The sequence below is a fragment of the Budorcas taxicolor genome, chromosome 7, assembly GCF_023091745.1.
Source record: "Budorcas taxicolor isolate Tak-1 chromosome 7, Takin1.1, whole genome shotgun sequence".
In the NCBI taxonomy this organism is placed as follows: domain Eukaryota; kingdom Metazoa; phylum Chordata; class Mammalia; order Artiodactyla; family Bovidae; genus Budorcas; species Budorcas taxicolor.
This window is the reverse complement of record NC_068916.1, coordinates 51,334,619-51,465,299: the sequence shown is the minus strand read 5'-3', so window position 1 is coordinate 51,465,299 and position 130,681 is coordinate 51,334,619. Positions and strand designations below refer to the sequence as shown.

General features: G+C 42.5%; 11 protein-coding genes and 1 pseudogene across 14 annotated transcripts; 3 read left to right on the top strand and 9 right to left on the bottom strand.

Moving 5' to 3' along the window:
* Positions 1-2,890: 2,890 nt before the first annotated feature.
* Positions 2,891-5,314, bottom strand: LOC128051712 (protocadherin alpha-4-like). The gene has a single exon (XM_052644350.1). It carries the CDS (start codon positions 5,285-5,287, stop codon positions 2,891-2,893), a length of 2,397 nt encoding a protein of 798 aa, XP_052500310.1. The 5' UTR covers positions 5,288-5,314.
* Positions 5,315-9,600: 4,286 nt separating this feature from the next.
* Positions 9,601-12,039, bottom strand: LOC128051740 (protocadherin alpha-3-like). The gene has a single exon (XM_052644379.1). It carries the CDS (start codon positions 12,037-12,039, stop codon positions 9,601-9,603), a length of 2,439 nt encoding a protein of 812 aa, XP_052500339.1.
* Positions 12,040-16,724: 4,685 nt separating this feature from the next.
* LOC128051024 (protocadherin alpha-2-like) lies at positions 16,725-19,190 on the bottom strand. The gene has a single exon (XM_052643524.1). It carries the CDS (start codon positions 19,188-19,190, stop codon positions 16,725-16,727), a length of 2,466 nt encoding a protein of 821 aa, XP_052499484.1.
* Positions 19,191-28,083: 8,893 nt separating this feature from the next.
* On the bottom strand, positions 28,084-30,054 carry LOC128051023 (protocadherin alpha-1-like; annotated as a pseudogene).
* A 41,398-nt stretch (positions 30,055-71,452) lies between these two features.
* ZMAT2 (zinc finger matrin-type 2) lies at positions 71,453-78,459 on the bottom strand. Its single transcript, XM_052643042.1, has 6 exons — positions 78,373-78,459; positions 77,946-78,039; positions 76,882-77,005; positions 75,608-75,681; positions 75,029-75,174; positions 71,453-74,050 (listed from the first exon to the last, which is right to left on the bottom strand). Exons 1-6 carry the CDS (start codon positions 78,388-78,390, stop codon positions 73,907-73,909), a joined length of 600 nt encoding a protein of 199 aa, XP_052499002.1. The 5' UTR covers positions 78,391-78,459; the 3' UTR covers positions 71,453-73,906.
* Positions 78,460-79,336: 877 nt separating this feature from the next.
* LOC128050437 (histidine--tRNA ligase, mitochondrial) lies at positions 79,337-86,500 on the bottom strand. 3 transcript variants are annotated; one of them, XM_052642689.1, is made up of 13 exons: positions 86,221-86,500; positions 84,732-84,806; positions 84,233-84,352; positions 84,016-84,111; positions 83,068-83,193; positions 82,859-82,966; positions 82,499-82,597; positions 82,116-82,209; positions 81,516-81,643; positions 81,181-81,423; positions 80,910-81,026; positions 80,541-80,687; positions 79,337-80,124 (listed from the first exon to the last, which is right to left on the bottom strand). In XM_052642689.1, the coding sequence occupies exons 1-13, from the start codon at positions 86,326-86,328 to the stop codon at positions 80,065-80,067; spliced, it is 1,521 nt and encodes a 506-aa protein (XP_052498649.1). In that variant the 5' UTR covers positions 86,329-86,500; the 3' UTR covers positions 79,337-80,064. The 3 variants fall into 3 exon arrangements, with proteins under 3 accessions (XP_052498649.1, XP_052498650.1, XP_052498651.1); XM_052642690.1 differs by having other exon boundaries at positions 79,337-80,030; XM_052642691.1 differs by having other exon boundaries at positions 80,600-80,687.
* A 106-nt stretch (positions 86,501-86,606) lies between these two features.
* On the top strand, positions 86,607-99,592 carry HARS1 (histidyl-tRNA synthetase 1). The gene is made up of 13 exons (XM_052642911.1): positions 86,607-86,756; positions 87,029-87,118; positions 92,465-92,584; positions 94,069-94,164; positions 94,801-94,926; positions 95,543-95,650; positions 95,802-95,900; positions 96,127-96,220; positions 96,408-96,535; positions 96,633-96,875; positions 98,413-98,529; positions 98,714-98,860; positions 99,183-99,592. Exons 1-13 carry the CDS (start codon positions 86,667-86,669, stop codon positions 99,252-99,254), a joined length of 1,530 nt encoding a protein of 509 aa, XP_052498871.1. The 5' UTR covers positions 86,607-86,666; the 3' UTR covers positions 99,255-99,592.
* A 159-nt stretch (positions 99,593-99,751) lies between these two features.
* On the top strand, positions 99,752-103,155 carry DND1 (DND microRNA-mediated repression inhibitor 1). Its single transcript, XM_052642915.1, has 4 exons — positions 99,752-100,045; positions 100,146-100,263; positions 100,637-101,098; positions 102,245-103,155. The coding sequence occupies exons 1-4, from the start codon at positions 100,022-100,024 to the stop codon at positions 102,706-102,708; spliced, it is 1,068 nt and encodes a 355-aa protein (XP_052498875.1). The 5' UTR covers positions 99,752-100,021; the 3' UTR covers positions 102,709-103,155.
* On the bottom strand, positions 102,961-107,613 carry WDR55 (WD repeat domain 55). Its single transcript, XM_052642912.1, has 7 exons — positions 107,326-107,613; positions 104,688-104,788; positions 104,516-104,603; positions 104,237-104,416; positions 104,044-104,143; positions 103,787-103,956; positions 102,961-103,705 (listed from the first exon to the last, which is right to left on the bottom strand). Exons 1-7 carry the CDS (start codon positions 107,514-107,516, stop codon positions 103,387-103,389), a joined length of 1,149 nt encoding a protein of 382 aa, XP_052498872.1. The 5' UTR covers positions 107,517-107,613; the 3' UTR covers positions 102,961-103,386.
* Positions 107,614-109,825: 2,212 nt separating this feature from the next.
* Positions 109,826-122,554, bottom strand: IK (IK cytokine). The gene is made up of 20 exons (XM_052642838.1): positions 122,417-122,554; positions 121,784-121,850; positions 119,623-119,715; positions 119,036-119,095; positions 117,866-118,033; positions 117,526-117,640; positions 116,987-117,057; positions 116,848-116,894; positions 115,615-115,778; positions 114,615-114,723; positions 114,224-114,263; positions 113,843-114,062; positions 113,585-113,603; positions 112,741-112,819; positions 112,365-112,445; positions 111,752-111,809; positions 110,590-110,678; positions 110,301-110,409; positions 110,094-110,128; positions 109,826-110,009 (listed from the first exon to the last, which is right to left on the bottom strand). The coding sequence occupies exons 1-20, from the start codon at positions 122,430-122,432 to the stop codon at positions 109,982-109,984; spliced, it is 1,668 nt and encodes a 555-aa protein (XP_052498798.1). The 5' UTR covers positions 122,433-122,554; the 3' UTR covers positions 109,826-109,981.
* Positions 122,555-122,696: 142 nt separating this feature from the next.
* Positions 122,697-124,707, top strand: NDUFA2 (NADH:ubiquinone oxidoreductase subunit A2). Its single transcript, XM_052643059.1, has 3 exons — positions 122,697-122,838; positions 122,961-123,067; positions 124,510-124,707. Exons 1-3 carry the CDS (start codon positions 122,738-122,740, stop codon positions 124,599-124,601), a joined length of 300 nt encoding a protein of 99 aa, XP_052499019.1. The 5' UTR covers positions 122,697-122,737; the 3' UTR covers positions 124,602-124,707.
* Positions 124,708-124,785: 78 nt separating this feature from the next.
* Positions 124,786-130,373, bottom strand: TMCO6 (transmembrane and coiled-coil domains 6). 2 transcript variants are annotated; one of them, XM_052643057.1, is made up of 12 exons: positions 130,208-130,373; positions 129,978-130,090; positions 128,125-128,240; positions 127,835-128,018; positions 127,428-127,532; positions 127,180-127,265; positions 126,843-126,959; positions 126,513-126,636; positions 126,235-126,421; positions 125,997-126,091; positions 125,448-125,615; positions 124,786-125,218 (listed from the first exon to the last, which is right to left on the bottom strand). In XM_052643057.1, exons 1-12 carry the CDS (start codon positions 130,290-130,292, stop codon positions 125,105-125,107), a joined length of 1,494 nt encoding a protein of 497 aa, XP_052499017.1. In that variant the 5' UTR covers positions 130,293-130,373; the 3' UTR covers positions 124,786-125,104. The 2 variants fall into 2 exon arrangements, with proteins under 2 accessions (XP_052499017.1, XP_052499018.1); XM_052643058.1 differs by having other exon boundaries at positions 126,525-126,636.
* Positions 130,374-130,681: the final 308 nt, after the last annotated feature.

The window sequence follows — 130,681 nt, the reverse complement described above, 5'->3', positions numbered from 1 at the left end:
AGAACTAGCAAAAGTGTGAACAGGTAAAAGCATTTGGGGAAACTGACATCAATTAAAGATACCAATTGATTGACATTATCAATTAGTGATACCAAGGGAACATTTCATACAAAGGTGGGCACAATAGAGGACAGAAATGGTATGGACCTAAACAGAAGCAGAAGAGATTAAGAAGAGGTGGCAAGAATACACAGAAGAACTATACAAAAAAGATATTCATGACCCAGATAACCATGATGGTGTGACTAACTCACCTAGAGCCAGGCATCCTGGAATTCGAAGTCAAGTGGGCCTTAGGAAGCATCACTACAAACAAAGCTACTGGAGGTGATGGAATTCCAGCTGAGCTATTTCAAATACTAAAAGATGATGCTGTGAAAGTGCTGCACTCAATATGCCAGCAAATTTGGAAAACTCAGCAGTGGCCACAGGACTGGAAAAGGTCAATTTTCATTCCAATCCCAAAGAAAGGCGATGCCAAAGAATGTTCAAACTACCATACAATTGCACTCATCTCCCACACTAGCAAAGTAGTGCTCAAAATTCTTCAAGCCAGGCTTCAACAGTATGTGAACCATGAACTTCCAGATGTTCAAGCTGGATTTAGAAAAGGCAGAGGAACCAGAGATCAAATTGCCAACATCCATTGGATCATAGAAAAAGCAAGAGAGTTCCAGAAAAACATTTATTTCTGCTTTCTTGACTACGTCAAAGCCTTTGATTGTGTGGGTCACAGCAAAATGTGGAAAGTTCTTAAAGAGATGAGAATAACAGATTACCTGACCTGCCTCCTGAGAAATCTGTATGCAGGTCAAGAAACAACAGTTAGAAATAGACATGGAACAACAGACTCGTTCCAAATAGGGAAAGGAGTACGTCAACGTTGTATATTGTCACCCTGCTCATTTAACTTATATACAGAGTACATCATGATGCGAAATGACAGGCTGGATGAAGTACAAGCTGGAATCAAGATTGCCGGGAGAAATATCAATAACCTCAGACATGCAGATGACACCACCCTTATGGCAGAAAGCAAAGAAGAACTCAAGAGCCTGTTGATGAAAGTGAAAGATCAGAGTGATAAAGTTGGCTTAAAATTCAACATTTAGAAAACTAAGATCATGGCATCTGGTCCCATCACCTCATGGCAAATAGATGGGGAAACAATAGAAACAGTGAAAGACTTTATTTTGGGGTGCTCCAAAATCACCACATATGGTGACTGCAGCCACGAAATTAAAAGTCGCTTGCTCCTTGGAAGAAAATCTATGACCAACCTGGAAAACATATTAAAAAGCAAAGACACTACCCTGCCAACAAAAGTCCATCTAGTCAAAGCTATGGTTTTTCCAGTAGTCATGTATGGATGTGAGAATTGGACTATAAAGAAAGCTGAGCACCGAAGAATTGATGCTTTTGAACTGTGGTGTTGGAGAAGACTCTTGAGAGTCCCCTGGACTGCAAGGATATCAAACCAATCAATCCTAAAGGAAATCAGTCCTGAATATTCATTGGAAGGACTGATGCTGAAGCTGAAACTACAATACTTTAGCCACCTGATGCGAAGAGCTGACTCATTTGAAAAGACCCTGATGCTGGGAAAGATTGAGGGCAGGAGGAGAAGGGGAAGACAGACGATGAGATGGTTGGATGACATCACCAACTCAATGGACATGAGTTTGAGCAAGCTCTGGGAGCTGGTGAAGGACAGGGAAGTCTGGCTTGCTGTAGTCCATGGGGTCGCAAAGAATCAGACATAATTGAGCAACTTAACTGATCAATTAAAGGAGAAGATAAGTACAGAGCCTATGTTCACTAATCTCCATCTTAGCTAAATAATACAGAAAAGTTTGTAAATAGGCAATGGAAATTTTACAAATATACTGAAGGCAGCATTAGGTAAAATAGATACAAAGAGAAACAATGTGAAATTCTCAACAGAGTAGTTCAGTTCAATTCAGTCGCTCAGTAGTGTCCAACTCTTTGGGACCCCATGAACTGCAGCACGCCAGGCCTCCCTGTCCATCACCAACTCCCAGAGTTCACTCACACTCACGTCCATCCAGTCAGGGATGCCATCCAGCCATCTCATCCTCTGTCATCCCCTTCTCCTCCTGCCCCCAATCCCTCCCAGCATCAGAGTCTTTTCCAATGAGTCTCTCTTTGCATGAGGTGGCCAAAGTACTGGAGTTTCAGCTTCAGCATCATTCCCTCCAAAGAAATCCCAGGGCTGAGTAACACATACCCTATTCCTAAAACATACTAAAGAAAGAAAAAACTATTAGAGATAATAAATTAAATTAACTCCAAGTACTTAAGGCAATATGGATGATTCCACAGAATAGTGAATGATAAATATGAACACAGAAACACAAGCACACATACAACACATTTTGTGCAATTCCATTTAGAAAAATTCAAGAAGCAAGTAAATATTAATCAGCTATAAAATTAAAGCTGTGGCTACATATGAGGGAAGAGGGAAAAGATACTTGGGAGGTACGTTTGAGTGTCTTCTGGAGTGAAGGTAACAGTTTTCACTGTCAAATAGTTGATTAAGCTGTAGTATTCTGTTTACTTTTCAGTGATTTGATAGGCAAATAACAAGAAAATGCTTTCTAAAAGTTGATTACAACTGAAAATAAAGATTAACATAGAAATCACAAAATTTATAATCCTAGTTATATAAATATGCATTGAATAATGATTATTAAAAACAAAACATGTATTGCTTTGGTGTCCCATTACTCTAAAAGGTTTTAGTTTAAAAGGGGATGAAAGAAAAAGTAAACAAATTTAGATCAGAGAAATTTAGTTTTGAGAAAGTTTTTAATTAAGAAATTGATAGAATTAAAGAATATCCAGATTTCAGAGTAAATAAGGATATTTATAAACTAACCTTTGGAAGAGAATCCACAGTTGCTGGCTGCTGATCCTCCCTGTCCCCAGAGTCCGGAACACTGGGACTGAAGGCCATGAGGTCGGTTTTGGGCGGCCCCTCTTCAGAGCACACCCTCTGCCGCCTCTCCCGCGAATAAGACCAGCTCCCCACCGCGCTGGAGCACACCAGCCTGGGCTTCACCGGCCCGCACGCGCCCTCGCTGGGCGGCGCCGAACACCGCAGCGCCGTGTACAGCATCAGCGTGAGCACCAAAAGGCTGGACACCGCGCAGATGGCGATGATCAGGTACACGTTCACATCCACCAGAACGGTCTCCGCTTCAGCCGCGCCAGACAACGCCCGCGAAGAGGCCTTGGGCGCCTGGCCGCTGTCCTCCAGCGACAGCAGCACGGTGGCTGTGGCCGTCAGCGCCGGCTCGCCATGGTCTTTCACCAGCACCAGCAGGCGCTGGCGCGGCGCGTCCGCCTCGTCCAGGGCGCGCGTCGTGCTGATCTCGCCGGTGTACAGCCCCACGCGGAACGGGCTGCGTGCGCCACCCGCCGCCGGCTGCAGCTCGTACGACAGCCACGCGTTGTAGCCCGAGTCGGCGTCCACCGCGCGCACCTTCGCCACCACGTGGCCCGCGCCCACCGAACGCGCCACCACCTGGCTCAGCGCGCTGGGTCCTCCACCTGGCCCGGGCGGCAGTAGCGCAGGCGCGTTGTCGTTCTCATCCAGCACGAACACCTGCAGGGTCACGTTGCTGCCTAGGGGCGGCACGCCCGCGTCGCGCGCGCTCACCTGGAACTGCAGCAGCTCCAGCTCCTCGTGGTCCAGCGGCTGCAGCGCGTACACCTTGCCGCTCTCCGCGTGCACCGATAGGTAGCTCGACAGCGCGCGCTCGCCCACCCGCCGCTCCACCAGCGAGTAGGACACCAGCGCGTTCTCCTGCGCGTCCGCGTCTCGCGCCGACACGGTGAAGATGTGGCAGCCGGGCGGGTTGTTCTCCTTCACGAACACCGTGTACTCGGGCTGCGGGAACGTGGGCGCGTTGTCGTTCACGTCGGCCACCTCCACGGACACACTGGCTGTGGTGGACAAGGAAGGCAACCCCCCATCTTGAGCGGTCACCACCAATTTATAGACGGACACTTTCTCTCGATCCAAGGTGCTGTCCAAAACGAGTGAATAGTAGTTCTTGAATGTGGACACCAGCCTGAAAGGGACGTGGGGCGATAGGGTACAAGTCACCTGCCCATTGACACTGGAGTCGAGGTCAGACAAACTTATCAAGGCGATGACGGTGCCCAGTGGAGCGTCTTCCCTAATTGGGAGTGACAAGAATTTGAATTCCATTACCGGGGCATTATCATTGGTGTCTTCAACTTCCACCATAACTGTACAATGTCCAGAAAGTGGCGGCTGCCCCTTATCAATGCCCTCTACAAGAACTTCATAGGATTTGGTTTCTTCAAAATCAATATATCCCTTTACCATAATTTCTCCAGTAATTGGATCCATGTAGAATTTGGATTTCACAATGGGTAAAATATCAGCTGAGAATGAATAAATAATATTCCCATTCAAGCCTTCGTCTAAATCTGAGGCGTTAAGTTTAATTACCAACGTTCCGTTAGGAACGTTTTCTAGTAATTTCACTTCATAGAGTGTTTTGTCGAAAGTTGGGGCGTTGTCGTTGGCGTCCAGCACTCTGACAAGTAATTGAACAGTGCCAGTCAGCTCAGGTTTGCCGCCATCAGAGGCGGTAAGCACTAAAGAAATCTCCGGAGCTTCTTCTCTGTCTAAAGGTTTCCTTAATACCAGCCCAAGACGTTTTACCCGCTCCTCATCAGACGGTTTTTCCAACGAGAAATATTCATTGGTACTCAGCCTGTAAATCAGCAGAGCGTTGGCCCCAATGTCTGCATCAGCGGCGCCCTCTAGCGGAAATCGAGAGTCAAGCGGCCTGGATTCAGCCATAAACAGAATCTTTTGTGTTCCTGGGAACACAGGAGGATTGTCGTTAATGTCCTTCACCTCCACCTCCACATGGAACACCTGCAGCGGCCGGTCCACGATCACCTCCAGGTGGATGCTGCACTCCGCACTCTGCCCGCACAGCTCCTCCCGGTCGATCCGAGAATTCACAAACAAAATGCCATTCTGCAGATTTACCTCCAGAAGGTCCCCGCGGCCTTTGGAGGACACACGAAACAGGCGCGGCACCAGTTCCGCCAGCCCCAGTCCCAGGTCCTGAGCGATTCGGCCCACAAAGGTGCCGTGTTTGGCCTCTTCCAGGACAGAGTAGCGGACCTGGCCGCTCCCGGCCTTCCAGGCTGCGAGGAACAGAAGTGAGAGCAGCAAACGCCGGTATTCCTGGCCAGTTCCCCAGGAAAACTCCATCTCATGTCTTCAGTGTTTTGTTCTCATGAAGAGTCTTGTTTCCAAACGAAGCACTACCTCCTGACCGTTCAGCCCAATGCCATTGCAGCCTCCATTTTTTCAGTGGTGGATGTAGCTTCTTTACCATAAGAACAGGAGGGATTTCTTTCTTTCTTCTTGTGTGTGTGTTTTTTGTTTTTTTTTTTTTGCTTTATGATGTCAATTTTATGGCACAGAGCGACATCATGTGGCTCAAAACCGTAAGTAACAGATTCTGGAAATCCATACTGTGAACTGCTAAGTCTTCATTTTTCTTTCCGCCTTTGCGTGGATTTTAATGCCCTTGGAGAATAGAATCACATTTTATACTACTGCAGTACACATTTTGCGCTACTGATTGACTGAGTGTGATCCTTAATTTCACCACAGGAGCAGATTTCACTTCAGTGGAAATACTTTTTTCATACAAGTTTTAAGTATTTACAGAGACCCAATTGTAGTTAACATAACACTTTAAACAGTTGGTAAAGTGTTGGCTAGGAAAATTTGTGACATTTTTGTGTTCCTGAGAGTGAAGAAAGGTAGTCATTAACGATGACACTGTTCATCATTGGACTTTACATTCTGGTTATTAAAGGCTTCAGAGAATACATCTCTAGGAAAACTCTGATCTCAGAGATAGGTAGTTGAAAGGGAATTTCAAAAAATATTCAAACAAGGAAGCAAAGACCATCAGCACTTAATTGAGAGTCTTCCTTAAATAATGTAAGGGCTGAGGGCAATGAAGCTTTAACAGGAAAGTAGGATACTGCAATATACAATTTGTTTTGGAAAGTATTCCAAATAATTTCATCCCCTGGAACCCATTCACCTCCCATGAACAACACTGGTATTCTCATTGTGGTTCTCATGGTTTATAAACACTTGCTTGTTCTTCAGGACCTAATATGCCTCAACTTCTGTTTCTCCTACAGTGCTCATATAGTCTAGCCAAGGTGGACAATTTCCTGCTTCCAATAATATTTTTTGCTAAACAAATATACTCATTTCATTCTCTGCCTAAGTAATATCCAGCATTTCCAAACTCTTCTAAAAGCAGTCTTCCCCCATTATATAACAACTTAAAACTTCCTTGACCAATAAAGACTTTCACAATTAAGCCAATTGGGCAAGCATCTTTACTTTCTTTTATACTATAGCATCTAGATCAATCACATTGGCCATTTATACATTAATTTCTCTTTTGTAGGTATTTGGGTATATGTATCTAATCATACATTTTTGAAATGTAAACTTTTAAAGAGAATATTTTACCATAATATTTTAACATTCAGAATACTTATTGAGTAGTGAATACTTACTGAATAGAATAGTTTGGTTGTCTTCTATTGCTTAATAAAATGCACTAAATTAAGGTGATCATGTAGCTAGTTAAGAAAATATGATGTCTCAGCAACATCTATAACTTTTCAGAGATAAAGGAAATATTTTCCTTAGGCAATGCTCTATGTAAGATATATTTCACATGCGATATTGAAAACATGGATTTCAGGTTAGTTTTCTTTCCAGTTCTTGGCAAGCATGATCCTTGAGACATTAATAGTTCTGATGGTCAATAAGGCATTCCCAAATAATAAAGCACAATGTATTCTCCACACACACACCCCAATATAGAAAGACATAATGGTAGTTATTTTCAAACTTTGACTCTCGTGTTCATAAGCCGCGTACTCCATAGTTGTCTAGGACAAAAAACATCAGTCTAAGACTTTGGACTCCAAAATCACTGTAGATGGTGACTGCAGTCATGAAATTAAAAGACGCTTACTCCTTGGAAGAAAAGTTATGACCAACCTAGATAGTATATTCAAAAGCAGAGACATTACTTTGCCGACTAAGGTCTGTCTAGTCAAGGCTATGATTTTTCCTGTGGTCATGTATGGATGTGAGAGTTGGACTGTGAAGAAGGCTGAGCGCCGAAGAATTGATGCTTTTGAACTGTGGTGTTGGAGAAGACTCTTGAGAGTCCCTTGGACTGCAAGGAGATCCAACTAGTCCATTCTGAAGGAGATCAGCCCTGGGATTTCTTTGGAAGGAATGATGCTAAAGCTGAAACTCCAGTACTTTGGCCACATCATGCGAAGAGTTGACTCATTGGAAAAGACTCTGATGCTGGGGGGGATTGTGGGCAGGAGGAGAAGGGGACGACAGAGGATGAGATGGCTGGATGGCATCACTGACTCGATGGACGTGAGTCTGAGTGAACTCCGGGAGATGGTGATGGACAGGGGGGCCTGGCGTGCTGCGACTCATGGGGTCACAAAGAGTTGGACATGACTGAGCGACTGAACTAACTAACTAAAACTTCCCTGGCAGTCTAGTCATTAGGACTCTGCACTTCCCCTGAAGGGGGCAAGGGTTGGATCCCTGGTTGGAGAACTAAGATCCCCAGCATGTGCATGGTGAAGCCAAAAAAAGAAAATAAAATTAAATCTAGTGAAACTGGCCCTAGGCTCCCATTCTAGGAAAAGCCAGACTCCTTGCCACCATCATTTTTTTCTGAATTAAAACACAAATCTGAAAACATAAAACTAAAACTAAAGTAGTTTCAGTTATAGGACCCAACCTGTAGATTTGTGAAAAATGATTGGTATTAAACACTGAAACAAAGTAAAAAATAATCCTTGACCATTTACTCTATTTTGCTAATAATTAAATAAATAGATAAGGAATGCAGAAGAATAGAAAGGATATTTGGGAACTATTCAGTATTTACCTGATACAGTAGCAACACATCTCTAAAGGGCAAAATTTGAAAGTTTTAAAAGTGTCTTATTAGCTGAGACTCATGTTAGTCAAGAATTTGAAGAGGAGAACTGAATCTGAAGACTGAAGTCTCATATCCTAGAAGACAAGAACTCTGGATGACCCTATTATTTACAACAGGATGAAAATGATACCTAATAAAATAAATAGTGAACTGAGGTTGAACATGCTCTGGCTCTTATTTGATGGAGAGGGAGACACAAAGGACAGAGCCAGAAAGTGGAAATGGAAGTGGGAAAATGCAGGATTATCTATTTTATATGTTAGCCTCTGCTACAATGTCATTGAGTATTAACCAGGTTTCACCAATGAAACTTGAACAAGGACGTAGAAAGTTGTAGAGTACATACTTTGTATAGAAAAGTATTCCATACAATTAGAATGGAATACATGGGAACACATTCCCCTACCATGAGAAAGACTGGTGTCTTCATTTTTATCTCTAATGGTTTAGAAATACTTGCCCATTCTTCAGTCACTAACATGTCTAAGCTTTAGTTTCCAGTGGCAAAGAAACATCAATGGGAGTCCACTAACTTACTAGGAGAACTGAACAAATATCAATGAATGGTATGAATGGAAAATAATTTTACTTCCAGTTATTTGGAACTTTGTACTTACTATATGACACACATTAATGGGTTGGTATTCAGAGGAAGGTCACCAATAATGACATTGAACTTTTTGGATATTAGCATCCTTAATATTATATGTAAAAGAGATTAATGACAATAAGTTTTGCTAGTAAAATAGCTTTAAAATTAGATGTACAGTATTTTTCCAACACTGAGCAGGTAGAAAATAATACTTTTTGACAAGACTAATAATACTCTTCCAAAAGCAATATTTTCTAAATGATTATATAGTAAAGTGAATATTAAAATTTCACTTCCTGTTGATTTCTTAATGCTTACTAATAAAAAGTAGCAAGAAACTGAAGATGAAAAAGATACAATTCTAAAAGCAATAAATTTAATATTCTAGCTTTTTTGCCCAATTGGAAAACTAGGAACAATACACAGTATTGCAAAATGTGAGCACAAAAATTAAAACATCATGTTCAAGTAGAAAGAGGAAGTGAGAATCCAAATAAATAGATAAATGAGTAAAGGATCTATAGGAGAGAACAGGTTTAATAAACTAAACGGGCCAGTGACATTTGGACAAACATCTAGGCCAAATTTCACATGAGAAGTATCATTAGCTATTGAAGCATTGTACAGGAATTAGTACACCACAGTTAAAGTCAAATATTGTAAACAATGCAAAATACCCTGGAAAAATCTATTTTTTCTACCCAGACTTTTAGCAATATAATAATCCTCCAGCGATTTTTAAACACTGGCAAGTATGGTACTCATAACTTATTGCTGATTTGGTTCAAAATCATTCATTAGTCACAACAAATGCAAAACTTTTAACCACAAAACGAATACTTGGAAAAGTCTACTGCCAGAAACAAGACTAATTACTGTTAAAAATGCTTCCAAAGAAGCAGAAATAGTCAATTAAGAACAAAGACATCTTTGAAAGGATTTTTTAAAATTACTCACTTTGGCAGGAAGATCAGTCTCTACATCCAGCTGCTCTTCTCTGTCTCCACTAATGGGACCAGGTGGAAGACTAGGACTGAAGGCCATGAGGTCGGTCTTGGGCGGCCCCTCCCCAGAACACACCTTCTGCCGCCTCTCCCGTGAATAAGACCAGCTCCCCACCGCGCTGGAGCACACCAGCCTGCGCTTCACCGGCCCGCACGCACCCTCGCTGGGCGGCGCCGAACACCGCAGCGCCGTGTACAGCATCAGCGTGAGCACCAACAGGCTGGACACCGCGCAGATGGCGATGATCAGGTACACGTTCACATCCACCAGAACGGCCTCCGCTTCAGAGGCGCCAGACAATGCCCGTGAAGAGGCCTTGGGCGCCTGGCCGCTGTCCTCCAGCGACAGCAGCACGGTGGCCGTGGCCGTCAGCGCCGGCTCGCCGTGGTCTTTCACCAGCACCAGCAGGCGCTGGCGCGGCGCGTCCGCCTCGTCCAGGGCGCGCGTCGTGCTGATCTCGCCGGTGTACAGCCCCACGCGGAACGGGCTGCTCGCGCCACCCGCGGCCAGCTGCAGCTCGTACGACAGCCACGCGTTGTAGCCCGAGTCGGCGTCCACCGCGCGCACCTTCGCCACCACGTGGCCCGGGTCCACGGACCTCAGTACCACCTGGCTCAGCGCGCTGGGTCCTCCACCTGGCCCGGGCGGCAGTAGCGCAGGCGCGTTGTCGTTCTCATCCAGCACGAACACCTGCAGCGTCACGTTGCTGCCTAGGGGCGGCACGCCCGCGTCGCGCGCGCTCACCTGGAACTGCAGCAGCTCCAGCTCCTCGTGGTCCAGCGGCTGCAGCGCGTACACCTTGCCGCTCTCCGCGTGCACCGATAAGTAGCTCGACAGCGCGCGCTCACCCACCCGCCGCTCCACCAGCGAGTAGGACACCAGCGCGTTCTCCTGCGCGTCCGCGTCTCGCGCCGACACGGTGAAGATGTGGCGGCCAGGCGGGTTGTTCTCTTTCACGAACACCGTATACTCTGGCTGCGCGAACGCGGGCGCGTTGTCGTTCACGTCGGCCACCTCCACGGACACGCTGGCCGTGGCCGACAACGAAGGTGAGCCCCCGTCCCTCGCGGTCACCACTACCTCATAGTTCGCCACGCTCTCGCGATCCAAGACGCTGTCCAACACTAATGAATAGTAATTCTTGAAGGTGGACAGCAGCTTGAAGGGCACATGATGAGTTAAGGTGCAGGTCACCTGCCCATTGGCACCGGAATCGAGGTCGGACACGCTGATCAGGGCGATGACTGTGCCGACTGGAGCATCTTCTAATATAGGTAAAGAGAGTGATTTGATAACCAACTCGGGTACATTATCATTCGTGTCCAAAATTTCCACTAGAACCGTGCAGTGATCTGCCATTGGGGGAGTTCCTTTATCTGTTGCCTCTACCTGTATTTCATATAACTTAGTTAACTCAAAATCTATGTCACCCTTTACAATGATGTATCCATTAACGGGATCTAAATGGAATTTCGACAGAGTATCTGCTGATGTGTCTGTATTGAAAGAATACACAATGTCCTTATTTATTCCTTCATCCGAATCAGAGGCGTTAACAGTCACTACTAGGGTACCATTTGGTGCATTTTCAAATAATTTGACTTTGTAGATCGTGCTCTCAAACTCCGGAGCATTGTCGTTTACATCTAGAACGGTGATCTTCAGTTGAGTAGTACCAGTGAGTTCTGGTTTCCCACCGTCAACTGCAGTTATAAGTAAGTGATGCTCAGGAGTGTCCTCTCGATTTAGAAGTTTTTTCAGCACAAGTCCAAGGGATTTAAGTTCCTCATCATTTCTTTTTACATCCAAGGTAAAATATTCATTGGAGTTAAGCCTGTAAGTTAATAAAGAATTAGCTCCGATATCTGCATCTGATGCGCCCTCTAGCGGAATCCGAGAACCAGGCGGCCGGGATTCATAAATAAACAAATTTTTTACTGCCATTGGAAAAACCGGTGGGTTGTCGTTAATGTCCTTCACCTCCACCTCCACATGGAACACCTGCAGCGGCCGGTCCACGATCACCTCCAGGTGGATGCTGCATTCCGCCCTCGGCCCGCACAGCTCCTCCCTGTCGATCCGAGAATTCACAAACAAAATGCCATTCTGCAGATTTACCTCCAGAAGATCCCCGCGGTCCTTGGACGCCACCCTGAACAAGCGCGGCACCAGCTCCTCCAGCTCCAGTCCCAGGTCCTGCGTGATGCGGCCCACGAAAGTGCCGTGTTTGGCCTCCTCGGAGACCCAGTAGTGGACCTGGCCGCTCCCGGCCTCCCAGAATAGAAGAAACATTACCGAAAGCAGTAGTCGGCAGTCTCCCTGACCTTCTCTCCAGGAAAGTACCATTGCAAGCGTTTTCCAAGTATTGGGTCGCTTTTGCAACGATCAAAATTTTGAAAATACTTTTAGTTCCTTATTCTTCATTTCATAAATAATCATTCCATGCCCGTATTTCACAGATGGTGAGGAAAAGCAGCATCTTACTACGTAATGAATGCTGTATTTCTTCTGTGGTAAAATACCTTGTGGTGGACAGCGACATCATGTGGCTAAATGTGTAGGTATTAAATAAATCTATCTTTTCCTTCCATTGAACTTCCCTCAATTTTTTTCCTTGTTAATTTCCTTCCCACTCCTCAAAGTCTTCGTGTATTTTTTCAAAATATATGCTTAGAACTTTTCTACTAATTCGTGACTTTCAATTAGGCCAGTCCATTCCATACAGTTAAATATAGTAAAATAGTGATTATTGTTTTAACAGTAGTGGACATCTATTGGAAATATTTCCCATATGACAAGTGCTATTCCATTTGTTTTAACAGGGTTATCTCATTAAATTCTCACAACAACCTTCTGAGGTAGGTATTAATATGATTCAGTTTTTAGAAACACTGAAGTGGAAACATGTACAGGTTAGTAACTTAAAAAATAATATTGACTTGTGGTGTTGAGTGGGATCTCAATCTACTTCAAGATTCATGACTTTAACCACTTGACCACAAAGTCTACATTTTACAGAAAAATCAGGCCTTTGATATTTGTAACCATTAAAACAACAAAACTGGTAAAAATGTGTGCACACAATTTACTTCTATATTATTATGGCAATTTGTTACTTTATAAAATATGTTCACTTATATTTCTTCCTTTATAGAATGTCTACAAACCATTCTTGTGTCCTTTATCCAACAACTGCATCTTTGTTAGCTGTCTCAACTATTGTTTATATAAAGATTTCACAAGTCAGTCTTATTGTTGTTGTTAAGTCATTAAGTCATGTCTGACTCTTTTGCAACCCTATGGACTGTAGTCCACCAGGCTCCTCTGTCCATGGGACTTCTCAGGCAAGAACACTGGAGTAGATTACCATTTTCTTCTCTAGATAATCTTTCTGACACACTGATCAAACCCACATCTCCTGCATTGGCAGTCGGATTCTTTACTACTGAGCCACCAGGGAAGCCAAAGTCAGTATTTTACAGTACAGTTATTTTGTAAATTTGGTTTTTGCTGCATAAAAACACAGCAAATTGTTTGATTTGGATATTTGTTATATTCACATCATACCAGGGGAAATTATATTAATTTTTTGAATTTATACATTTCAATTTACCCGTATATCCTAATGGAGAAGGCAATGGCACCCCACTCCAGTACTCTTGCCTGGAAAATTCCATGGACGGAGGAGCCTGGTAGGCTGCAGTCCATGGGGTCACCAAGAGTCGGACACAACTGAGCAACTTCACTTTCACTTTTTACTTTCATACATTGGAGAAGGAAATGGCAGCCCACTCCAGTGTTCTTGCTTGGAGAATCCCAGGGACGGGGGAGCCTGGTGGGCTGCCATCTATGGGGTCGCACAGAGCCAGACACGACTGAAGTGACTTAGCAGCAGCAGTATATCCTAAAATGTTCCCAATATGAAATAATTGTGTTTTTACTAATCTTCACTCTGGATGAATTTCTGGCTTCCAATTTGTTAAAAAGTTGTTACTTGAAAGAACTGGTGTTTAATCATTGAAGAGAGAAAAATCGTTTTAGAATCTGACTCACTTATTCAACATATGTAAAACTAGGCCATGAAAGCGTTTGGAAGTTGAACAGAGAAAATTCATGGGAAGAGGTTGAATTTAGAGAGGTAAGAGTATGCCCAAATTTTGCTTATAATCAGACTCTTTTTAAATGAAATTGAACATGTGATTTAAGGGAATTCCTTGTTGATCCAGTGGTTAGGACTCATTGCTTCCACTGCTGGGAGTGTGGCCAAAAACCAACAAACTGTCATTTAAGTATTACGAGAATAGTTCTCATAACAGGTTTTTCCATGTACTCATTGAATGCAACCAACATTGCAGTTTACTCATATTTTATTATTCATATTTAGAATAGAATAAATTATCAATTAAATTTTAATGAATAAATAAGTGAATATTTTAAACTAACTTTCTTTAAAATATGAGGTAAATTAATGCTATTTGTTTATATCAAACATAATTTCTAGTTGATTTTGCTTCTTTGAAAAAGAAGTAAACATTTAAGACTTATTTTGGAAAAGAATGGTTCTAGGAAATAATTATAATTATCAGTATGCCAGTAGGTGCTTTGGTGGATCTTTAAAGGTAGTAGCTAGTTTTAAAATGAGAGGCAAAATTAAAAATTTTTAATATCATGGACTTCATATCAGTAAGATACCTTTAACAGCTTACTGTAATACTATACATTTCATGATACTTAAGAGTATACTTTTCTGCAAAATGGAATGCCATAGGGAATTTATAAGAGAGTAGACCCCATAATGATTATTAAGAGATGCTGCTAACTGCTAACTCGCTTCAGTCGTGTCCGACTCTGTGTGACCCCATAGACGGCAGCCCACCAGGCTCCCCCGTCCCTGGGATTCTCCAGGCAAGAACACCAGAGTGGGTTGCCATTTCCTTCTCCAACATGAAAGTGGAAAGTGCAAGTGAAGCCGCTCAGTCGTGTCCAACCCTTAGCAACCCCATGGACTGTAGCCCACCAGGCTCCTCTGTCCATGGGATTTTCCAGGCAAGAGTACTGGAGTGGGGTGCCATTGCCTTCTCCATTAAGAGATGACGGTAATACTAAAGAAACTATATGAGTTTAGAAAACTGAGCTAATATGTGGATAAAGTATTAGTGAGTAATATCTACTCTCACTTAGACATCTCTTGGCAACTGAATCAAGAAAATGTAAATAAGAAATAAAAGTCAGTAAGAGCTTATACAATGATCTGTTGTGATTCCTGGAGATATGGACACACTTGAATATAATATAAAAGCTTACAGTTTACCTAGAATAGAATATAGTGACTAGACTGTTGGTAGGAGAGGTTCCATTTAACCATTCATATTTTCTGCACGCAAGTCTCAAGAAAGTGATGAGTAGTGATGACTCATCTTAAGAAAGAGCTTTTTCCTCATCTGTTCAAGACATTTGTTTTTCTCTGTAAAGTCTCAGATGAACTTTTCTGATTCCCAGCAAATATATACTCCCTGCATTTTGAGGTATATCAACTCTGAGGTGCTAATAAAGTTTCATGCAGGAACAGATTATACTTAAATGGAGGTCACTATTTCCCCACCAAACTCCATTCCTTTAATAACAGATCCCAGATAGAAATGTATATTCTGGCCTATCTGTAAAATGGCTAAAGCTAAGATCACTTAGTGGAAGTTATTTTATGAATCATCAATATCCACATATGTTTGAGGGGGGAAAAGCAAATAACTATGGACCAAAGAGTAGTAGAAGGCAGTAATTTCACCCCAAGACATCTTCCTTTGGTTGGAAAAAAAGTGTTTTTAACATCCTTTCCAAATGTAACATTTACTCACCAAGTTTAGTGTTTAACCCAACATAATAGTTTCCATTGAATAACTACATTTTCCTTACCTTGTGTGTGGTGCTAAGTCGCTTCAGTTGTGTCTGGCTCTGTGAGACCCTATGGACTGTGGCCTGCCAGGCTCTTCTGTCTGTGGGATTCTCTAGGCAAGAATACTGGAGTGGGTTGCCATGCCCTCCTCCAGGCCCAAGGATCAACCCGAGTCTTTTAAAACTCCTGCATTGATGGGCAGGTTCTTACCACTAGCACCCTTCCTTATGTTACCTTTTGGGAAAACTCCAACTTCATAGGAATATGATTGCTGCCAGTCTTGGAAAATGTTATCACAGGCATTGTGTGTGGTGCCAGAGGGAGGTGGTCAATCTCTGCATAGTGGGAGATCTACATATATTGACCCAGTGATACACTTTAAGCCTGACTAAACATCCCACAAAATAAAGAGTGCGTTATAGTATTCTCCACTTGTTTGAAGAAAAAGTCCCACTACCTGGTCACCCCACAATGTGACTTTTTAAAATGATTTTTCAATTAAAGTTGAAAGGGAGCTCTTTTCTCAGTGAACTCTCTATTGTGTCTTAAAACTAAGAATTTTGCAAATGTGAAGTCTTTATTCCAAATACTGTTGAAAAACATATGTAAGATTAGCAATTATTTCGAAATTATGTCATGTGTTGTGATGACCTATGATATGTACTTTGGAGGTCCTGGCATTATAAATTTATTCAGGCTGCTTTTAAATACATGGAAAGAAAAATTAGCATATTAATTGTTACATAAACAGATAAAGACAAATTCTTGATCAAAGGAATAATTTGGGAAATTTCCAACATATTCTGACAGAATGGATGAATGATGTAAACTGAAAATATATATTACATAATCATGCTCTAAATTTCCCCAATTGTGATTTTTTAATACAAGAAAAACAATTTAGAGGTTATAGTAAATTTTCAAATTTTGCTGAAGTATTTTTTTCATTCCTTCAATCCTATTATTCATGGTGAAAGGAATAATTTGGAAAATTATTTTGGAATAATTTTGTAATTTATGGAAATTTCAAAATGTAAAAAGATCATCTAAGTAATTTTTTCTCAATGCAAGAAATTGATTTCTATTCATACCACATATTGCACAATAGGATAACGATATAAATAAAAACAACTATAAATCAGAATAATAGAATTATGGAGAACGAAGGAAATAAAACAATTTTAGAGATGATGGGGGAAAAATTAAGACTCACCTTTCCGAATTGTTCTGATTCGGAGAGTTGTTGTCTTTCGTCCGCTGAGCCTGGACCTTGAGGCAGGCTAGGACTGAAGGCCATGAGATCGGTTTTGGGCGGCCCCTCTCCAGAGCACACCCTCTGCCGCCTCTCCCGCGAATAAGACCAGCTCCCCACCGCGCTGGAGCACACCAGCCTGGGCTTCACCGGCCCGCACGCGCCCTCGCTGGGCGGCGCCGAACACCGCAGCGCCGTGTACAGCATCAGCGTGAGCACCAACAGGCTGGACACCGCGCAGATGGCGATGATCAGATACACGTTCACATCCACTAGAACGGCCTCCGCTTCAGAGGCGCCAGACAATGCCCGTGAAGAGGCCTTGGGCGCCTGGCCGCTGTCCTCCAGCGACAGCAACACGGTGGCCGTGGCCGTCAGCGCCGGCTCGCCGTGGTCCTTCACCAGCACCAGCAGGCGCTGGCGCGGCGCGTCCGCCTCGTCCAGGGCGCGCGTCGTGCTGATCTCGCCGGTGTACAGCCCCACGCGGAACGGGCTGCTCGCGCCACCCGCCGCCGGCTGCAGCTCGTACGACAGCCACGCGTTGTAGCCCGAGTCGGCGTCCACCGCGCGCACCTTCGCCACCACGTGGCCCGCGCCCACCGAACGCGCCACCACCTGGCTCAGCGCGCTGGGTCCTCCACCTGGCCCGGGCGGCAGTAGCGCAGGCGCGTTGTCGTTCTCATCCAGCACGAACACCTGCAGGGTCACGTTGCTGCCTAGGGGCGGCACGCCCGCGTCGCGCGCGCTCACCTGGAACTGCAGCAGCTCCAGCTCCTCGTGGTCCAGCGGCTGCAGCGCGTACACCTTGCCGCTCTCCGCGTGCACCGACACGTAGCTCGACAGCGCGCGCTCACCCACCCGCCGCTCCACCAGCGAGTAGGACACCAGCGCGTTCTCCTGCGCGTCCGCGTCTCGCGCCGACACGGTGAAGATGTGGCGGCCAGGCGGGTTGTTCTCTTTCACGAACACCGTATACTCTGGCTGCGCGAACGCGGGCGCGTTGTCGTTCACGTCGGCCACCTCCACGGACACGCTGGCCGTGGCCGACAACGAAGGCGAGCCCCCGTCCCTCGCGGTCACCACCACCTCATAGTTCGCCACGCTCTCGCGATCCAAGACGCTGTCCAACACGAGTGAATAGTAATTCTTGAAAGTGGACACCAGTTTGAAGAGGTCTTGGGGAATCAGGGTGCAGGTCACCTGTCCATTGGCACCAGAGTCACGGTCGGCCACCGTGATGAGAGCAATGACACTGCCCAGTGGAGCATCTTCTCGAATGGGAAGTGAAAGAGACGTGATTGAGACTTCTGGTGAGTTATCATTAATGTCCACAAGTTTTACTGAAATTTTACAGTGCCCAGACATTGACGGAGTCCCGTTGTCATATGCAATAACTTGAATATCATATAATTTCACTTCTTCATAATCTAATTGTCCCTTAGTTCTGATTTCCCCTGAGCTAGGATCTATGTTGAACTTGGTCTTTATATTCTGGGACACATCACTACTAAATGAATACACAATCTCACTATTTGATCCTTCATCTGCGTCAGAAGAATTTAATTTAATCACCAAGGTTCCATTTGCCACGTTCTCTAACAACTGTATTTTGTAAACTGATTGGTCAAAAGTAGGTTCGTTGTCATTCACATCTAATACCTTAATAAGCAACTGAACAGTGCCCGTGAGCTCAGGTTTGCCCCCATCAGTAGCCACTAGTAACAAATTAATTTCAGCAGTTTCCTCTCTGTCCAGAGATTTCCTCAGCACAAGAGACAAAGACTGACTTAGTTCATCATTTGTCTGTATATCTAGAAAGAAATACTCACTGGAGCTGAGCTTGTAGGTGAGAAGAGCGTTTACTCCGGTATCTGCATCAAATGCCCCCTCTAGAGGAAACCGTGAGTCAAGCAGTCTCGATTCGTGAAACCGGATAGTCTTTACCGCCACTGGAAATACTGGCGGGTTGTCGTTAATGTCCTTCACCTCCACCTCCACATGGAACACCTGCAGCGGCCGATCCACGATCACCTCCAGGTGGATACTGCACTCTGCCCTCCTCTCGCACAGCTCCTCCCGGTCGATCCGAGAATTCACAAACAAAATGCCATTCTGCAGATTTACCTCCAGAAGGTCCCTGCGGCCTTTGGATGCCACCCGGAACAGGCGCGGCACCAGATCCGCCAGCTCCAGTCCCAGGTCCTGGGCGATGCGGCCCACGAAGGTGCCGTGTTTGGCCTCCTCAGCGACTGAGTAGCGGACCTGGCCTCTCCCGGCCTCGCCTACAGCTAAGAGCAGAAGCAGCGGAAGCAGATGCCGGACCTCCACGCCCCTACTCTTAGAAGACACCATCACCAATTCTCAGTGAGTTGATCAAATTAGAATATCGTGTTGTGCAAAATTTTAAATGTTGTCCTCTAATCTCTGCTCAAGTCCTGCTGCCTCTCTTATTGCTCTCCTCTCTGGAGTTACAATAGGGTTCTGGGTATTTTTCTTCTTAGAGAACATACTGTGCTAAGACAGCGACATCATGTGGCCAAAATGTAGGCTCTACTGTTGATTGTGTGGATTTAAATTTTAACAATTGCTCAGGCTAAGTTTACTGATAGATTTCATTTAGGAAAAATACCTATCTTAAACTGAAATATATCATTTCCCCCTTTTACTGTGTTAAAAATATATAACAAAATTTACCATATCATCCACTTTTAAGTATAAAGTTTGGTTTGTTATAGTCACATTGTTGTGAAATATCTTGAGAACTTTCATCTTGCAAACATGAATCTCTATACCCATTAGAAAACAACTCCCCTTTTCCACCACACTGCATCCCTCTCACCACCATTCTACTTTCTGTTTCTACAAATTTGACCACTCTAGGTACCTCACATAAGTGAAATCTCACAGTTTGGTTGTGACTGGATTATTTCACTAAGGTTCACCCATGTTGTAGCATGTGATGAATTTCCTTACTTATAAGGTCAAATAATATTCTGATTTTTTTATATACCACATTTTGTTTATTCATTCATCCACCTGTCCATGGATATCTTGGTTGCTTCCACCTTTTAGCTATTGAGACTAGTGCTGTTTATAACCATGGGTATGAAAATATGGGCTTCCCTTGCAGCTCAGTTGGTAAAGAATCTACCTACAATGTAGAAAACTCAGGTTCGATTCCTGGGTTGGGAAGATCGCTGGAGAAGGAAATGGCAACCCACTCCAGTATTCTTGCCTGGAGAATCCCATGGACTGTAGCCTGGCAGGCTCCTCTGTCCATGGGATCACAAGAGTCAGACACAACTTGGCAACTAAACCATCACCACCATGAAAATATCTGTGAGACCCTGCTTCCAGTTCTTTTGGATATAACAGAATTTTTTTCTGTTTCTTCAAGTAAAACACATAGAAATCAAAGGATATTTTAGTTTATATTTTATAAATTGAAAATATATTTATATATTTAATTTTTGCTTTGTGATTTAATTTTGCTTTCTGGACTGTTCACAGATGTTTGTAAATTAATAATTTATTTTCCTCATCTGGATAATGTATTCTTAATTAAGAATATCCCCTTTTCTACTACATTTGGATTTTTATTCAAGAACAGTACAATTGATCTCTTTTTAGTGTTGAGAATATCTTACTTTAATAATTCTTAGCTGTCCCCTTCATATACAAATGATATGAAAATATGACAAAGATAACATATGGATAAAACAAAATGAATTGAGGGTAAGTCAGTGTCAAAATGCATAAAAGTTATCTTCAGTTACTCTAAGGAAGTCACAACCACAAAGAAGGCTGAACGCTGAAGAACTGATGCTTTCAAACTGTGGTGCTAAAGAAGGCTGAACGCTGAAGAACTGATGCTTTCAAACTGTGGTGCTAAAGAAGACTCTTGAGAGTCCTTTGGACAGTAAGGAGATTAAATCAGTCAGTTCTAAAGGAAATCAACCCCAAATATTCACTGGAAGGCCTGATGCTGAGCTGAAGCTCCAATACTTTGGCCACCTGATGCAAAGAGCCTATTCATTGGAAAAGACTCTGATGCTGGGAAAGATTGAGACATGAGGAGAAGAGGGAGACAGTGGATGAGATAGTTAAATGGCATCACTGACTCAATGGACATGAGTTTGAGCAAACTGCAGGAGATGGTGAAGGACAGGGAAGCCTGGAGTGCTGCAGTTCATGGGGTCGCAAAGAGTTGGACACATCTTATGACTGAACCACAATAAGGCAGTCACAAACTTTATTTTCAGCAAAGAGGAAAACAAAAATAAACTGTAAAATTTATAGTGTCAGTAAAAGAAAAAAATCCTTGCTAAAGAAAAACTAGATTTTCCTGGTACTGAAATCCAATGCTAATTTCTCCCTTGAGTCTAATATCTTAAGATACTTATGCATATCATCTATGAAGTATATATGTCTATTAATCATATTCTAATAATAAACTGACTTAAGCAAAAAAACCAGAACATTATTTATTGTTTTATACATGGAAATGGAAAATTATGTACTAGTTTCAGGAAGAGCTGGGTGTACACACTTTAATAATGTCATAAGAAAATTATCTCAACATTTATAATACTTTTACATGTGATGGCAAAAATGGCTAGGGTAGCTTTTAGGGTACCTATTTTCAGGCCACATGTAGTAACTCTCAGCAGAGAGAAAAATGCCCTTTTCCTAGTAGCCCAATAGACAATCACTTCCTTTGATCCTGTTTTAGATGACATATCTTTTCTTTAGTCAATAGTGGTGATGGTCCTCACACTGGCCAAATATGGTTTGCTTATTTATTCTTGAAGCCAGGAGATGAAATCAGGCACACCTAAATTATGTGGACTAAAAACAAGGAGGTTGGTTTTCGTTAAGGCCAGTACAAGGACTCATGTATTCGGTTTCTCCTGGAACTTAAAGTGATTGCACATAGCTGCTAGCCATTATATCATTAAGTAGTTGCAGTGCAACTGTATATTTGTAATACCCTATGGGTTTTTTAATGATCAGTAGCCACATACCAGCTACTGTTGACATATTAAGGAGTTATGCCTAAAATCCAGATATTAGCTTTAGGAAACATGGCTTGCTTAAAGAGAATTTTTGCAATCCTATAAACTAATTTTTTTCTGGAATTTGAGAATCATATGTCTGAAGGTATGAGGCACATTCTTCTGTTATTCAGGGTTTCTGAGGACCCGGAATATCTCTCCCCCTCTCTCAGAGAGATAGATTTCCATTGCCAGAAATGCAAGCACATTTCCTCCAATGGGGATAGGAGTCTGAGAAGCCAAGCTTAGCCAATAAGCTTAACATTTCTTTGCATCTGTAGTGGTTGGAATGGTAGCTCCCAAAAGATATATCCACTCAGAACCTTAAAATGTGTCTTTATTTGGAATAGAGATCTTTACAGACATAATTAAGATAAACCTAAACACATTATCCTAGATTTGGGTGGGTCACAAATCCAGTGACAAATATCCTTATAAGAGACAGAAAAAATGCACAGAGGCATGTGAAAGAAGGATCTGCAACCACTGAGACAGAAACTGGAGTTACACTGCCATGAGCCACAGAATGGCTAGAGCCACCAGAACCTGGAAGAGGCTGGGAAGAATTCTCCCCTTACAGTCTTCAGAAAGATCATGGCCCTGCCAACACCTTGTTGGACTTCTGGCCTCTAGAACTCTGAGAGAATAAATTTCTGTTGTGTTGTTTCAAGCCCCCAAGATTGTGGTAATTTGTTACATACAGAAGCATTACAAAACCAATATAGTATCCATTGCTAAGAATACCCTTTGCACTTACCAAAGCAAACTGTCAATTCCCTATGATTTTATGTCTCTGAGCATTCATTCTTCGAAAATGCTCATTCAAATCTTTCACAAAACTACAACAAAGCCCCTGAAGGAAGAAAACAAGAAAGGGAAATGGATGATAGGCAAGAAAAAAAAAAGAGGTGCCTAAAACATTTTAAATTCAGTTTATTATTTTTCTTCTCCTGATTTTTATATAAAAAGAAATCACTACACAATATTTTTTCCATAGAATCCAAGTTATATAATCTACTTAATGGTCAGATACTTTAGTGAAAGGGTCAATAAAAATGTTCTCCTATCAGTTGTATAGACTACATGTTGTAATGCTGTTCTTGTAAAATATATTCTATTCACATTAGTTTAATGGCAGTGGAACCCCAATAACCATGTTGCTGTATATTGACTGTTTCTATTTGAAATAAACATGATTTTATCTCTGACTCCTGCAAAGTCCTCTGTGGTTATGGGAGACTGGTCTAGGACAGCTTTTCTCCACATGTTGGCTCAGCATCCCAGAATATTTTGATCAATGGCATCTCAGCATCAACCTGTACTTCCACAAATGCTACAATAGGAAAAGACAGCAGGAGGCAATCTTTCACTGGCAATCATCTGTTTCTGCTTGGAAGTGACATACATCATTCACATGTATTTGATCAAAAAAAATCAAAGCTCAGGATAGCAAGGAAATGAAATCTTCCAGTGTTCCCAGAAGGAGGAGAACAGAAATATTGACAGTGGCTACCAAAATAAACAACTGTTTCTCATTCTCATCTATTTGCATTCTTGCCTGACCATAAGTCTCAAAGGTACTTTGAAGTGATACCTAACTTCTCTAATTATTTACTGTTATACTAGAAAATGGGCTTCCCTGGTAGGTCAGTTGGTAAAGAATCCTGCACTGCAGGAGACCCTGGTTTGATTCTTGGGTTGGGAAGATCCCCTGGAAACGGGATAGGTGGACCACTGCAGTATTCATAGGCTTCCCTGATGGTTCAGATGGTAAAGAATTCGTCTGCAATGAGGGAGACCTGGGCTTGATCCCTGGTTCGGGAAGATCTCCTGGAAAAGGGCATGGCAACTCACTCCAGTATTCTTGCCTGGAGAATCTCCATGGACAGAAGAGCCTGGCAGGCTACAACCCATAGGGTTGCAAAAAGTTGGACATGACTAAGCATAGCACAGCACATACTAGAAAATAACAGTAAGCTGAATGAATCACAAGCTGGAATCAAGATTGCCAGAAGAAATATCAACAACCTCAAATATGCAGATGATACCACTTCAAGAGCAGGAAGTGAAGAGAAGCAAAAGAACATTCTTGATGAAGGTGAAAGAAGAGAGTTAAAATGCTGCCTTAAAACTCAACATCCAAAATACTAAGATTACGGCATCTGGTCCCATGAATTCACGGCAAAAGATGGGGAAAATGTGGAAACAGTGTCAGATTTCATTTTCTTGGGCTCCAAAATCAATGTGGACGATGACTGCAGCCATTAAATTAAAAGATGCTTGCTCCTTGGAAGAACAGCTATGACAACCTAGATAGCTTATTAAAAAGCAGAGACATCACTTTGCTGACAAAGGTCCATATAGTAAAAGCTATGGTTTTTCCAGTAGTCATATATGGATGTGAGAGTTGGACTATAAGGAAGGCTGAGCACCAAAGAATCGATGCTTTCAAACTGTGGTGTTGGAGAAGACTCTTGAGAGTCTCCTGGACTGCAAGGAGATCCAACCAGTCAATCCTAAAGGAAATCAGTCCTGAATATTCACTGGAAAGACTGATGCTGAAGCTGCAATAATTTGGCCACCTGATGCAAAGAGCTGACTCATTGGAAAAGACCCTGATGCTGGGAAAGATGGAGGGCAGGAGGAGAAGGGGCAACAGAGGATGAGATGTATGGCATCACTGACTCAGTGGTCATGAGTTTGGACATGTCAGGTCAATGGTCATGTCAATTGACATGAGTTTGAGCAAACTCAGGGAGATAGTGAAGGACAGAGAAACCTGGCATGCTGCAGTTTGTGGGATCACAAAGAGTCAGACGCGACTTAGAAACTGAACAACAAATACTAGAAAATAGAATCACAGTTCTAATCTTAGAAAGGAAGTTTTCTGAAAAAGAAGAAACATATCAAGAGATAATCTTCTTGGGTATTATTCCTTATATTTTAGACAATGCTAATTTGTAGTATTCCCCTACAAATTAAATTACATTGTTATAATTATACCAAGGTAACTTGAAAGTATCCTAAAATCATAGTTATGAAATTTAAATTCATTACTGAAATTGAATAATCAAATGATAATATGGTATGTTTTACCAATATTTTACTGGAAGCAATGATAGGTTTTGTTTCCACTGGGATGATTTCTGGAGCCTTCATAGAAAAATGAGAATAAAAAGTATTAACAGCACAATGATCTCTGTCTAGTTTTTTCAGATAGATGACAAAGGTGTGAAGCTGCCAGCTTTAATGGATAATTAATATTAACCAAAACTAATCAAATTGCATGTGTGCTAAGTTGCTTCAGTTGTGTCCAACTCTTTGCAACTCTATGAACTGTAGCCCGCCATATCTGATAAGATCTCAGCATATATAACTTTACCTTTTGAAGATATGACCGTTTTAAGTTAATACATTTCCCAAATGAATGACTAATTTGAATTGTAAACATACCATGAAATATGTGCCAAGAAATAAACTTTCCCATAAATCTATATAACACGTTAATGATAGCAAAGAATGGTGGAAAAGTAGAAAAATAAGGCAACTGGGTCATCTTAATAAAGAAGAAGAAAGGAAAGAATACATTTCATGGAAGAAATCTTATAAAGGAAGACAAAACTATTGAAAGTTGGCACAAAGATTCTGAATGGCAAAAGAATATTAACTACGGCTAATAGCAGTCAGCATTATATTGCCTATTTTTAAAAAGTTATTAATAGAATGAGTTTCTCCTTTATAAGACAATTTGTTTAAACAAATAAAACTGAAAAGGCAATATTACACCAAATCCAAGTCTTTTCATAACACAATTGTAATTTTAAATGGGTTACAGTGTGATCACCTTGAAGTCAGGGACCTCACCTATCTTGTTTCACTCTTGCTAGGTCCCTACTTTCTACAGCAGGACTTAGTATGCAGTAGGCTTTCCATTTGTGCTTGTGGAATGGGTCCATCTGTAAATATATTGAGTGTCCCTAGAGAAATTCCTAAGCCTGGACATGGGGACATAGGTAGTGTGAATTAGGGAAGAGAAACTCTTTTGTGACTCAATTTATCTTTCCCAACTTTATAATCTTGCAAAGTTTACCTCACATTTAAAGGAGCTGGAAACTTGGCAAATATGACTTTAAAATTATTATTATTATTAATATTACTTTGGTTTTTGCCAAAAGCCTAGGGGGATGATGATTAATATTTGAAAAGTTACAGAAACATCTTGTTCTGTTTTTTGAAACACTCTAAGCAACAGTTCTCTATCAGTTCAAATCTCTAGAAACTTAACTACTAAATTATACCAACTTCTTATAGAATGCTTCTATAAGGGGACTTTCATAGGACATTTTCTGTATGTTTATTTGAATGTAGACAAAAATATGTTCATTTAATGCTTGTGTAACTTCAGAATCAAACATAGGAAATAAAATTTAACATTATGTTCTTGACTTAGTGACTAACAAGTATAATATTTTTAACAAATGTGTTTCAGCTGGTTTTGCAAAACTGCTATCAAACATACTCTTCAGTATATTGCTAAACCCTTACATAATGATCAGTAATCAACTGTTTGAGTTTACAGCAGAAAGAGAGTTTTTTTTTCCCCTCTCTTGAAAATTTGGTACAGAGAATTTCCTTTTATTCTTTTTTATATTTCTGTATTTACTTCTAGGAAGATGAGTATTAGTATTTGCACTCAACCTATTATTGATTTTTTGATAAATTGTTCCCACTCTTCTCTTGATCTTTTACTTTGACTTTTAAACAGATTTTAAAAATCATTCTTATATCTTCCATTGTAAGCTACTTTAAATACTTTATACAAGGCAATGAAGTGCATTAGAACAAGCCAATTTTGGATATCCTTGGGAAATTTAGAGGAAACTAAGTAAAAATACTGCACTTAGTTTTTCTGAGCCTCAGTACCTTCCTCTGTGGGGCCCTAAATGGGAAACCTTAAAAAAGATGGGTTAGCTTTGCGGTAGGAAACTAAGATGGCGCCTGGCGGAAGAGCTAGGAGCGTGGTCTATGTTAAAGTTTTTTGATTGGCTCTCTTGATTTCCGTGCACGTGGACAGTGCGTGATCACCATAGACTCCTGTTATAATGAAGGCACATGACGATTTGACCTTTAACGTGATTGGTGAAACTATGGCATATTACGATTTGACCTTTAACGTGATTGGTGCAACTATGGAAAGTCCCTCGCAGAACCTTCCTGCTTGCCTATATGAACCTAGAGTTTGTGGCAATAAAGCGGAACTGCTTAGACGGAAGTCCTGTCGCGTGTAGTTGTATCTCGCTCGCCGAGGGGCTGGGTTGGCGGACAGCAGGCTCACCTCTCCTCGGGACCCCTTGGCTTTGCTGAGGGAAGTTCCACTGCCTCTCTCTTTCTGCAGAGCGCCCCCAGCATTCATCCACAAAGTGAGATCAAAGTATGCACTTCACAAAGTTATTGGAAAGGCTGAGAGAAATAAAAATAAAGTGCCTTAGAACATTTGTGAGTAAATGGAAGGTGCTCAGTAAGTGTTGCCTATTCAATGATCCTATAATAACAAAATCATTCCACATCAATCTTTCTAGAACCAGGAGAACTCAAAGTCATTGGCATCAGGATAGTGACCATAATGGCAACCAAAAAATAACTATATTTTAATACAAAAGTTAAAATATCATCCTAAAATGTATTTTAAATTACTTTTGCTTAAAATGATTTTTTAAATTGCCCAGTTTGAAACTTAAAATATTAAGGAAAGGCAAATGGTTTCTAAAAATTTGCCTATAATTTTTTGTCCAGAGCTTGACATTTCATTATGAGAAATGAAAATGTCACTGTATTTGACTACATTAAGATCCTATGTTAAATATGCTCAAACCTACTTAATACTTCAGTATTTCTTTCAAAAGCATCCTGCTATTTAAACCAAGGAATATGATGATTTGTCCCTATATGTGCTTGTTGTTTGACTCCAAGTTCAATTCAAGGTGCAGCAATATGTAATAGAATAAACATCTACAATAAATGGTAAGATTTGTTCTGACTTTAGCGAACACTTGGAATACAGTTTTTAAAGTGACATTTGAAAAGATGGTTAGATAAAAAATTAAAAAACTAAACCTAAAGCTTGGAAGTTGAATTTACATTACCAGAAAGATCCGAATTTGTTTCTGGATATTCATTTCCTCCCAACGTGTTCAGACCTGAACAAAGACGGAGCTGGAAGCCATGAGGTCGGTGTTGGGTGGTCCCTCCCCAGAGCACCCGCCCTCTGCTGAGTCTGCTGAGAGTAAGACCAGCTCCCCACCATGATGGAGCGCACCAGCTTAGGCTTCGTGGACCACATGCACCCTCGATGGGCAGCACGGAGCACCACAGCGACGTGTACAGCGGCAGCATGACATCAACAGGCTGGACACAGCACAGATGGCGATGGTCAGGTACACGTTGACATCCCACTAACACCATTTCTGCTCCGGCGATGCCCATCGAAGCCCACAAAGAGGCCTTGAGCACCCAGCTGCTGTCCTCTGGCACGGTAGCCATGGCCGGCAGCGCCGGCTCACCCTCGTCCTTCACCAGCACCAACAGGCGCAGTGCGTCCACCTTGTCCAGGGCGTGCGTCATGTGGATTTCGCCAGTGTACAGCCCCACGAGGAATGCGCTGTGCTCGCCACCCACCACCGGCTACAGCTCGTATGACAAACACACATGGTAGCCCCGAGTCCTTAAGACAGCTTGTGGTATAGCCCAGTCCGCATCCACTGTGTGCGCCTTTGCCACCACGTGGCCCGCACTCACCTACCCTGCCACCAGCTGGCTCACCGCACAGCCCAGTCACCCAGCTCAAGAGGCAGCAGCCAGGCATGTTGCAGTTCACATTGGCCACCTCCACGAGCATGTTGGTCGTGGTCGACAGGGAAGGTGAGCACCTTACAGTCACCATCACCACATATTTCAAAACGCTTTCACAGTCCAGGGCTCTGTCCAGCACCAATTAATTCTTTTAGGTGGACATCAGCTTGAAGGGGACATGAGGCCTCAGGGTGCAGGTCACCTACCCACTGACACCACAGTCACAGTTGGACAAGGAAATGAAGGCAATGACAGTGCAGAGTGAAGGGTCCTCTAACTGGTAGAGTATGATCATTTACATCCAGCACTCACTAAAACCTTGCAGTCATTTGATACTAGAGGACCTCCTTTATCAACTGCTTTTACCTGAATTTCATAGGGTTTCATTTCTTCGTATTCAGTCTACCAAATAGCCTAATTTCCCCTGAGCTGGAATTATTTTTGAAGCTGTTTCTTTTTATGTCAAGAGGGATATCATTGCCAAAGGAAAAGGCAGTTTCACCATTTACACCTTCATCAGCGTCACAGGTGTTTAATGTGATCACTAATGTTCCATTTGCTATAGTCTCTAATAAGTACACTGTGTACACGGCCTGGGCAAACAATGGAGCGTCAAGCACTGTGATCAGCAGCTGAACTGTACCTTCTAGTTCTGGTTTGCTCCCGTCCCAGTGGCTGTCAATCATAAATGAAGTTCTGTTGTTTCTTCTTATCCAAAGACTTCAATTCAAGTTAGAGTGACTTAGTTCACCACGTGCCTGTACACCCAAAAAGAAATAAACCCTGGAGCTGAGGGTTAGAATAGCATTGGTACCAATGTCTTTGATAGCAGCGCCCTCTATCGGGAAATGCGAATCTAGCAATCTAGATTCAGAAATAAATTAACCTGTTTCTCTTGCTCCAAAGACCAGAGGATTTTTATTAAAGCGTGCACCTCCACATCCACAGGGAAAACCTGAGGCGGCCTGTCCACGATTACCTCTAGGTGGATACTACATTTGGCCCTCTGTCCACATAGCTTCTCTCAATGGATCTGAGAATTCACAAACAAAATACCATTCTGCAGATTCATCTTCAGAAGTTCCCTGTGGAACCAGTTCCCCATGCAACCCAGAACAGGCATGGCACCAGCTCCACCAGCTCCAGCTCCAGGTCCTGGGCGATGCGACCCACGAAGGTGCTGTGTTTGGCTTCCTCAGGGACCAAGAATGTATCTGGCCACTGCCAGTCCCTCAGGCTGTAAGGAGCAGAAGTGAGAGCAGCAGGCTCTGAAGTCTGGCCACCTCTCCTTGAAAATAGCATTGAAAAAGCATTACACCTTTCCTGTCACTCTCACTTTACTTTAAAATCTTGCTTTTTTAAAGCTTCATATTTGAAATAAATTATCTTTTTACAGTTTTTGTCTTCTCTCTGGTGGTGGTGACAAAATGGTTTCCTTCTTTAGTTTTTGGTAATTAGTCTATGAAAACATGAGCTTCCTTGGTGGCTCAGTGGTAAAGAATCTGCCTGCAATACAGGAGATTTGGGTTCAATTCCTGGGTCGGGAAGACCCCCTGGAAGAGGGCACGGCAACCCACTCCAGTCTTCTTGCCTGGAGAATCCCCATGGACAGAGGAGCCTGGTTGGCTATAATCCATAGGGTCACAAAGAGTCAGACATGACTGAAGCAACTTAGCAGCAGCAGCAGCAGCATATGGAAACATAGGCTTCCCAGGTGGCACTAGTGGTAAAGAACCTGCCTGCCAATGCATAAGATGTAGGAGACACAGTTTCCATCCCTGGGTCTGGAAGATTCCCTTGAGGAGGGCATGGCAACACACTCGAGTATTCTTGCCTGGAGAATCCCATGGACAGAGGAGCCTGGTGGGCTGCAGTACATAGCATTGTAAAGAGTTGGACATGACTGAAGTGACTTAGCAGGCATGCATATGGAAATATACAGAATCTCAAGGGACCATAAATAGCCAAAACAATCCTGAAAAAGAGCAAAGCCAAAAGACTCACATTTCCTCATTTCAAAACTTAATACAAAGCTACAGTAATCAAAACAGTGTGGCACTGTCATAAAGACAGACACATAGACCAATGGGATAGAAAAAAAAAAATCCAGAAAGAAATTCTTACATATATGGTCAAACGATTTTCAACAAAAGTGCTAAGACCGTTCAAGAGGAGGAAAAATAAGTCTTTTCAACAAATGGTGCTGGGAAAACAGGATATGCTAAATTGCTTCAGTTATGTCCGATTCTTTGTGGCTCCTCTGTCCATGGGATTCTCCATGCAAGAAGACTGGAGTGGGTTGCCATGCCCTCCTGCAGGGGATCTTCCTGACCCATGGATCAAACCCACATCTCTTACGTCTCCTGCATTGGCAGGTGGGTTCTTGAGCACTAGCACCACCTGGGAAAACAGGATATCGTTATGAGTTATACCCTTACTGACCACCACATACAAAAATTAACTCAAATAGATCCATGACCTAAATTTAAGACTTAAAACTGTAAAATACTTAGCTGAATACATGGCAAAAGCTTCATGACTTTCAATTTGGTGATGATTCCCTGTATGTGGTACAGGCAACAAAATAAGAAATAGACAAATTAGACTCTGAAAAAGTTGAAAAATAATTTTTCCATCAAAAGACACTATCAAGGACTTCCAGTTTCTAGTTCTGAATGTAAGAGGCTTTGAAATCACCACTCCATTCTAACAACAAAAATTGAGCAGACTGAAAAAAGTCAACAACCTCTTTTGGATATGTAAGAGAAGGGAGGACATAGGGCAAACCACTGCCCCCAAAATAAAAGAAATAGGGAAATACAGAAAGTCAGAGATTACTGACACAGAGACCCAAGAGCAGAAGCCACTATGGGAATCAGAGCTGGAGCAGGAGTATTTAAATTATAATGCATAAAGTGCTTGAGGCTCAATGTGGATGAGTCTCAGAGCTGAAAAATCTAGGGGGACGTATTTTGAGGTGGAGGAAATCGGAGAAGGCAATGGCACCCCACTCCAGTACTCTTGCCTGGAAAATCCTGTGGATGGAGGAGCCCGGTAGGCTGCATCTATGGGGTCGCTAAGAGTCGCTGAGCGACTTCACTCTCACTTTTCACTTTCATGCAGTGGAGAAGGAAATGGCAACCCACTCCAGAGTTCTTGCCTGGAGAATCCCAGGGATTGGGGAGCCTGGTGGGCTGCCGTCTATGGGGTCACACAGAGTCGGACACGACTGAAGCGACTTAGCTTAGGGCAAAAATATTTTGAAATTTATCTCCCAGAGCTTGACCATATTCCTACAGTAAATATCAGAAAAACAAAATCCCTTCATGTTTCTGGCAGTGGGAGGGGAAAAGGAACCATTGTGAAATACCCAGAGTACTCTTTGCTTCTTAAGAAGCCTTCCCTCAGGGGAAACTAACTAATGGAAGTTTAATTATTTATTGTTTATTATCAGAACCTAACTGACCTAAAGGAAAGGAAATACCCAGTTCCAGCAGACTCTAACCTTCCCTAAGACAGAAGAAAAATACCCAATTCCAGGGCATTCTAGCTATCCCATCTGACCTGTGGTGGAGGGAATGAGAAACACTTGTGAAGTTCATAGTGCAGAAGCATAAGGTCACTAAAAGACTGAGACCTAATCATAGGACTATAGAATGTTTCCCTTCACCCCACACCTCACTACCTCATTATGACTAGACTAGTTATAGCAGTTCTTTCTACCAGGTATATTATATCCAGCTATCAATAAAAAATTATGAGGTATACCAAAAGGGGTGAAAAAACTCCACGATTTGAAGAGCAGAGCAAACATCAGAACCAGACATGACAGGAATGTTGAAATTATCAGATTGGGATTTTAAATCAACTATGGTTAATATACTAATGACATCAATGGATAGACAATATATAAGAACAGAAGAGATGGGCAATGTAAACAGAGATGGAAGTCCTAAGGAAGAACCAAAAAGAAATGTTAGAGATTTTTTAAAAATGTAATGGAAATGAAAGATAACTTTGATGACTAATGATGAATTTGATCTTCATTAGTCGATTGGACATGGATGAGGAAAGAATCTCTGAGCTAGAAGATATATCAATAGACTCCTCAGAAAATGGTAAGCAAAGAGTAAAAAGGTTTTAAAAAAACAGAACATAAAATCAAAGGACAGTAGGCCAAATTTTTAAAAGTATAACATGCACATAATGAGAGTACTAGGAGAAGAAAGAGAGAAAAGGAAAAAATATTTGAGATAATAATGACTGAGAATTTCCTCCAAATTAATTTCAGACATCAAATCACAGAACCAGGAAGCTCAGATAACACTAAGCAGAATAAATGCCAAAATATCTACATCTAGGCATATCAGTTTCACATTGTTAAAAATCAAAGATTAAATTAAAATTATATTATTGTACTACAGTTTTACTCTATGTTATCATCAGGGGAAACTGGGTGAAAGGTACATAAGATCTCTCTGTATTATGACTTACAACTAAATTTGAATGTACAATTATCCCAAAATAAAAAGTTTAATTTAAAAAATCCTGAAAGAGGCCAGAGGGAAAATACACTTTACCTATACATGAACTAATATAAAAATTATATCTGACTTTTCCTCAAAAATCATAGAACTTTCTCAACTTGATAAAGTGCATCCATGACAATCCTATAGAAAATTCAGTCCCTCGGTCATATCCGACTCTTTGCTACCCAGTGGACTGCAGCACACCAGGCTTCCCTGTCCATCACCATCTCCCGGAGCTTGCTCAAACTTATGTCCATCAAGTCAGTGATGCCATCCAACTATCTCATCCTCTGTTGTCCTCTTCTCCTCCTATCTTCAATCTTTTCCAATATCAGGGTCTTTTCCAATGAGTCAGGTCTTCGCATCAGGGGACCAAAGTACTGGAGCTTCAGCTACAGCATCAGTCCTTCCAATGAATATTCAAGACTGATTTCCTTTAGGATTGATTGGTTGGATCTCCTTGCAGTCCAAGGGACCCTCAAGAGTCTTCTCCAACAACACAGTTCAAAAGCATCAATTCTTCAGCACTCAGCTTTCTTTATGGTCCAACTCTCACAACCATACATGACTACTGCAAAAACCATAGCTTTGACAACATGGACCTTTGTCGGCAAAGCAATGTCTCTGCCTTTTAATGTGCTGTCTAGATGTGTTACAGCTTTTCTTCCAAGGAACAAAAGTCTTTTAATTTCATGGCTGCAGTCACCATCCAAAATGATTTTGGAGCCCAAGAAAAGAAAGAAAAGAAAGTCTGTCACAGTTTCCCCTTCTATTTGCCATGAAGTGATTGGACTGGATGCCATGATCTTCGTTTTTTAAATGTTGAGTTTTAAGTCAGCTTTTCACTCTCCTCTTTCACTTTCATGAACAGTTCTTCACTTTCTGCCATAAGGGTGATGTCATCTGCATATCTGAGGTTACTATTTCTCCCAGTGATCTTGATTCCAGAAAACATTATACTTAATTGTGAAGAACTGAATGTGTCAACCTCTGATTGGAAACAAGGCCAAATGCTACTCTTTAGCATAGTGCAGGAAGTTCTACTCCGTGCAATAAAGCAAGAAAAGGAAATAAGAGGAATATGGATGAGAAAAACAAAGCTGCCCCTAATTACAGATATCACAGCTGTATACATTAAAACCTCAAGGAATTGTTAAAAACCTCCTAGAAAAGTGAGTTCAGAAATGTCACAGAAAACAAACATACAAAAATGAATGTATTTTCATATACTAACAATGAAAATACACCAAAATTAAATTTAAAATACAATACTACTTACATTAGTTCAAAAAAGATACTTAGGTGTAAATGTATACCATATTCTGAAAACAACAAAACACTGATGAAAGAAATGGAAGAATATCTAAATAAGCGGGGATTTCTATTGTGTTCATGAATTGGATGACTCAATATGCCATGGGGAGATGTTACTTTTCCCTGAATTAACATATGGATTTAGCACAATTTTTACCAAAACCTCAACAAGATTTTCTATAGACAGATAAGATTATATGGAATGATAGAGGAACTATAATACCTCAAGCAATTTTTAAAAACAGTAAAAATTAGAAGGAACCAGTGTATTCTACTTTAAGAGTTATTATACAGCTGCAGAAATCAAGTCGTATTATTGGTACATAAATAGACAGGTAGATCAATCTATGGAACAAAATAAATAATCCAAAAATAGACCCACTCAAATGTTCTGAATTAACTGAATTTGTCAAAGGTGCAAAAGCAATTAAATGCAAGAAAGACAGCTTTTCTAGCAAATACTGTTACAGCAAATGGACTTTGTTAGGAAAAACAAAAAACAAATAAAAAGACCCACCGAAGTCTCATATCTTATATTAAAATCAATTCAAAATGGATCATTAACATAAAATAAAACATAAAACTCTAAAACTTTTACCAAAAATAGGAGAAAATCTTTAAGATCTAAGGGTAGGGAAAGAGTCCTTAGACTTGATAGCAAAAGCATAGTCTGTAAAAGGAAAAATTTGATAAATTAGACTTCATCAAGATTTAAGAAAGTTTACTTTGTGAAATACCATATTTAGGGTATGGGAATAAAAGCTAAAATTTTGGAGAAATTGCCTGCAAGCACATAAAACTGACAAAGAACTCATATCTAGAATGTACAATGAAAAAACAAAATTCAACAGTAAAAAACAATAGCCCAATTATTTTTAAAATATAAATTTATTTATTTTAATTGGAGGCTAATTACTTTACAATATTATATTGGTTTTGCTATACATCAACATGAATCCACCGTGGATGTACACGTGTTCCCCATCCTGAATGCCCCTCCCACCTCCCTCCCTGTACCATCCCTCTGGGTCATACCAGTGCACCAGCCCTGAGAATCCTGTATCATGCATCGAACCTGGACTGGCGATTTGTTTCACATTTGACATTATACATGTTTCAATGCCATTCTCCCAAATCATCCCACCCTCACCCTCTCCCACAGAGTCCAAAAGACTGTTCTATACATCTGTGTCTCTTTTGCTGTCTTGCATACAGGGTTATCGTTACCATCTTTCCAAATTCCATATATATGCGTTAGTATACTGTATTGGTGTTTTTCTTTCTGGCTTACTTCACTCTGTATAATAGGCTCCAGCTTCATCCACTTCATTAGAACTGATTCAAATGTATCCTTTTTAATGGCTGAGTAATACTCCATTGTGTATATTTACCACCGTTTTCTTATCCATTCATCTGCTGATGGACATCTAGGTTGCTTCCATGTCCTGGCTATTATAAACAGTGCTGCGATGAACATTAGGGTACATGTGTCTCCTTCAATTCTGGTTTCCTCAGTGTGTATACCCAGCAGTGGGATTGCTGGGTCGTACGGCAGTTCTAGTTCCAGTTTTTTAAGGAATCTCCACATCGTTCTCCATAATGGCTGTAATTTGCATTCCCACCAACAGTGTAAGAGGGTTCCCTTTTCTCCACACCCTCTCCAGCATTTATTGCTTGTAGACCTTTGGATAGCAGCCATTCTGACTGGTGTGAAATGGTACCTCACTGGGGTTTTGATTTGCATTTCTCTGATAATGTGTGATGTTGAGCATCTTTTCAAGTATTTGTTAGCCATCTGTATGTCTTCTTTGGAGAAAAGTCTGTTTAGTTCTTCGGCCCATTTTTTGATTGGGTCGTTAATTTTTCTGGAATTGAGCTGCAGGAGTTGCTTGTATATTTTTGAGATTAATTCTTTGTCAGTTGCTTCATTGGCTATTATTTTCTCCCATTCTGAAGGCTGTCTTTTCACCTTGCTTATAATTTCCTTTGTTGTGCAGAAGCTTTTAATTTTAATTAGGTCCCATTTGTTTATTTTTGCTTTTATTTCCAATATTCTGGGAGGTGGGTCATAGAGGATCCTGCTGTGATTTATGTCAGAAAGTGTTTTGCCTGTGTTCTCTAGGAGTTTTATAGTTTCTGGTCTTATGTTTAGATCTTTAATCCATTTTGAGTTTATTTTTATGTATGGTATTAGAAAGTGTTCTAGTTTCATTCTTTTACAAGTGGTTGACCAGTTTTCCCAGCACCACTTGTTAAAGAGATTGTCTTTTCTCCATTGCATATTCTTGCCTCCTTTGTCAAAGATAAGGTGTCCATAAGGGCGTGGATTTATCTCTGGGCTTCCTATTTTGTTCCATTGATCTGTATTTCTGTCTCTGTGCCAGTACCATACTGTCTTGATGACTGTGGCTTTGTAGTAGAGCCTGAAGTCAGGCAGGTTGATTCCTCCAGTTCCATTCTTCTTTCTCAAGATTGCTTTGGTGAATAGCCCAATTAGAACCTTGACAGACATGAAGAAACATTTCACCAAAATATATATACAGATGTCAAAGAAACACATGAAAATATTTTCAATATCAGTAGCATTTGGGTACATGCAAATTAAAACTATAATAAGATATCATTATATACCTACCAGAATGACTAAAATAAAAAGTTAAAATATCAAGTGTCAGCAAGGATGCAGAAAACTAGACCATTCATAAGTGGCTTCTAAGAATATAAAACACAACAGTCATTCTGGAAAATAATTGCCTATTCTTTTGGAAAAAATAGACTTAAAATTGCACTCCTGGGTGCTTATCCCAGAGTAGTAATAACTTACCTTCACACAAAAACCTCTAGATAACTGTTAATAGCATTATAAGCATTGTTTACACTATCCAAAACACTGGGGGAGAAACAAGATACTCTTCAATAGGAAAATGGTATAAAAAACAAACCTGAGGACTTCCATTGTGGTTCACCAGTAACGAATCTTCCTGCCAATATAGGAAACACATATTGGATCTCTGATCTGGGAAGATCCCACATGCTGTGGAGTGGCTTAACCCATGTGCCACAACTCTTGAGCCTGTGCTCTAGAGACTGGGAGCCACAACTACTGAAGTTCAAACATCCTAGAGCAGGTGCTCCACAACTAGGGAAGCCAACACAATGAGAAACCTACACACTACAGCTAGAGAGGAGCCCCCACTTGTCACAACTAGAGAAAAGCCCACGCAGCAATAAAGACCCAATACAACCAAAGATTTTTTTTTAAGCTGAAAAATACAATAACTGAAGTGAAAAATTCACCAGAGTAGTTCAACGGCCAAAACCAGTAGGCAGAATAAAGAATCAGCAAACTTGGAAGGTAGGACAATGGAAATGTTTGAGGAACAGAAAGAAAAAAGATTGAAGAAAAGTAATTGGAGCCCTAAGGGACTCATGGGACACCAAGAATTAGAATATATACATTATTGGAGCCCAAGAGTGAGAAGAGAAGGAGAAATGAGTAGAAAGATTATTTTTAAAATATACTGGCCTTCCCAGGTGGCTGCCAATGCAAGAGATGCAAGAGATATGGGTTCAATCCCTGGGTCAGGAAGATCCCCTGGAGTAGGAAATGGCAACCTGCTCCAGTATTCTTGCCTGAAAAATTCCATGGACAGAGGAGCCTGACAGGCTACTGTTCATGGGGTTGCAAGGAGTCGGACATGACTGAGCAACAAAGTGCACACATGTATCTACAAATCCAATAAACTCAAGGAACTCCAAAGAATAAATATAAAGAAACCAACACTAAGACATTATAATTCCACAACAGAGATTTCAATACTCCACTATCAATCCTGTATGAAATAACCATGCATAAGATCAACAAGGAAACAGAAGACTTGAACAACTGTCTGTAGAAACTAGATACTAGAAACTAGATACAATAGACTTCTACAGAAAACTCCATCAATAAAATGTACACTCAGTGTACTCAAATGTACTCATGTACACATGAAACAGTCTCCAGGATAAACCATAACCACGACATGAAGCAAGTTTTGATAAATTAAAAAAGATAACTCACTAAAGGGTGTTCCCCTTTAATGGAAATTAGAAATTAATAACAAAAAATTGGGAAATGCAAAAAATATGTAAAATTAAATAATATATTACTAAATGACCAATCATCAAAGGAAGAAGTGTCAAAAAAAATAATAGTTTGTGGTAAATAAAAATAGAGCACAACATACCAAACCTTAATGGGAGACAAGTGCTTAGAGGGAAATTTACAACTGCAAGTTCAAAAAGAAGGATGATCTTAAATTAATAAATTAAACTTCTACCTTAAGACACTGAAGGGAAAAAAAGAAGAGCAAACTAAACCTAAATAAACCAGAAGATCATAAATAGTAAGACATAATAGGTATTGATGAACTAAGGTACAGAAAAAAATAAAATATCAATAAAACTAAAAGATAGTCCTTTTAAAAGATCAGTAAGATTGACAAAATTTAGCTAGATTGACGAAAAGAAAAGGAATAAAATTACTAGAATTGGAAATGAGAGAAAGAACATGAGTACTGACCTTGTAGAAATAAGAATCACATATGATAAGGTTCATATGTTGTGAGCAAGTGTGGACCAACAAATTAGATAATGTAGATGAAATGGGAAAATTCCTAGAAAGACACAAACTACCAAAATTGATTATAGAAAAAATATAAAAATCTGAATAGACCTATAACAAGTGAAGAGATTGAGTTAGTCATAAAAAAAAAAAACTTTCTACAAGGAAAATCCCAGGATCAGATAGTCATTTAATAGAGGTTTTGCATCACACCTGCCAAAAAATAGAAAAAGAAGGAATATTTCTCAACTCATTCTATGAGGCCACTGATAGTAAAAGCAGACAAGATATTATAAGAAAAAAAAGAATATATAGAGACTTCCCTGGTGGTCCAGTGACTAATAAGACTCTGTGCTCCCAATGCAGGGGGCCTGGGTTTGACCTGTGGTCATGGAACTAGATCCCACATGTCACAACTAAGAGTTTGCATGCAGCAACCAAAGATTTCACCTGCCACAACAAAGATCGAAGATCCCACAAGTCGCAAGTAAGATCCAGTGCAGCCAAATAAAAAATTTTAAAACCTACTCATATCTCTTATGAATATGACAAAAATACTCAACAAAATATTAGCACATTGAATCCAGCAAAATTTTGAAAAGATAAAGCATCATAACTAACGGTGATTTATCCCAGTAATGCAAGGTTGTTTCATCAACTGAAAATCTATTAGTGCAATACTCTAAATCAATAAAAGACAAAACCACATGATCATCTTAATAAACATTATTCTTTTTTATTTGGGGCTATGGGAAGTCCAAACAATGGCACAGAAATCCAAACATAGCTACATGTTGAAGTCTTTCCCAAGTGAGAACATAAAATTTAAGATGCAGTAAATGAGGGTTTTGTGAGTTGAGGAAAAGGAAGAGGAGTAAAAGTAAGGAATCAATGAAAATTGAACAAGGTCCTGGAAGTGAAAGATGGGTAAGGGAAAAGTAGAAAAGATATGGAGGGGAATGAAATGGGCTTTTGTGGATCTACAAATAAGGCATTTCTAATTTTCTCATGATTTTAATTTGCCTTAAGCAATTATTATGTCAGGCAATTTTAAAGTCCAGTTTCAAGGTGGAAGAGTCCTTACAGAAATTAAATAAAGCACTCCACTGGGAAGTAGAAATATGATTTCCTTTGTGCCTCAAAATGTACAATCTAGTCTATATCAAAATTTCTCCAAAGTAACTATTATAATTCCAAATTATACCTGGTAAAACTGCACCAGTAAAATACATAAGAACATAAATTAGCATACAGAGTTTCTACACTACCCATTTTGTTTCTGGGATAGATATTCTGATTATCTACAAACCGAAGTATGAAAAATGAAGGCTTTGTTAATTAAATTATATTATGAATTCTCCCAAACTGAGAAAGATGTAAATGTTGCCTAAAGTTCTTCCTAAGTTCCTAAAATTTGTTTTCACCAGAATGAATTACGTGATGAAAACTAAGATATCTAACATGAATAAAGATCTTTCCACATACCATGCATTCATAGAGTCTCTACCTGGTATGAATTCACTGAAACTGAGTAACCTGATAGCCACTATTTTGGGCTTTGCCACTTATTTTATATTTATAGAATTTTCATCATTATGAATTCTCTTTTGCATATCAGGATGTCTTCTTTGATTAAAGGCTTTCTCACATTCCATATATTCATAATAATTCATACCAGTGTAAATTCACCAACATGTATTAAGGACTGAATTATGTCTAAAAGGTTTCACACATTCCTTACACTCAAAGAGCTTCTTGCCAATATGAATATTATCAAGGAACCTGTTGATGCATGCTAATAGTTTTCCCATTTTGATTACACGCAGAGGATTTTTTTGCCAATATTACTAAACTGGTGTTAAGTAAGTCGTTCATGCACAGTAAAGACTTTATTAAGTATTTTATAGTCATAAAGCTTCTCAGCAGTATGAGTTCTCTAACCTATAGTAAGGACTGAATTAAGTCTAAATATCTTTCCATGTTTTTTAAAATCTGTATGCTATATTGGAGAATAGTTGACTTCCAATGTTGTGTGTATATACTTATATTCTTTTTCAAATTATTTTCCCATTTAGGTTATTACAGAATATTGAGTAGAGTTCCCTGAACTATACAGTAGATCCTTATTGCTTATCTATTTTTATTTTTTAGCATACCTATTTTAAATATAGTAGAGTGTATATGTTAATTCCAAACTCCCAATTTATACCTCCCCTCCCACACTTTTCCCTTTTGGTAACCATAAGTTTGTTTTCTAAGTCTATGAGTCTTTGTTTTGCAAATAAGTTCATTCATATCATTTTTTTAGATTCTGCATATAAGCAATGTCAAATTACATTTGTCTTTCTGCGTCTGACTAACTTAGTATGAAAATCTGTAGGTCCATCCACGTTGCTGTAAATGGAATTATTTTACTCTTTTTACAGCTGAGTAATATTCCATTGGGGGCTTCCCTGATACCTCAGTTGGTAAAGAAATCACCTGCAACGCAGGAGACCCTGGTTCAATTCCTGGGTCAAGAAGATCCACTGGAGAAGGGATAGGCTGCCCACTCCACTATTTTGGGACTTCCCTTGTGGCTCAGGTGGTAAAGAATCTGCCTGCAATGCGGGAGACCTGGGTTTGGTCCCACGGTTGGGAAGATCCTCTGGAGAAGGGAAAGGCTACCCACTCCAGTATTCTAGCCTGGAGAATTGCATGGAATAGCAGAGTCGGACATTACTGAGTGACTTTCACTTTAACTATTCCATTGTATATATGTACCATATCTTCTTTATCCATCAATCTGTCAATGAACATTTAGGTTGCTTCCATGTCTTGGTCATTGTAAACAGTGCTAAAATGAATGTTGGGATGCATGTATGCTTTTGAAACACGTTTTTCTCCAGGTATATGCCCAGGAAGGGGATTGCTGGATCATATGCCAGGTCTATTTTTAGTTTTTTGAGGAACCTCCATACTGTTCTCCATAGCTCTACCAATTTACATTCCTACCGACAGTGAAGGAGAGTCCCCTTTTCTCCACACCTTTTCTAGAGTTTATTGTTTGTAGACTTTTTAATAACGGCCATTCTGACTCTTGTGAGGTGATATCTGATTACAATTTTGCCTCTCTCTAATAATTACTGATGCTGAGCATCTTTTCATTTCTTGCCCATCTATATGTCTTCTCTGGAGAAATGTCTATTTAGATTTTCAGCCCATTTTTTGATTGGGTTGTTTGGTTTTTTGATACTGAGCTGCATGAGCTGTTTGTAAATTTTGGAGATTAATCACTTGCCAGTCAACTGTTTGCAAATATTTTTTCCCATTCTGTGGGTTGTCTTTGCACATTTTAAAAACAATTTATTTTTAATTGAAGGATAATTGCTTTACAATATTGTGTTGGTTTCTGCCATACATCGGCATGTATCAGCTATAGGTATACATATATCCCCTCCCTCCTACCTCCCACCCCATCCCACACCTCTAGGTTGTCGCAGAGCCTCATTTTGAGTTCCCTGAGTCATAACAGCAAATTACCACTGGCTATCTATTTTACAGACAGTAGGGTATATGTTTCCATGCTACTCTCTCCATTTGTCCTACCCTCTCCTCCCCTCCCCATGTCCATAAGTTTGTTCTATATGTCTGCGTCTCCACTGCTGCCCTGCAGATAAGTTCATCAGTACCATCTTTCTAGATTCCATATATATACATTAATATATGATATTTGTTTTTCTATTTCTGACTTTTTCACTCTGTATAATAGGCTCTAGGTTCATCCACCTCATTAGCACTAACTCAAATGCATTCCTTTTTATGGCTGAGTAATGTTCCACTGTACAGACATTTAGGTTGATTCCCTGTCTTAGCTATTGTAATTAGTGCTGCAGTGAACATTGGGGTACATGTATCTTTTTCATTATGGTTTTCTCAGGGTATATGCCCAGTAAGGGGATTTTGGGGTCATAAGGTAGTTTTATTCCTAGTTTTTTAAGGAATCTCCATACTGTCTTCCATAGTGGCTGTATCAGTTTATATTCCCAGCAATAGTTTTACACATTTCTTATATTAATCAGTACCTCACCAGTATGAATTCTCTCATATTAAGTCACTTGTACAGACACAATAATGATGTTCTCTCATTTCTTGCTTTCATACAGATTATCATCAGTATGAATTCTCTGACTTAAAGAGTGAACTCAATTCAGTCTAAAGTCCTTCTTTTATAGTCCCGTGATTTCTCACCTGTATGAATTCTCTGAAGTTGAGTAACTTGTCCACACATAAAGGCTTTCCTTTACTCCTTACATTCATAAAATTTATCACCAGTATGAATTCTCTGCCTTGAGGAAAGAATGCAATCAAGTCTGTAGACCTTCCCACGTTCTTTATATTCCTATGATTCTTCACCTGTATGAATATTCTCATGTGAACAAACTGTCCACACACAATGAAGGCCTTATCACATTTCTAATATTCATAAAGCATCTCACCAGTGTGAATTCTCTAATACATGGTAAAGACTGCATTAAGTCTAAATATCCTTTCATATTTCTTACATTCATTGGTTTCTCATCAGTATAAATTACCAATGTTAAGTAATTTGTGTGCACATAAGAAAGGCTTCCCCACATTACTAATGGTCATAAAGTTTATCACCAGTATGAATTCTCTGGTTTACAAAAAGAACTCAATTAGTTCTAAACAACTTCCTACATTCATTATATTCACAAGATTTTCCATCAGTATGGATCCTCTGGTATTGACTATATTATCCACACAAATAATGGCTTTCTCATATTCTTCTTTTTATAATTTTATTTATTTATTTAGGCTATGCTGGGTCTTAATTGCTGTGCAGGCTTTCCTCTAGGTGTGTGGGGGCTACTCTCTAGTTTTGGTGCATGGGGTGCTCATTGCAGTGACTTCTCTTGTGGAGCACAGGCTTTAGGGCATGTGGGCTTCAGTGGTTGTGGTGAGTTGGCTAAGCAGTTGCAGATCCCAGGCTCTAGAGCACAGTCTCTATAGTTGTGGCACATGTGGGCTTAGTTACTCTGTGGCATGTGGGGTCCTTCCAGACCAGGGATCAAACTCATATCTCCTGCATTGGCAGGTGGACATTCTGCCACTGAACCACCAGGAAAGCCTTCACGTTTTTAACATTAGTAAATTTCTAACCAGTATGAATTCTCTATGGTATGATAAAGACTGACTGACTTAAATTTAAACATCTTCTCACAGTCATTGTGTTTTCACCAGTATGAGTTCTCTGATGTCTTTTTGTTTTGTTTTGCTTTGAGTTCCCTGATGGTGAGTAAACTGATATCCACTACTAAAGGTCATTCCACATTCTTTCTGATTACATTATTTCCAATTAGAGCATGTTTTCTCTCAATTTTGATAAAGGTTGGATTTATGTTATTGATTAAACAGAATTTCTGAGTTATATGTTAGAAAATGAGACAACATGATCGTTTTGTAGCTATTTTGTTGGTGCAGAAGTAATTGTAGTTTTCCATTGTTGAACTCTGCCACTTGATATTGGAATACATTCTTAAATGAATGTGGTTATGTTATACATCATTTTAACATGTGTTTCTCACTTTATATTTTTTTGCTAATGATGTATTGTTGTTGTTGAGTCGCTAAGTCGTGCTTGACTTTGCAGCCCCACAGACTGCAGCACATCAGGCTTCCTTGTCCTTCACTGTCTCCTGAAGTTTGCTCAAGTTCATGTCATTGAGTCAGTGATGCTATCTAACCACTTCGTCCTCTGCCACCCACTTCTCGTTTTACCTTCCATCTTTCCGAGTATCAGGGTCTTTTCCAATGAGTTGGCTCCTCACATCTGGTGGCCAAAGAAAGTACTGGAGCTTCAAAATCAGCATGAGCCCTTCCAATGAATATTCGTTTAATTTCCTTTAGGATAGACTGGTTTGATCACCTTGCTGTCCAAGGGACTCTCAAGAGTCTTCTCCAGCACCACAATTTGAAAGCATCAATTCTTCTGTGCTCAGCCTTCTTTACATTCATATCTGTACATGTCTACTGGACAGATTTGCTGACATATTGAGTGTAGCATTTTAACAGCATCATCTTTTAGGATTTGAAATAGCTCAACTGGAATTCCATCACCTCCAATAGTTTTGTTGGTAATAATGCTTCCTAAGGCCCACTTGACTTCACACTCCAGGATGTCTGGCTCTAGGTGAGTAACCACACCATTGTGATTATCCTGGTCATTAAGACCCTTTTTGTATAGTTCTTCTGTGTACTCTTGCCACCTCTTCTTAATATCTCCTGCCTCTGTTAGGTCCTTACCATTTCTGTCCTTTATCATGCCCAAATGTTCCCTTGATATCTCCAATTTTCTTGAGGAGATCTCTAGTCTTTGCCATTCTATTGTTTTCCTCTATTTCTTTGCACTATTCATTGAAGAAGGTCTTCTTATCTCACCTTGCTATTCTCTGGAACTCTGCATTCAATTGGGAATATCTTTCCTTTCTCCCTTACTCTTTACTTCTCTTCTTTCCTCAGCTGTTTGTAAAGCCTCCTCAGACAACCACTTTGCCTTCTTGCATTTCTTTTCCTTTGGGATGGTTTTGGTCACTGCCTCTTGTACAATGTTATGAACTTCTATCCATAATTCTTCAGGCACTCTGTCTACCAGATCTAATCCCTTGAATTTACTTGTCACCTCTACTGTATAATCATAAAGGATTTGCTTTAGACATATCTGAATGACCTAGTGGTTTTTCTCCACTTTCTTCAGTTTAAGCCTAAATTTTGCAATAAGAAGTTGATGATCTGAGCCATAGTCAGCTCCAGGTCTTGTTTTTACTGATTGTATAGAGCATCTCAATCTTTGGCTGCAAAGAATATAATCAATCTGATTTCAATATTGACCATTTAGTGATGTCCATGTATACAGTCATCTCTTGTGTTGTTGGAAAAGGGTGTTTGCTATGACCAGTGCATTCTCTTGGCAAAACTCTGTTAGCTTTTGCTCTGTTTCTGTTTGTACTCCAAGGCAAAACTTGGCTGTTACTCCAAGTATCTCCTGACTTCTTACTTTTGCATTCCAAAATAGATATAGCTACAATAAGTTCCTAATGGACACACAATATAAAAATATGTAAATCATGACATCAAAAATATAAAATGTGTGAAGCAGAGTAAAAAGGTAGTTTTTGCATGTGATCAAATTTAAGTTGTTATCAGCTTAAAATAAATTGTTATATCTATGTTTCAAGTAAGCCACAGGATAACTACAAAAAACAAAAATCTATAGTAGATACAGAAAAGATAAAGAAAATGTAATGAAAGTACAATTGACCCTTGAACAACACAGATTTGAACTGTGCAGGTCCATTTATTCACAGATTTTTTTTCTAAAGTAAATTCTACAGTACTACACAATATGCACTTGACAAATCCTAGGACATGGAACTGAAGATACAGAGGAACCATAGGTATGGTGGAACTGCATATACAGAAGGCCAATCATAAGTTTTATGTGGATTTTTGACTGCATGGGGTGTTGTCACCACTAACCACTGTGTTGTTCAACTGTATACCACTAACATGGAAAACCATCAATTCACAAACAATGATAGCAACAAAGGAGGAAAAGAACAAAGAACTACAATATGGCTAGGAAACAATTAACAAGATGGCAATAATAAGTCCTTACCTACCAATAATTATTTTAAATAAAAATGGGTTAAAATCTTCAACCAAAAGGCAGAGTGGCTAAATGGATTTTTTTTTAAAGACCTTGAATATGTGCTACCTACAAGACACTCACTCTAGCTTCAAAAACACACATAAGCTCAAAGAAGATATTCATGATTATGGAAACCAGAAGAGAGCAGGGGTAGCTATACTCATATTAAACAAAATACCTTAAGTCAAATACTGTAACAAGAGACAAAGAAGGTCATTGTATAATGATAAAGGAATGAATTCAAGAGAATATATAAGTTGTAAATATATACATACCCAACATCAGACCACCTAATTATATTAGGCAAATAATAACAGATATGAAAGGAGTAATCAACAATAATAATTTCCAATTTTTTCCTATTTTATGTGTGCTCAGTTGTTAGTCGACTCTGCAACTGCATGGACTATAGCCCCCCAGGATATTCTATCCATGAAATTTTCCAGGCAAGAATACTGAAGTGGGTTGCCATTTCCTCCTCCAGGGGATCTTCCCAACCCAGGAATTGAATCCACATCTCCCATGTCTCCTGCATTGGCAGGTGGATTCTTTACCAATGTACCACCTGAGAAGCACCTAATCAACAACAATAGAAGACTTTAATACACAAGTTTCTACAGTTGATAGATCAGCCAGACAGAAACATTGAGCTATGCTTTAGATCAAATGGACCTAACAGAAATATATAGACTATTCCATTCAACCGCAGTAGACTATACATTCTTTAAAGCATACCTGGAACATTCTCCAGGATAGATCAGGTGTTAAGTCACAAAACAAGTCTTAGCAAATTTTAAGATTGAAATTATACCAAGTGTCTTTTCTTATCACAATGGCATGAAATTAGAATTCAATAACAGGAGAAAAACTAGAAAAATCACAAATATGTAGAAATTAAACAACACACTCCAGAGCAATGAATGGGTCAAAGATGAAATAAAAAAATCTTGAAATAAGTGAAAATAGAAACACAACATATAAAAACTTACAGAATGCAGCAGGAGTTCTAAGAGTAAAGTTTACTATAACTACATTAATTTAAAAATGAATGTTCTCACATAATAACTAAAATTTACACCTCAAAAGAACTAGAAAAATAAGAATAAACTAGGCCCAGTGTTAGTAGAAGGAAGGAGATAACAAAGAGAAAAACAAAAAGAAGATCAAGAAAAAAGATTTTTAAGATTAAATGAAATTGATAAAACTTTAGCTAGACTTACAAAGAAAAAAGAGAATTAAAATAAAATTATACATGAAAGAGGAGACATTACAACAGATACCCACAAAGATAAAAAAGATTATAAGAGATTACTATATCCAATTATATGCAACAAATTGGTAAACCTAGAGGAAATAAATATATTCTCTTATCAACTGTGAATCATGAAGAAATAAAAATCTGAACAGACCAAGAACAAATAAGGACACTGAGTTCAGTAAAAACCTTCCCAATAAGCAAAAGCCCAGGACCAGAGGGCTTTATAGGTGAATTCTACAGAACAGTTACAGAAAAATTAATACAAACTCTTCTCAAAGTCTTCCTAAATTTGGAGAGAAGGAAACAATCTCAAATTCATTTTACAAGCCCAACATTACCCTAATATCAAAGCCAGATAAGGCTACTTCAAGAAAGCTACAGACTAAAAAAACAAACAAACAAACAAAAAAACTACAAACAAATATCCCTGATGAATACAGATGCAAAATCGCTCAACAAAATACTAACAAATCAAATTCAACAGTACATTAAAAGGACCAAGTAACATGAAAAAAAAGGACAAATTAGGGAAATTCCCTGGCCATCCAGTGATTAGAACTCTGTGTGTTCACCGCTCAGGAAGCATGCTCAGTCCCTGGTCAGGAAACTAAGTAAGATTCCCATTGGCCATGTAGCACAGCCAAAAAAAAGATCAAATGAGATTTACTCCTGGGATGCAAAGATGGTTCATCATATGCAAATTGATAAATGTGATATTCCATACAGAATTAATGAAAGACAATAATAATATGATCATCTCAATAGAAGCAGAAAAAGCATTTGAAAAAGTTCATTATCTTTTCATGATAAAAACTCTCAACAAATTAAGTATAGACGGAACATACTTCAAAATAATTAAGGTCACATATAACAAGCCAACAAGCAACATCATATTCAGTGGTTAAAGGGTGAAAACTTTCCCTCTAATATGAGGAACAAGACAAGGGCGCTCACCCTTGCCACTCCTATTCAACACAGTACTAGAGTCCAGCTAGAGAAATTAGGCAAGAAAAAGAAACAAAAGGCATCCAACTTGGAAAAGAAGTAAAACTGTAGATGACATGATCTTATATATTTAAAAAATCCTAAAGATTCCACTCAAAAACTGTTAGAACTAATCAATGAATTCAGTAGTTTCAGCATTCAAAAGCAATATTAAAAAATCTGTTGCATTGTTTTACACTAACAAACTATATGAAAAAAATCCCATTTAAAATAGGATCAAAAACAGCAAAATACATAAAAATAAATTTAACCAAAGAAATACATGAGTTATACAATAAAAGTTATATGACACTGATGAAAGAAACTGAAAAAGGGAAGTGAAGTGAAGTCGCTCAGTCATGTCCAACTCTTTGCGACCCCATGGACTGTAGCCCATCAGGCTCCTCGATCCATGGGATTTTCCAGGCATGAATACCGGAGTGGGTTGCCATTTCCTTCTCCAGGGGATCTTCCCGACCAAGGGATTGAACCCAGGTCTCCCACATTGTAGGCAGATGCTTTACCATCCAAGCTACCAAGGAAGCCTGAAAAAAAAAAGGGAAAAGACACAAATAAACAGAAATACACCACATGTTCATGAATTGGAAGAGTTAACACTGTTTTAAAATGTCCATACTATCCAGAGCCACCTATAGATTTAATGCAATCCCTAATAAAATTCCAATGACATTTTTCACAGAAATAGATATAATCTCCAAATTCATATGGAACCAAAAATGATCCCGAGTACTGAAAGGATTCCAGAGAAACAACAACACGAGGCATCATGTTTTCTGATTTCAAACACTATTACAAAGATATAGGAGTCAAAATACTATGGTACTATCATTAAAACTAAAATACAGACCAATGGAACAGAATAAAGAACCTAGAAATAAACCCATAGTTATGTGGTCAGCTGATTTTTGACAAGGAGTGACGAACACTAAGTGGGGAAAGTATATTCTCTTCAATAAATGGTGCTGAGAAAACCGGATATTCACATACAAAAGAATGAAATTAGACCAAGCTCCTTTCTTACACTATTTACATATATTAACTCAAAGTAAACCAGGAGATTAAATGTAAGCTATGAAACCATAAAAACCCTAGAAGAAAAATAGGGCAATATCTCCTTGACATGAATCTTGGCAATGATTTTCTGGATATGACACCAAAAACACAAACAAGAGGAAATATCAATGAGTGATATTTGTTGATATTTATCAAACTAAAAAGCTTCTACATAGCAAGAAAAATAATCAATAAAATCAAAAGGCAACCTACAGAATGGGAGAAAATATTTGCAAACAGTATATCTGATAAGGAGTTAATATCCAAAATAGGTGAGTACAACTAATTTAAAAAAAATTTTTTAGTGGGCAGATCTCTTGACTAGATGTTTTTCCACAGAAGATATACAAATGGCCAACATGTACATGAAAACGTGCTTAACGTCATTAATCAGCAGGGAAATGCAAATAAAAAACATAATTAAATATCACATCTGCTACAAGAGCTATTATGCAAAAAAATACAAGAAATAAATACTGGTGAGGATGTGGAGAAAAAGGGGCTTTGGGGTACTATTAGTTGAAACGTAAACTGGTGCAGCCACTACAGAAAATATTTAGTATGGAGGCTTTGCAAAAAATTAAAAATAGAACTACTATATAATCCGGCAATCCCACTTCTAGATATATTTTGAAAGGAGATGAAATCAGTTTCTCCAAGAACTATCTGCATTCCCATATTTATTACAGTATTATTCACAGTAGCCAAGATGTGGAAACAACCTAACTGCTGCTTCTCTCTCTCTCCTTTCACCTTTTATTTATTTATATATTTTCAGCCTAAAAAATTAAAATCTGCCATTTGTGACAACATGGATAAACTTGATATTATACTAAGTGAAATATTAACAAGTGAAATGAAATATTATGCTAAGTGAAATGCATCAAACAAAGACAGACAAATGCTGTATAATCTCTCTTATAGGTGGAATCTGAAATCATTGAACTCATAGAAACAGTAGAAAACAGTAGTTGCCAAATGCTGAGGAGTAAGGGAAAAGTGGAGGTGTTGGTTCAGTTAAGTTCAGTTTAGTTCAGTCGCTCAGTCGTGTCCAACTCTTTGCGACCCCATGAATTGCAACAAGCCAGGCCTCCCTGTCCATCACCAACTCCCATAGTTCACTCAAACTCATGTCCATCGAGTCAGTGATGCCATCCAGCCATCTCATTCTCTGTTGTCCCCTTCTCCTCCTGCCCCCAATCCCTCCCAGCATCAGAGTCTTTTCCAATGAGTCAACTCTTTGCATGAGGTGGCCAAAGTATTGGAGTTTCAGCTTTAGCATCATTTCTTTCAAAGAACACCCAGGACTGATCTCCTTTAGAATGGACTGTTTGGATCTCCTTGCAGTCCAAGGGACTCTCAAGAGTCTTCTCCAACACCACAGTTCAAAAGCATCAATGCTTCGGTGCTCAGCTTTCTTCACAGTCCAACTCTCACATCCATACATGACTACTGGAAAAACAATAGCCTTGACTAGACGGACCTTTGTTGGCAAAGTAATATCTCTGGTTTTGAATATTCTATCTAGGTTGGTCATAACTTTCCTTCCAAGGAGTGTCTTTTAATTTCATGGCTGCAGTCACCATCTGCAGTGGTTTTGGAGCCCAACAAAATAAAACCTAACACTATTTCCACTGTTTCCCCATCTATTTCCCATGAAGTGATGGGATGCCATGATCTTCGTTTTCTGAATGTTAAGCTTTAAGCCAACTTTTTCACTCTCCTCTTTCACTTTCGTCAATAGGCTCTTTAGTTCCTCTTCACTTTCTGCTATCAGGGTGGTGTCATCTGCATATCTGAGGTTATTGATATTTCTCCCGGCAATCTTGATTCCAGCTTGTGCTTCTTCCAGTCCAGTGTTTCTCATGATGTACTCTGCATAGAAGTTAAATAAGCAGGGTGACAATATACAGCCTTGACATACTCCTTTTCCTATTTGGAACCAGTCTGTTGTTCCACGCCCAGTTCTAACTATTGCTTCCTGACCTGCATATAGGTTTCTCAAGAGGCAGGTCAGGTGGTCTGGTATTCCCATCTCTTTCAGAATTTTCCACAGTTTATTGTGATCCACACAGTCAAAGGCTTTGGCATAGTCAATAAAGCAGAGATAGATGTTTTCTTGGAACTCTCTTGCTTTTTTGATGATCCAGCGGATTTTGGCAATTTGATCTCTGGTTCCTCTGCCTTTTGTTGAAAAGCATCAACTTTCAGGGGACTTCCCTGGCCATCCAGTGGTTAAAACTCCATGCTTCCAGTACATGGGGCACAGGTTCAATCCCTGGTCAGGAAACTAATATCCCACAGGCTGCCTCAGAACAGCTAAAAAAATTTTTTTTAATTTATTTATTTAAATTGGAAGCTAATTACTTTACAATATTGGGGTTTTTTTTTTGCCATACATTGTCGTGAATCATCCATGGGTGTACATGTGTCCCCCAGAGAGGGGAGGGGTACAAACTTTCAAGTGTAAGATGAGCAGGTTTTAGGAAACTAATGTACAACATGGTGTCTAGAGTTAACAATAGTGTATTGTATACTTGAAAGTTTCTGAGAATATTCTGTAATGTTCTCACCATAAAAACAACAAACTGGTAATTATGTAATATGAAAATGTGTTAAATAACTTAACTGTGATAAGCATTTTGTAATATATACATGCATTAACATCACACACAACAAAGATCGAAGATCCCATGTGACCCAGCACAGTCAAATAAATAAATAATTTTTTTAAAGACTCAGATGTAATCTTAGAATTAAAGAACACTTCCCTCCTTCCCATACACCTTACCACCACATCTTTAGGGATCCTGTAAAACAAAAGATTGCAACTGAAAAAAACACATATCAGATCTTACTTAACAAGACTCTACATAGAACTAAAGACAACGAGGAAGACAAAAACAAGAACACTAGCGGAAATTTTAACCTCTCACACCTACAGCTATGGGTAAAAAAAGACTAACCCCCAGCCAGATGAAGGAAACTTCACACAAACAAATCTATTTACCTCATTTTCTTTTAACTGGTACATCCTGTTCAGCTTTCAACAAAAAAACTACAAGCTATATTTAAAGGGATAAAGACACAGACTGAAGAGACAGAACAAGAATCAGAATCAGATATAACAGAGATGTTAGAATAATAAAGACTCTAAAATAATTATGTTATTTATTTTGTTTAAATAATTGTTAAAATAATAATGTTATTTATGTTGTTTAAAATAATTATTTTAAGGGCTCTAGTGGAAAACATACAAAAACAGATGGTAATGTAAGCAGAGATATAGAAACTCAAAGAATCAAAAGGAAATACAAGAGATGAAACTGAAATCAATTGCATATAACTTTTTCTAAAGAAAAATCCAAACAAAACAAAATTTCTCTCCAATTCTCCCAGAAAATTTTGCTTGCCACAAAGTGGCTATTGAAACTGTTGCAATACTATCAACTAAAATTAGAATCTTTCATGAATTTGAAGATGCTATGAAAGAAAGCACATATACGCCTATCTTTAACAGAAACCTAAAATGAGACCCAGTATCACTTCTTTTCCTCTTTCCTCATGGATAGGTTTTTCCCAAGTTATCCATGTAAAATGTCTTAGACCTACAATAACCTCTAAGTATATATTAATAACATAATTTGATACTTCAACTCCTCTATTATCAATATGGCAGTTATTTCAGGTGATAGATTGAACTTTCAAGATTTCATGAAGTAAGTCTGACAATTCACTCTGCCACTTGAAGAAAAATTATCAGGTACATAAGGATGAGAGCAAGATGAAGGAGTCTGTTTTCAGGCTTGGTATTTCCAAAGCCAAACAGAATCCTAATGATCATTATATAATGTTATGCTGGAATTGTGTTTCAGCTCTTGCTTGAGTCTGGAATATAAACAACCTTGAAATTGTATTTGGAGGGAAAGAAATTCTAAGAAGAGTTTATTTTTCAAATATGGATTTTAAAAGGGAAATAAATGTTCTAATTTACAAAAAAAGTAAATGCTAGAAATTGGCAACACTACAAGAGAAATGAATGCTCATCAGTAAACTGGGCACAGCTAAGGAAAGAATCACTGAGCTTGAAGATATTTCAAGATAGAAACTCCCAAACTGAAAAACAAAGAAAAGAAAACAGTGTGTTTTTGGGGTGGGGGGGGGGATGAAGAGAATATCTAAGAATTTGGGGACAATTACAGAGAAATAGAATCAATGGAATAAGTATAAAATAGAAAAGTATTTATTTTAAGAAATTGGCTCATTCTATTACAGAGATTGACAAGTTCAAAATCTTCAGAGTGAGCTGTCAGGCTGCAGACAACAGAAGAGATGATGCTTCAGTTTGGTTCAGGTCTGAAAACCATCTCCTGGCAGAATTTACTCTTCCTAAGGGAAGATCAGTCTTTTCAAAGGATTGATGAGGTTCAGACACATTGTGGAAGGCAATCTGCTTTACACAAAGTCATTGACTTAAATGTCAATATCATCCAAAATATACCCTCACAGAAATATCCAGAAAAGTATTTGACCACATATTTAGAGATTGTTATACAGGCAAGTTGAATTATAAAATTAGCCATCAAATCATGCAAACAAGAATAGAGCAGAATGGAATATTTTAGGTCTTGAAAGAAAAAACCCCATCAACCTAGAATTCTGTATCCAGTAAAGTTACTGTTCAAAAGTGAAGGAGAAATAAAGACTTTCTCACAAAGCAGTCGCTGAAGGAATTTATCACCTGTAGATCTGCCTTGCAGGAAATATTTAAAAAGTACTTCAGAGAGAAGAAAAATAATATAGATCTATCTAATGAAAGGAACAGCATTTGATAAGGAATAATGTAGCCACACATTGACCAACACCCAGTGGCCAGGGAAGTTTAAATGCTCAACAAGGACCACCAGTGGGACAGCCAGAGCACCAGGCATGTCATTCAGCTATGTTGAGTGGCTGAAGGGTACGTCCCTGCTTTTCAAGGCCTGACAAAATGTGGTCCACTGGAGAAGGGAATAACAAACCACTTCAGTATTCTTGCCTTGAGAACCCCATGAACAGTATGAAAAGGCAAAAAGATATGACACTGAAAGATGAACCCACCAGGCTGGTAGGTGCCCAATATTCTACCGGGGCAGAGCAAAGAAATGGCTACAGAAAGAATGAAGAGGCTGAGCCAAAGTAGAAACGATGCCCAGTTGTGGTTAGATCTGGTGGTGAAAGTAAAGCCTAATGCTGTGAAGAACAATATTGCATAGGAACCTGCAATGTGAGGTCCATGAATGAAGGTAAATTTGATGCAGTCAAACAGGAGATGGCAAGAGTGAACATCGATATTTTAGGAATCAGTGAACTAAAATGAACAGGAATGGGAGAATTTAATTCAGATGACCATTATATCTACTACCATGGGTGAGAATCCCTTAGAAGGAATGGGGTAGTCCTCATAGTCAACAAAAGAATCCAAAATGCAGTCCTTGGTTGCAGTCTCAAAAATGACAGAATGATCTCAGTTCATTTCCAAGGCAAACCATTCAACATCACAGTAATCCAAGTCAATGCCCCAACCTCTAATGCTGAAGAAGCTGAAGTTGAACGATTCTATGAAGATCTACAAGACATCCTAGAATTAACACCAAAAAAGATGTCCTTTTCATGAGAGGGGACTGGAATGCAAAAGTAGGAAGTCAAGAGATACCTGTAATAACAGGCAAGTTTAGCCTTGGAGTACAAAATGAAGCAGAGCATAGCCTAAGGGAGTTTTGCCAAGAGAACACACTGGTCACAGCAAACACTCTCTTCCAACAACACAAAAGATGACTCTACATATGGACATCACCAGATGGTCAGTACCAAAATCAGACTGATTATATTCTTTGCAGCTGAAGATAGAGAAGCTCTATACAGTCAGCAAAAACAAGACCTGGAGCTGTCTGTGGCTCAGTTCGTCAGATCCTTATTGAAAAATTCAGGCTCAAATAGAAGAAAGTAGGGAAAACCACTAGGCCATTCATATATAACCTAAATCAAATACCTTATGATTATACAGTGGAGGTGATGAATAGATACAAGGGACTAGATCTGGTAGACAGAGTGCCTGGAGAACTATGGATGGAGGTATGTAATGTTGTATAGGAGGTGGTGACCAAAACCATCCCCAACAAAAAGAAATGCAAGAAGACAAAGTGGTTGTCTGATGAGGCCTTACAAATAGCTGAGAAAGGAAGAGAAGCAAAAGGCAAAGGAGATAGGGAAAGATATTCCCAACTGAATGCAGAGTTCCAGAGAATAGCAAAGAGAAATAAGAAAACCTTAAATGACCAATGCAAAGAAATAGAGGGGAAAAATAGAATGGAAAAGACTAGAGATCTCTTTAATAAAACTGGAGATACCAAGGGAAATTTTCATACAAATATAGGCATAATAAAGGATAGAAATGGCAAGGACCAGCAGAAGCAGAAGAGATTAAGAAGAGGTAGCAAGAATAGACAAAAGAACTGTACAAAAAAGTTCTTAATGACCGAGTTAACCAGGATGATGTGGTTGCTCATCTAGAGCCAGACATCCTGGAGTGTGAAGTCAAGTGGGCCTTAGGAAGCATCACTATGAACAAAGCTAGTGGAGGTGACAGAATTCCAGCTGAGTTATTTCAAATCTTAAAAGATGTTGCTGTTAAAGTGCTGCATTCATTATGCCAGCAAATTTGGAAAACTCAGAAATGGCCACAGGACTGGAAAAGGTCAGTTTTCATTTCAATCCCCCAAAAAGGCAAAGCCAAAGAATGTTCAAATTACTGTACAACTGCACTCATTTCACATGCCAGCAAGATTATGTTCAAAATCCTTCAAGCTAGGCTTCAGCAGTATGTGAACTGAAAATTCCAGATTTACAAGCTGTACAAGAGGAACCAGAGATCAAATTTCCAACATACGCTGGATCATAGTAAAAGCAAGGAAATTCCAGAAAAACATCTACTTCTACTTCGTTGACTATGCTAAAGCCTTTGATTATGTGGATCACAACAAACTGTGGAGTATTCTTAAAGAGATAGGAACACCAGACCACCTTATCTGCCTCCTGAGAAACCTGTATACAGGACAAGAAGCAACAGTGAGAACTGGACATAGAACAATGGACTAGTTTGAAATTGGGAAAGGAGTATATCAAGGCTGTATATTTTCACCCTGCTTATTTAACTTATATGCAGAATACATCATGTGAAATGCTGGGCTGGATGAATCACAAGCCAGAATCTAGATTGCCAGGAGAAATATCAACCTCAGACATTCAGATGATACCACTTTAACAGCAGAAAGTGAAGAGGAACTAAAGAGCCTCTTGATGAATGTGAAAGAAGAGAGTGAAAAAGCTGGCTTAAAACTCAACATTCAAAAAACTAAGATCATGGCATCTGGTCCCATCACTTCATGGCAAATAGATGGGAAAAATGTGGAAAGTGTCAGATTCCTTCTTCTTGGGCTCCAAAATCACTTTGGACAGTGACTGCAGCCATGAAATTAAAAGATGCTTGCTCCTTGGAAGAAAAGCTATGACAGACTTCAGTCAGTTCGGTTCAGTTCAGTCGCTCAGTCATGTCCAACTCTTTGCAACCCCATGAATCGCAGCACGCCAGGCCTCCCTGTCCATCACCAACTCCTGGAGTTCACTCAGACTCACGTCCATCGAGTCAGTAATGCCATCCAGCCATCTTATCCTCTGTCCCCTTCTCCTGCCACCAATCCCTCCCAGCATCAGAGTCTTTTCCAATGAGTCAACTCTTCACATGAGGTAGCCAAAGTACTGGAGTTTCAGCTTTAGCATCATTCCTTCCAAAGAAATCCCAGGGCTGATCTCCTTGCAGTCCAAGGGACTCTCAAGAGTCTTCTCCAATACGACAGTTCAAAAGCATGAATTCTTCAGCGCTCAGCCTTCTTCACAGTCCAATTCTCACATCCAAAGCAGGGACATCACTTTACTGATAAAAGTCCATATAGTCTAAGCTATATTTTTTTCCAGTAGTCATGAATGGATGTGAGAGTTAGACCATAAAGAAGGTTAAGTGCCAAGAATCGATGCTTTTGAACTGTGGTGCTAGAGAAGACTCTTAAGAGTTCCATGGACAGTGAGGAGATCAAACAAGTCTATCCTAAAGGAAATCAACCCTGAATGTTCACTGGAAGGACTGATGCTGAAGCCAAAGCTCCAACGCTTTGGCCATCTGATGTAAAGAGCTGACTCACCGGAAAAGAACCTGATGCTGGAAAAATTGAAGGCAAGAGGAGAAGGGGGCATCAGAGAATCAGATGGTTGGATGGCATCACTGACTCAATGGAAATGAGCTTGAGCAAACTCAGGGAGATAGTGATGGACAGAGAAGCCTGAAGTGCTACAGTTCGTGGGGTTGCAAAGAATCAGACACGACTAAGCAATAACAATATAAAATTTTTTTTTCTTATACTTGAGTGCAGGTTGCAATTTGTTCAAAATAAAACAGAAACAATATACCAGATGGTTATAGCTGATGGATAAGTGATGATAGCAATGTTAGAAAGGGACAAGAAGAAATGGGGAAGACTTTGATTTAAGGTACATAATTACCCATAAAGTGATATAGTGTTATTTGAAAATGAATGTAAGACTAATCTTAAATGTAACGACTAATAAATTTTAGAAGAATAGTCAATATAGTAAGAGAGGTCAGGAACTGAAATTACATAAAATGCTCAATTAAAACCAGAATAGGCAGAAAAAGAGTGAAAGACAAAAAGGTGAACAAAAAACAAGGGCAACAAATACAGACACAAATAAGGTAAATATTAATCCAGCTATATCAATCATCACTTTAATGTGAATGATCTAAATATACCAATTAACAGATGATATTTTTTTATAGAGTAGATAAAAAAATAAGACCAAACTATATCTTGTCTAAAAGAAACCCACTTTAGATATAAAGACATATATAGGTTAAAAATAAATAGATGGAGAAAGATATGCCATACTAACACTAATCAGAAGAAAGCCAGAAAGCAGAGAACCCTGAACTGTGCTCTGGGACAACCTAGAAGGGTAGGATGGGGAGGGAGGTGGGAGGGAGGTTCAAGAGGGAGAGGATATATATATATATATCTATGGCTTATCATATTGATGTATGGCAGAAACCATCACAATATTGTAAAGTAATTATCCTCCAATTAAAATAAAATAAAAATTTTAAAAAGAAAGCTGGAATAGTCATTTTAATTTCAGATAAAGCAGATTTCAGAGCAAAGAAAATGATCAGTGACAAAGGTAGACATTAAGGTGGGAGGGGGGTTCAGGATGGGAGACACAAGTACACTCATGGGTTATTCATGTCAATGTATGGCAAAATCCACTAAAATATTGTAAAGTAATTAGCCTCCAATTAAAATAAATTAATTAATTTTTGTAAAGGTGGACATTACATAATTTTAAAAGGGACCAATTCTCTAGGAAGACATAACAATTCTGAATGCACATGTCCCTAACCACAAGCATTAAAATACATGAGGCAGGGGCTTCTCTGGTAGCTCAGTGGTAAAGAATCCTCCTGCCAATGTAGGAGATACAGTTTCAATCCCTTGTCCGGAAGGATACCATGTGCTATGGAGCAACCAAGCCCATTTGCCACAACTATTGAGCATGTGCTCTAGGGCCCAGGAGACACAACTACTGAGCCTACAAGCTGCAGTAACTACTGAAGCCCCTGCACCCTAGAGCCCATGCTCTGAAAAAAGAGAAGCCGCTATAATGAGAAGCCTGTGCAATGTAATTAGAGAGTAGTCCCCACTCGCCACAACTAGAGAAAAAGCCATACAGCAACAAAGACCCAGCACAGCAAAAAACAAAACAAAACAAAAAACATACCTCTCACTAACATAATGGGTCAAAGAAGGAGTCACCAAAGAAATTTTAAAATAACTTGAACTAAATGAAAATTTAAGTATCATACATCAAAATTTATGGGATACAGGGAATTCCCTGGCAGTCCAGTAGTTAGGACTCCATGCTTTCACTGCTAGGGGCCCAGGTTCAATCCCTGGTCAGGGAATTAAAATTCCACACCTGTGGCATAGCCACACACACAGAAAAAAGTTATGGGATATAGCAAAAGCAGTACATAGAGGTAAATTTATAGCAATGAAACATATACTATTAAAGAAAGATCTGCTGCTGCTGCTGCTGCTGCTGCTGCTGCTGCTGCTGCTGCTGCTAAGTTGCTTCAGTCGTGTCCAACTCTGTGCAACCCCATAGATGGCAGCCCACCAGGCTCCCCTGTCCCTGGGATTCTCCAGGCAAGAACACTGGAGTGGGTTGCCGTTTCCTTCTCCAATGCATGAAAGTGAAGCGTGAAAGTGAAGTTGCTTAGTCGTGTCCGACTCTTGGCAACCCCATGGACTGCAGCCTACCAGGCTCCTCCGTCCATGGAATTTTCCAGGCAAGAGTACTAGAGTGGGGTGCCAACATCTTCTCTGAAAGAAAGATCTAGAATCAATAATTAAGCTTCCATCTTATGAAATAGAAAAAGAGCAAATTAAATCCAAAATAAGCAGAAGAAATCTTTAAATATAATTAGAGGAGATATACTTAAAATTTGAGTAGAAGTCAATGAAATTGGAAACAGGAAAACAATAGGCAAATTCAACGAAACTAAAATCTGGTTGTTTGAAAATATAAATTGATAAACCTCTTGCCAAGCTAACCAAGAAAAAAAAGACAGAAGTTACAAATCACAAAGTCCACTGAAAGAAGCATTATAATTATTGTTCCCTCAGACATTAAAAGAATAATAAAAGAATGGTAAGAACAATGCTGTCAATGCTGTATATTGTCACCCTGCTTATTTAACTTATATGCAGACTACATCATGTGAAATGCTGGGCTAGATGAAGCTCAAGCTGGAATCAAGATTGCCAGGAGAAATATCAATAACCTCAGATATGCAGATGACACCACCCTTATGGCAAAAAAACAAAGAGGAACTAAAGAGCCTCTTGATGAAGGTGAAAGAGGAGAGTGAAAAAACTGGCTTAAAACTCAACATTCAAAAAACGAAGATCATAGCATCTGATCCCATCACTTCATGGCAAATAGATGGGGAAACAATGGTAACAGTGAGAGACTTTATTTTCTTGGGCTCCAAAATCACTTTGGATGGTGACTGCAGCCATGAAATTAAAAAGATGCTTGCTTCTTGGAAGAAAAGCTATGACAAACTTAGATAGCATAATAAAAAGCTGAGACATCACTTTGCTGACAAAGGTCCATATAGTCAAAGCTATGGTTTTTCCAGTAGTCATGTATGGATGTGAGAGTTGCACCATGAAGAAGGCTGAGTGCCGAAGAATTGATGCTTTTGAATTGTGGTGCTGGAAAAGACTCTTAAGAGTCCCTTGGACCACAAGGAGATCAAACCAGTCAATCCTAAAGGAAATCAATCCTGAATATTCATTGGAAGGACTGATGCTGAAGCTGAAGCTCCAGGACTTTGGTCACCTGATGCAAAGAGCTGACTCACTGGAAAAGACCCTGATGCTGGGAAAGATTGAAGGCAAGAGGAGAAGGTGGCAACAGAGAATCAGATGGTTGGATGGCATCACAACGGACATGAGTTTGAGCAAACTCCAGGAGATGGTGAAGGACAGGGAAGCCTGGCATGCTGCAGTCCATGAGGTCAAAAAGAGTCAGACATGCCTGAGTGACTGAACAACAACAAAAGAACAGTGTTATACACACAAATTCGAAAACCCAGATGAAATAGTCTAATCTTCTGAAAACTACAATCTGCCAAAACTCACACAAGGAGTTAAATATATATCTATTAAAGAAACTGAATCAATAACTAATAATCTTCCAAAATAGAAAGCACCAGTCTCAATGGTTTCCAATTCTACCAAACATTTAAAAAGGAAATGATACCAATTCTGTACAATGTCTTCCAGAAAACAGAAGCAGAAAGAACATTTTATAAGGCCAGTATTACCCTAACACCACAATGATATAAGAAAGGCAAACTACAGGTCATTTTTCTCATAACATAGATGTAAAAACTTCAACAAAATATTAGCAAATCAGATGCTACAAGATGCTATAATTATACTCTCTTAAAGAAAGAAAGAAGTATGACCCAATAGAATTTATCCCAGATATATAAGAATGAAATACTAGGAATTACATTTAGTATTCACCAAATCAATAGATCTAAGAAAAAAGGTAATAATTATTTCCATATGTGTTAAGTGCCCTTCAATAATACTTAGCACACATTCCAGATTTTTTAAGTAATTAAGATGGAAAATGATAGTAATATCACTATACTGATTTTATGTATATATACTACATTATATGTATTATATCATAAAATATAATAAACATATTTTATATATACATATACATAATCATGTTAAAGATGCATCTTAAAGGGGAAACAGTGGAGGAATTCTTATAAATGCCTGGAACAAGATAAGGATTCTTTTTAAAATATATTTTATTGAGGTAGAGTTGATTTACAGTGTTGTGTTAGTTTCTGTCACACAGTGAAGTGATTCAGTCATACATCTACATATGCATTCTTTTTTGTATTATTTTCCATTATGTTTATCATAGGATACTGAATATAGCTCCCTATGCTATACAGTAGGACTTTGTTGTTTTTCCATTATATGTATATATAATAGATAAAGATGATTTTGTAAATCTGATTATAAAAATTTTGTTTCAGAAAGATCATTTTGTTAATCCTAAGAATAAATAAGAAGTGCTTGTAAGCTATTGCAATGGTTCAGGCAAGAAGTGATAAGAGCCTGAGCAACAGCAGATAACTGCTAAGGAACCAAAAGAATGCTGGTTAAGTTCAGGCTTCCAAGTTGGGGAGATACATCTAGATAGAAAAGTCTGCATGTTATCTCTGTATGATATCAAATAAACCAAATAAAGATGCAGAGAAAAACATGAATAACTTCAAAACTTTAACCATCAGAAGGAAAAAAGTATGATTTTTATCTTGAAGTGAATAGTCTTATAAGTATATTGTGTACTTTGTCTTGTTGCAGTCAAGGAAATTTAAGTGAAGGTTTAATCTAATTAGTGTTCTGTAAAAGCAACTCTAGAGAAGGTTAGTTATATAATAAAAAAAATTGGCAGAATGCTAAATGAACAATATTAGGGCAATGGTCAATTAAATAGTAACATGTACTATCTTTGGAACATTTCATAGGTATGGACAATGTATTTTGGAGGCTATTTAGTAGGTTAAACAGTCATGATACAATGACAAGTAGAAAAGCAAGATACAAAACTGTGTAAAGAGTACAATCCTAATTTTGCCAAAAAATATGTATCTAGGAGTGAGATTACAGGTAATTTTCACTATCCACTTGCTTTGCTTTTTTTTCACAATAGTAAAGATGTTTATCAGCTTTCACAATCAATAGTCAGACAAAAAATGAAAGATAAATACAATTGCAAGCTATAATGGGAACATGATTAACTTAATATAAAATAATTACATAGAATTTGGGGGCTCAAGCAGAGTGATGCGGTAAGTGGAGGTGCATACATGTACATGTTTTCCATCCACCCAGCCAGTCTATGTCTTTTGCTTGATGCATTTAATCCACCTACCTTTAAGGTAGTTATTAATGTGTACGATCCTATTACCATTTTCTTAATTGTTTTGGGTTTATTTTCTATAGGTCTTGTGTTTCCTGCATAAAGAAGTGCCTTTAGCATTTGTTATAAAACTGGTTTGGTGGTGCTGAATTCTCTAAGCTTTGCTTGTCTGGAAAGCTTTTGATTTCTCCATCAAATCTGAATGAGAGTCTTGCTGGGTAGAGTATTCTTGGTTGTGTGTTTTTTCCTTTCATCACTTCAAATGTATCGTGTCATTCCCTTCTGGCTTGTGGAGTTTCTGTTAAGAAATCAGCTGATAACTGATGGGAATTCTCTTGTATGTTATTTGTTGTTTTTCCCTAGTTGCTTTTAATATTTTATCTTTCTCTTTCATTTTTGTCAGTATGATTACTCTGTGTCTTGGTGTGTTCCACCTCAGGTTATCCTACCTGGGACTCTGCTTTCTGGACTTGGTTGACTATTTCCTTGCCCATGTTAGGGAAATTTTCAGCTATTATCGCTTCAAATATTTTCTCAGGGCCTCTCTCTCTTCTCTTTTTAGGGCTCCTGCTGCTACTGCTGCTGCTAAGTCGCTTCAGTCGTGTCCGACTCTATGCGACCCCACAGACGGCAGCCCACCAGGCTCCCCCATCCCTGGGATTCTCCAGGCAAGAACACTGGAGTGGGTTGCCATTTCCTTCTCCAGTGAGTGAAAGTGAAAAGTGAAGTGAAGTCACTTAGTCGTGTCCGACTCTTAGCGACCCCACGGACTGCAGCCCACCAGGCTCCTCCATCCATGGGATTTTCCAGGCAAGAGTACTGGAGTGGGGTGCCATTGCCTCCTCCATTATAGGACTCCTATATAATGCAAATATTGATACACTTAATGTTGCCCCAGAGGTCTCTTAGGCTGTCTTCGTTTTTTTTTTTTTTCCATTCCTTTCTCTATATTCTATTCTGTAGCAGTGATTTCTACCATTCTGTCCTCCAGATCACTTATGTTTTTCTGCCTCAGTTGTTTTGCTATTGATTCCTTCTAGTATAATTCATCTGTTTGTTTGCTGTTTAGTTCTTTGGTAAATATTTGCGTCTTCTCCATTCTGTTTCCAAGATCCTGGATCATCTTCATTATCATTATTCTGGATTCTTTTTCTGAAACATTGCCTATCTCCATTTCATTTGTTTTTCTGGGGTTTTATATTGTCCCTTCATCTGGGATATAACTCTTTCATCCTGATTAACTTTCTGTAATGTGATTTTTGTTCTAACCAAACTGTGGGATTGTGGTTCTACTTGCTTCTTCTGTCTGCCCTCTGGTGGATGAGGCTAAGAAAGTGAAAGTGAAAGTGAAGTCACTCAGTCGAGTCTGACTCTTTGTGACCCCATGGACTGTAGCCTGCCAGGCTTCGCTGCCCATGGGATTTTCCAGGCAAGAGTACTGGAGTGGGTTGCTATTTCCTTCTCCAGGAGATCTGCCCGACTCAGGGATTGAACCCGGGTCTCCCATGTTGTGGGCAGAGGCTTAACTGCTTAACTGTCTGAGCCACCAGGGAAGTCCTTAGATGAGGCTAAGGGGCTTCTGTAAACTTCCTGATGTGAGAGACAGGGTGGGAAGGACTAGGTCTTGCTCAGTAAAGCTTTAATCCAATTATCTGCTGATGGGTGGAGTTGTGCTCCCTCCCTGTTAGTTATTTGGCCTGAGGCAACCCAATCCTGGGGCCTCCTACAGCTCTATGATAGGGTTAATGGCAGCCTCCAAGAGGACTTTCACCAAGGGAGACCTTCCAGGACTGTTGCTGCTAGTGCTTCTATCCCTGTGGTGAGCCCCTGACAACACACGCCTCCACAGGGAGACCCTCCAGCACTAGAAGGTAGTTTTGGTTCAGTCTCCTGTGGGGTCAATGCTCCTTTCCTCTGGGCATTGATGCATGCAAGATTTTGTTTGTGCTCCTCAAAAGTGGAGTCTCTGTTTCCCCCAGTCTTGTGGAAGTCCTATAATCAAATCCTGCTGGGCTTCAAGGTCAGATTCCTTGGGGATTCCCAGTTGTTTTGTTGAATCCCCAGGCTGAAAAGCCTGACAGGGGGCTCAGAACCTTCACAACACTTTGGTATTAATGTTCTTCAATTTGCGGGTTGCCCAGCCTGGAGGTGGGGTTGTATGGGATTTGATTTTATCGTGATTGTGCCCCTCCTACTGTCTTGCTGCAGCTTTTTCTTTGTCATTGAACATGGGGTATTTTTTTTTTTTTGGTGGGTTCCAGTGTCCTCCTGTATATGGTTGTTCAACAGCTAGTTGCAATTTTGGTGCTTTTTCAGGAGGAGATGAGTGTACATCCTTCTACTTTGCCATCTTGAACAAGAAGCCAGGATGCTTTTTATTTCTACTACTATTTAACACTGCATTGGAGTAATTATCCAAAGCAATCAGATAATGAAAAACAAATGAGGTATACAAAACTGGAAAAGTATAGAACAATTCAGCAAGGTGTTAGGACATAAAATTTACATACAAAAATCAACAACCTTTCTATACATAAACAATAACCAATTAGAAACTGAAGGCAATGGCACCCCACTCCAGTACTCTTGCCTGGAAAATCCCATGGACGGAGGAGCCTAGTGGGCTGCAGTCCATGGAGTCGCTGAGAGTTGGATACGACTCAGTGACTTCACTTTCAGTTTTCACTTTCATGCATTGGAGAAGGAAATGGCAACCCACTCCAGGGTTCTTGCCTGCAGGATCCCAGGGACGGCAGAGCCTGGTGGGCTGCCGTCTATGGGGTCGCACAGAGTTGGACACGACTGAAGCGACTTAGCAGCAGCAGCAGCAGCATGGAATATAAGGTCCTATTTATAAATAAAAAGTATAAATTATTAAAAGCAAACTTATCAAAAAATGTACAACATTTCATGTATAGAAAACTTTGATGTACTTCTAAAAAACGCAAAAGTGGGTTTGAGCAAGTAAAAAATATTCCTTGTTCTTAGAGTAAGTTCTTTTGACCTAACATCATAGAGACCTCAATTGTCTCCAAATTATTAGATAAATTAATATAATCCTAATAAAACATCTATTTCTGCTTTCTTGACTATGCCAAAGCCTTTGACTGTGTGGATCACAATAAACCATGGTAATTTCTGAAAAAAATGGGAATACCAGACCACCTGACCTGCCTCTTGAGAAATCTGTAGGCAGGTCAGGAAGCAACAGTTAGAACTGGACATGGAACAACAGATTGGTTCCAAATAGGAAAAGGAGTACATCAAGGCAGTATATTGTCACCCTGCTTATTTAACTTATATGCAGAGTACATCATGAGAAATGCTGGGCTGGATGAAGCACAAGCTGGAATCAAGACTGCCAGGAGAAATATCAATAACCTCAGATATGCAGATGACACCACCCTTATGGCAGAAAGAAGAAGAACTAAAGAGAATCTTGATGAAAGTGAAAGAGGAGAGTGAAAAAGTTGGCTTAAAGCTCAACATTCAGAAAACTAAGATCATGGCATCTGGCACCATCACTTCATGGCAAATAGACGGGGAAACAGTGAAAACAGTGAGAGACTTTATTTGGGGGGAGGGGCTCCAAAATCACTGCAGATGGTGACTGCAGCCATGAAATTAAAAGACGCTTACTCCTTGGAAGGAAAGTTATGACCAACCTAGACAGCATATTAAAAAGCAGAGACATTACTTTGCCGACAAAGGTCCGTCTAGTCAAGGCTATGGTTTTTCCAGTAGTCACGTATGGATGTGAGAGTTGGACCATAAAGAAAGGTGAGCGCCAAAGAACTGATGCTTTTGAACTGTGTTGTTGGAGAAGACTCTTGAGAGTCCCTTGGACTGCAAGGAGATCCAACCAGTCCATCCTAAAGATCAGTCCTGAATGACGTTGAAGCTGAAACTCCAATACTTCGGCCACCTGATGCGAAGAGCTGACTCATTTGAAAAGACCTTGATGCTGGGGAAGATTGAAGGCAGGAGGAGAAGGGGATGACAGAGGATGAGATGGTTGGATGGCATCACTGACTCAATGGACATGAGTTTGAGTAAACTCCGGGAGTTGGTGATAGACAGGGAGGCCTGGCGTGCTGCAGTCCATGGGGTCGCAAAGAGTCAGACACGACCGAGCGACTGAACTGAACTAAATAAAAATACTAACAATATATGGATGCAGACCTACTAGAAAAATAACATAGGAGAATAGAGAGGAATCATCTCATACCCATTAAGATGAATACTATTAAAAAAACAAAATAACAAATGTCAATGATATGGAGAGATTGAAATCCTTGTGCACTATTGATAGGAATGTAAAATTGTACAGCTGCCATGGAAAACAGTATGGAGACTCCTCAGAAACTAAAAATAAAATTACAATGAAAGTGAAGTCGTTCAGTTGTGTCCAACTCTTTGTGACCCCATATGTAGCCTACCAGGTTCCTCCATCCATGGGATTTTCTATGCAAGGATACTGGAGTGGGCTGCCATTTTCTTCTCTAGGGGATCTTCCTGACCCAGGGATTGTAGGCAGACGCTTTACCGTCTGAGCCACCAGGGAAGTCCAAAATTACCATATAATCCAACAATTCCACTTCTGGGTATATATCCAGGAAATCCTATCACATGCCACAATACATTATACTAAATGAAATAAGCCAGTCACAGAAAGACAAATACTGACAATTTCATTTATATGAGTTTCCTAAAGTAGTCAAATTCATAGCGACAGGAAGTAGAATGGTGGTTGCCAGAAGCTAGGGGCAAGGTGGGGGTGGAGAGTTAATAGATATGGTTTCAGTTTTGCAAGATGAAGAAAGTTCTGGAGATGGACAGTGGTGATGGTTGCATAAGAATATGAACATAGTTAATTCCATTGAGTTAAATCCATCCATTGTACTCTTAAAAATGGTTAAGATGGTAAATTTTTTCTGTGTATTTTACAATATTAAAAAACAAAGAAAACTGACCTAGCTTCCAGGTTGCATAGAATAATGCTCAATATCACTAATCATCAGGGAAATGTAAAACAAAACCACAAAGAAATACCACCTCACACCTGTCAGAATGGCTATCATCAAAAAGACAATAAATGAAAACTGTTGGCAAGAATGTGGAAAAAAGAGAATCCTCATACACTGTTGGTGGGAACATAAGTTGGTGCAGCCACTATAGAAACAGTATGGAATTTTCTCAAATAATTTAAAAATAGAACTGAGGTATCCTAGAAAAATCAATTAGATTTGAAGAAAAAAAAATCTTCTGGGCTTCAAGCAAAATGACCAAATTACTTAGGAAGGAAAAAAATCAGGTTGGTAACAGGTTTCACAACAGCACACAAGAAAGGCAGCAAATAAGTTTTTAAACACCCTTCAGAAAAGAAGCAAGACCCAAGATTTTACATCCAACCAATATGTCCTTTATATACTAAGGCTATAGAAAATCAGTATTAAATATGCAAGAACTCAGAATACTGTACTCAGGAGCCTCTTTTGAGGAATTTACTAGAAAATTAGTTTCATCCAACCAAGAACTAACCGGAAAATTCAGAAAGCATCATGATGGTTAGTGTTAAATATACTAATTAGTTGTAGATCTGCAAGTAAAATAAAGGGGGTAACAAGGACGGGAAAGAGTATGCAAATTGTTTTCTGAAAACAATATGTCTCAATTTGGGAGGAGAGAAAGGGGAAAAAAGGATAAAATAATTGATCTTTATATAAGTAATGGGTTGCCTCAGCGGTAAAGAATTCGCCTGCATTGCAGGAGCCACAGGAGAGGTAGGTTCCATCCCTCGGTCGGGAAGATCCCCTGGAAGAGCAAACGGCAATCCACTCCAGTATTATTGCCTGGAGAATTCCATGGACAGAGGAGCCTGACGGGCTCCTCTGGGGAGTCCATGGGGTCGCAGAGTCAGACACAACTGAAATGACTTAGCACAGCACATATAAGTAATAAGAGGGAGTCAAGATATAGCTGACAAAGTAAATCATACAGCCACCTATGGAAAAGTTATTTGAGGACTTAGAAAAGACAGAAATATAACGGATAACTACTGAAACAAAAACGCAAACGTTACTTAACATCAAACGTAGTTTTCAAAGGTTTTTTTTTGGGGGGGGGGGGGGTGAGGGGTGGGTGGGGGGAGGTTAGCACTTCCTTACTTCCGAGAAATACTAGGCGAATCCAAGATGCGCTAGGTTCACCTCTGTTATTTCCTGCCCCAGTTCTAGAACCAGGCATTTCTCCAAGGATCCCCGGTTCCTAGTCGAACGGGAGGCTAAACAACCACTGGGAAAGGTAGTCACTTTGGCACTCCCGGCGGGGTAGGAATCTCAAAACGCTGTTTCCAAGCGAGATCACGGGGAAAACGAAGGTGGGACTGCAGCAAAAGGACTGGAGAGCGCCCGCGGGTCTCGAACCACCCTCAGAGAGAGTAATTTAATCACCTTGTAGTCGAAGGAACCGCTGAGCTACGGCCAGTCCGGGAAAACTGACTGTATTATGTCCTCTTGACTGCTGAGCAAGAGTTGCGTCATACTAAACCAATCAGAGTATACGTGATCTAGGCTAACTTGGAGACTTTAGTAAACCCATCTGCTCCCCCATCCCCAGTCCAGATACTTGGAGTGCGCACCTGTGGACACACAACAGTGAGAAGGGCCCAAGTCTCCCCTCTCCTATCTCCTAGTAAGCTCTTCCGCAGTTGCTTCCGGGCCCTTTCCCTTCTATTACTCGGCAGTCACCTGGTCAACTAGTCTCTGGAGGTCTTCTCCAGCCTCTTGCTCCCTCGACAACACCGCCCCTCCCCACCCCGCCCCGCCCCCACACACAGGGCAGCTAAGTGAACTTAACAATTTTCAGAGTGCCCTGAGTCAGATTTGTTATTCGGGCCTTATCTTGGAAATTTGCAGCTAACCAGGTAAACCCTAGGGCGCCTATCCCAGCCTGTTACACAGAACTGTTATCCCAGAACTGTTACACAATTCCCAGGTATTATGTAGTATTACTTGTTACTGTTTCACAAAATTATTAGAAACTGCATATGAATACCCTATTCCTTTTGTGTATACTGTAAACAGCCACAATTCCTACTTTTCTCGTTAACCATGTTTACGACTTCAGTGTGCATCCCTTCAGTTCTATACACCCTATAGTCTTGACTGGTGGGAGAGAGGGGCGCAGGTAGGCTTATTGGGGATTAGTTGGTTGGGTATTATTTTGTTAACATGTCTTGGAGAGCTTGTCGGTATGTATATAGATCTAATTCATACATACTGTAATGGCTGAATTTTACTTGAGTATAAATGTACTATTTTTACTTTAAATGTTTCAGTTATAGCTACACTAAATATCCTTGTGTGTATATATACATAAGCAAGTCTGTTTTTAGGACAAGATACTTATACAAGTAGAATTGCTGGATTAAAGACTCTTCATATTTAAATTTTTGGAAGTTATGGGAGAGATTTGAGAGGCCCTGGGGGTGCCAGAAGCCAAAGAATCATCAGAAGCCATACAGATCTTTTGTTCCCTAAATACTTTAATTGGCAATTCCACCAGAAGAATGTACATTCCATGATAGCTGGGGCCTTGATACCTTGTCCCAGAAGATACTACCAGGACCTAGAACAAGTTCAGCATCTCAGAACTCACTGAATGAATGAACTCACGTCGGCCAGTGACAGACAAACTCTTCAATCAGAATGCAAAATTTCCTTGGATTTTTAGAAAGACCACAAACATCAAGAAAGTTTCTCTTCTGAGAAATTCTTCTAGGATTGCTCTAGACTCCTAAATTTCCATCCCATCTCCTTCGTCCCCCACTTTTAATTCACCAGCTTGAATCCCTCTTAACACCCATGAGCTAGACAGATCCCTTGGAAACTCAAACCATTTGCCAGTCCCAAGGGAACGTAGAGAAAATGGACTTCAAAATTGCTTTTCAGTAGAGGTAACCAGAAGTCAGATTCCACCAGTATCAAAACGGGAGGGAAATCACTTGAAGTCAAGCTAATTAGCTGCCTGAAGAATACTGAAGCACTGAAGGAACTCAGCACATTGACAAATTCTCCAGTCTGTCTTGAAAGGGGGAACAAAAGGACCCAGGGGACAAAGGCAGATTCTTACCAGAGGACCTGTAGAACACAGAATCCTGCCAAGGAAAGCACCAACTAATATGCCTACAACAAATACTGTAGGAGAAATTTTGAACCAGTAATGATGATCTCAGTGTTTCCAGTGGCAAGATTCAGCATCAGAAATAAAATTAGGAAAAAGATATGTCTGACAGTAAGGAAATTTTGCACATAAGTCCAAAGGGAAGAGTATACAGTACTCTGAGGGACCCACAAGTGGTTCAGATGCTACATAAAGGTGTCAGAAGAGCTAGATGAGGCAGAAAATGTCAACAACCCATATGGTAGCAGCCTTGTTAACCAAAATAGAGCCCACTTTTCAAGGTACAGAACCAACTAACGTTGCTATAGAATTCACTTGCTTAAAACTCTTGTAATTACCATTTGTTTTTTTACTTTAAGGAACTGATTTCCCCCTGCCCCTGCTCTGCATCCCTGGGACCTGGCATAGTATCTGACCCAGAGAATACCAAAGTTGTTTTTACTTTAACCAGTCTGTGCCATCTAATTCTCAAGTTAGACCAAACTAGGCAAGGCAGCTTCTTAATGGTTCTCAGTGGGGCTAGGGGAAGGAATTCTGTCCCTCCATCCCAACCTCCAGGGGACACAGACATCTTTAACTGTCACAACTTGGAGAAGGTGCTATTGGCAACTAGTGAGTAGATGCTAAAGATACTCTAAATATCCTACAACACACAAGGGTGCCCCCACAACAAAGAATTATCCAGGCCAAAATGTCAACAGTGCAAAACTGAGAACCCTGTGCCTAGCCTAACTGCAGATAGTTAAGAAAACACTAAGTTTTCAACCCTGAGCTCTGCTGTTCCAAAACCAGCAGATCAAAGGAGGCTAAAAAATAGGGAAAGTTTTTTTAGACTCCTCCAGGCACAGATCCCATCAGAGGGAATTATAACTCGTCTTGAAGGAAATCTAGAAAAAAAGTGACAGGGCTCAAATACAGGGAGAAGAAAAAGTGTGGGGAAGAAAAAAAAACAATACACAGGGAAGAATATGGAATGTTCCCACCAAATGTGAAATAGGCCCAGTCAATGTCATTTATTATACATGTTGAACAGCCTCTGAGACCCAAGGGCTCCCATATGAGGTTTTTTCCTTTTTCTTTTTTGCATCAAACAGGTTCTTCCAAGAGCCTGCTTACAAGGAAGACAAAAACAGGGTAATCTTCAATAAAATGAAACAAATAGGAAAAGCTGAACAGATTTTACATATGAAGAACAAAAGTTTAAAAACTCACCAAACAAAAACCACACCACTCATCCCATTTAATTTCCTGTTACATGCTCTGAAGAAGCTGAGAACACCAGGCCCCAAGGCAGCGATGCTCTTGAGGCTCTAGCTCAGGCTCCCTCTATGTGACAGATTCATGCACACGCACCCGCACATACCACAGATCCAGGCAGAAGTACACATGCATGCACAGGTGGCCAGAGAACCACAAGGGAGATGGAGAGAGGTTGGAGGGCGGGAAGGGGGAGTCAAGGATATACTGTCAACTGGAAACTGGGGACCCAGAGAACCCTTCTGCTGTAGGCTGAGTCAAAATTAAAACAAAGGCAGAACACAGGATAAATGTAGGATGCTCAGATAAGAGATGGACAGATGAAGAGGGAAAGATTCAAGGGAGTTTCGGGAAAGCAGCCTCAGAAGAGGGGTTTTTCTTTATTGGGAAATCAGATGGTCAGAGGTCCTGTGTCTCCAGTGATGTACTGAGGCTGACGGAATATGCCACAGCATGTTCCTTTGCATTCTGTGCTCTCTCCCAAGGCAGAGGAAAACCAGAAACACCCACCCTCTAGCCCTCCCCATTGCCACTCTTACCAACTTTCCCCAGTACCTCCCCCAAAATGACACCCACACACACACAGTTAGGCCCAGCAAAAAGCCAAGCATAGAAAGCCTCAGTAACTCTTCTTGGTGGAACCAAAGCCAGAAAAGCCCATCACAGCTGCCATCTCATCATCCTCCTCAAATGTCAAGTCCTCTTCCGCCCTCCTTTTCTTCTCCTTCTGCTTCTCTTTCTTGTAGGCTTTGGCCTTTTCCTCCTAGAGGGGAAATCACTCAGAATCAGTTCAGACTCCTGAGCAAATCTTGCTGAAACAGAAAGGTGAGTGTCCTTCCCATCTTTAGAAGAAAAATATAGACAAGTAAAATTTCAAGAGCAGAGGAAAAGCCACAGTAAAGATTCTAAGGGACAGGAAAGAGAAGTTTCAGCCTGTGGAAAGCATTTCTTAATCCTACATCCCAGTTCATCTCTAGCTCACAACAAGGTGATAGGAGAAAAGCCACAGGGCATACAGTATAAGCCAGGAGATGGTCTAAGTGCTTCATGTATATTACATACTAAGATCTCTAATATGAGGAAACAGAGGTACAGAGAGGTTATATAGCTTGTCCAAGATTCACAGCCAGTTAAGTGGAGGAAACAGAATTCTGACCCAGTTAGCCTGGTTCCACAGGCCTAATGGAGACTGCTGCTGCTAAGTCGCTTCAGTCGTGTCCGACTCTGTGCGACCCCATAGATGGCAGCCCACCAGGCTCCTCTGTCCCTGGGATTCTCCAGGCAAGAACACTGGAGTGGGTTGCCATGTCCTTCTCCAATGCATGAAAGTGAAGCGTGAAAGTGAAGTTGCTTAGTCGTGTCTGACTCTTAGCGATCCCATGGACTGCAGCCTATCAGGCTCCTCCACCCATGGGATTTTCCAGGCAAGAATACTGGAGTGAGTTGCCACTGCCTTCTCCGAATGGAGACTAGGTGCACTTAATTAATAACTCAGGTAGTAAAAAGAAAAAAAAAAGTACGGCCCAGAAAGTTTAGAAAAAAAGGACAGGTTTAGAGCCATTTCTTTTAGATTATGAGAGTCCCAAACAAGGGCAATAAATGTTTCCCTTACTGTATAGGAGTTCAGGAGACATAATTCTCCTCTGGGAGTGGGAGTGGAATGAGGAAAAGAGCCCACTCATGATTCATAACATAAAATTTAAAGCTGAAGGAGAAGGGAGAGAAGGATAGTAGAGCCTACCTCTTCTCTGAGTTCTTTCATCCGTTCCTCAAAATCATAATCCTTCTGCTTCTCTTCCATCTTCTTCTTGTTTACTTCAAAACGTTTCTTCACTTGATCCAAGGTGGAACGTTCCACACGCATAGACATACCCAGGTTTCGCTGATCTGGGTAGGGTCAACAGAAAAAAAGGTAAGGTTCTTAAAACTTCCTAAGTCCCTCAAAAAGTCTTTTCCTGACATTAAAAACAAAACCAAAAACTCATAAAACATGCAGTAAAAAATATTGGGACTAAAAAAAACTTCTTGGCAGCAGCCCCCAATAACAAGATAAAGCAGCTTTCAACTACTCTTACTGAGCAAATGCACACCAGTAGTTGGGCCCAGGAGAAAACCATGTTTTGGACTTGTCGAGAGCCTCGAACATATTTTCACCTCATGGACTCCAGGAACATTAAATAAAGGTAAAGAATGGCCTATGCTGAAGGAACTAGAGAATGCCCTAGACGTAAAAAAGAGGCTCAATAGAAACTACCCTCTCCCTTACCCCATCACCAAAATTCAATCTCAGCCTCAATCACAATCTACCTCCAAGCCTTACGTTTCTTTCCATTAATGTGATCCAAGAAGTTAATGGAGTCTTTCACCACACAGTCACAGACATTGCAGTAGTATCTAGAAAACAAAAAGAAACAACACTAGCTTCAAATTTGCTTATAAAGATTTTATCGTTTTCAGCCAAGAAACTGATAATATTTAGGTAAAAATTCTTTTTAGAGGAGACACTTCTCATTTCCACAAAGCCTTTGCTCTTGGAAGAGTGTGGCTTCCAGCCTCCAAGATGGCCCCCACAATGATGCCACCTATATTCCTACCCTATATAGGCCCTTCCCAATTTGTACCAGGGTTAGTCCATGTGATCAATAAATTATATCAAAAGTGATGCTATGTCACTTCCAAGATTAGGTTTTTTTAAAAAAACATGCATTCTGCTTAATCTGTTCATGTAGGTCACCTACTCTGGGGAAGCCACTTGCTTTGTTGTGAGCAGCACTATGGAGTGGCCCATAGAGCATAGAACTGAGGCCTCCAAATCACAGTCACGTGACACAGTTTGGACAAAGATCCTTCAGCCCCACTTACACCTCGGATGAATGCAGACCCAGCAGATACCCTGATGTCAGCTTTGTGAGAGACCCTGAGCCAGAACTACTTAGATAAGCCTTTTCCATATTACTTACCCATGTGAGATATTGTGAGCTATTCTTTGTTTTATGCTGCTAAATACTGGGTTAATGTATTAACAGAAATAGCAATAGATAACTAACACAAAGAGGAAAGTTAACAGTGAGTTTACTCAGAGAAGCAGCTCAGAGAAGTGTCACTTATTGTTATCTGTGTTATGCTCCTGCTGGAAAACACACCTAGACAGAGTAGTAGTGTTAGGCAAAAAGATGAAGAGTTCTTGTGAGACCTTTCCTCCTAAAGGTAAGGGTCTAGGAGGAAGGTGCACAACCAGAAAATACATAACTACAACTTCTGTAGCCAGTCTTGAACCTCAACTCCCTTTATTCATGGTCAACAGTTTCTGGGCTCCATTTTAGTTGCACCTAATTTCTCCCCTAGAAATCTCCTCAGTAGTCCTTTCCTTCATTTCTTCCTTTGGAAGGAGAACAAATAATCCCTTTTAAAATATTAAGAAGTAGATATAGTGCTAATATGAAGAAGCCTACAGAGTAACCCCCTCTTACAGACATGTTAACTAGAGACCCTGGAAGGAAATGGATGGAATTACAGGAAACAAGGTTGTTATTCTGGGGGCAGGTACTGAGCATAACATTTCCTGGCTGCAGAGAAAGATGAAAAGCCACTCACCCTCCCATCTCAGACTGTGGGGTAGTCTTGGTAATGACAATTGTCTTTCCGAGTTTGGATTCCAGGTCCACCTTGTAGTCCCTATGCCGGAGAAGCTCTCGCTTAACTGGCTGCACTGGTTTTCCTGAAATATAATTGGGAAGGAAGTCCCTTCATTATTAGAGTTCCTTAACCAGAAAGGAAAAGAAATGCATAAAGTCCAAAATCCAGAGGTCTACTTTCACTTCTTTTGTGAAACATGAAGCAAAGGACACAACAGTCACTTGTAGCAGCAGCTAAGGAGAAGCTCAACACAAAAAAATGACAAGCAATTCTTAACTCTCTACATCTTTTCTCCACTTTAAAGCCAAAGAATCTAAAAGCAATTTTTTAAATGCATTAATTAACTGAAGGCAAGAGTTGTGAATCTGCACAAAAAGCAACCTTTTAAAAGAACAGCAAGACTACTCTTAAAAGGGAGACCAATATTTAGGAAATAATCTGTTGCATGCCAAGCACTATTATACAAGTTACATAAAAACTAAAAGGTTTAGAGTGTGTAACCTGGTGTGGAAGAAGGCAGAAGAATGTACGGTTTGAAAACAGACGAGAAAGGAAGATATTTCTTTCTACATAGTGGAATCTCTAGAAGAGGAGCACCAACTCCCTGACACTGTCTATCGCACAGAGAACAGTCCTAGACGCTAGGTTAAATAATACCATCTTTCCTGCTGAGAGAAAAAGAGGCTCTTCAATAGTAGTTAACACACAGCAGCGAAATACTCCTCCTCCTGTCGCTACTAAGGATTCCACTCTCTTCTCTGTACCGGAGGAAAGTACTAAATGAGCCAAGCAAAGGCAGAGCAAGCAAGCCGAAAATCACAGAGCTGGAAAGCACCTCAAAAGCACTTCAATCCATCTCGCTTTCACCTTATACCTGAAGAAATCGAGAACTAGGGAGGCAATACTCTGCCAGATATTACAGAAGTATGGAGGACAGCGCATTTCAACTCCCCACCCACTCACTCTCCAACCACTGCATCGCCTCTACAACACAGTTAGCACTTAATGGAGCAAGTACCCACCATCCTTCTTTTCTCTCTCTTCCGTGAGCCTCTTCTCGGCGAGCTTCTCATATTCATCTTTGTCCCACTTTCGGCGAAAGTCCAAGTTTTTTGTCTAGGGGAAGAAAAATGCGCTTAAGATTCGCCGCTAATCGTGTCCAACTCCTGGAAAAACTGAAGAAACCGCGTCCACGCTGCCAAGGTGGCCCAGGACCTGAAGAGAGTGAAGCCTCTCCGGACACCACCAGGAGGCTAAGGTTACCTCAGGACCCCAACCCGAGCCCTCCCCGGTTCCACAGACCCTGCGCGAGAGCCTCACTGGGGAGCTCTTGAACTGGAGCCATTATGTTGCGAAGAGGCGTCGGGAAGCCAGCTGGGTGTGGAATATTCAACGCCGAGAAGCCACCCTCTACCCGCGACTCCAAGCCTCCTCACACACAACACCTACCCCACTGCCTGACGCCATCTTCACTGCGAAGTGAATGGGAAGCCGGAAAATGCCGTAAAAAGCGGCCTTGAGCCGTAAAGCAAGCTTGCCTCCAATCAGCTTAGAGTCTCGTGTTCTAAACGAGCGAAGAACTGGAGGGCTTCGAAAACACGATTGTCAGCCCCGCCTCCGCGCCAAGGAAATGGCGCATGCGTAAGGGAAGTATGAAGCAACACGGAAGTAAGGGCGCCTGCAAACGTTTTCGTCCTGGCTTTCAAAACAGGCAGATTCAACTCATCTTAACAAGAGGAAAATAAGATTCAGATCAGTGCTCTCTGATCTAGTCTAATAAACTTGCGTGCATTTCAGGAGTTGCCAAACATTTTAGGCTGAAGCGCTGTTATACGGTCTCAAATGCTTCACTTTAGTGATTCACCGCAAGCACTAAAAATACGGGCTCAGAGCACTTAACTGAAAAAATTGCAGCCTTCCCAACACACAAATACAAATCGCTTTTTGCAGTTTGTCTCTTTATCTTGAAGCACTGCTACCACCCTTTGGTTCACTCATTCTTCCTCCAGCTGAGTACATTAGGGTCATTCAATCCATCAGTTTCAGTTCAGTTCAGTCGCTCAGTCGTGTCCGATTCTTTGCGACCCCATGAATCGCAGCACGCCAGGCTTCCCTCTCCATCACCAACTCCATAGGGCACAGTTTAAACAACATGATCGGACTTGGGAAGGTGGGTATCAGCAAAACTCCCGTGAAGAACTCTAGCAGATGTCTCACTATACACTGATTCAGTGGTGTGACTTTATCTCTAAGTTGGGGGAAGAGGGAACTGTGGTCACTTCCTTCACTCAATACAGAAACATCACCCCAGGGAGATTACTCCTAGTTCACAGAATCCTCCCGTGTACACTCAAGGGTTTTCCATGGCCTACGCAAACCAACGCCTTGATAACAATTACTCAAACTACTCCATTAAAATTTTATTTAATATATTATACAACCACTTCAAGAACAGCTACCTCCATGGCAGGACATGGAAGTCAGAGAAGTGATGCCGGCACAGGTAATGGGCCCCCAAAACATATCTCCATCTTGTCAGGTCACCTATTAAGTTCAACAATCAAGATTAAACAAACAGGCTCACCCTGTTATTATTAACAGTGGATGGGCTAGAGAGATGTCACATCAATACGGGCAGTGCAATGCCCTTAGGATAGCATCTCTGTTCTCAAACAAAACAGAAAGAAGTCATTTCCCGTCCTTGCTGTCTCCCCAAAACTCCCTGGACAGCCCATGACTAGGTTTTGGACAAACTTTCCAGAAGCCATAGTGGAAGGCTAAATATTTGACTTTTGATCTCAATGGTTCAGAATCCTCTCAATCTGAGGTGACTTTCCAAGAAACTTGCTGACAGCAACCATCTCAGCACATTGTTGGTAGCGTTCAATGGCATTTCAAATCTGCCATCTGCCTTGGCAGTTAGAGCGTATCTCTTTCACATACCAGCCATCTGTGCCCAGGCATAGCTGCTCACACTAGCCTAGGAGTCCTCAGAGCGTTCTACAGTTCTGTATGCAGAAAGGATGAAGGATCCAGACACACTTGTCATCCATTCTGGCCATCAGGTGTGAAGTCCATTAGGAAGTCAGTCCTAGGCGAAACCTTTTCTACAAAGATCAGCAGATGGCATTCAGGTAATGATCAAGACTCAGACAGTCGTTTCTGAACTTCAGCCACTAGATTTTCCCGTTTAATGGCCACCTGAAACATAAGAGAACCCTCACATGACAAACTAGAGAGTGATACTAGATTTCTTAGCCTCTATTCTTCTGGATTCATTTAACTCTCCAACTGCTCCCACTACTTCGGCAACCAGTAGGGAGGAGTATGTGCTTCAACCTGACCTGGAGAATGTTCCCCCTCAAGACTAAAGTGATTCAAACACCTAGTCTATGTCTGTTTGTTGATTAATCTTGAAATACCCATGGAGATTTCACTTGTCCTTCTGCCCATCCAGCCAATCATCAGCTATAATGGTTTCCCCGGATGGAGCCGCATTCACCTCTATCACTATTAACCCTGGAGATACTTCCACAGCTAAAATATACATATTTCTCAAAGAATCTAAGAAAGGTAGAAACAGTTGGTCCCTTCTATTTCTGGCTGGCCTGACTCACCTCCTCCCTGCTGGGCACTGAACGGAGCTTGATGACCCCTTCCTTCAGTTCTTGCTCACCAATGATGACCACCAGTGGAATTCCCATGTTCTCACAGTAGTGCAGTTGGGGTAGTAGTTTAGGGTTGTTCTTATACATCAGCTCTGCCTGAAAAGGGTGAAGTTAAGAATAGGGAATTTAGAAGTTAAGTATACCACTGAAATCCCAGGAGCAAACATATCTAAAAAGTAAGTAGCTAGCCTACTTGTACCCTAAGAAGATACTCCAGTGAAGACTAGAAAGGTCTTGAGTTCCACCCTAGGTATAAGCTAGAAGTGGGCCTGGTGCACGAATTCTACCTAGATGGTGTGGATTTTAGCTCCTTTATACCTTGATCCCAGCATCCCAAAGCTCTGCAATTAGCTTCAACCGTTCTTGAAGAAAGTTCTTCTGTGGTGTGGCCACAAACACTTGGGTCTCTGTGGTCCGTATCTTCTCACCAAAAGTCTAGTAAAAGAGAGAGAGAAAGTAAACTAATAAAAACTTCTTTTGCACCAATATTTCAAAAATCAAAAACAATCATCAAAAAACAGTCCAACTGCACCTCCAGAAACGAGTTTTTAAGGTATGCAGCCCCACTCTAACCCTACCAAGGACCTACCTTCATCCTCTGCTCCACAATGGAGAAGATTCGCTCTACCCCAATGCTGAGCCCCACACATGGCACCTTGTGGCCTCTGGGGTCAAACATGCCCACCAGCCCATCATAGCGACCACCAGCAGCCACGCTGCCCACATTCAGTGGCTCCTCCTCAGCATGCACTGGGGTCTGTAGCAGCACTGCTTCATAGATCACTCCTGTATAGTAGTCCAGGCCTCGAGCCAAGCTCAGGTCAAAGGAGACCTGCAGAGACAAAGTTATAGTCAATGTCACAAAAGACTCAGGACCCTGAGAGCCCTAGACACAGCAAGAGGTCAACTCCCTACTCAGCTAACCTTCTCAGCAACTCCAAATACAGTCAAGTATTCAAACAGCAGCTTCAGGTCTCCCAACCCCTCTAGGGCCTGCTTGTTCTGGGATAGTCTGGGATCCTGGAACATTTGCTCCACCAAGGATATCCCACCTGGGGAAACATGTGGGGAGAAATAAGGTCTGTGCTATACACCCAGATATGTTTCATTCAAATTTAACCCTAATGTGCTCCAACAAGTCCTCCTCATTTAAAAAAAATAAAAATAAAAGATCTTGATCACATCCGACCAGATTTCCCTCATCTACCTCCATTTTTGACATCTGAAGACATAACTAGTTACAGTAAGTAAAGTGAAGTCACTCAGTTGTGTCCGACTCTTTGCGACCCGTGGACTGTAGCCCACCAAGCTCCTCCGTCCATGGGATTCTCTAGGCAAGAATACTGGAGTGGGTTGCCATTTCCTTCTCCAGGACAGTAAGTAAAAAGGTTATTAAATTCAAACCAGGCTCTGGAACTTAGCACATTTATGGAAAGGAGCTGTTTCAGAGGCAGAAGTTATACACGGATCACCCTTACTCTGGTTCTATCACGTACCTCTAAAATAAAAAACACTGGTTCTTACCATGACATTGGACATAATCCCCAATTCGATCAGCCACTTCAGGAGCCAGGCCTTTCTTTACCACCATCTCATGTCTCACATCTTTCCAAGATATCTGCACAAACATCTAAATATTAGGCTAGCCCCAAGATCCCTCTTTCTCTAAATGGAAAAGGACATCTTGTTTCATTCATTATGTATGTCACAAGTAGCTAACACTAAACTCAGCACAGTTAGAGGCAGCTTAGGAAATCTAGCCATAATCTCCACTGCACAGCAAAATTCAGGTCTTGTTTCAAATGTCTCCTTACATTCCTCCCAGAAATAACTCACTTCTGGCCACAATCTCCTCTAAGGGTATAGGTTTGAAGACAGGGTCTACTGAAGCATGTCTTCTTCGTTACCTTGTCTAGTTTGTCTACCGAAGAGCAAATGGCATGGAACTTGCTTTCAGGAACACCACAGACAGCAAATATCCCATCCAAAATCCGCCGGTCATTGACCTGTGAACTCAATGGAAGCAACCCAAATGCCTTGTCAATGACCTCTCCATCAAAACAATGGCAGTCTCAACTCTCCTGACTCAAAAGGAACAGAAGTTTCACAGAATGATTATACAGATATAGATATTAAATGCAACACCTGTACAAAGAAAATCCTAGAGCTATAGGCTCAATGGCTGGTGTCACCTATGTCTTGAGACAGTTGAGACAGCATTAGGCCAAATACAGACTTCGCCTCTCAATCCTCAGCTCTGGCCTCACCTTAATGAGAAAATCCCCCAAGTGCAATTCGCTAAGGATTTCACACATGATCTTCAAACATTCTGCATCAGGGATCATAGGGTCAAATTGACCAGCAATGTCAAAATCCTGCAGCAAAAAAAAGATGGGAAAAAAATTACTGAGCAGCCAGTTCCCCGGTTGTGGTCCCCAGAACTATCAAACCATGCTGCCTCCATCAGGTCTCTTACACACTGGTAGAACTCCCGGTAGCGGCCTTGGACTATGGTTGGGCTCTCCCGCCGCCACACTTTTCCAACATGATAGCGTTTCATCTTCTTCACTTTATTCATGGCCAGATAACGAGCAAAAGGGACCTCACATAAATAGGTTAAGGAAGAACGATACTGCATCCAAAGTTTAGGCCCAGTGGAAGGACATTAGGGAGGACTAGGGCTCTATCAATCAGATCTCACCCACCAGAATTAGAACAAGGGCTTTCTTTGTCTCCTTTCTCACTATACCCATGGCTTAGCAATCAATATATGTTAAATAGTGTCAGACGAAGGAATTTCAGCTAGCAAGACTGTAAGTTCTGTAAAAAGCAGTGGAAACAGAGATAGAAATGACCCAAGAACTTCAAGTCTGGGCATTCCCTCCCACTCAGATCAATTCTTGACTGTCTTGGAAGAGTCAAGCTTCAGAACCTGGATTTGTCTACAATTTCTAGGTCAAGTTTTCTTCAAATGCTCAAGGACCACCTACATCCTAATTCCCAAGTACCTATTTAAAATGCAGATTGCTAACTCCCACTCCAGCTACAGAATTAAGAACATCAGCAGCTAGAGGTCAAGAATTTATATTTCGGCAAGCTTCCCCCAGGGATGCTGACATACCTTTTTTTTTTTTTTTGGCTGCACTGCATGGCATGGGGGAATCTCAGTTCCCCAACCAGGGATCGAACCTGCACCCCGTGCATGAGTCTTACCACTGAACCACCAGGGAAGGTCACCTAACACACTATAAACTTTAAAGGACAAGGCACTAGGACAGGCTGTGCTGGCAGAATTCCCTTCTGGAAGAAACGAGAAGTAAAGACTGCTGCCAATAAGACTATAGGGTCCCAGAGCCACTCTTTCTCGGTTAGCCAGAGTCGCCCTCTGGGTTTGAAAGAGGGAAGCCTCCAGAACTCAGGATACAGTAAGGTCATAGCGCAATGACAACAGCTCTCCGCCCTGATCCTGCAGATCATAGATGAGCCCAGAGTCCTCTCCATACTTCTCAGTAAGTATTTCCTACAGAGGTCAAACAGAAAGTGCCATGGTTAAAAGGAAAACTCCAGAACATAGGCTAGAAGCCCTTTAGGAAATAAGGCAGGTGAAGAAATGGGGTTCCTGTACTTTTTTCTCCTCTTACCTTTAGTTCAAATGCCGGGGTATCCAACCCCTTTGCTCCATGACGTTTAAAGCAGCTAACAACCACATTAAGAATTTTCTCCCTCACCACCATCTGCTGGGGACTAAGATCTCTGGTACCCTAGAAATCAAAAGGAGCCAGAGTAAAAACAAAATCAAGTCCATTTAAGACAAAGAGTTAAACTATATCTACAATCTAAGGTCTGGAGTTGAAATCACTTTGAGATCAGATGACTATGAGCCCCACCCAGTACCTCCAGAATAGTAAAGACTTTTTAAAAATTAGTTTAAAAAAATGTTAAAAGTAGGGAATTCCCTGAGGGTCTAGTGGTTAGGACTCTATGTTTAGGATATGGGTTCAATCCCTGGTCAGGAAACTAAGATCCTGCACTGTAAGACACAGAGTATGGCCAAAACAAATAAAAACATTAAAAGTGGTTGGGAAGGGAAGCAGAGGGCAGAACTCTAAGGCACTTTAATGGACAGGGTGGGGTATTTACCTTTGGGGTCTTGATAATAACATTTGACTTCTCTTGATGAGGTTTCAGTTGGGATGCAAACAGTGCCTCTGCAACCTGGCAGAAAAAAATGTGAGATACAGTTCCTCTCATACTGGCCAGAGGAACTTCCCTGGTGGTCCAGCAGCTAAGGCTCCACACTCCCAATGCAGGGGGGCTGGGTTTGATCCCTGGTCCTCTGGATCCCACATGCTGCAACTGGGAGTTCCCATGCCACAACTAAAAGATTTTGCATGCTGCAACTAAGACTTAGCGCAGCCAAATACTGGCCAGGACTGTGGTATGTGGACTGTGGCCCTGTGCACCACCAACCTGCAAATACTTTTGGCCCTGAGCAACAGGAACTCTGAACACTACGCTATCTATCCTAATCTCAGCGCACTTCCAAAAACCCAGCTGTATATGCAATATATAGAAGATCAGGTGTTTACCATACAAGCTTCCTGCAAATACAACCACCATATTTGGAGTTTTCAAATATATGGAAAAGTGTAACCACCCAAAAACAATGAAGGCACAAAGAAACCCAAGACTACTACCACTGACCATCTAGGAGTAGGGACTAGTATGATCTCCAGTTCTCAGTTTCCACTCAAAGAGCAAAAAATAAAAATTGTTAATAAGACAGCAATGGTCATTAGGCTTAGAGATAGGGAAAAAATAACTAGAAGACAGAAGAGAACCAGCCTAAGAACAGCCCATTCTTTTTCTTCCAAGAACAGAGAACAATGCCTGTGGAACAAACAGGAATGGATTAAAAAAAAAAAAAAAAAAAAGATTAGTAGGATGCTGTGACTGCAAATAACAAAAGACATGCACCCTGTTGGTCATGATAACACAAAGCATGTACTAGGAAGTCATCCGTGTCTTTCCCAAGGTAAAACAGAATCTGTGATTTTATTACCAGCAGACTGTACACCCTTCCAGAAATATAGAGGGTGTAGTTCATACTTTGGCTGATTCTATCCTCCAAGTCAGGACAGTGAAGCCCACAGCCCCTCCTAAGTATCCATAATCTTTGAAAACTACAAACTGGGATGAGGGAGATTCATTTTGAGGTAAATTCTAACCTGAACTCATCTTACTTATGGTCGTTAGTGGGAATGATCACATTCTTTGCTTAAAAAATTTTTTTAATGTGTTTGACCCCAAAAGGTTCAGATACGGGATTGTGCACCTGTACGAAAACGCTCCCTTACTACGCAGCCACACAAGTCATTTAACCTTGCAGCCTCCGCTTCCTCATCTATAAAATGGAAATATAACCCCAACCTCTCAAGACTGCTTTGATGATTATAAATAAATAAAGCATCCTAATAATAAAGCATCCTAAAGGCCTTAGCTCTGTGTCGGTACATGGAGGGCACTCTAAATACCGACTGTAATACGGCTGGAGTACAGGCTGAAAGTCCATGCTTTCAGACCTGGAGATCCTGCCCCGACAGACCAGAGCTACCTCAGTCTGGCTCACCTGACTATGAGAACGGACTGCCCTGATGCACACAGCACCGGGCGGCCGCCGGAGCTGACCAAGCAACACAGTCCAGGCTCTCCTATGCAGGAGTCCGAGCTGGGGCATCTCGCGGCAGAAAGCAGGATTTCCGGAACAAGAGGCAAAGAACCTGAGAATGAGGCAGACAGGACCCCAGGAAGGGTTACAGGACACTGTGGAGGCGAAGCCGAGCACCAAAGATGAGATAAGTGTTTCTACACTTCTCAAACCTAGCACACTAGCTCCACTCTTCTCCGGCTCCCGCCCGGCCTCCGCACTTCCGGTAGGAGCCGGAAGTAACTTTTTATTGGGCGGTGGCTCTCTAGGCGTATGGGCCAACTACTCGATATCCGGAAGTCCTCCGAGTCAAGGCTGTGGCCACCGCAGCCTATCTAGCCAGCAGTCAGCTCCAGTCGGCAGCAAGTATGGCTGATCGTGCGGCGCTGGAGGATCTGGTGCGAGTCCAGGGAGAGCGTGTGCGGGGCCTTAAGCAGCAGAAGGCCAGTGCCGAGCAGGTACGACCCAGGCGGCGGGAGAGAAGACAAAACAAGGCCAGCGAGGACAGAGCGGGGGTGGTCAGCTCAGAGGATAGGGATCTGGAAGAAGGGACTGGACTGGTAAATAGCAGGACGAGCTGAGTGGGGAGGTAGTTGGGGTAGGATTTGGGAGAAGCAAAGCTAGGAGAGAGATATGCTCCACATCCTGATGAGGAAGGGATACTGAATGAATGGCGGGAGCGAGAGGGAGTGGCAGATGTGGTAATCCAGCTCCTGCTTTCCCTCCACAGATCGAGGAGGAGGTGGCAAAACTACTGAAACTGAAGGCACAGCTGGGCCCTGATGAAGGAAAACCGAAGTTTGTCCTCAAAACCCCCAAGGTAAATAATAATTCCTTTAGGGAGCCTCCTAGAGGGTCCCTAATTCCACTCACAGGACTCATATGCCTGCCTCCCTGAACCAGATCACTGAGGAGGATCTGAAATGTTGCAGAGGATACAGCAGTTGCTCTTGGCGCCAGGCTGAACTGGACTCTTATCTGAGTCATTCTGGGATGACAAAGTGATGGAAGAAACTAGGCCAGCTGGGTGCTTAGGGGAGTCTACTCCTTTCATTCAGTAAATATTTACTGAGTGCTTACTGTGTTCCTAACAGTGTACAAAGCAGTGAGTGTACCATGGTGAACAATATAGCCTGCCCTCAGAGAGCTTGGGCTTCCCTGGTGGATCAGTGATAAAAGAATTCATCTGCAATGCAAGAGACATGGGTTCGATCCCTGGGTGGGGAAGATCCCCTGGAGAAGGAAATGGCAACCCACTCCAGTATTTTTGCCTTGGAAATCCCATGGACAGAGGAACCTGGTGGGCTACAGTCCATGGGTTCGCAAGAGTTGCACACAACTTAGCGACTAAACACCCACACACACAGAGCTTACATCCTGCAATGGAAACAGACTTGGGAAGAAAAATAATCCCACACATGGATATGTAATACAAGTTGTGTTAAGTTATATAAAGAAATAGAAGGGATGCTCTGAGAAAACTAAGGGAGAACTGCAGAGTCTGAGGAAATAATAAACTAGTTGATCTGTAGATGAGTGGGAGACAGCCAGGTGAAGAATGTGAGGAAGATAGGTCCAGGCAGGGTAGGGAAATCCTGAAGCAAGAAAGAATCTTGGTGCTATCCAAGAACTAGAAAAAGACTTTATGTCTGGAATCAAATAGAGAGGGACAGCAGAGTGGAATGAAGTTGCTAGCTCAGCCTCCATGATTTCAGTTCAGGTGACACTTTCTGTGAGTTCTGTAAACCAGACTACTTACTCATCATCTAGGTACCCTTGGCACTTTATAAATACTGTTATTGCATTTATTGCTGACTTTTCATTATTCACATGGTTGATTTAACCTGAGAGGCTGAGACCAGGTGCCTGGGACTAAATAGGTATTCAATGAATGTATGTGAAATTTACTTCCACAGTAGGAGATGATTTGTCTTCCCTATGTTGAGATGTCACCTTTTAAGAGTAAATCTTTGGGCTCCTAAAATCACTGAGCTATTCTTTTCTACATGTAACTCATTTCAAACATTAAAAAGACAGTGTAAAAACCCAAGGCAGTAACCATAAATAGCTATTCAAACTACTGGGTGAAAAGATTAATGGGGATTTATTGATAGATCAGGCTGGCCTCACCTAAACCAGCATTTCTAAAAGTAGGACAACCAGATATTATATTCCAGATGTGATGCAATAAGAAGTACACAGCACCACCTATGAAGTGTTCTTGCCAAGAACAACTGAAGCTGAATCTAAATCAGTCTTCAGATCTAACTACCAGTTTACTAGAAATATGGGAAATGGAGGAACACATGTTAAATGACCACCATTGAGTTTACTGTTAACCAAATCTAGAATGAGAAAAATTCCTTCAGAAAAATGACTCAATTTCCTTAACAAGGAAGGATAATTTAAAAAAAAAAAATTGTTGCAGATTAAATAGACATGAGACACATCAACCCAGTAAAAGGCCTGAAGTTATTTAGAATCTGATTCAAACAAGCCAAGCATAAAAAGATATGACTGCAACAACTGGGAGTAATAAACATGGTTTGGGCACTATCTAAAGGGTTGCTGTTAAGTGGACTGATCATAAGTTGTGTTGATTGTAAGAAAGGTATTACAGCGTTTTGTTTTTTAATCTTTGTATGTTAGAAAATCATACTGAAATATTTGTGGATGAAAGTATATGATATCTAGGATTTAATTTAAAATACTCTAGGAAAAAATGCTGGGGCTTAGTTAAAAAATAGCAGATGTTGATAGTTGTTCAAGCGGGATAGTAGATACCTGGTGGCTCAGTGTATTATTCTCTATAATGTATGTTTGAAATTTTCCATAATGTTAAAAGAAAATGTGGATATAGTCAAGTTAATATCCACTCTAGTTTGTTGAAATACATTTCTTGACGTGTGATTCTTAGTTAACAAAAAACTCAATATTACAGGGAAAGGACTCTTTCAAGGGACCTTCCTGGTCAAAATTATTTTCATAATGTTACATGCCCTTTTCATTTCATTTGCAATGAAGGTGTAAAAGCACTGGTGTGTAGAACTGCTGGTGTCTTAGCACAAATCAAGATGCTGGCATGGAGCTGTACTAATAGCCATTTTATGTTCTTTACTTTCAAAAACTCACAGGGGAAAAAAAATTCAGTTTTACCTAAGAGTGTCCTTGATAAAACAGTAAAAAATTATTAATTTTATTGATTATTGACCCTTGAGTACACTTTTTTAATACTCCACATGATGTAATGGGAAGCACGCATAAAGCACTTCTGCTGCATCCCAAAATAGAAAAAATACTTGGTGCCATGTATGAATTGTAAGCTGAACTAGCTGCTTTCTTCATGGAAAACCTTTTGTATTTGAAAGAAAAATGGAAAGATAAACTATTGATCTGGATATCTGGCAGATCTTTTTAACAAAAATGAATAAAGTGAACCTTGATACCTCAAGGGAAACATTCAACAGTACGTGTTGCCAGTAAAATAAAATTCAAGTGTTCAAGAGAAAGTTCAGTTCAGTTCAGTTGCTCAGTCCGACTCTTTGTGACCCTATGAATCGCAGCACGCCAGGCCTCCTTGTCCATCACCAACGCCTGGAGTTCACTCAGACTCACATCCATCGAGTCAGTGATGCCATCCAGCCATCTTATCCTCTGTCGTCCCCTTCTCCTCCTGCCCCCAATCCCTCCCAGCATCAGAGTCTTTTCCAATGAGTCAACTCTTCGCATGAGGTGGCCAAAGTACTGGAGTTTCAGCTTTAGCATCATTCCTTCCAAAGAAATCCCAGGACTGATCTTCAGAAGGACTGGTTGGATCTCCTTGCAGTCCAAGGGACTCTCAAGAGTCTTCTCCAACGCCACAGTTCAAATGCATCAATTCTTTGGCACTCAGCTTTCTTCACGGTCCAACTCTCACATCCATACATGACTACGGAAAAACCATAGCCTTGACTAGAAGGACCTTTGTCGGCAAAGTAATGTCTCTGCTTTTGAATATGCTGTCTAGGTTGGTCATAACTTTCCTTCCAAGGAGTAAGCGTCTTTTAATTTCATGGCTGCAGTCACCATCTGCAGTGATTTTGGAACCCAAAAAAATAAAGTCTGACACTGTTTTCACTGTTTCCCCATCTATTTCCCATGAAGTGATGGGACCAGATGCCATGATCTTCGTTTCCTGAATGTTGAGCTTTAAGCCAGCTTTTTCACTCTCCTCTTTCACTTTCATCAAGAGGCTTTTGAGTTCCTCTTCACTTTCTGCCATAAGGGTGGTGTCATCTGCATATCTGAGGTTATTGATATTTCTCCCAGCAATCTTGATTCCAGCTTGTGCTTCTTCCAGCCCAGCGTTTCTCATGATGTACTCTGCATATAAGTTAAATAAGCAGGGTGACAATATACAGCCTTGACATATTCCTTTTCCTATTTGGAACCAGTTAGAACTTGTTATTTTCCACCATGAGCTTGACAGCTTCCCAACACTTAAAACTTTCTTGATGAGATCTACGGTGACATGAACAAATATGGTTTTCTGATATTGTATAATGAAGCATATCAACATTTGGAAGATCTGTATAACTGTTATCAAAGAACCAATATTTTCTAAATGACCAATGCATGATGTTATAAAATCATGCCTGGGTAAAACAGCCATTCCAAGTACAAGATAGAGTAACAGATCCTTTTACATTGTAGTAAAATATAGATAACATAAAATTTGCCATTTCAGCCATTTTTAGGTGTACAGTTCAGTGGCATTAAGTACATTCATATTGTTGTGTGACTATCACCACTGTTCATCCTCTAGAACTTTTTTAACATACTAAACTAAAATTCTTTACCTATTAAATGGGGTAGTGATAGCCCATTCTACCATCCCTCCAGTTCTTGGTAAGTAATGTTCTACTTTCTCTCTATAAATTCTGTGTTCCTTATAATGGATTTTAATGTGACAGTGTAAAAAGTTCATTGATGTAGTTTTAGATCCCACATTGTAACCAATCCTTAAGAAGCTTTCCCTCATCAGATTTTGGTGTAGTTTAAGAAAATCTAAAATTAGCTGAAAAGTTTATTCAAATATTCCTCCTTTTACAATTAGACATCTCTGTAAGGCTAGGTCACTTCATGGGAAATAGATGGGGAAACAGTGGAAACAGTGTCAGACTTTATTTTGGGGGGCTCCAAAATCACTGCAGATGGTGACTGCAGCCATGAAATTAAAAGACGCTTACTCCTTGGAAGGAAAGTTATGACCAACCTAGACAGCATATTCAAAAGCAGAGACATTACTTTGCCAACAAAGGTCCGTCTAGTCAAGGCTATGGTTTTTCCAGTGGTCATGTATGGATGTGAGAGTTGGATCGTGAAGAAAGCTGAGCGCCGAAGAATTGATGCTTTTGAACTGTGGCGTTGGAGAAGACTCTTGAGAGTCCCTTGGACTGCAAGGAGATCCAACCAGTCCATTCTAAAGGAGATCAGTCCTGGGATTTCTTTGGAAGGAAAGCTGAAACTACTTTGGCCACCTCATGCGAAGAGTTGACTCACTGGAAAAGACTCTGATGCTGGGAGGGATTGGGGGCAGGAGGACAAGGGGACGACCGAGGATGAGATGGCTGGATGGCATCACCAACTCGATGGACGGGAGGCTGAGTGAACTCCGGGAGGTGGTGATGGACAGGGAGGCCTGGCGTGTTGCAATTCATGGGGTCGCAAAGAGTCGGACACAACTGAGCGACTGAACTGAAGGCTAGATTTTCTTTATATACTCAACCAGAACAACATATCACCACAGAATTGAATGCAAAAAGCATATATGAGAATAGAGCTGACTTCTGTTAATCCAGACTTTAAAGATTTGCAAAAATGTAAATCAATGTCACTCTTGTCACCAAATCTTTTTGTTTTGGAAAGTAGTTACATTTTCCTAAAACGTTATTTATGTTAACATGTAAAAGATGGGTCAGAATTTAGAAAGGTGAGAGCTAATGGGTGTGGTGGTTAATAGGGAATTGTTTGCACCTGTTTTACACCTCGGTGACCTGTAGGAAATCTAAGTTTGGGACAGAGTTTTCATTCATCATCAATGAAGTCATACTTGTATATTTCTAGACTGTATTGTTCTTTGTTTTTAAACCGCATCCTTGGTTCTTTGGCTGATTTTGATTCCAAGGGCACAAGAGATTATAGTCCCCGGCAGATGGCAGTTCGGGAGAAGGTGTTTGATGTAATCATCAGCTGCTTCAAGCGCCATGGTGCAGAAGTGATTGATACACCTGTATTTGAACTAAAGGTGAGAGACGGATGAAGAGAAATTATGTGGTGGAAGAATGGGGATACCAACAACAAAGAGGGTGGCGAAGAAGTGAGGCCCAAAGGCCTCTCTCTTATTGCAGACAAAGCTAGGTATTTTCTCCATGAGAAGGGGGATGGGACTGGCATAGAGGGAGAGAGCCTACTTTTTATTTACCTTGGTTGCAGCCAGCAGCTTCCAAAAGAGAGCCCTTCTCAGGAGTGGAAGCTGTTATGGCTCCAGACTACCCTGAATTCTGTGTCACCTGTACCCAAGATGTTTCCTAGATATAAGCAGATCAAACGTATAAAAGATAAATACACAACCAAGTCTCCTACTGATGGACCCTGAGGTGGTTTCTAGTTCTATTAAAAAGCAGTTCTTTGCATCACTCCCTGCTTAAAACCCACTGGCTCCCAGTGTATTTATAATAAAATCTAAGCTCTTTACTCAGGCTTACAAGGCCCTACATGATGTGGCAACTGTCCACCTTTCCCTTCTCATCTCATGCTATTTTTCCCCTTGTCCACTTTGCTACCATGGTCTTTTTTTCTGTTCCTGGAACATACTAAATATGTCTATAGTAGAGCCTTTGTTCTTGCTCTTCCCTCTTCCTGAACTCCCTTTTTCCCTAGCTCTTTGCATGACTTTAATTTCAGAGTAAATTAGACATGACAGATTTTCATTTCATATCTTAATTAAAATGCCATTCCTCAAATAATCCTCTCCAATGCCTTTTCTAAAGCAACCCTTATCTACCATATCAACCTATTTTACTTCCATTAAAGCAGCTATCACTATCAGAAATTATCTGTTAATTGTTTCCTTGCATTAATGTACTGCCTGTCTCTTGTCATTACTTCAGAAGATCCAAGAGGGCATGGATTGCTTTTGTTCATGGATGGAGACACAGGGCTTAGAACAATGTCTGGTACTAGTGGGCGTTTATCTACAGGATAAATTCCCAAAGATAGAATTTCTGCATCAAATGGTTGTACTCATTTCTATTTCTACCAACTAGATTAGTTTTACAAGTGCTGCCATAACAAAATACCATAGACTAGATGGCTTAAACAACAGAAATGTATTGCCAGGAAGCTGGAAGTCCAAGATAAGCTGTTGGTTCCTTCTAAGGGTTATGAGGGAAGGATCTGTTCTTGGTCTCTCTCCTTGGCTTTTAGACGGTGTCTTTTCCCTGTGTCTTCACGTTGTCTTCCCTCCTGTGTCCAGATTTCCTCTTTTTATAAGGACATGAGTTTTACTGGATTAGGATTCACCCTAATGACCTCATTTTAGCTTAGTTACTTCTTTAAAGACCCTGTCCCCCAATAGAGACCTAATCTGAGGTGACTGGGGGTTCAATATATGAATTTTAGAGGAAATGTAAGTTGAAATCAGTCATTGTTAGAATGGGGGGTTTTGTTTTTAAAACTTCCTTTAAAATTTTTATATTTATCTTTGTGATCACATTTCTTTTTCTCCAGGAAACACTGACTGGAAAGTATGGAGAAGACTCTAAGCTTATCTATGATCTGAAGGACCAGGGTGGGGAGCTGCTCTCTCTTCGATATGACCTCACTGTATCTTTTTAAACTTCGGATGGATTGGCCCTCACTGGGCTGGGGCTTTTTCTAGCCTCAGGTTTGAGGGCAGCTAGACATAGGTAGGATCAAATATAACCTTGCAATCAGGGAAATTCTTTCTCTAAAGCAGGAACTGGACTTTGGCTAAACAGAGCATAGCTAGCCTTAGAAGACTTCTGAAATCCTGAGTGAGACCTCAGCTTTATGTCAGGGTCCAGTTCTGACTCTGGCAGCAATCCCCTGGCTTCAGAATACATCTCCCTTGTCCTGTCTAATGGACGGCGTTCTCCTTAATTGACCAAAAGCCTGTTTCCTTTATCTCCAAGCTATGTCAGAGAATCATCTGCTTAGACATCGCTGAATAGGGCCTCCTTTCTGCTCCCCAGTCAATCTGCCCACCCCTCTGCTGTGCTCACCACAGCCCCAAAAGAAAAGAGCCTTAATATTTTTTTGAGACTTCAGCTGCCCCTGTGGTAACACAGTTGATTCTTGCTGATGTTCAGAAATGCTGTTAATCTTACAGGTGGTGGTTTTAACCCACACAGGGTGGAGATAGAGCCCAGCTTCTGTTAGTGAGAATCATCACCTTCCAGACTGTGATAAGTGGGCCATCCTCCTTAACTTTGTCATCAGGTTCCTTTTGCTCGATACTTGGCAATGAATAAACTGACCAACATTAAACGCTACCACATAGCAAAAGTATATCGGCGGGATAACCCAGCCATGACCCGAGGCCGATATCGGGAATTCTACCAATGTGTGAGTATGGGGGCAGGCTGGGTAAGGCAGCAGTCCCTTGAGCTAGTAGAACCTATTGAGTACTCATGGTGTCCTGAACAAACTAGATGCCCCAGATAATGCTAACCCTAAGATTTCTTTAGTATTTTCACATACAGGACAGGGATTATTCTCCTCATTTTACATATGAGTAAACTTGAGGCTCAGAAAGATGAAGAGACTATAAGGATAAAAAAGGCAAAGTTAGGACTAGAAGTCTTGGTCCAGTGCTCTTTATATTAAACCACAGTGATATGGTGACAGCAAAGGATGAGGAAATTGGATTTGAGGTACTGTCATCCAGACTGGTGGCAGAGCTTCTAAATGAACAGAGAAAATGACTGAGGCCAGGTAACTCCCCTGGCAACAGTGGAAGGAAATAAGGACAAATATTGAAAGGAATAACCCAGTAGATGGGAAGAAAACCAGGCCTGGTAAGAGACCCAGGAAGGCTGGGGTTTTCCTCTGGGCTGACAGACGGAAAATGAAGAACGTGGCCTGCACATGAGTGCAGTGAGGCTGCCTCCAGGGAAAGCACAGCTCCCAGGAGCCCTCCCTCAAGGCCCCTGAGGATCCCTAACTACCCCTCTCCCCACAGGATTTTGACATTGCTGGGCAATTTGACCCCATGCTTCCTGATGCAGAGTGCCTGAAGATCATGTGTGAGATCCTGAGTTCACTCCAAATTGGCGACTTCCTGGTCAAGGTCAGAGCTGAGTGGAGCTGCGGGGGGCAAAGCTGGGCCTGGCCTCTCACAGGAGAAGGTCCTGGTACAGAGGTAACAGGAGCCTAAGCATCCAGCACTGTAAAGGGCCATGTAAAGAGATTCCTTATCACTGTGCCTTGGGTCGCTGTAGGTGAATGATCGGCGCATCTTAGATGGGATGTTTGCCATCTGTGGTGTTCCAGACAGCAAATTCCGCACCATCTGCTCCTCAGTGGACAAGCTGGACAAGGTAACCACCAAACACTTGACTCTTCTTTCCCCAGGTCCAAACTTGCCCTGAGATACGGAAAAGATTAGGAGAGAGAGGGCCCTGCCTCTATGCCCACAGAGGAAGATTAGCTCCAGGATATACGTTGACAGGCAGCTTCTGCTCAAGACACCCCTGAAGAGGGCTTATACTTGCTCTGCCCTGGGGAAGCTGTCCAGGGTTCCCTGACCCGTTTCTGTCTGTCCAGGTGTCCTGGGAGGAAGTAAAGAATGAGATGGTAGGAGAGAAGGGCCTGGCACCTGAGGTGGCTGACCGCATTGGGGACTACGTCCAGCAGCATGGTGAGAAACAAAGCCTGCCTCCCAAGCAGCCATCCCACTGCCCTCATGCTAAAGCCGAAATTCCTTTTTGTATGTCTACATGCATAGGAGAAAGAGAGAGAGAGAGAGAGAGAGGAGTGTGTGAGTGAGTATGCATACATGTATCTTTTTCTTCTTGTCAGTCTGGTTCACAGATATGTCTCCCCAGGTGGAGTATCCCTGGTGGAACAGCTGCTTCAGGATCCTAAATTGTCCCAGAACAAACAGGCCCTTGAGGGCCTGGGAGACCTGAAGCTGCTATTTGAGTATCTGACCTTGTTTGGCATTGCTGACAAGGTGAGTCAGGTTGGGATGGGAGCCTCAGCTGAGCTCTGGGGCTGAAGGCCGGCCCTTGAGCCTCATCTGATACTGACCATGTTCTTGTCCCCCCCAGATCTCCTTCGACCTGAGCCTTGCTCGAGGACTGGACTACTATACTGGCGTGATCTATGAGGCGGTGCTGCTACAGCCCCCAGCCCGACCAGGGGAAGAACCCCTTGGTGTGGGCAGCGTGGCCGCTGGAGGGCGCTATGATGGGCTGGTGGGCATGTTTGATCCCAAAGGACGCAAGGTACCCTGTGTGGGGCTCAGCATTGGAGTAGAGCGGATCTTTTCCATCGTGGAGCAGAGGCTGGAGGTAGGGCTTGGAGCTGGGTGGAGGAAATTCTGGGTAGCTGGTGGCACCTGAGCTATCTTCTTTGATCTCTGAGGAGGAAGTAGTACTGCACTGATCAAGGAGCATCTTTGCAAAGAAAGGGAGAAGACAGTTGCTGTCCTTCAGACTCTCACCCTAATATAGGCCAGCTTGATGGATCTTTAATCATTCTTTCTTCACAAAATCCTTTGCTCTGGGTCCCTACTTTGCTCAGAGCTGTCAGAAATCCAGGCCAATATATCTAAAGACCTGGATCTTTCTCATAATACAGAATACTTAATATTTTACTCCTCTGTGCTTGGGCACTGTGCTTCATGCCTTTCATGCACTGTCTAAAAAACTTCTTAAACAGCCTTCTGAGGGCAGTAGTAGTAGTTTAGTCATGAAGTCATGTCTGACTCTTGTGACCCTATGGACTGTGGCCTCCCAGGCTCCTCTGTCCATGGGATTCTCCAGCAAGAATACTGGAGTGGATTGCCATTTCCTTCTCCAGGAGATCTTCCCAACCCAGGAATCAAACCTGGGTCTCCTGCATTGCAGGCAGATTCTTTACCAACAGTTATGAGGGAAGCCCAAGAAGGTAGCTACTTTTATTATTTACATTTTTCAGACAAGGAAACTGAAGATTATAGATCAAATAATTTGCCAAAGGTTTAAGTGCCACAGTCAGAATTTGAATGCAGGCAGTCTTAACTCTAGTCTTGCTCCCAGTCACTTTGATACTCTAAGTGGGAAGCATGTATCTGAGGCTCTGGGATCCTTCAGATGGCTATCTTGACTCTCCAGCACCTACAGTAATGTGAGGAAAGCCCTTCGTGGCCTCAGGCCCACTTCTGTTGCTCCTGTTCTTAGGTAACCTCCCCACTGCTCCTGTCCTTTTCTTGAGGTCACTGTTTTCCAACTGAAGTTCCAATGGGCAGCTTATATTGTAAGAAAAATAGAAATAGTTTTCCATAAAAAGAAACAGGCAGCAGCAGCATTCTTTCTCCCCTCCATCCACACCCCTCCTATGGCTTTAGTGTAAGAGACAGTCTCTTGACTGTCAGTACTAGAACTGCTAGGGGTGACTGAATTGCCTGTGTGAGTGCAGAATATCACTTCCTTATGATAGATCCACAAGATAGTAGATGGAGATAAGCTTGTTCATAAACTGTACATAAGCTACCTTTGTGTGTGCTCAGTCACTCAGTTGTGTCCGGCTCTTTGCGACCCCATGGACTGTAGCCCGCCAGACTCCACAGTCCATGGAATTTTCCAGGCAAGAATACTGGAGTGGGTTGCCATTTCCTTTAAAAGCTACCTTTACCCTCCATTATTTATTCTGCGAAGTCATATGCATAAGCCACTCAGTTCATTTCTTATTCTAAGAGCTAATTTTTGCCCAATTGCTAGATGAGAAAAGACTAGCCTGCCCTGATGGACTTGGGGCCTGCTCTCAGAATATTGATAAGAGCCTGCTCTGTTTGCTCACTGAAGGTGTCGTAAAGGGTAGCTCAGCTCTTTCTTAACTCTTTTCTAGGCCTTGGAGGAGAAGGTACGGACCACAGAGACACAGGTGCTTGTGGCATCCGCACAGAAGAAGCTGCTGGAAGAGAGACTGAAGCTCGTCTCAGAGTTATGGGATGCTGGGATCAAGGTAGAGGAGGCAAGCCCTCGGGTGGCAGCACATTTGGGGCTGAACACACATGAAATAAAAGCTTGTCCATAGTGGCCCTGCCATTGCTATGATTTCTTGGGGTGAAGATCAGAGTGAGGGGCCCCAAGAAGGTTGTCCCTGAGGACTGCAGAAGCCAGCTTTTTTCTTCCCTTGTCCCCTGCAGGCAGAACTGCTCTACAAAAAGAACCCCAAGTTACTGAATCAGCTGCAGTACTGTGAGGAGACAGGCATTCCACTGGTGGCCATCATTGGTGAGCAAGAGCTCAAGGATGGGGTCATCAAGCTGCGCTCAGTGGCCAGCAGGGAAGAGGTAAGTAGGTAAGCAGGAAAGGGGCGGGACACAGAATGAATGCCATTTCTGGATGCGGAGGCCCATTCAAGACCTGAGCAAAAGCCTGGCATTCATATTAGCCCCCTAAAGGACTAAGGGGATAACGTGACACTATGCTTATGGTCTCCATCCCCACATACCCTGTGACTCTCTGGCTTCCCCAGGAAGCACTGTCTCCCCTGACATGTTTGATTGGGTTCCTGCTCCCAGCGGAGCCAGGCCTAATGACTAGAGGAAGACATGGGCACTCAGCAGTGGAACACAAGATGCTCATACCACCTTGTCCTTCCTTCCTGGCCAGGTGGACGTCCGAAGAGAAGACCTTGTGGAGGAAATCAAAAGGAGAACAAGCCAGCCCCTTTGCATCTGCTGAGTTCAGCAAACTATCAGAAAAAAGTGGGACTGACACTATTTAAGGCTAAGATAAGACTGCATACCTACTTCAACAGCTTTGCACATTTCTGTCCCAACAGGAAGACCTGAAAAGTGGTCAGAACAGAGACTTTTTAAATTTTTATTATGATTATTTTATTTGTAATCACAGACCAAAATGGTCAGGTACTATACCATTTATCCATATGGCTCTGGGGGCTTAGTAGTCCTGTCTGTGTCCCTGCGCTACAGGGACCTGGCACAAGATGGTCTCTTCTGCAGAGCCCTACAACCAGGTGGAGGGAACGCTCCCCACAACCAGCCTTGGAAGGTCCAATAAAATGCCTCAACCACTGGAGCCTGCCTGTGTCACTGACGCCTAACCCTGCCTTCCTGGTCAGAGTCTGGGTCTCCCACTGCAACCACTTCAGCGGTAGAAAATGGGGAGAGACACTATGGGCCATGGGCTCTTCTGCAGGGTGGAGGGTGTCCCGGACGTTCTCACCTGTATGTAGCCTCCATCCTGCCAGTCTGCAAGCCATTTTTGAAGAGGTTGAGCTGTCTGCAGACCCACTCGCTAGGGTCTCCAGCTTTCACCTGCGGGTGCGAAGTTCGAGCGGCGCAAGTTCGGCGGATACCCCACCCCCTTGATGGGCGGGGCCGTGCTCAGAGCCAATGAGAGCTTGGGGGGGTGGGGCAGGGAAGCTTCCAGATAGGCAGATAGGGAGAAGGTTATAAAGGGGGTACGAGTGAGCCAGCTGGGAAGCCATGCAGTCCAAACGCGAATGTGAGGTAAGTGTTTGGCTGCTAGAGTCCATGAACCCTGGGCATCACTGGTGAGACGGGGACAGATGCAGCAGTCCGCCATTCCAACCCACCCTTTTCCCCTCAGCTGTGGTGTGAGAGGGTGAATCCCGAAAACAAGGCGGCGTTGGAGGCGTGGGTCAGGGAGACGGGCATCCGGCTGGTGCAGGTGAACGGGCAGAGAAAGTATGGCGGGCCACCCCCAGGTAAGGTCTTCCCAGCCGTATGCCTGCTAGGGGGCTAAGCCAGCCTCTAAGGCCCCTACTCGCCGCGTTCAGGGGAGGGAGGGGCCTACCCCGAGGCTCCACTCGGAGTTAAGTCAGAAACCCCAAACTACCTGTTACACGCACCCCTTCCCACCCACCCGCCCCCTCGAGGAAGGGAGCAAGTCTAGTCTTAAGATGCCAGTCTCATTGGTAATTCAGTCACTCGATTATGCCGACGACCTGGAGGATTACGGGTGTTTTACCCATTTCACAAACGTGTGCACACGTACTCCCTCACGCGCTCGGTCCCTGGACCCCGACCCAGGAACTATCCGGTTGTATGACGGTGCCCTTCCCCACCCTCTTCTCCCAGGATGGGTGGGCAGCCCGCCGCCGGTCGGGTCGGAGGTGTTTATCGGGCGGCTGCCCCAGGACGTGTACGAGCACCAGCTGATTCCACTGTTCCAGCGCGTGGGCCGCCTCTACGAGTTTCGTCTGATGATGACCTTCAGCGGCCTGAACCGCGGCTTCGCTTACGCCCGCTACAGCTCGCGGCGCGGCGCCCAGGCCGCCATCGCCACGCTGCACAACCACCTGCTGCGGCCGTCCTGCCCGCTGCTCGTGTGCCGCAGCACCGAGAAGTGCGAGCTGAGTGTGGACGGGCTGCCGCCGGGCCTGAGCCACCGCGCGCTGCTCCGCGCGCTGCAGCCGCTGGGACCCGGCCTGCAGGAGGCGCTGCTGCTGCCCAGCCCCGGGCCGACGCCCGCACAGATCGCACTGCTCAAGTTCAGCTCGCACCGGGCCGCAGCCATGGCCAAAAAGGCCCTGGTGGAAGGTAGGACTGGAGACTGCGGGGGACCGCTGGTTGGGAGCAAACACTTTATGCCGGGCACTTACCTCTACAGGTCAGCATAGTTCAACAAAGCGGGTTAAAGCTGCTAGAGCTTAGGGTCAAATTTGAGACAGACTTGACCTCACGTTTATTATATTTTCACTGGTCCTACCAGGTATCAGTAACCTAAACTTAACACTTTTCACGCATTATCTCCTGACTTAACCCTTCTCACCGTAATGAAACAAAACATTGTCCCTCTTGAGATTGGAGACTGGTTTAAAAAAAAATGACTTGCCAGAGGCAATCAACTGAGCTTACCTTTTACACATTGTAGAACCTGCTTCCTGAGACTGAGAATAATTAAACAGCTTTTAGCACATTCTTTTGTTCTTGGCAAGTTCTTGGCAAGTATTCATGGTAAAGTTTAGCTATTATGATGGTTATGAGGTAGGCAAAGCCTGCAATCAACCAGTACCCCTAGGGAACTTAGAAGGTAGCAGTTATTAGGTAGGTCCCTTTGTAAATAAACACAGTGAAGCCTAGAGAAGTTATTTAACTTAAGTTGCCTGGGATCACAGGCTTCCCTGGTGGCTCAGTGGTATAAGAATCCAGCTGCCAATGTGGGAGACACAAGAGACAGGAGCTTGACCCCTGGTTCAGCAAGCTCCCCTGGAGGAGGAAATGACCACCACTCCAGTATTGCCTGGGAAATCCCTTGGACAGAGGAGCCTGCTGGACTACAGTCAATGGGGTTGCAAAGAACCAGACACAACCAAGCATACACACATGCACACTTGGGTACCACCACCAGGAAATGGGGAGGTTAGAAGTTAAATAGGCTTATGTGACTCCAGGGGCTTCCCTGGTGGCTGAGACAGTAAAGAACCTGCCTGAAGTGCAGGAGACCCAGGTTCAGTTCCTGGGTCGGGAAGATTCCCTGGAGAAGGAAATGGCAACCCACTCCAGTATCTTTGCCTGGAGAATTCTGTGGACAGAGGAGCCTGGTGGGCTACACTCCATGAGGTCACAAAGAGTTGGGACAGGACGGACCAACAGATTAAAAAGATTTGACTCCAAAGGACTCAGAGTGTCTGGGAATTTGGGCCGGGGGCTTAGACCTACCCTGTTTCTGTCTTTTTCTTGCAGGGCAGTCCCACCTCTGTGGAGAACAGGTGGCTGTGGAGTGGCTTAAGCCAGACCTGAAGCAGCGACTCCGCCAGAAGCTCATGGGTACCTCGCTACAGTGCCTACAGCCAGAGGGCAGCCGATTAGCCCTGGCCAGGGACCAGGGGCTTGAGTTCCAAGGGTCTCAGGTTGCCTTGCAGCTGCTGTGCCAGCGGATGAAGCTGGGCAGCCCAGTGTTCCTCACCAAGTGTTTGGGCACAAGCCCTGCTGGCTGGCACCGCTTCTGGTACCAGGTGGTGATCCCTGGGCATCCAGTGCCCTTCAGTGGCCTCATCTGGGTTGTGCTGACCCCAGATGGGCAGGATGGGCATGAGGTGGCTAAGGATGCAGTATCTGCACGGCTGCTGGAGGCAATGAGTGAGTCTAGGGCCAGCCTCCTTTGGTCTGCTGGGGCTGAGGCAGGAGGTACCATGGTTCAGCAGTGACCTTATCCTCTCTACAGGCAGCCTTTGTCTGCACCCGGCCCAGCAGGCCTGGGCAGCCACTATCTGATCCCAACAAGAGGAAGAGCATAGTCCCTGCCCTAGACCTGACAGCCTCCCAGCTGGGGCAGGGCCCCAGAACACCTGGGGGCAGCTCAGGTTTGGCCAAAGTTGTGGTAAGGGAACTTCCCTTCTCCCATTCTGGGGTTTCGTCTGACCCCAAGGTGTTCTGTGTCACACACACATACACACACACACCCTCTCTCCTCCCAGTTTAGTATGAATCTTTATTTCCCTGTTTTGTCTTCTTTGTTGAAGTTTTTATTTGAGGGCTGGTGGAGCCAAAGGGTCAAACATCTGCCTTTGCCCCCACTACTTGGTGGTGTGGTTTTGTTGTATGTGCAGTTTTGAATTCTTCTATGCTGGTTGTATTTATATTAAACCCCTGGTTGGTGTATACCTGTGTCCATGCTGTCTTGCCCCAACTGTGGGCTTTGTCTTACACTGGCAGAGTGAGCAGCTGCTACAAAGCCAGTACTTCCTCACAGCAATGTGCTGATCCTGAGCATCTTCTTGTGCTGCACAATAGGACATTTTCAGTTCCCAGTCTCTCTAGGGATCCAACCCAGAAAACAAGACTGTTGTCCACTGAGAACCCATCCTGAGGTTCAGCTCATCCCTTCAGTCACTGTCATCCTCACTCTCCTCCTCCTCCAGAGTTGTGGCATCCTCTCCCTCTTCCCTCAGTCCTGCAAAGAAGTCATCAGTGCTCCAGGCCTTGCTGCTCAGTGCCCGCAGTGGTCCTCCCTTTTTCTTGCGTCGGCGGTAGTCATCCACCACCACAGCCCGCAGCTGGGCCATGTCCCAAAACTTGAGTCGCTGGTCATGGCCACTGCTGGCCAGGAAACGGCCGCAGTGGGAGAGAGCTAGCTTCTCTACAGGCTCCTCAGCATGCTGGCCCACACTGCCTACCACTCGGTTCGGCAGGATGTTGACAGCCCTGGGCAGAAAGAAAAGTGTTGGGTATGGGATGGTTAGGTCTACCCTTCCTATGACTTGAGGGCCATCTGGTTTCTCTCACCTGATGACTCCATCAGTAGAGCCAGCACACAGCAGACTCTCCGTCACTGGAACCATGCAGTCAATGGACTCGGCTCTCAAGGCAAAGCGGTCACTTGTGGCGCCAAAGCCATCCCAGTTGAAGAGGTAGATGGTACCTTCACTGGAGCCACATGCCACCTTCTTCCCATACTGCAGGGAAACAGGGCAAAACAGGATTATGGAGCCACATCAGATCAAGTCCCTATCACACCCTTATCCCACCCAACCCAGTCATACTTTCATAAGTGTGACAGAGGTGAGGTCTCCAGATTGGGGCTCAGAGAGCAACTCAAACCGCCGTCGCTTGATGTTGAAGACACCGAGGCAGCCATCTCCGCTATAGAGAGGGCAAAGCAGCAGGAATGGCTGGAGGTACTCACTGAGGGATGTGATATAGGAAAAGGGGTGGGACACAGCTTTGAGGCTGTACCTGGCTGTCAGCAGCAGCTTCTTGGCGGGATCCAGAGCCATGTCAGCAATGTACTCCTCATGCTGCCGCATATCCATTAAGGGGCCCTCCTTCCTTTGGTCCCAGAGGCGAATGCCACCTGTATCATCCCCAGTGGCCAGAACATTCTCATCCACCAGCAGCAGACTGTTGATGGGGGCACTAGAGACATACAGAATTTCCTGGAGCACTTTTGTCCCAGTAGGGATGTACCAATCAATCCTTACCATTTATATCGACACACAATCGGCTTCCCCTTACCCGTGAGCCTTGGAAATGCGTCTTTCCAGTCGGCCCAGCTCCACATCTAGAAAATGGATGGCTTTGTCCTTGGAGACAGTAACAAGTTCTGGGGGGGAAATGTCCAGGTCATGGTACTATTCATTGCTCCCTTCCCACCACCACATTGCTGGCAGCCTTCCCTAATACTCACTCTGCCCATCTTCAGAGAAGACAACGGCTCGGCAGGACTTGAGGTGGTGACCTGAGGACCAGAGCTCCTTGGTTTCTCCCTCTTGGCAGGAGTAGGAAAAGCTGGGGAGAACAGAAGAACAATGAATGACCCCAGACGTCACCTGGCAGTGTAGGACCAACTAGCCAACTTTCCATCTACCTAGGAGTTACTGATAGTACACCTCCAAGCCCAAGGAGCATACCATCCCATTCTCCCATTTTCAGTGAGCTTCAAATGTTAGATCTTTTTTCACTCAATATATGTTTTGGGACCTCATCCCACCCCCATCCCTCTTCATCACTGGAAACCCAAGCCTGGGGAAAGATTAGGTCTGAATCACTCTGAAGTTCAAAACTAACAACAGAAGAACAGGCCAGAGGTTGGAAATGTAAAGATTAATAAAGACAGAGATTTACATTCCAGGTCTATGGGAGCTAAGTGTGAAAGTGTTAGTCAGTCATCTACAACCCCACAATCCCATTGACTGTAGCCTGCCAGGTTCCTCTGTCCATGGAATTCTCCAGGCAAGAATACTGGAGTAGGTACCCATTCCCTTCTCCAGGATCTTTCTCACCCAGGGATCAAACCCAAGTCTCCTGCACTGCAGGCATATTCTTCACAGTCTGAGCCACCATGGAAGCCCAGGGGAGCTAAGAGAAGCCACAATTAATTATAGCACATTGTGACCACATGCTGAAATAGTGGTAGGATGAAAAGGGAGAGAGAACAAAGAGGAACCAGCCTGTAAGCTCAGCTTTGAGGCAAGTACCTGTCCAGAGATTATCCACAGTGCCTGCCTCAGCAGATTTTCAAAAAGGGACCAATAAATGTTCTGTCCAAGTGCCTAACATGAAAAAGCTGCTTTAATAAATATTCACAAACTGAATGATACCTTGGAAGGGAAGAGAGTCTTGGAAAGCTAACCACGTTGATGACACCTGAGTTGGATCATGAAGAATAAGTAGTTCACCTGGCAGAAAACAAGGGGCAGATACTAGAGACAGATGCTGATGTCCTTCCCAGGGCAGAAAAAAGGGATGAGGACAGTTCAAGCGGCAAGAGAGGTATGCCTAAATCTTCAAAGATAAGCTGAACTGGGCTTAAAACAATCATGCAGGCCAAACAGAAGTCTGAATTGAATTCTCTGGGCCAAAGGAACCTCTCTGGAATGGTCATGAGTTAACTTCAAGGCCTCCAGAAGGCAGTGGCTGAGCGCAGGAAGAGGAGACAAACAGAAGCCATGAGGGGTATGAAGAAAGGTGACTCCCAAGTACCTCACACTGTAAATATGGACAGAAATAGTAAACCTCTCTACAAAATAAGTATTACTGTTATTTTGTTTTTTTTCTGGCTGCGCCACTCAGCTTGTGAGATCTTAGTTCCCCAATCAGGGATCAAAACTGGGACCCCGGCAGTGAAAGCAGCAAGTCCTAACCACTGGACCACCAGGGAATTACCCATTGTTCCCATTTCCAAAGATTAAAAAAAAAAAATTTAACTTGCCCAAGGACACTGTAGCTAATGAGGGGTTTTGGATTTAAATCCCTTAAGTAAATCTGATAGACCAACCCTCCTGGTTAGGGCCTTCAATGGTTTTTCACTGCTTCCAGCATATATTTTTTATTCAAAAAGCAAACAGGTATTGAGCACTCACCCTGGGCTAGAAGCAGCAGACATAATGAGAACTAAACAGACTACAGATTATACACTCCAGAACACTGTATTTCAAACTCTAGTCGTGACCCATTAGTGAGTTGCAGTCAGCATTTTCTGTATGCCCACGATTACAATAGGATAAAAATAACCAGAAAAAATCAAAGTGCACCACACAAAACATAAAAACTATTTTTACTGTGGGGCGAGGTCAGCAAAGTTAAATTTTTTTTTTAGTGGAGGAGAGAGCGTTCAAATCATTACACAAATTACACATCATTATGCAGTTTAGGAGGAAAAGGTATCTGGTGCCAAGGCAGCATCTAACAGGTAATCTAATTTAGTCTGCCCCACCTCGGAAGAGTGAGGAGATGCTGAGAACTCTGGGACAATAGGTACAAAAGGGAAATTCCAGGCAGAAGGATAACATGTGCAAAGGAGCTGAGCCCTCAAGGTCCATTTTTTAAAAGTTAACAATGAATAAGCACAGAAAGCAAAAAATCTGAACAAGGGCCAGAAGGTCAAGGCCCTTAACCAGATTAAGGAATCTGAATCCTAAAAACAAAGGTAAACTATTGAAGGGTTTTAATCAAGGAAGTGAAGGGGTCGTATCTGTGTTTTTTAAAAATCAGTTAAGATGGGCAAGAAGGGAAAGCAGGGGGCCCAGTTGGTCCTGTTTCAGAATCAATACATATTTCGGTCGGAAATAAGTGTCCTGAAGGCCTACTTGTCCGGGCTCCGTCAGGGCATTCCAGCCACTCTTTCAGTTCTTTTAAGAGATTTGCGTGGTAACCTGCTTAAAGCCGAACGTTATTAAAAGAACTGGACAAGATTTGAGTCTTGTAAACTTAATCTCCCTGTAACTTTCTTTCCTCATCCCAGCTCCATTCCTGAGGAGCTTCCAGACTGAGCAGGTCCAGGCCCACCACACTCTTCACGCCCCCCATCTCTGCCCCGCACTTACACAAACACGTCCCCGTCCACGTCCCCCGCTGCCAAAAGGTCGCGGGCCGGATGGAACGCCAGCCCACTAGCCGGAGCCTCCAGGACGATATCTTCCGGAGTGTCCCGGATCCGGGCTGGGGCTTCCGTGGCGTGGGGATCCTCCTCGTCGCTCCCATCCTCCGCGGGCCTCTCCTCACACATGCGGTCCATACACCAGAAGACCTGAGCCGCGAAGGAAGCGAGAAGTGAACCCAAGAACCAGCTACACAGAGGTAGGAATGGCCCAGGGAACCGCTTTCGGGATTGAGGCGCTGGACAGGAAGTGGCGTTTAGGCGTTCTCCGTAACCCGGAAGAGGCGGAGCCCGACTCGCTGGTAGGTGGAAACGAACGGAGGAGCTCGGCCGCTTAAGCGCGGTAATTCCATGCGTTGCAATGGAGAGTTGCTGGGCTGGCTATACAGCACAACCCTCAACCCCCTCCTTGGCCTCTTCACCTGGAGATGGGAACTGCGTTTTCCTGATCCAGGCTGACAGCCATAAAGAAGGCTAAGCCGGGAAGAACTGATGCTTTTGAATTGTGCTGGAGAAGACTTGAGAGTGCCTTGGACAGCAAGGATATCAAACCAGTCAATCTTAAAGGAAATCAACCCTGAATATTCATTGGAAGAACTGTTGCTGAAGCTCCAATACTTTGGCCATCTGATGCGAAGAGTCGACTCTCTGGAAAAGACCCTGATACTGGGAAAGATTGAAGGCAAAAGAAGAGGGCGACAGAGAATGAGATAGTTAGGTAACATCACAGATTCAATGGACATGAATTTGAGCAAACTTCAGGAGATAGTGAAAGACAGGGAACCCTGGCGTGCTGCAGTCCATGGGGTCTCAGAGTCAGACACGATCTAGTGAGGGAACAACCACCCCTGAAAGGTAAGGATGACTGCCTGCCCTCAGGGGAGGAGAGGAGGACGCCAGTCATTCATGGCTTGGTGAAAGACCAAGATGAACCACAACCAGTTTGATCAGTAAGCAACAAAAGCCCACACTGCAAGAATTTGCCTTGCGGGGGTCCCTGACAGCAGGCAGCCCACTCACACTTAAGCTGCAGCCACGGATGGATGCTGAACATCCTCGTGGCCCAAGCAACAGTGCCCCATCAGTTCCTACTGTTTGGCTGCAGACCCTCAGCAGGACTGGGCGAGCAGTGCTGAGCTGGCAAGGAGTTGCTGAAAAGGAAAAATTGGCACAACAGTTGACATTCTGATTACCAAAGATTCTGCAAAGATGAGAGCACTCTGTATTGTGGGACAGATGAGGAGGAGCATGGGCTCCTGTCTGAAGAAAATGTTCTCACATTGTAGTATAAGCCTTCTAAGACATCTTACATGCTGATACCCAGCTCCCTTCAGAAGAGGTGAAATAAGTGAGGTTAAGAGACCTCAGCGAGGCTCCAAGTCCCTTGTATGGTCTTGTGAGTCCTTGTTCCTCACAATGCAGCCACCTGGTTACTTCCACAAGGCTTGGTGGTACTTGCAGAAACTTAAACTGGCAGTCAACTCCCAGGTCTGGATATTAAGTGACCCTCTAGGTATCTTCATCTGAGCCAGGTCGGTTTCTGTGACCTTTTCCCTAATTGTGACTGCTGCCAACCACCAAGAAATCAGGGTATCACTGTCTGAAATTAACCCATCTAGGTGTTATTGCAGACAGAGCCCAATTTCAGCCTCCTAGATGCCATGCACAAAGCTGGCTTCCTCAAAAAACCCTTACTCTCTCAAGGTGAAAGTAACCAAAGGCAATGGCTAAGGCAGCCATCTAGCTTTTCTTGGATCTTGTAAGCCGTCAGGTTGTACCTCTGGGCAGGCAGTGGCAGCTATGGACCAGCCAGAAATAAACTGTGACCTTTGTTGACAAGTACCAAAGTACTGGCAGTTAAGCTGAGAAGAAAAGGGTGGTGGAGTGAGCTGAAGGCCAGAGAGCCCACACCTAGGTCTTGACAAACTGTTCAGTGTGTTGAAGGGCACCAAACCCCTCTTAGCTAGGACAGGGATTCCTCAAGTGAGGGATTCCTCACTTCCCCTCCAACCCAATGAGCAGTGATTTCTGCTTGGAATTACTGAAGATCCCCGCAAGGCATAAATCTGTGAAAGGTTTTTTGTTCCCAGGAGTGTTTCTCATCAGGTGCCTTCACCTAGAACCCAGTCATGCGCAACCTTGGGATCAGATTGGCAGCTCACTGGGCTAACCCTAAGTCCCAGAGAACCTCTACCCTAAGACTAGGTCCCCAGATGAGTCTGCTATTTAAGACCAATCATCTTTATTTTTCTCTGCCTATCAGTGAGGGTCAATCATCCCTTCTCCACTGGGTATCCTGGCTACTATATATATTGCTTAGGAATCTATTAACAGAAGCACAGCTCAGCAAAGAACTGAGCTGACTTTTTCCATGTGATTTTTATACAATCAGTGGGATTAGAAGACTTCTTGGTGTACTGGGCCCTCAACATACATAAGACAAGACAGCAGGTTAACCAACTTTAATGGGATCAAAACATTATACAATAAAATTTATATACATTCACACAAAAAATCTTTCAACTTTTTTTTGGAATTGTATAAAGCAAGCAGTGGGGAGTAAATCCTTGTGGAGATTATTCTTGGAGTTGGAACCAGAGATTTTAGTATTTTGGTCTTTTCACTTCAACTCTGCAATAGGAGGAGAAATGAACATAAGATCAATATACTAAGCAATTCTCACCAGTCCCACAGAGGAAAAATAATGCTGCTCACCCATCAGCTTCCATCTTCTTCCTCTTCTCAATGATCTGCAAGAACAACAGTTATAGTTGATAGACTGCCATTCTAAGCTCACCTGAAACCCAAGGCTGACCTCTCTCCTACTTCCATGGCTCTCCAACCCCTTGCCTGGTTCCTGAATCTGTGGGCAAGTATGTCTTCCCAGCTCAGGCCCTCCCACCCAGAACCAGTCCCACTTACCGCACTAATCTTTTTCCACTGGCGATCAAGCTCTGCTTTGTCATTGGTTTCCTTGAAGCGCCTGGTTTTCCGCCCTTCAGACATCTTGATGCCATACTGGAATGCAGCTCTGAAGGGAAAAAAGGGGAGTTGAGGGAAGGAGGCATCAGAGGTTACAGAGCAGTAGCAAGGTATTCCCAGAGGACCTATGAGCAGAGAACTGATTTTGTAATGTTTCAGCCAGACTACACCCTCTAACCACGCCCCATCCCTCTCCTCACTCTTGGCTATATTTAGTACCAAGACTCACTTGGGCAAAGCCTCCTTGTTGTTCATATACTCGCTATATTCCTCCTGGGTGTCAAAGTCCCAGCGGCCTAAAGGACCTTTCTTGTTACCCTGTTGCAGGACAGAATGGGGGGGCAGGGAAGGAAGAGTTGTCAGTGGAAATCAAATTTTAGCCCTTGATTAAAGCCAGGCTCTCCCATAATCCCAGGTTTTATCATTAATAAATCCTACCTTAATAATAAGTGTTTACTATGTACTTACTATGGGTTGGGAAGATCCAATGCAGAACGGAAAGGCTACCTACTCTAGTATTCCAGCCTGGAGAATTCCATGGACTGTATAGTCCATGAGGTCGCGAAGAGTCGCACAACTGAGCGACTTTCACTTCACTCACTCCCATGGGCCAGGCATTATTCTGCACATTTAACATGTACCTTATTTAATTCTCTCAGAAACTGTTCTGAGAGAACTTAAGAGTTCTCTCCATTTTCCTAATGAGGAAACTGAAGAATAAGCAGTAACATAATTTGACATGGTCACAACACTAATACCTAGCAGAGCCAGGGTTAAGCAAGGCTCCAAAACAGAATTAAACCATGCTGTTAAGCACAAAAGTACAGAGAGAACAAGGAAAAAGATGACACTTCTTCACCCTTATTGGTGTTTGTTTAAGGCTTAGAGGAAATATCAATCCTGGCTATAATAAAACTCTAGTTATTTTCCTTTTTCTCCTACCAGTAATTTTCTTTTTAAAAAAAAAAACTTATTTTTACTTTTACAATACTGTATTGGTTTTGCCATACATTGACATGAATCCACCAAGTGTGTATACAAGCTCCCAATCCTGAATCCCCCTCCCACCTCCCACTGCCAGTTATTTTCTAAAAACTGAAATTCCTTCTGCCCTTTTCTACATGTGCACTAAAGGCCTGCTTACTGCCCAAGATGGAATTCAAAGCCTGGCATTTTACAGAAAATAAAAAGAAACATATTCTTGGCCCTATCTCATTTGACTCTGTCATGACGCTTTAAAACACTTAAGCTGCCCAAGACCCACAATGCCACTGCTCCTACTACTCCAGCTAACGGAAGATGAGCCTCAGGAAATGACAGATCTTTTGGGAGGAGGAAATGGGATATGTGTTTAACAGTAACTGCCCCCACCCATTCTTCCAGCTCCACACCTGGTCCATTTTGCTATAATCCACCTCCTCATCACTGTCCACAGCCATGTCATCCATCCTAAAAAGAAGCAACAGTTTAAAAGAGATGGTGGATTTCCAGACTCCTATGCTTCATTCAGAAACCTACCTACTGAGAGACTATATGCCTAGGAATAGCCATCCCTCCTAGGCCTCCCACACAGAGCCTAACAGAATACTTTATCTAGTAAGAAGTACCCCTGGGTTCCAGCAAGTCAAATTTCCACATCACTGCTACTACCCCCAAACTTGTTCTCCGATCGTCCCAGTCCGCCTTCTTCAATAGAGTCTCGGGACTGCCCTGGTAGTCCACTGCTTAGCAATCCACCCACCAGTGCAGGGGAACAAGTTCAATCCCTGATCTGGAAAGATTCCGCATGCAGGTGGACAACTAAGTTTGCGTGTCCCAACTACTGAACCTGAGCTCCACAACAGGAAAAGCTACTGCAACTAGAGAGTAGCCCCCGCTCGTCACAACTAGAAAAGACCCACACACAGCAAAAAGACCCAGCATAGCCAAAAATAAAATTAAAAATAAATAAAAAGCTATGTGACGATTATTATTAAATGAAAAAAAAGAAAAATTCTCACGTACGTGGCTGGATAGCACTCAGCATAGCTATTGGACATGCCAAAGAAATCTCCCAGCTGCTTCTTGTCCTCTGGCTTCTTCAGCATATGCTACATTAAAGAAAATAATTCTACCAACAGCAGAAAAACTTCAAGCAGAAAGGGCCAAGGGCTAGAAGCCCCAACATGAAAACTCTTAAGAAGAGGGCTAGAACATGAATGGGTCCTTTGAAAAAGGGGAAATACATGACTTCATCCTTGTCAAAATCCAGCACGAAAGGATAAGAGCAAGACATGTGAGGGTTGGGGGGAAGGGGTGGTGGTTAAGGGGAAGCAGGTGGAGTTGGAATGAAAAGAGAACAGTTTGCTAGAACCCATGAAAACATTGAAATAAAGGATATGATTCCGTGCCTTCCCAGCCAGCAGATCCAGCAAACTTTTCATTGATGGACTTGATCAACTCCTTGGCAGATCCGGGTCCTGTGCAAAAGAGAACTCTGTTCAGACTTTTAAATAAGGAATTTACAACCTCTTCCCTACAACACACTTCCCACCTGTGCTTTTTGTAAGAACATTTTTTTAAGCAACAGAATTCTTTTTTAACTAAAGAAGTTTTAATCAAATTTCAACTCAAAACGAGCTACTCTGCTTGAGATGCAGTCGTGTACCCAGAACATCCTTCGCTCAACAACCTGCCTCACATCCTCAGAACCCCAGAGCTGGGAGAATTACATCAAACAAATATGGCCGGACTCAGAGGGAGAGGGAGAGGGTGGGATGATTTGGGAGAATGGCATTGTAACATGTATACTATCATGTAAGAATCGAATCGCCAGTCTATGTCCGACGCAGGATACAGCATGCTTGGGGCTGGTGCACAGTGATTACCCAGAGAGATGTTATGGGTAGGGAGGTGGGAGGGGGGTTCATGTTTGGGAACACATGTACACCCGTGGTGGATTCATGTCAATGTATGGCAAAACCAATACAGTACCGTAAAGTAAAATAAAGTAAAAATAAAAATTAAAAAAAAAACAACAAATATGACCTACTATTGTGCAGGAAGACTGAATTCCACACTTATCTTCTATCTACCCCATAAAGCAAGGCATGGATCTTTCGAGAACCCAGAATAGGAAGTTCCCCAGTCCCACCCTTGGCAGCTCTGAAATCTGAGTCAGACTCTCAGTCCAGAACAAAGCAGCACTGCCAGAGCCAATGCAAGATGCCACAGGTACAACTCACCTTTGTCAACATCCATGGGCTGGAAAGAAAACAGAAACTGAAGTGAGTGTCACCAAAAAGGATGCCCACTCATCTCTCCCCCAAGTTTGAAACAATTTGCTACCCCACCTCTTGCCCACATTTCCAGGACAGATTAGTTGACCCAGTTGCTACTATGGAGCCATGAGGCACCTACATAACTCATGCGGGTTCTATACCTGGTTGGGCAGCCACAAAGATAGGCAGCCCCTCCATCTGGTGCCCGGGACTCCCACTCACCTCATCGTCCACTTTTGGCTTCTCAAAGTAGCTGTGCCTCTTCTTCTCTTCTTCTCGCTCTCGGTCCCGCTCTCGCTCCCGGTCTCGGTCCCGCTCTCGCTCTCGCTCCCGCTCTCTGTCTCTCTCCCGATCACGCTCCCGTTCCCGGTATCTCTCCCGCTCCTTGTCTCGAGGAGTCTTGGTTGTGGAGGGCACATAATCCCCAATATCTTCAAATATACTAGGAAAACAGAGATCCCAGGCTGACAAAGTCACACATATTTCTATCTCCCCCAACCATTTTTCCAGATTCTCACACCAAGGCGTCCCCCAAATGCCAAAGACAGGAAACCCAGAAGACCTTCTTCCCTCAGATCAGGAGTCAGGGGCTAGGATACATACTTCATGTCGGCTTCCGGGGGTTTCTTCTCTTCCATTTTCCCTGTAACATAAACAGAGTAAGGAGAACACTCCTGAGTTAATTTCCACCCAGCATCACCATGCTTCCTAGCTCTTAATACCCTTTTATACATCTTCTTTTTAAAAGATGGGACAACAAAAGCTATCCCTACTTCCCCTCCCCATGCCTCAAAACTGACCACTGCTTCCTAGGTGGGTCAAGCAGACAGAACCTAGATGTAACTATCCCCCTCCTAATGCTTCACTGCTCCCATATTTCTCAGGTCCCCAGGAGCCTCCCAATGCTCTAGAACAGAAGGCTCTAGGAGACCTTGGTTCCATCCTCAAAAGCCCCTCAAAGGGTAAGGTTTCTCTCCCTAACCCTCCCGGTTACCTTTATCTTTCTTTTTGAGCTTCTTGTTACGGGTACCCTGCCTCAGGTAGGAAAGGATCTGGGTGAGCTTGCTGATGACAATGTCATTTGTAGTCAGTGTGGTCTGGGCCTGAAAAATCCAAGAAGAATGTTATCCCACTGAGCAGGACTCTCCTCATTTATTCATTCATTTACTTTAACAAACTGAAGGATGGGTGAAAATTAACTAGGTGAAGACAGGTAGAGGTGTTGTAAAAGGACATTCTGGACAGATGAAACAGCATACAAAGGCCTGGGTCAAAAGTGAATTTAGTACATTCAAGAAAGCCAGGGTGATTGGACAACAAACAAGAAAGTGAGGTAAAAACAGACTGCAAAGGCCAGAGTTACAGGGCCTCACAGGCCATGATAAAGACTTTGCTTTTTATCCTAACAGTAAGAAATCATCAAAAGCTTCTAAACCGTGATGAAACAAAGTTCATGTTGTGGAATCATCACTCTAGTCATGTATAAAAATAATGGAAAAGAGGATGGAAAGACATGGGAAGTGGTAATGGCCATATAGTACAGGGTTTCTTTTTGAAGGTGATAAAAATGTTTTGTGGTTTTTTATGACAATGTTTTAAAATTGATTTTGATGCAAGTTACACATTCACAGTATATTCTATGAATATACTAAAAGCCACTGAATTGTACAATTTAAAGGGATGAATCGTATGGTATGTAAATTATATCTCAATAATAATAAAGGTAAATATAATACTGAAAGGGAAACAGAGTGGAAGTGTGGAGACTAATTAGGAGCCTCTTTTAATAGTTTCAGCAAGAGATGATGGCTAAGAATGGAATGTTACTGTGTCACTGGCGGAGACAGAAAAGTCAATGAATTCAACGGAGATTCGGGAGGTTAAAATGTGGACAGAACTTGGTTAAATGTGGTAGATGAGGCTCAGGGCAACATCAAGGCTGATTACCAGGTTTGAGGCTCACGCGGCAGGCTCTTGGGACTTGGGTCACTCACCTCCATGGTGGGGCAATCAGCTTTGCTGCGGATAAGAGTAGTGGGGATGTCTGTGTCGGCGTACTCATCATCCAGGTCTACCACATAGGCCATGCGGCCTGGAAGAAACAGCTCATTCCGCTCATATGCTTTGCTCTTGAAGAGCATGCGGTAAACATTTCGGCCTACAAAATGAGAAACAGCAGCAAGTAGCCAATAAGAACCTTCTACAACAGCAGCTGCAGTTTACTTTTAGCTTGTAAGAATACCAAGTCTGAGAGTTAGGTGATTTACTACCACTTAAGTCATCTGACTACTGCACTCCTAGAGCTACTAAGAGACAGAACAAAGAATGGGACCCTGGCCATTTAACTCCAAAGTCTGAGCTCTTATCCACCCTTCTTACACTGCCTTCTGAATACTGTGTGCCTAGCACTGTATTAGGCCCTGTGAGGAAGAAGGATGAAGTTTACACTAATACCGATGAAGATCTGAAGATGGGGAAAAATAGCACTACTACATGCCCAATGTGATAGGCATGTTACACATATTATTTCTCTTTGTCCCAATAACCTCATGAGGTATATTAACCCCATTTTGCAAGTGGACAAGCAGGAGCTGAGAAACTGTGTTGGTTGCACCCCAAATCACATGCCTTGCATGATTTCACCACAGGATTCAAATGCAGGTTTCCGAATTCTGAGTTTTTAATCACCAACCATGCTACCTCCCTTAATGGATAAGCCCAAATCTGAGAGAGAGTCCAGCCTAACTGAAGGGACATTAGTGCGTGAGTGTGCTAAGTTGCTTCAGTCGTATCTGACTCTTTGCGACCCATACTATGGACGGTAGCCTGCCAGGCTCCTCTGTCCATGGGATTTTCCAGGCAAGAATACTGGAGTGGGTTACCACACCCTCCTCCGGGGATCTTCCCAACCCAGGGATGGAAACTGCATTTCCTGGATCTCCTGCATTGGCAGGAAGGTTCTTTATCACTAGCGCCACCTGGGAAGCCCAGGGACGTTAGTAACATATATGAAATAACTACCGGGGACATTAGTAATATATATTAAATAAGTAAGTCCACATCTGAGTTCTATTAAGAGTAGTAGTATGTGGGAGCTACTTGGTTTGGGGACAAAAAAAAGAGATGAGTTGGTTGAGGGAGAGGGGAAGCTTATCCTGCCCAGAGCACTAAATTCCCTACAAGTCATCTGGAATGCAGAGGCACTAGTGCAGAAATTCTGTACTCACCCAAACGTGTTTTGAATTCAATTTTATTTTCAGGATCCTCATCTTTCCTGAAAAGACAGAAAGAACATTCTTGCTAAATGTGTTCCTATGTTTGGCCCAACCTTTCTAAACTCTCAAGCTCTCCCTGGTGTTTACTTACTTAGTTTCCTTCTGGGGCTTTTCCATCATTTCTTCCTCCTCTTTCTCTTTGCTGGCAATTTCAGCTCGTACCTGACAGGAAAGCACTTAAGGTTTATCCATTTATTCACTTTACATATCTTTACTGAATACCATTATGCCACACTGTGCCAGGAACTAAGAATTCAATACTAAAGAAAACAATATAGTCCTTGCTTTAATGGAGCTTATAAAAAGAAATGCAGACAAATTAAACAATTAAACAACAAAATGTGATAACTGCTATAAATAAAACAGAAGAGCTATGCAAGTGCACAGGTAGTAGGAGGTGAGGAAGGGGGAGACCACCATACCTAGGTGATAAGGGAAGGTTTGCTTCCCCAAGAAGATAAAACTGAGGCTGAGACTTGAAAGACAAATAGCAACTGGTCCTACAGAAGGGTCACCATTAGACCTTTTAGATGGTTTGAACTAAGGGCAATCTCCCTCGTCACCCAAAAAGGCCCTTAAAAGAGCATTCAGCATGGCAGTATTACTCTCCACCTACCAATGAAGGCTCACCTTTTGAAGCAGAGCAAAATCCAAGCCTTTCACCAAATGGGTGTGTTCCATGTCACCACCCAAGAATTTAGACTCCTGGATCAACTGTCTTCTTTTCTCTGCAGCTGATTTGTCCCTGGAGAATGAAACAGACCACCTAAGAACTAGCCTTTGAATAAATAAATTGAAAAATGAAGCCTAGAAAAAAAAAATAACCATCCTTTGTGGGCGGGAAGCGCCTCTTGAAATGGCTTGGTATGAGGAAAAGACTTTCCAGAGCAAGGAAAATGTGAAGAATTCATACTGCCACTGTATGACTCTGCAGTGCTGAGAATCATGCCCTGGCCCGATCAGTACTCACGCCTCAGCAGTGGGGCCCACAGCCCTGTAGTTAGCCGTGGTGCTTATCAGTTCCGTTTCCTCATAATCTTTGTTCACACCATCCCGCCGTTCTTTGGCACGGTCCCGGTACTTCTCTGCTAGTTCTCTCTCTCTCTCAATTTCTTGTTGGCGAAGCTTGGCATAATAACTGTGACCAGGGAAAGGCAAATGTGTGAGCCTCAGCCTGTTTCTGCCTGTTTCTTTATACCTTCATCCAACTCTCTATGCTGAAAACTCATATATGTCCTGACAGCACTGCTGGTCAGCTCTTTTTGTTTTTAGTATTTGTCTCCACTAGGTCTTATTGTGACACAAGGGATCTTCGATCTTTGCTTGGGCATGTGGGATCTAGTTCCCTGACCAGGGATTGAACCCAGGCCCCCTGCATTGGGAGGGCGAAGTCTTAGCCACTGGACCACCAGGGAAGTTCCTGGCCACCTCTTGGCAGTCCTCAAAATTAGAGCTACAGCTTCTTCCAGTTCACAGATATGCTGTTCTAAAGCCACCTCAGTATACTCCATTTGTCACTTCAGAATCCTTCACTATCACCCAGCTCTATATCACTGAGTCTCTACAGGTATGAGACTTTTCCATATGGCAACCAGAAAGTCACCTGAATTTTTATCACCTTCCAAATTTCACCTGAAAATAGGTCATTTCTTGCCAGTCCTCCTCAAGAAGAGAGGAAAAAGTAAAGTTCGAGATCCAGGAAGCTTGGTATATAAAAAATAGCAATAACAATGATGACAGTGGCAACCAAGATTGACTGGATGGTTACTATATGCCAGGAACTGGTACTAAGTGTTTACATGGACTGTCACAGTTGATCCTCATGACAACCTAATAAAAATTATTACCACTATCTTGATTCTACCCATGAGAATACTGAAGATTAGAGATGTTGAGCAAAATGCCCAAGAATATCCAGCAAGAAACTGGTAAAGACGAGATTAAAACACCGCAAGGTGGCTCCAAAGCCCTAAACTGCCAAATAAACTGCCATTCTAAGTATCATTCCTCTCCACTATGAAAGCAGAGAACCTCAAGACAGGAAAGGAAAACCTCAATCTCTTGGCTCCTAACTAGCCCCTATTCCTTACCCCCAAACACCATCCACCACAAAACCCAATACTCCTCTACCTTCCTTTACCTTTTCTTTTTTCTCCTTCGTGCAGCTGGATCTTCATCCTCATTGTACTCTCTTGGCATCCTAGCAAAAAAAGAAATTCATGGATAGCAAAATATTGCCACAGCACCAGAAACCCCAAGAAGTACCCTTGAGAATTAAAGAAAAGCCCAGAATACTGACCAAAGCAAAAACTGTCAGTTTTAATCAGGCAGAGATCCAGGTCAATATTTGTAGGTGAGTCGTTCTCAAATTTTAGAAAGCATCACAACCATCTGAAGGACTACTAAAATTATATATACCCAAACATCTGCCCTAGAATCTGAGTCTGTGGGGCTGGAATGGATCCAGAAATCTTATTTAAGCACCAGGAGCAACTCTAGTTGGTCCAACAAACGGTCCGTGGAACATACTCTGAGAAAAACTGAGATCCCTAGAGCATCCCAGTCTTTCCTGGAGCTTCACTCTCAAGAGGGAGAGAATCAAAACCATGGACTTAAAAAAAAAAAAAAACGGGGGGGGGGGGTGCTTTCGAGTTCCTAAGACATCTAGTTCAATAAATTTTCCATAGGAAATAGTCAGAACACAGATCGGATCAACCCAGAACTTACTCATGGTGACGTGACTTAGAGGGTGGTGCAGAGGTAGGTGCAGCCCTTGGGGTCATGAGAAGTTTCCTGAAGTCTTCATTAGTGAGTTTTGATCTAAAGGGCAAAAATTTTTACAAATTAGTACCCGATGAGAATTGGAAAAGGAATATGTAAAAAATATGGTTCACTTTACTAGAAATCAGGGAAATACAAATTAAAACAAAGACATGCCTTTTTTAATGCATCAGTGCTAATGATTAAGTTTGATAAATCAAGAATGAGTGAGAATTTGGGAAGTGGATATTCTCTTATCACCGACAGGAATATAAATCAGCATAGATAACTAGGAGGATGATTTGCCAGTATCTTTCTTAAAATTTAAATGTGTAATATCCTATGATGGAGCAACTCCATTCAACTGTATTTAACCTGGTCAATTACTGGCATTATGTGTATAAGGCCTGTGAAAGAGATCTAATTACAGTTTCGAAAAAAATAAAAACTTGGGAAGGACCTAAACTCTCACTGGAGACTATTAATAAATAAACTGTGACAGTATTTCCCAAATGTGGAGAACATAGCACTGATGGTATAAGATGTAATTTTAACTGATACAGTGACCAAACTCAAGTAAGTTTCGTTTAAACTCTCTTCAGAGCAGGCCTCTTCCTTGGCCTGCTGAGCCCACTGTAGCAAAGAATCCTGCTAGGTCTCCCCCAAAATGACTCTTCAACACTACCAAAATACAAATTAAGACTATTGCAAAAGGGGATAAGGATCAAAATTCAACTCTGAATACAACAGAGACAATAGGGAATTTATGGAAAATTACTCAGACATCAAAGTGGAAGATGAATTTGATTAGATTAGCAAGAGGAGTGACTGGATCTCATTGACTGATTGATGGATGGATGGTATTCTCCATACCCTAACAGAATTCTTTGCTAAAATTGGGTTCAGGAGACCTGGAGAAAAATATAAGCCCTGCAGAAGCCTGACTAGAGTTTGGTCAAGAAGGGAGTCCTTCAGCAGAGGTGTGCATCCCTACTTCGGGGCTGACTACATTTCCACTTGGGGTCACTAGGACACAGCTATCCCATACTATAGAGTTCTGAGGGTGGGATTTTGGGGTATGAGCCCTGGCCCTAATCCACCAGCATTTTAGAAACCTATGTGGGGGATGTACAGCCATCACAGCTGGTGGCACCGGGATGGAATCACTTCTGTGTGTACTGTGTGGCAGAGTCCAGCTCCAGCCACCTGGACACTTACTACATGAACCTCACACGCCTCTCCCTGCCCCATAGTCTGGGGATCCACGCTCACGCCTGGAGGGACATTGATGAGACAAGGCTTGAGCTAAGAGAAAGCCAGAGGACAGGCTGTGAGGGAAGATGAAGGCAGGGTATCTTGCCAGGGAGGAAGATGAAGTTGAGTATCACACTAACGGTGAGGGTTGGTTTCTGTTGCTGCTGAGGCAGAACAAGAACCAAGTAGGACTGGCTATTAGTATACTTGATGTCAACAAGTATGTAGGTAACAAGTAGGACAGGAAAAACTTTCCCTCTACCCTCTTATATTTATATATATATTCTGTACCAGAGATCTGCAAATGAAACTAACAAAAGACAAACTTAAAAAAAAAAAGTCCTTGTCACTGCCATGAAAATAAGGACTAAGATATTGAGAAGGGAAGATCATCAGATGGCAAAATTATATACACACAATGTAACATCACTTAATTTTAATATTTTAACTCACAAGGCAATATTTTACTGAGATATAAATGCATGTGTATAAATGCATTTAAAAAGAGTAGCAAAAAAGATATGTGTAAAAAAGGTAAAATGGCTACCTCTAAAAAAGGGGATGAAATTGGGAATGTTATCAAAGACAACATTGACTTCATTCTGATGTTTTAATTTTATACAAAAATTAATTCCTAAGTAATGCAAAATTAAACATGAATTTAAAAAAATTAGCACTCACTCTGTCATTATTTCCCCTCTAACACTTTTATGCAGTTGGCCTGACCCAGTTAAAGTTCACAGAGATAATAGGGCAAGTGGTATGATTCTCTGACCATTCTTCGTGACAAGACATTCAGAATTCTTTCACTATCACCACCACCACTTCGCTCATTCCCCAGCTCATTCCCATGGTTCTACGTCAAAACACTCACTGGTGGAAGGAGTGAGGATCGTCCACATCGTGGCCATCTGGAGCCAAGGGATTGGAGAATGGTTCGCCTAAGAAAAAGAATTGATATTAATTTAATAAATCTCTTTAGAGTCAGGTCCTGTGCAAAAGTTGGGGATTCAGTAGTGAACAATACAGATGTCTTTTCCTGTCAACTTGCTCACAATCTAGTGGGGAAAAAAGTCAAGAACAGGGACACTGACAATACAATGTAAAAAATGCTAAAGCAAAAAATACAAGTAGCTACGGGAGCGCAGAGGACGGGACCCCTAAAACCAGGCTGGAGGATCAGCCAAGAAATCCTGAACATGACATCTAAGATACTACGCAAAAGATAAACTGACGTAACTGAAAATTAAGTGATAGGGGTTGGGGGAGGCTCACAGATAAATCTTATCTGTCGTGGGCTGGGACAAGAACAAGATTTAGGGACAATCTGGAATTTCCCGGCCTCGTTCGGGGCCCAAGTGCTTCGCCAGGGTCCAAGCGTCACACTCCCGGCCCGCCTCCACTCCGCCCCACCCCCCACATATACGGCTTAAATTCTGAAGCCAAAATAACACGCCACATGTCCCGAGTCCCGCGGGGAAAAAAGGAGAGATGACCCGAGCCTTACTATCTCGCTCCGGCATTTCGTCCGCAGTTTTTCAACCCCAACAACGACTGAGGATCCAGTAACAACACAATGCTACAGGAACCTCCCCACAATGCACCTCAGGAGACCGCCCACAATTCCTTTCGGGCCCCAGCTTTTCCGTCTCGGCCGCGGGCGGAGAAATCAAAGCAGGCGTTGACTGGAAATGCTTTTATGGCATTGGGTAAGCGTGACCCCGCCCCTTGCGTACACCAACCTATCACGGGGCTGGAGCGTCCAAAGCTGATTTGATAGGATTACTTGGCCGGAAGGTCTAGGGTGGATGATTGAGTACTAGCCGAGATGGCGGCGGCTGCAGCGATTCGTGGAGTCAGAGGCAAACTGGGCCTTCGTGAAATTCGTATCCATTTGTGCCAGCGCTCGCCCGGCAGCCAGGGCGTCAGGTGAGGCGCGGCCCAGTGAGGCGGGTGGGCTTCGGGGCGCCAGGGTCATGACCTCGACCTCCTGGGTGTCTGGAGAGGCCCGTGCCCACACCGCACGCGCGGTGCTCTCTCCTTCCCCGCAGGGACTTCATTGAGAAACGCTATGTGGAGCTGAAGAAAGCGAATCCCGACCTGCCCATCCTAATCCGCGAGTGCTCCGATGTGCAGCCCAAGCTCTGGGCCCGCTACGGTGAGCGCGGGACGCAGGGAACCAGAGACCCCGGAGGGGGAACAAAGGTTCGAAGAGAGAAAGGGCCGCCCAAGGTCACACAGAAACCTACACAGGGACTGGGACTCAGACTTCAGCTTTGCTGTTGATCTTGTTGCAAATAAGGAAATATACATTCGCAGAGTTACAGAGTGTTTGTATCCAAGTAACAGGTGGAGACAGGCCCTGCCCTGCATAGAAATCGTTTTTGTAGTTCAGAACAGGCTTCAGGTTGCCTGTGTTGAGTGCTTTCCTGTCCAAATCTCTTGAACCTTAAGTATATAAGGGGTGGATTCCTTTTTCTCATCTTGTAGATATTAAAACGCTGAATGAACAATTGTATGGAACATACCTAACGTTTTTCAGCTAAGATGCATAACACGGTTGAGCTTTTACATTTGTTCCCCAATCCTAGACTGCACTTCTGCCAGACTTCAGTAGCTGGCTTTTCAGGTTACAATTCAGGTAATCTTGTAGGTCTGAATTTCGATATCACCTCCTCAAAAAGGCATTCCCTGACCAGTTATGTAACATTGCCTCTTTACCCTGTTTCATTTTACCAAGTGTTTATTAACATACTACCTGTGTCATTTTACCACAATTTGAAAACTACTCTCATGTTGCCTGAACATAGAGACACAATAAATATTCATGCTTACTGAATAATTGGGCTTCCCTGGTGGCTCAGACGGTAAAGAGTCTGCCTGCAATGTGAGAGACCAAAGTTCGATCCCTGGGTCCGGCAGACCCCCTGGAGAAGGAAATGGCAACCCACCCCAGTATTCTTGCCTGGAAAATTTCATGGACGGAGGAGCCTGCCAGGCTACAGTCCATGGGATCGCAGAGTCAGACAGGACTAAGCGACTTCACTTTCACTCACTGAATAATGGTATTTTTAATCACAGCTTTTAATTACACTTTGCCCTAGGAATGTCTGGGGGAAGGCAGGGAGTCACACCCAGGGCAGATTGGTTTTAACAGTGCAGCTAAGTGCAGTTTGCCATGCACTAAAAGTTGTTTGCAGGAAAAAATTTTCCTTCTGAAAGCTAGTAGACTAGAGGAGATGGAAACACAAATAACTTTAGTTTATGAACTATAGGAGCCATTAAAAGGGCACAATTAAGAGGCAGGCCCATGTGATACTCTCCTGACAATGATTAATACTCAGTGCTACCATGCCCCTTAAAACTTCCCTGAAACACTTTCCTTCCCATTATGACCACCCACAATGAGCCAAAATTCTACTTAGACCTGGGCTTCCGAGATATGTTAGAGACCCACTGGATAAATTCTAGGCATGTCAAATACATTTTGGTCATATCTCTTTACTACCCTTCGTATCCTACCAACAGTGTAAGTGGAAGACTACTTTGGTAGCCTGTACAGTGCAGAGTGAATAATTAATAATCTTTCTGTCTCCTCAGCATTTGGCCAAGAGAAGAATGTCTCTCTGAACAACTTCAGTGCTGATCAGGTAACTAGAGCCCTGGAGAATGTGCTAAGTAGCAAAGCCTGAAGTCTCCACTGTGGATTAAAAACAACAGCCCCAGAGTCTGGGCTCTGCTGGACTAAGTACAATGTGGAGAAATGTATTCTGTTCTGTATAAAGATTGTGCTGAAAATGCTGTCTAAAGATGATCTGATTCGCATCCCACCAACTACCCCTTATTGTGCAACCATCTGAGGGAAAGCAGTTGAATATAAAAATAAAACTTATTTTATTCTGTCCCATCAAAAGCCATGAGCCACTGAATCCAAGAAAAGGGAAAGAAGAAGAAAAAAGGAGGTTCCAGGGACCTATATTAAGTATACCACACTGAGTTCCATCTGGTCCTCTTGCCTGGACAGTGCTGGATGAAAGGGGAGGAGCTGGGATCCAGAGGTCTTGGCTTAGGCTTAGGTGTAAGAGCTGAGGGCATGATACCCTTATGGTTCTAAACCCCCAAAGGGGCTCTATAGGCCAGGACATCGGGGAGTAGGGGAGATAAGGAGTGGAGTACATGACTTTCAGAAGTCAAGTCACCCATGAAGAGCTGTCTGCTGGAGAGCATGCACGCGATCCTGGAGCTGTGCCACCTCCTCATGCCTTTGTAAGGCCTGCAGCCCTGACTGCTGCAAGAAGGCCTGGGCAGCCTGAGAGCAGGGAAGAAAGATTCAACACTGGGTCCCTGAGCGGCAGCACACAAACACCACAGCCTTGAGTTAGCCCACCTCTTCTTGGAAGAGTGTATTCCCAACAAGAGTACAGAAGTTTGGACCTGGAGCCCACCTAGGCTAGCCAGGCCCAGAGAAGTGACTAAAGACTGTAAGGAAGGGGGCCATGGTGGAACAGGGGGACTGGGGACTAAGGCCAGAAACCCACCCCTGGCTGATAGAGGAACAGCAGCTGCAGCAGCTCCACACTCTGGCCTACTACTTCAGTGTCAGAGAGGGCCAGTGTGTCCAGCAAGGTGGGGAGCAGGAGCCCTGGCCATAGATGCTGACAGTAAGCGGGACCTTTCTCTGCAACGTTGCACAGAACTGTGAGCACCTGCAGACAGAAACATGTACACAGTACCCACAATGAAACCCAAAGATTTTAATGATAGCTGGAATGGGGTGCTGACCACATGCCCAGTCACCATGCCAAGCACTCTTAATATGCATATTCTGTAATCCCTTCAGGCACCCTCTGGTAGGATTACTATTCCCAATTATAAGTGAGGAAACTGAAGCTTAGTTAATAACTAGTAAACTATAGTTTAGGAACGCACACCTATACTGTTCTGTGACTGATGGTCTGGCCCTGAAGGAATCCATACCACACCACCTGCCTGCTCTCAGCTCAGGGTACTTCTGAGGGCTCAGGTCTGCTCTCACTGTTTTACACTTAGGCCACCATATCTTGGACCCAAGGGACCCAAATACTTACCAATACGCTCACCACATTAGACACTGACAACAAGTGCAAGAGGGGCTCAATCAGATCCAGGGAGATCAAGGAGGTACAGAAACTAGGGCTGTTTGCTGAAAGGGAAAACGTCAGAGTGAAGTTGCTCCAACTCAGGCATGAAACCAACCCACTCCCAATCCTACCCACCTCAGCCCAGACCAAGAGGAAATATTCCCAGGAGCTAAAGGTCCAGGCCAAGCCAAATCGTGGTGCTTACCAGTGAGGTTGTTAAGGAGCCAGAGGCCCTCAGGAAGCAGGCTGGGCTGTTTGTGGAGAAAGAACTGCAGAAGGATAAATAAGGCTGCCAGAACACGCTCATCTTGGAGATGCATTGGCCCTCCCACAGTCTCTGCTGCTGCCTCTGTCAGCAAGTTGCTTAGACACCGAACAACAGGGCATACCAGCTGTAAAGACAAGTAGGGGTTCAGGTTTAAGGAGGAAGAGGCAACCTGCACATGAGCTGAAACTGAATCAGAGGGTCACCCAGATATTGACCTGTCCACATACCAGCTCCAGTCCTGCATCCTCAGTTCTCTGGACAGCCGCAGCCAAGTCCAACAGCAGCAGCCCCAGGGTGGTTAGAGCCCCCTGGGTGATGAGCAGGGCATTGTTGACCTGGCTGGGCAACAGGAAGCAAGCAGTCACTATTCAGTCAGTCCTTCCTTAAGCTGGCAACCAGCTTAGGTCTGTGTGTTCCCTGAGCTCCAAGAAGAGAGGACCAGAGAAGACAGGAACTCATCCCCACAATTCCAGAAACTAAAGCCTGAGTGTCATGGAAGGAAGCCCCAGAAGAAGTCTGTTGCACTTTCCCAATTGCCCTATTACCTGCAGATGATGTAGTGAAGGCACCAGGCAAACTCCACGGCTACCCCAAGGTTCAGCTTTGGACCAGGTTGTAACAGTTGCAGTATGTGCTGGGGAAGAGTAGAGCCCAGGACCAAGCTGTCAGTAGAAGCAGAGGTGTGAGTAGGAACCACAGAAGGCAAGATGTCAATCACTCTTCCCAAACCCGAAGTGCAGGTGGGAAAGTGCCCCAAACCCAAAGTTCTTCCCAGTTAGGCACATGGGGTTGAAATGTCCAATGCGTTGGAAACAAGACTCAGGCATCCAGGGGCTACACTACCGAGTAGGTCACACCTGCCTACACATAAGTTTTACTTACGGGATAATCTTCTCTGGAGCTTCTCTAGCCTGCAGAAGCTGGGACAAGGCATATCCAAGGGCTTCCAGCACAGTCAGATGGGGAGACTAGAAGCAGAGTAGGGATCTGACTCTGGAACCTAGGCCATAAGGTTTCCTAAGACTTTCAATCCCTTAGCATAGAGAAGAGGCTGGAGCTGCCTAACCAAAGCAGGTGGGGCGTGTAAGGAGATGGGTACTCCAGGAGGAAGAAAGAAGGTGGACACTCACCTGGATGCAGGCAGCCAAGGCCGGAACAATGCCCTGAGGTAGAAGCTGCCTTCTCACAGCCTCACTCTCCACAATCAGGTTACCCAGGGTATACAGACAGAGCTCCTGAGAGCAGAACAACAAAAGCACTGGACTTGGCCTACCTCAGGATCTCAGGCTGGGCGTGGATGGGCCAGGGTTGCGGGGGAGGAGGGCATGGGTGGGGGCTGGGGTGGGAATGGGAAAGATGAAGCATCCCAGTCCCTGAGAATCTGAGCACAGGGGAATGGCAGGTGACGGTGCATGTATGGCTGTGGCTGTCAGGGAACCAGGTTTTCCTCCTTTACCTACCTGCCAGCTCAAACTGGACCCAAAAGCACAATTTTTAAATCCAACCCAAGAACAAGGTAGGACAGGACAGGGCTTACTATAAAGTCTGAGCTGTGACCGGAGAGGTAGGTGAGAAGGTAGGAAGTGGCTGGCAGGCAGGCCTCAGCCACCGCAGACTGCTCAGAGTGAGAGAGCTCATGAAGGCACCGAGCCGCCTCAAGCTGCAGCAGGGCATGGTTGCTGGTCAGGAGCCCAACCAGGGTCCGAATGCTGCCCTCCAGCCTACGTGAGTGAGCACCAGAGTCCTTCTCAGCTAGCTGCCCATTCCCTCCACACCCCTGTCCATCCCCCAGAGCCCCAGCCACCCATCCACATCATCCACACTGACCTGATGAAGGTCTGTTGTGTCTCAGGGTGCTGCAACCCTCGACGAAGGCTGACCAGAGCCCTCTCCCTCTCTTTTTCCTCTATCCCCCGCTGGGCCAACCACAGGAACTCCTGGATCTGCAGCACAGGGCAGGAAAATGAGACATGGCAACACATCGATCCCAGATAGCAAGGCATGAGTTCTGCTCGACTCCACCTGTGAGCCCTGCAATATGGTACAATCCCTAGAACTTGTCATTCACACTATTATGGCTAATAAATGCCAACCCTGCAGTAGAGTGGACTGAAGAGGAAATCAAAACTGTTTAATACCAGCCCTGCCACTTATTCTACAAGGGACTAAACCCAGTGTCTCACCTGAAAAATGGGAGTAACATCTACTTTGGTGTCTTACTGGGTTATTTCAAGAATAACATTTAAACCTCCCAGCCTGGCATAACCTACCCCTCCAGCCATTGTCCCCATACAACTGATACTGCAACGACATTTAGCATAACATGAATTATTTTTTTAATGTTTCCAAGTTTTTGCAATATTGATCCCTTCTGCCTGGGATACCATCCACAGGTCCTCCACTTCCTTCAGATTTCTCTTCTCACTGCCTCTGGGAAGTTAGTTCTTTCTGGTATCCTTTGAACGATTCAGTGGTTTCTACTGTGCCTCATGTTTCCTTCACCACAGGCAGTAGCACATCTGTCTCCTTCAGTGGGTTGGGAACATGTCAAAGAAAGGGACTCTTTTTTGTGTACCTGAGTACCCAGCATAGGTGTCTTGGTACAAAATAGACACACAATGAATAAATGACACAACCTAGGTATAAGTTCTTCATAAACTATACACATAAACAAAGTATAAACATAGGGTATGCCTGATGCTTACTAAATGAATAAATGACCTGAAATAAGTTCTTTTGTTCACTTATTCCATAAATGCTGAGCATCTACTATACACCAGATATTATATAGGCATCTGAATTTTCAATGATGACAAATAAGATAAAGTCTAGTTAGAAAAAAGGTAACAAATAAGCAAATAATTAGTATAATTAACATTCTGCAGACCTACTTTAGATGCAGCAAATGCAAAGGCTCTAGGAGAATAATGGGGCTGGTATATTGTTCCAAGAACTGAAAAAAGGACAATGTGGCTGAAATGAGTAAACTGATAAGATTGCAAATGGCAGAGGTTATACTATGCTAGAGTGTGTAGATCACAGGATGGATTTTGGATGCATCTGCCTGATGTGTAAAGAATGAATGTTTTAAAATTAATTTAGTAGGAGGCTAATCACTTTACAATATTGTGGTGGTTTTCGCCATACATCAACATGAATCAGCCACGGGTGTACAGGTTGTCTCCCCATCCTGAAACCCCCTCCCAAAGAATGAATCTGAGAGAGGCAAAATTTCGGTAGATGACCTGTTAAAAGGCTTCTGTTCAGTATGCAGAGAAGAGGGTACTGTCAATTTTGACGGCAACGCCATGTAAAGACTTCTAGGAGGGAATAAACGGCGGGGAGGGGAGGGGAGGACTTGATGACATATTGGTGTTGGGATAAGGAAGAGAGTTGTCAAGAATTATTTCCTGGTTTCTGGCTTGACCCACTAGACGAATGGAGAAGCAAATGGCAACCCACTCTAGTATTCTTGCCGGGAGAATCCCATGGACGGAGGAGCCCGGCGGGTTACAGTACATGGGAGTCACAAAAAGTCGGACAAGACTGAAGCGACTGAGGACTAGACGGATAGAGGTGTTGAAGCGTTCGCGTTCAGGTTTGGAGACAACCCTCGAGTACAACAGAAGGAATTTGCCGCCTAGTGGGTGTGACTGTCATCACGCACCCTGACCGCTCACCTGGGCTTCTCCGAGGATCACGACCACACGTCCCCCTTCGGCTTCCTCCGTAGCTTCGTCTCTCAGCAGCCTCTTACTGACCAGCTGCTGCTCCCTCCGCGCCTTCCGCAGTGCTGAGGGGAAAGGAGCCGGCTGAGCATGGGAGGAGAACCCACAACCCAGGGCTCGTCCCGTTGCCCCATCTCCGACCGCCATAACCCCATCCTCCCGTGTTCCTCGCCCACCCGCACCTGCCTCCCGCTCCCGCCGGCGGCACCGTAGCTCCTCCACTCCGCAGCCCAAAGGCCTGAGGAGGCCCCGCCGTCCGCGCCACATGATAGAAGTGGAAAAATTCTGCAGGAACTGGAGAGCCAACAACTTTACCCAGAGATCCAAAACACGACACAGCCGGCGCAGGCACAGCGCAGGGCGGAAGGGGAGGTGCCAGTGGGCGGGGCACGAAGCGAAGGGAAGGCGGAGCGGAATGAGGGGGCGCGACCACACGCCAGCTTGCGCGAAGCGGCGAGAGGGTGGGGCAGAGAGAGGGAGGGAAGATGCAAAGACAGGATTGAGTGGGGCGAAGGCGGAGAGGGGCTACTAATTGAGGGAAGGGACCTCTCAGTTCAGTTCAGTTCAGTCGCTCAGTCGTGTCCGACTCTTTGCGACCCCATGAATCGCAGCACGCCAGGCCTCCCTGTCCATCACCAACTCCCGGAGTTCACTCA

Excerpts from the sequence above, each read along its gene's own strand:
- TMCO6 (XM_052643057.1), bottom strand. The coding sequence starts at position 130,292 with ATGTGGCGCGGACGGCGGGGCCTCCTCAGGCCTTTGGGCTGCGGAGTG. Across the intron at positions 130,091-130,207 it reads CCGGCGGGAGCGGGAGGCAG|CACTGCGGAAGGCGCGGAGG; the intron begins GTGCGGGTGGGC and ends CTTTCCCCTCAG. Across the intron at positions 128,019-128,124 it reads ACACAACAGACCTTCATCAG|GCTGGAGGGCAGCATTCGGA; the intron begins GTCAGTGTGGAT and ends TCACTCACGTAG.
- LOC128050437 (XM_052642689.1), bottom strand. The coding sequence starts at position 86,328 with ATGCCCCAGCTCGGACTCCTGCATAGGAGAGCCTGGACTGTGTTGCTT. Across the intron at positions 82,598-82,858 it reads TGGGGGATTTTCTCATTAAG|GTCAATGACCGGCGGATTTT; the intron begins GTGAGGCCAGAG and ends TTGAGTTCACAG. Across the intron at positions 81,027-81,180 it reads TTGTGGAGCAGAGGATGAAG|ACTTTTGGTGAGAAGATACG; the intron begins GTAGGTCCTTGG and ends CTCTTTTACTAG.
- IK (XM_052642838.1), bottom strand. Across the intron at positions 114,264-114,614 it reads GCTCAAAAAGAAAGATAAAG|GGAAAATGGAAGAGAAGAAA; the intron begins GTAACCGGGAGG and ends TTTATGTTACAG. Across the intron at positions 112,446-112,740 it reads GGCTGGGAAGGCACGGAATC|GCTGAAGAAGCCAGAGGACA; the intron begins ATATCCTTTATT and ends AATGTAGCATAT.
- ZMAT2 (XM_052643042.1), bottom strand. Across the intron at positions 77,006-77,945 it reads AGAGAGAGAAAAGAAGGATG|GAAAACCAGTGCAGCCAGTT; the intron begins GTGGGTACTTGC and ends ATTATATTTCAG. Across the intron at positions 75,682-76,881 it reads CCACAGTCTGAGATGGGAGG|ATACTACTGCAATGTCTGTG; the intron begins GTGAGTGGCTTT and ends TTTGTTTTCTAG.
- LOC128051712 (XM_052644350.1), bottom strand. The coding sequence starts at position 5,287 with ATGGAGTTTTCCTGGGGAACTGGCCAGGAATACCGGCGTTTGCTGCTC.
- NDUFA2 (XM_052643059.1), top strand. The coding sequence starts at position 122,738 with ATGGCGGCGGCTGCAGCGATTCGTGGAGTCAGAGGCAAACTGGGCCTT. Across the intron at positions 122,839-122,960 it reads CCCGGCAGCCAGGGCGTCAG|GGACTTCATTGAGAAACGCT; the intron begins GTGAGGCGCGGC and ends CCTTCCCCGCAG. Across the intron at positions 123,068-124,509 it reads CAAGCTCTGGGCCCGCTACG|CATTTGGCCAAGAGAAGAAT; the intron begins GTGAGCGCGGGA and ends CTGTCTCCTCAG.
- DND1 (XM_052642915.1), top strand. The coding sequence starts at position 100,022 with ATGCAGTCCAAACGCGAATGTGAG. Across the intron at positions 100,046-100,145 it reads AGTCCAAACGCGAATGTGAG|CTGTGGTGTGAGAGGGTGAA; the intron begins GTAAGTGTTTGG and ends TTTTCCCCTCAG. Across the intron at positions 100,264-100,636 it reads GTATGGCGGGCCACCCCCAG|GATGGGTGGGCAGCCCGCCG; the intron begins GTAAGGTCTTCC and ends CTCTTCTCCCAG.
- HARS1 (XM_052642911.1), top strand. The coding sequence starts at position 86,667 with ATGGCTGATCGTGCGGCGCTGGAGGATCTGGTGCGAGTCCAGGGAGAG. Across the intron at positions 94,165-94,800 it reads CTCTTCGATATGACCTCACT|GTTCCTTTTGCTCGATACTT; the intron begins GTATCTTTTTAA and ends CTTTGTCATCAG. Across the intron at positions 94,927-95,542 it reads ATCGGGAATTCTACCAATGT|GATTTTGACATTGCTGGGCA; the intron begins GTGAGTATGGGG and ends CTCTCCCCACAG.
- WDR55 (XM_052642912.1), bottom strand. The coding sequence starts at position 107,516 with ATGGACCGCATGTGTGAGGAGAGGCCCGCGGAGGATGGGAGCGACGAG. Across the intron at positions 104,789-107,325 it reads GTGGACGGGGACGTGTTTGT|CTTTTCCTACTCCTGCCAAG; the intron begins GTAAGTGCGGGG and ends TGTTCTCCCCAG. Across the intron at positions 104,144-104,236 it reads AAGCTGCTGCTGACAGCCAG|CGGAGATGGCTGCCTCGGTG; the intron begins GTACAGCCTCAA and ends CCCTCTCTATAG.
- LOC128051024 (XM_052643524.1), bottom strand. The coding sequence starts at position 19,190 with ATGGTGTCTTCTAAGAGTAGGGGCGTGGAGGTCCGGCATCTGCTTCCG.
- LOC128051740 (XM_052644379.1), bottom strand. The coding sequence starts at position 12,039 with ATGGTACTTTCCTGGAGAGAAGGTCAGGGAGACTGCCGACTACTGCTT.